The sequence below is a fragment of the Streptopelia decaocto genome (assembly GCF_964273445.1).
Source record: "Streptopelia decaocto genome assembly, chromosome: 13".
NCBI lineage: Eukaryota > Metazoa > Chordata > Aves > Columbiformes > Columbidae > Streptopelia > Streptopelia decaocto.
The window spans coordinates 16,361,626-16,505,804 of record NC_138668.1 but is presented as its reverse complement, the minus strand read 5'-3'; the positions used below and the strand labels follow the sequence as shown (position 1 = coordinate 16,505,804).

General features: G+C 42.2%; 2 protein-coding genes and 1 long non-coding RNA gene across 14 annotated transcripts; 2 read left to right on the top strand and 1 right to left on the bottom strand.

The window, feature by feature from the left end:
- Window positions 1-17,511: 17,511 nt before the first annotated feature.
- On the top strand, window positions 17,512-34,275 carry ERCC4 (ERCC excision repair 4, endonuclease catalytic subunit; the record flags this gene model as incomplete). The annotated part of the gene is made up of 11 exons (XM_082064111.1): window positions 17,512-17,685; window positions 18,815-18,995; window positions 23,213-23,408; window positions 24,238-24,445; window positions 25,416-25,596; window positions 25,942-26,070; window positions 26,619-26,729; window positions 27,849-28,440; window positions 29,612-29,704; window positions 30,355-30,467; window positions 31,520-34,275. The coding sequence occupies 11 exons, from the start codon at window positions 17,512-17,514 to the stop codon at window positions 32,251-32,253; spliced, it is 2,712 nt and encodes a 903-aa protein (XP_081920237.1). The 3' UTR covers window positions 32,254-34,275.
- A 14,500-nt stretch (window positions 34,276-48,775) lies between these two features.
- Window positions 48,776-129,351, top strand: MRTFB (myocardin related transcription factor B). 12 transcript variants are annotated; one of them, XR_014185325.1, is made up of 18 exons: window positions 49,937-51,718; window positions 52,039-52,083; window positions 69,948-70,081; window positions 95,416-95,481; window positions 97,762-97,817; window positions 99,910-99,985; window positions 101,022-101,183; window positions 101,752-101,936; window positions 108,858-108,998; window positions 110,411-110,658; window positions 112,201-112,354; window positions 114,023-115,048; window positions 116,433-116,588; window positions 119,411-119,569; window positions 119,844-120,005; window positions 121,976-122,015; window positions 122,112-122,172; window positions 124,070-124,103. XR_014185325.1 is itself a non-coding variant. In XM_082064763.1 (17 exons), the coding sequence occupies exons 3-17, from the start codon at window positions 69,970-69,972 to the stop codon at window positions 124,606-124,608; spliced, it is 3,303 nt and encodes a 1,100-aa protein (XP_081920889.1). In that variant the 5' UTR covers window positions 48,776-48,897; window positions 52,039-52,083; window positions 69,948-69,969; the 3' UTR covers window positions 124,609-129,351. The 12 variants fall into 12 exon arrangements, 11 of the variants coding, with proteins under 11 accessions (XP_081920889.1, XP_081920890.1, XP_081920884.1 ...); XM_082064763.1 differs by lacking the exons at window positions 49,937-51,718; window positions 121,976-122,015 and adding an exon at window positions 48,776-48,897 and having other exon boundaries at window positions 124,070-129,351; XM_082064764.1 differs by lacking the exons at window positions 49,937-51,718; window positions 121,976-122,015 and adding an exon at window positions 48,823-48,908 and having other exon boundaries at window positions 124,070-129,351.
- On the bottom strand, window positions 101,965-134,823 carry LOC309445738. The gene is made up of 4 exons (XR_014185327.1): window positions 134,508-134,823; window positions 134,178-134,267; window positions 129,718-129,812; window positions 101,965-104,433 (listed from the first exon to the last, which is right to left on the bottom strand). It is a non-coding gene; the product is annotated as an uncharacterized lncRNA (long non-coding RNA).
- Window positions 134,824-144,179: the final 9,356 nt, after the last annotated feature.

Genomic DNA, 144,179 nt, shown 5'->3' with positions numbered 1-144,179 from the left:
AAATACTACTTTGCAGTAATACTCTGTGTTACATACGGTGCTAAGAAGATCCATAATTGTGCACTGGCTGCCAGTAGTAGTCTGGTGCATTTAATCATACTTAACCCTATGTATTTTCATTACTTCGATGCATACCATTAGAACTCAAATGCTATCAAAACATGGGATTAGAAATAATTTAGTATTTCCTATTTTAGATTGAAAACTCTATGGGTGAACGTTACCTACGAGGCAGGTCACTCTAGTTAAAGACAGGACAAAGTACAGTACAAACATTCCTGAACCCGCTGTGTTTCCCAGTCATTCATTTTTCTGTTCCTTTGCCAACACACGTGTATTCTGAAGAAGGCACTGAAAACCTAATCCCAAATTCCCTGGTAGCCTACATGGGAGACCCGACTGCAGGAGGAATCAAATGTCAGACTTAGGGCAGAGAGAATTAAAATTAAAATGCCTAGAAGACCTGCAGGTAAATCGTTTTAATATGAAGGCTCTTGTTTTATCATGCATTATTATGAGTATGTTGCTTTGGATTCTAAAGTACTTTAACCAATGTTCAAGGGTTTTTAAGAGCATCATTATATACCTTTGTAACAGGATTATGAACCTTTCCAATGGGGTCATTCAGTAATGCTTCAAAGCCTAAAAGGTTTGATCAGGACATATGTTCCAAATCTCTTTAAAATATTTCAAAATCAGAAGCCCTGCCCAATATACATTGCCACATTCACAGTGCTAGCATTCTTTGTGAATTTTACCCATATCTTTATATATATATATAAAACTGTTCTCCCTCCCCACTGTTTTCCTATGATGAAGACATCTGCACAACTTTACCCAAAAGAATTTAAATAAAATTAAAATAAAGCTACAAAAAATAAAGCTACATATACTAAAGATTGAACTAATTAGTTTAACTTAATTTAGTGAGCAACAGTGTTGAATGATTTAAAAAGTCCCTTAAGTTACGGTTGATCACCTCTATAGCAGTTTTGTAACTACCCCTTATGAGGAGTTTTCCTTTCATTCGAGGAACAAGGAAAATCAAAGCTGAATCAAGAGGGGCTTTACAGATTTGTAAAAGCATCTTACAGTTGCATCTTCCGTTTTCTAAATTCGTGTATAGTGAGTCACTCAGTATTTTGCACAGGTAAGTTTATTTAGTGTTCAGGTATATATATGTGAAGACTAACTGATGAGTTCTCAAATGAAGCTGATATTGCACTTACTGAAGACAATGTTAGTGACACTGTGTTTTACAAGATAAGTAAATTCAGGAACTAATAACACACAAATGCAACTCCCAAGTCCAGAAATCAAATGTGTGCTTGGTTTAAACTGAAAGCTTGACATTGAACTAAGAATATTTATGCAGTCTATTAAACAACAAAAAAAGGCCAAAAGATTTATAAAAAATAGAATTATCAAGCCTGGACTGTCACTTCTACATTCTAGAACTCATGATCTATGTGAGAGACTAGAAGAAGGTGAGTGCTCTTAACATTATTCCAGATAATCTTCAAAATAATCTATATTTCAGATGGCTTTTGACTGTTCAGCAATATCATAAATTATTAAGTAATGATATAAAAGGTTAATGAGTTGCAATAATTTTAAATCCAGTTTTCAATATCCTCTAACAGAAAGGAGTAGTTGGCAATACAACATTGCAGGAAGGATGTATATGTGGTTCTCTAAATATTGACATGAGCGTTCTATTAAGAGCATCATATGAGGAAAATGCTTTCCAATTTTATTTTTTCCGTTCCTTAACTGCACACATTGCAACAGAAAAATTCCCTCTCAATAATGTTCACCACTTCCCAATACAAAAATACAGAGATTTACGTACAACTGAGGACCCATTGAAATGCAAAACAAAATAACTGAATGAAGTCTCATTTCCTTTGCAACTCCGTACTAACTAAGGACAAATTTGGGAGGCTAATAAAGTATTCCCGTCGGTATCAAACAACACATGAAAAAAGAACTGCCTCAGATGTATGTGAAGTGCTGGGGTGCAGCAATCAGAACTGAGTCGACATGGCAGCACAGCTGAAAGTTGGACGAGCCAAAGGGAAAATCAGGGATGTTCTCAATTGCCTCTCTTAGTCCTTTGGCACCCGTGTCAGCCTGCGGGCTGGCAGAGCAGAGACTCTTCTGTACAGTGCTACAGGAAGCTTAGGCTCAAATAAAATTTCTTCTTTTTTCGATGTTTTGTACCGACAGAGGAAGGATGAGCAGGTTTATACACAGGGTGTGCAAAAAGCTTTCTAGTCAACAGAGGCGTCCAGGGAGGTGTCAGGAACACCAGGGCAGCCCCAACAGCAAAGGTCTGTCTGACAGGCAGCTCCTGCGGATGCCTGGGCAAGAGTGAAAGCACAGGCACCTTATGGTGGGTCTTCCTGAGCTTAGGTCTTGGTATTTCATGGCTTTGGGTGTTTTATAACACCATTACTTTTTAAAAACCCATGTAAACTTCTTACATCAACTGTCTTCAACTTGAAAAGGGGGCTAGGAAGTTGAAGGAAGCAAGGCAAGAGGTCTGGAGCAGCAAAAAGGGGAGGTTACAAAGGGAGAGAATTCATGGGATAGGACGGCAAAGAACGAAAGGCATTGGAACAGCAGCAGCACTGGGAGCAAAGGATGCGAAGGCACTCGCGGCAGAGGTTTGTCCCATCTCTCCACCATAGGGACAGGACTGCAGGCTCTCCAGGATGGTAAGAGCCAGCAGTAAGCACACATGCTGACAGCACGGGACGGGCACACTGGAACCTGTTGCAGCCTAAACAAGTGTTAAGAAAGGGGTACAGTGAAACGCAGAAAGAAAATCAGTTCAGACATCACTGGAGGTATTTTCAACTGTATGCATCTGTACGGGGTGCCAGACAATCCACCAGCGGATGTATCACTCTAACCTCGCGCAGCCACAACCCTTGACAAGTCTTGCCTGTTGTCTCTCTCCCCATATGTACAGCATTCTGAGAGGAGTCGCTTCCAGCAGTTGTTGGGTTTGGAACTAAAATGCTTTTTTTACAGGGTGGAGGGGAATGAGAAGTTCTGTGAAAAAACTCCAGAGCGGAGATGGTGGTTGATAACGGCACAAAGAAAGATGGGAGAGCAGACTTGCTACATTAAGAGTGTGTCAAAGAAGGCACGGCAGAAGTAATAACACCCATAATAAGCTATTAATGCTACTGAAATGGTACCATTCATTTGTCAAAATCAATATGCTTGACTGTAGACTCTCTTGTCAGTCTATATATTTTGAATATATGCAACTCACAACTCAGCAGTAAATTACTGCAATTAACTGATTCTTTAGGATCCATGGGAGCAGCATGTGCACATCTCATGGCAGAGTCTAGAATTCAACTCCAAGTTCTTGTCTGAAATGTTTGTGCAAAGTGAGTGGCAGTATGTGTGTCACAGCAAGCCTTGGAAAAGTACGTTGAGCTCATTTCTTAACAAACACCTCAAGCATCAAGTCACCATTTTCATATACCAAATACAGACATTAAATGAGAATCTTAGCTTACACGTAAAATGTTTTTCATGCTGTTCCTTTTTAGTTTTAGCAGCACATCCACTGTGAAACTAGCACCATTCCATCTGTGAAACTATACAGAGTCAGACATTTTACCTCACAACAAATCTGCGTAGCTCACTACTTTTTGGCTGCATGAGTACAGAAGAACTTGACACAAAACAAACTGCAAATAATCAGACGTAAGACACAACTCTCTAGAAGAAAGTTATATCCCTTCTTTTGTTAGTAGAAACCAGACCTCAGGTGTCAATAGAGGTTGGCAAGGGAAGAGAGGACAAAATATAGGAATGACAGAAACTAAGAGAGATTCCACAGTACAAGACCTGCCAGGAAATAGCAAATAATACAAATAATCCACAGTATTAAATTTGACAAAGTGTGAGAAGAGTCAAGACAGACATTTATTTCTGATGCAGAACTCCAATAGTTTCTATGCATGACACAAGCTCCTCTGGTTTTCTTTTCATAACTTCCCAGTGAACTACTGGGCACTTGCCAGTGCTGAATTAACAGACAAATTACGATTGCTCTTCTTCTTTGTAGAAGTTACTGTGCAGAACAATTCATTGTTACTACATTACTATAGTATAATTTAGAAAATGATACCTATATAGTGGACATAATGGAGAATTCTGTCATAACTAGGAAATCCTGTGAATAGGTCATTCAAGGCAGCACAGAACTGGACCCAATCAGTACTCACTTTTTATGTCGTAGGGGAGTCTGAACATCCCAAATAGTGCTCGATCCTCTTCTGTCAGTCAGTGCACAGACACAAAATAACGGATTTTACAGATGCCACCTGACAAGCCATTACTATGACACTACTCATTCCATTTGACTCCACTCTGAGGAACAGCAAAATTAAGCGTGTCCACAGATCCCAACCGCTCACAGCTCAAACTGTGCTCTGTTTGCTTGAAGACAAGGCCCCGTGAGCAGAAACGGCTGTTGCACTTGTATGTGTTCCATTAAGCTACAAACGTGGTGAGATAATAATGGTATTTTTTTTAATTGGCAAATTACTCGCTATGGTTTTTGGAAACACAGTAAACATGATTAAGACAGCCACTCCCTTCTCCCAAAACCTCAACAAATCCCCCTTACAGCTCCTTAATAAAGTTAGAACTTGGACTATTCATCTGGTAAATATAAAAATTCTTGGAAAAACTGAAACAATGAGAAAGCTGTTCCATGCATATTCAAATAGTTGTAATTGCTATGGAAACCATCTCTAGTAATTCAGTCTTTGTCTCAAAGCGTCAGAGGCAAATCATGATACAATGACAGCAAAATAAAATGTAATACTGCCTAAGACTTCAAAGCTCAAAATTCAAGAGAAAATTAAACCACTCTGTAGGAAAAGCCTTCATGTCCTTTCATCTTCCAGCTTCTTTCTGGAGTATATTTATGTGGATGAGCTCTTTGGTATTATTTTCTGCCTGGGCTTCCCAAATAGCTACTAATGTGGCACTGAGGGCTGGCAGAATAGCTATAGTTATTGTAAAAAGAGGATATTGTTTCCTTAGTTTGAGTAATCCTAATTTTAACCACCCTTCACTACTAGAAATTTTGGGAAACCTGAGAATGTGCAACTCCATTCAAGCAATGCCATTCATCTGCAGGCTCCAAGAAGACAGATAATAGGGTCAAAGAGGGTAATGGGGTCAAGAATTCAGAGATCACCAAAGACAGCAATTAGCTATAACGCAAATAAAGGTAAGTAAAATAAGGAGGTAGTATTTGTAGACTGAAAAAAAACCCAATTATTTTAGAATATTATATGCCTTGCTTTCATGCCTTGTAAATGAAATATTCTCCATTTATTTTATTGTATTTGTACCACACAAACGTATTAATGGGTTGTTCAGAACATCTGCAACATTTCCTCTTGTGTCCCTGCAGCAGCCTGCCTGCTCATACACCCCAGGTGAGCTCACACTGTTCCGAACCAACCTCAACACCTATTTCTGAGTTTCACTGTACCGCTTCACAAATTCATTTGCTGAATAAAATTAGTAAATGCAGTACGCATATACCTACTTCTCCAAAATATGTTGAAGCACCAGTAACAACTTCTTTCTAGGTACAAAATTTCCAGAAAGAATCCCATCTCAAATATTACTTGAGAAGTGCATTGAATTTCAAACACTTGCCACTTGCTTCTCTTTTCTCAGGTACATCCCAGCCCATTGCACTCTCAAAAACAAAAGTCCCCAAACACTTTCATTTATCCAAGGTTTTGTTTTTATAAGCTTTTTATGCTTTTTTAAAAGTTACTTTATTTGGTTTTACGGTTTAATATTAATCCACCAACTTTTTTCACAAATGTGAACTGGTAGAATGTGAACCTTCCAGGTAATTGTGTCATGAGATCATGGCCTTTCTTCAGAGCTCTTGTCAGATATAAAGCTAGATTTATCATACCAAACCACACTCCGGGATTTGGGGAGAAAAAGTGACCAAAATATACGGGAAGTTACAAACACTGTTAAACACACTTGTGCACAGGCCAAAATAATGTTGGGTTCTTAAAACTATTTCAGAAAAAGAAAAAGTCTGTTCATAACACATTGTAAAATGTAACACCAATATAGCAAGGATATTGATTTTGCTTCTCTAAAATCCTTCACTAGGTTATCATTGTCAAAGTTAGCGAACTAATGTATTAAAAATGGTACTGGTCAAAATGTCTAAAAGGAAAGAAACATGTAGTGTTTACCCTTTTTAGACTAACAGAAAAATAAAACAAAGTTTTTCTTCTGGCACAGACTGTTCACTGTGGTTAATAAAAATATTTTTTTCATCCAGATTAATACATTAAAGCCTCCTACAGAAGGAAAAAAATCAGACTGAAGCAATCACAGGGAATGCACAGAAAACACCAGCTAGGATTACAGCATGGAATTCTGGCATGGCAGAGGAAACCACCTGTCCTGGTTTTGTTAAAAACAAGTTTCTCTTTCAGTGATTTTTGCCTGTCAGCTAAAGCCTTCATATTAACTGCATTTTCCTGGAGAACCAGACACATGTTTTGGTAAACCTAGCAATGGAATGCAAACTTATTGATAAGCACAGATGTACATCTCGCGAGAGGGGCGACGAGAAACAAGTGACTAAGAAACTGACCAACTGTGTATAACATTCCATTCACGTGAATACTTCATATAAAAGTGGGAGATCACGAGGATCTCGGCCCTTTTCCTTTTTTTCCCTTTTTCCTTATGGCTGACATTAGGAGAAGATCTTGCTACTCATCCCTGCGAACTGAGGCCTAGTGAGAGACTGAATCCAACTCCAGTTGGCTGTGGAGTCCAATCCAGGACTTTGGTTGCCGGCTCTGCAGTTGCTGAGACTTTCAAGATTGGTTTTGTATATTTTGTATTATTTTCTCTATTCTTATTAGTAGCATTAGTAAAACATCTTTAATTTTTCCAACTCTCTTCTCTCTGTCCTTCTTTCCCTCCCGTTCGCCTGTGCTGAGTGGAAGGGGGGGAGAGGGAGGGGCAAAGAGGGGGAAGTGGGGGGAGAGGAGGTGAACAATACATCTGCCAGGGTTTGATTGTCACCCCGCAATCTAAACCCTCGACACCACCCAAGAAACCAGGAGTTAGAGAGGGGAAGGCAGCAATGGAGAACCTCGGCAAATGAGTCAGTGTATCTGGAGATCACTAGAAGCGCATCTCTGTCTGCATACAACATATTCCGATTCAAACTCGAGTTTCAGGAAAGCACCACTAGAGCTTTCTATATTGCAGCACCCCAACAAACAAACAAAAAATTACACCATGTGTGCACTTCCATCAAAGAAAGGAACGTAGTTATTAACTTGATTTTGCACCAGCATTAGAATCAGTTTTCCACTTTATCTGACATATTGTCCACACATCTGGATCTGAGAATTCAGGGGTTTCCTTCTCGGAGATGTGCCCCAGCCCTCTACAGGCTGCTTGAAGAAAACTCTGGAGCTTTCATTCTGTCTGCTTTACATTACACAGAATCACAGAATGGACTGGGTTGGAAAAGCCCTCAGAGATCATCCAGTCCAACCCTTGGTCCAACTCCAGTCCATTCACTAGATCATGGCACTAAGTGCCATGTCCAGTCTCAGTTTAAAAACCTCCAGGGCCGGTGAGTCCAGCACCTCCCTGGGCTGCCATTCCAATCCTGACCACTCTCTCTGCACAGAATTGCTTTCTAATCTCCAGCCTCAATTTCCCCTGGCAGAGTTGAAGCCCATGGCCCCTTGTCCTATTGCTGATGCCTGGGAGAAGAGCCCAATCCCCCCCTGGCTAGAACTGCCCTTCAGGTAGTTCTAGAGAGTGCTGAGCTCAGCTCTAAGCCTCCTCTTCTCCAGACTAAACAAGCCCAGCTCCCTCAGCCTCTCCCCATAGGGCTTGTGTTCAAGTCCCTTCCCCAGTCTTGTTGCTCTTCTCTGGACCCGCTCCAGCACTTCAGTCTCTTTCCTGACCTGAGGGCCCAGAACTGAACACAACACTCCAGGTGTGGCCTCCCCAGTGCAGAGCACAGGGGAAGGGTCACTGCCCTTGTCCTGCTGACCACGCTGGTTTGGATACAGGACAGGACACCATTGGCCTTCTTGGCCACCTGGGCACACTGATGGCTCATGTTGAGCTTCCTGTCCATTAGTCCCCCCAGGTCCCTTTCTGCCTGACTGCTCTCCAGCCACTCTGTGCCCAGCCTGGAGCGCTGCAGGGGGTTGTTGTGGCCAAAGTGCAGGACCCGGCACTTGGCCTTGTTGAACTTCAGCCCATTGGAATCAGCCCATTTTTCCAGTCCATCCAGATCCCTCTGCAGAGCCCTCCTGCCTTCTAGCAGCTTGACTCTCCCTCCCAACTTGGTGTCATCAGCAAATTTGCTGATGATGGTCTCAATCCCCTCATCTAAATCATCAATCAAGATGTTCAACAGGACTGGACCCAACACTGACCCCTGGGGACACCACTAGTGACTGGCCGCCAGCTGGATGCAGCCCCATTCCCCAGCACTCTCTGGGCCCGGCCCTCCAGCCAGTTCTTAACCCAGCAGAGAGTGCACTTGTCCAAGCCATGGGCTCCCAGCTTTTGCAGGAGTATATTATGGGAGACAGTGTCAAAGGCTTTGCTGAAGTCCAGATCGACCACATCTACAGCTTTCCCCTCATCCACCAGCTGGGTCACCTGATCATAAAAGGAGATCAGGTTGGTCAGACAGGACCTGCCCCTCCTAAACCCATGCTGGCTGGGTCTGATCCCTTGTCCATCCTGAAGGTGCTGTGTGATTCCATTCAGGATGATCTGCTCCATAACCCTGCCAGGCACCGAGGTCAGGCTGACAGGCCTGGACTTGCCAGGTCAGCTTTGCAGCCCTTTTTGTGGACTGGGGTAACATTCGCCAATTTCCAATCATACGGGACCTCCCCAGTGAGCCAGGACTGTTGGGAGATGATGGAGAGCGGCTTGGCGAGTTCTTCTGCTAGCTCCCTCATCACCCTAGGATGGATCCCGCCTGGTCCCATAGACTTGTGAGGATCGAGATGGCTCAGTAAGTCACCAACTATTTCCTCCTGGAATACAGGGGGCCTATTTGGCTTCCTGTCTCTGTCAACCACCTCCAGAGATGAGTTGTCCTGAGGGCCACCTGTCTCACTGGTAAAAACTGAAGGCAAAATAGGTATTAAGTACCTCAGCTTTCTCCTCATCTTTGTTAACTATTTTTCCCTCAAAGCCCAACAGAGAATGGAGGTTTTCCTTGCCCCTCCTTTAGTTATTAACGTATTTAAAGAAGGACTTGTTATTATCCCTAACAGAATTGGCCAAATTAACTTCAAATTGCATTATGTTTATGCTGCAGGTTTAAACTGCATCTTTATAAAGAATCATTTACTCCATACCTCTTCAATATCTATATTATTGTTACTTACATGGACTCACATGTTTAGAATTCTGATCGCTTTCCAGGCTGGAAAAAGGTTTAAGACTTTTTTCCAAGTCTCACATATCATGGGACTTTTTTATTTGTATAATTCCTCATTAACATACAAAGATTTTATCTCGAAAACAATGTACTAGTTTTCTTCGCAGGAAAACAATTATATGATTGGGACATCTGTAGGCCTCACACTTTCAAGGACCTAAGAAAATGTTCAACAGTCAGATGAGATTTTTGAGTGTTATATTTGTAAAACATTTTATCTGACTAACCTACAAACTCCCTGCAAACATCCACTGCAGGATACAATGCAGCACGCGAAGTTTAAAAGTGATTCAAAGAACTCTCGGAGCTCAGTAAAGACAATTTACTATTCAGGCCTAAAATAGGAAGCCAGCTTCAGTCTTAACTATGAAATTAGTATTGCTGCTTCATAATTAGAGGTTCCCTACAGGCTCCGAAGAATGAAAGCCAACAGTTTTCTCTCTACTTTAAATTGAGTTTTAAATATCATTCAAAAATAGAACAGATCACACATTCATAATACTATCTTACTAAGACAGAAATCTGAGAGGTGTGATAATTTGGTATGTATCTATTAATAATTTTTCAGATAGAGTTAATGAAAGTAAAGAGAAGAAAAGACATATTGATTTGAAACGCAAGTAAAGATGTAGATTGCAATTTTGATTTTTGTATTGTGTGATAAATCCTAGGAAATTCACTTGAGCTTATAAATGCTCCAAAGATGTTCCAGATACTATTTTCTAAAGAGAAGTTTAGCTTTCTTGAGGTGTTTCTGGGAAATATGACACAGCCAAACTAGGATGTAAAAGCCAACAATCACTGAAATAAAGAGAAGAGAAATTATCACAATCCCAGAACTGTTTCTTTTGAGATAACATAACACTGATAGCAGGTAGCATTATTTCTCACTTTTAACTACCCAAAATGAAAACATTCTAGGAAAATAGTGACATCATACTATAGAGCTTCTATACATCGTATTTTCACTCAGACACCCATTTTTTCTTTCCTACAGGCGGTTAACTGAATGGCACTCACTGAATGGCAGCTATGTGGATCACCATTTTATTTGCCCACAAGTCCTGTTCTACGTAGCGTAGCAGAAACAGGGATGAGCCTTTTCCTTTGTTCAGAAATCTAAATCCCTCTGCCTGGAAAACTGTTATCTAAAGTAAGATGTCATTTTCCTGGCTTTCTTGAACAGTCACACCCACACGGTGCATTGCAGGAGGGTTGATACCACTGGGCAAGGCACCAATCCATGGTGTGAATTTCAGAAGATCGAGCCTGAAAGGTCAGTCCCGATTTCCTGGGCTTGGTTGCTGCCCATGTCTGGATAGCACCGGGTTCTAGTAACTCTGGATCCTGACAGCTCATTTTTAACCCTCAAATTCCCCTGAACACATCTATTGGTTCAGGAAGCACATCAACAGAATGCTGTGTAACCATGTAAAAATGCTGCCCTTGCTGCCTTTGCTGTATGTATTCTATAAAGAAATGCTTAGAGGAATAAAAAGCTCCATATATTAGGAAAGTTTGCTTCATGTTAACTTTATGTTTTCATTAGAAGCCGAGGAAAAGTTACAGAGGTATGATTCTGTCTTGTAGAGAAAATCAGGATATTCCTTCAGAGAAGAATCTGCAGTTGCCTTCAGTTATTAAAGGGTTAAGTAAATTATAACCAGCCATACATCAGCAGCAATATTCTGTTTCAATAATAGGCTACAAGCACTCTAATTACAAATGTCTATCATGTAAAACAATATTAATACCACTTCTACAATTTTCAAATTAATATGAGAAGGTTTTTAATTGTCATGTTAGTACATTGCTTTGCTAAACTACTTTTGTACTGGGGAAACAGCAAATTTGATAAAACACCACCTGAAAAACATTTGTATAAAACCAATACTTGATACTAACTTTTAAGATAACAATATTTTACCAGTGAAATGTAGAAATAGTCACAATATTATCTCTTGTCTGTTGTACCCTCAGGACACTGCTGCAGCAATGGTTTTGCTCTATACTTTACCCAATGTTATCTTGTTCCCTTACATAGCAAACACTGGTTTGGAATACAGCATTACAAACAATGACTAAATCTGGTTTACCTACAAAAGCAAATATGCTTCGGAAAGAAAAGCACATCACTCCTTCCGACATGGGCTGATGAGAACAACAGGCTGAGGTGCAAATTACCTCCTTGCCAGCCTGTTTTCTTGGAGCCTGCAGAGCACGGTCTTCAGAATGCTGCATCAATCTTATCTTACAGGGTTTTCTCTACAAGATCTTGTGCAAGCTCTTTGGAAAAGTAACAACTTGATAGAATATTTCGTTTGTGAGCAAGCGGAATCTATATTTTCGTAAAACACCAGTTCTAATCCCTAAATTTTATAACTCTTCTATTGGACTCAGAAGGATAAATAAATACTTGTTGAGCTACATGTTCGAGCAACTCATGTCACATATCTGCAGTTCAGATGAACAATTTTTAAGTAATAACATTGCAAGACCATTTCTTTTCACAAAAAAAGTACTTCTAGTAGCACTTCAAACATGATGTTTTTTGTCAACCACTTAGGGTCCAGAAACACTAAATCTTAAACTAAAATTGCAACACCAGATTTGCATTGTCACTGCGATACAACCTGTCTGCACAGGCCACAACGGCACAAATGTTTACGCCTATGTAATACTGCCTGTAGACATCCATGCTGAAAAACTCCCCGTTGCAGCATCAACTGCTCCTTCTTTCATTAATAATAACGTAGTTAATTTGTAAAAGAACCACTAGCAAATGAACAGCTAAACATCTCTGAGTATGACCACGTCCCTTAGAAATGTATGATAGACTTGCACATAAGTAACATAATAAAGCACTTCACCTACCTGTCATTTTTATATATTACTACAATTAAGAAACCTCATTGTATGCCATGACTTTTACGTCTAGAAACTATTAAAGTGGAATACTCTACAGTCACTAAGATGTACAAGTAGAGGGAGGAAAAAAAACAAAATCAAGGTTGTTCGGGGCACATAAGGACAAACTGTACATAGCTTTAAATGTTTAAATGTAGATTTGTAATTGTGGAGAGAAAACCACCATAGAAATCATTGACAGCTGGTTAAGTTTAATTCCAAGTTTACTTAAGACAGAGCACACTGATGACACTTGCAGTCGTACCTGCGGGGACGGGCCGGCGAGGGGTCGGGAGCTGCGGGTCTCATATCCGCTCAGTCCCATCGTCAGAACACAGCCCACATCTGCTCTTAATTGGAGTTCATTTGTAACCCAGCAAGCGGATGTCGTGTTGAATTTTTACAATAGTTTCCTTAAAAAGAATAATTAGGTTTTCCTTTACAGGGGAAATATTCTTCAACCTGTGAAGAATGTTCTATATGTAGACTGGAGAAAAATCTATTTTGGCCAGTTGCAAATTACAGACAGTGCCCATTTCAGAACCAAATATTCTAAGAGCATGAACAGATGTGGCTACAAGATAGCTTATAATAAATTTCCAAATCATGGAACACGTTTTGTTCAATTTCCAATTAATCTTTACACCTGCAGATAAATATTAGTATTTGTATTTTTGTTCTTTTTCTTAGAAAAGCAGTTTGTCCTTATTAAAATATATATATATATACATTTCCTTGGGAACCTGGATAACAAAACTACACACTAATTCAGACAATTTTGTTTCAGTAGTCTTATCCTCCAACAGGTCTTTGTTTTTACTAAATGTGTAACAAAAAATAAATCTATACCTATGATATAATGATATAGGTAACTCTAATAACAGGACTACAGATGTTAATCTCTTACGTTTCATCAGCTAATAAGTTGATGTTGATAAATCTCATTGGAGATAATTAATCAAAATGTATAAAGGATTTGATGTCAATGTAGTAGACTTTATCCATTAACAATTGGCTCTGTGGGAAATCTCAAAATGTGACGATTTTTAGGTAATTTCAAAGAAATTGGCCCTAGTCTTCTAGCTGGCTGACACAAGTGAGCTTTAGAGCATCCTGTAAATCAGTCAGAGGCTTTTTGCTGTAGACAATGGGGTTGATTAGGCTAAAATGCAAACAACAAACCAGGCCAAATGCACAACAAAAAACCCACAGCTGAAAATATTGAGTTTTACTTAAATACAAAGATAGGATGGAAGACAAAATAAAATGTTGATGCTTTAGAAATAATATAAAACAAGTTTTGCATAAGTTATCTAAAGGTTGGTTTTCTTCTCACGGGGAGTCCTTCCCAGATCTTTACATTATCAGTAACAGAAGTTTATTAATATGACAACCAAGAACTGGTTTTCAGAAAAGGCTGTTCTCATTACACAAATGGGCCAATCAATGACTTAGTTGTGGTTTCTTTCATTTTTTCTCTTCCCTAATAATGGATAATAAATTGTCAAAAATAATTTTTTAAAGAAATGAGTTGTCAAAAGAGAAGATCCATATTAGTGTGGGTGATCCAAATAACGAGTGAATCAAATAATGATCCCACAGTGATTCGTTCTATCGCACAACCATACAATGAATTCACCTTTCATATAGTGTTGATATGACGAAGTCAGTAGGTCTGTTAATGCATTTTTAAAACGTGTCAGTAAACATCTTCCTTGGGCAGTTGATCATGGGCTGTACTGACCATCTCACACAATCTGTCAGTTGGAAAGTGGCCTGTAATTCGTGTTTCTTTACAATTTTATATGGAATGACACTCTTAAAGTTACTCAAAATGTTTGTTACGTTTTTACAGAAAATAAGTTTTAAATGGCTCAAAATTAAAGCAAGCCTTCATTGTTCAATATAGAAATGTATCAGCATGTACTCCCCTGAATATCACTCTTTTGGCTTATTATTCCAAACCTTAAAATTATATATTATACCTAGTTCTTAGACAAATTTTATTTAACTTGTTCCTATACAGGTTTTTTCTTGTGTTTTTATGAATACTTTTAAAGTATTACCCTAATATTTTGCAAAGAAAAAATACAGAAAAAGGAACTGCAAGACTTAGGTCTAAATTCTGTTCTTCTAAGGTAACAAATGACAGCCCTCTACTGGCTAATAAATTTATAAGCACAAGGAGTACATTTCGCAACAATTTTACATTAATACTATCTTTAGTCAAAGTAAAAACATATAAAAATATGTACACTATAAAATAAAATCAGACTACAGGGATGCCTCAAATACTGTATTTGGACCATTAGGAACAACATTACTTCTAATTCATGTAGGAAATGGTAAGTCAAGGAAGTGGCTGTTCCCAAATTACATGGACAACGCTACAGAATCCTGTAATTCTTTGAATGAAGAAGCAGCCTTATTGGACTAGAGCTTTCCACAGCGTATCCAAAACAGTGATAAATGTTAATTATGATCATCATGTTATTACGTAAGAATTTATTTTGGTTAGTAAAATGACCTGCAGGCCACAAAAACGAAATGTTGTCCGGGTAAAAATACTGGTTTTCTGATATTTTATGGTGGGGTGTCCAACTCATTTTCACTGGGGGCCACATCAGCCTCGCGGTTGCCTTCAAAGGGCTGAATGTAATTTTAGGACTGTACAAATGTAAGTGTAAATGAGTTGGACACCCCTGTTTTATGGTCTAAAATAAGTTTTAAGTGCAAATGTAAAAGAGTTTAGTAGCAGCCAACCAAAAATGAGAACCACAGTACAGTGTTTGGTACAACAGTTGGCAATATGATCCAATTTGCAAAGAAAAAACTGTTCAGATATCGGCATAAAATTTCAGAAGTATGGCACATGCATGAGCAAAATCAAGAATAGTTCCAATATTTTATTAATTTCTGCCAGTTTAAATATACTCCTTTCTACTTTTCTCCAAGTCCTTCTACTGCATATTAAAATGCAAATATATATGTCATAAAATAATTTCAAATTGTCCTACATTAAAAGATTCTATAGCATAATCCTGACCCTGTGGCAAATTTACAAATGCACTGTAAAGTGCATCTTCATTAATGGTGTCAATTTGAATAAATACGCAAAAAAGAGAACATGTTAGCAGCTCTACAATTTATTTTCCCTCACTTAGAAAAAAACAAAGCAACCCAACAGAACACACCACCACACTGCACACTGCAAGCGCCAACACGTGACAATGTGAAACAGAGAACTGACAGTGTTCATTTGAGTGTGTCTCACTGCCATGATGATGGCATTTTACCAGAAGAGGATGATATTGGGAATTAACACCCGGTATAAATAAGAGATTTGGAGCATGTTCCACACGTTCACATGCTGGAAGCAGCAGCTGTGCTGTCCCTCTGCCACTGACCCTCACAAAGCCGCCATTCTCCCCCTTCTGCAGCAGAGGTGATTCCGACCTGGCACAAACGCCGTTCATCTCATAATCATAGAACCATTTCAGTTGGAAGAAACCCTCAGGATCACCGAGTTCAACCATAACCCAACTCCAGCACTAACCTACGTCCCTGAGAACCTCGTCTAAACACCTTTTAAACCCCTCCAGGGATGGTGACTCCAGCACTACCCTGGGCAGCCTGTTCAATGCCAAACAGCCCTTTTGTGAAGAATTTTTGCCTAATACTCAATCTGAAGCTCCCCTGGCACAACTTGAGGCCGTTTCCTCCTGTCCTATCACTTCTCCTATCTCCCTGCAGTGAGCCCAGAAAAACTGTTCATAAGAGGGGCTGGAGATGGGGTAACTGAGCAGTGTTGGTCACTCAGCCAGTTCTGCAGCCGCTCTGGGTCTCCTGTGGCACAAACAGCCCGTTCGGGGACACTGAACCGTGAGGTACCAGCAAACACTGCGCTACCAGCGCCCTGGGTGAGGAATACAGGCTGAAGTTCAGTCAAGCTTGGTTGTGTTACTTAAGAAATGCAACTAATTAGTAACAAAGAATTTATAATAAAGAGAAGAGGAAAAGCTCCCATATCTCGTGTTCACGTTTGCACAGTGCTCACACACACAAACACAAAAGGGGGACAGGGGGCTGCATTCGCCCCAACATGAGCACCCGTGGGGAGGATGGATGTCGCGGTTGAGACGGACAAACAACATACATCAAGTTCTTCCAGGATGCAAGTAGTAGGTGCCATTTATCGCCACAAGTGCATTTTTATACGGTTTCCCCAGTTCATGTGTCTCTTCACTATCGGTTACAAGTTACAGTAGTAACATCTCACTGGCTAATTTTGCTGTCATCTATGTTACTCTTCTACTCCCTTCTCTCTCAAGGGTTGTATGGGAATATAGCGGAAGAATGGCGAGGAGCTTGGTTAAATGTAAATACGTTCAAGTGATTTGCAGCTGTCTGTAGAAAAAGCACATACATCACACTAATTGTTTTACTGACCTTGTGTGCTTGACGAGTAGAACCTCTGTGTTCGATAACACAGGTCTGTGAGAAACTCCAGGCAGCTTATCACCGTGTCCGGGATTCCTGCTTTGTTGTGAGAAAGAGCAGGAGGCTGCGCTTGCTTGAAGCCTTGAGATACAGGCGAGCTCAGCAGGCCCCGGGATCTTCTACCAGGGCTGAATTGCTGCAGCGCCCGCGTCCCCGCTGGTGTCACCTCTGCCTGGGAGCTCAGGTGCTACTTCAGAGACCCCCCAGTAGAGAGGCAACTAAAATAAAACTTGCTCTTTGCAGTGCATTCGTGGCCTCTGGCTCTTCTTGCGACGTGCCTGAGTGTGCGTACACACGGGTACATCCCTTCCTTCTCACGGGTGATCTCTGTTCCCACACCCCCCGTCAGGGATCCCGCGGACCCGCCGTGGTTTCCACAGCGGGGGGCAGACCCGTCCCGTTCCCCCGTCCCTGTCCCGGCGGTTCCGGGCCCCCTCGCCCGCCCCCGCAGCTCCGCCTCACGCTCCTCGCGCTCGAGGCGGGAAAACTCGCCACGCGCGCCGCTGGAGGACCGCGCCGCCCCGCTCCAGCAGGGGGCGCCGCCTCGGCTGCCGCGCATGCGCCGCTGCCCCGCGGCCATGGCGGCGCTCCTGGAGCACGAAACGCAGATCTTCCTGGAGCTGCTGCAGCAGGACGGGCTGCTCATCTGCGCCCGCGGGCTCGGCCTCGACCGCCTGCTGCTGCGCTTCCTGCGCCTCTACTGCGAGCCCACCAGCCTGGTGCTGGTGCTCAACACCGGCCCCGCCGAGGAGGTGAGCGGGGCCCTGCGCCGGCCTGTGCCCGCCCCGCCGCTTCCCCCGCGCCCGCCGCGCCGCTCGGGTTTGGCGGGAGCGGCCCTGTCAGTGCCCCGGGCCGGGTGGGGCGGTGAGGGGCCGGGCGGGCAGTGCGGGCCGGTGACGGGCCGGTCAGTCAGGGGCCGTGCGGGCCGGTGAGGGGCCGTGCGGGCCGGTGAGGGGCCGTGCGGGCCGGTGAGGGGCCGGGCGGGCCGGTGAGGGGCCGGGCGGGCCGGTGAGGGGCCGGGCGGGCCGGTGAGGGGCCGGGCGGGCCGGTGAGGGGCCGGGCGGGCCGGTGAGGGGCCGGGCGGGCCGGTGAGGGGCCGGGCGGGCCGGTGAGGGGCCGGGCGGGCAGCGGGTCCCGTCCTGCGCGCTGCGTCCCGGGCTTTGCGGTTCCTGAGGAGAAGCTGTCAGACCAGACGCGTTTGGGATCAAATCAAGGCCCGAATTTCTACTCATGCAGCACGATGGTGTCCTAGTAGTAATAACGAGGTTAAATAACCTTATCTACGTAACCTGTAAATAGCAGAAATCAGTGAGTAGCCAGCGAGCAGAAAGGGGTGAAACTTGCCAGCAGGTTTGTCCTGTTTGTCCAGAAAATGCTGCTGTGTTTTGCCCGGGACCAGGGAGAACTCCCCCATCAGGAGGTGAAGTTCTGGGGGTTTTTTGTCATGACCTGAGGTGAATAAATCTCACAGCTATAGTTCAGAAGGTTAAGCTTGATGTATGTGCCCTGCCTGCCATTGTTGTCCTTGGTAGCCGGTGAGTGGACTAAACAACAACCTCCTCCCAAATTCTCTGTTAAGTCGGTATTAAAATTGCCTATTATCTGAAAAAGAGCTATTAAAATATAAGAAAAGGTTTAAGTATTGTTTAGCTAGTACTGAGGATACATAGATTTTTAAATCACCCTGGATGAGTCTGAAACTGGACAAAGCATACCTAAGCAGAAAAAAATAATGATAATTCAGACCTCCTTAGGTAGTATCTTATACTATCATGCTTTTAATGTGTTTTCAACAGCATCTCAAAATTACCAGAGTATCTATAATTAAAGTTTCATCAGTTACCACAATGAAGTGTTGCATTTTTATTGCATTTGGTTTAGGACTATTTTATTGATCAGCTGAGGTCAGACGGAGTTGTTCATCTTCCTCGGCGTGTTACCAATGAAATTACAAACAATACTCGATATGAATTTTACACACAAGGAGGAGTCATCTTTGCAACGAGTCGAATCCTTGTGGTAGATTTCCTTACCGACAGAATTCCTGCAAACCTCATTACCGGTAAGAATTTAATGAAATAAAAGTGAGACTGTTCTGTTTGAAAATATACAAAGCTTAATTCCGTAAGAAGAGTTCTACTAACCGGTATTGAGGCTGAAGAAGTATTCCTTTTTTTCCCCACAAAGACTGAGATAAAATGAGTAGATATGTAGTTTGTTTGTTTGGGGTTTTTTAGTTGTTTTCTTTGCTCCAAACTAGTTTGCTTGACTTAATCATACAGTTTGAAAACATCCACATTATTTTTAGATATTGGATCATGCATTTGTATGGCTTTCTGATATCAGTAGCTGGCTACACAACAAATGAGCAGTTGAACTATGCCCTTGACATAAAAAAACTATAAAATTCAGACTGGCATTCAAAGGGGAATAATTGAACTTGGGGAAATAGCGTCCTGTGGTCTATAGGACACTGGCCTGTGATTAAAACTGATTTTAGATGCCATGTTTTATCAACAATGCACACTACCAATTTTTTGCATGAACAAAGTTCTCCTGATGCCTTTTCCCATCAAAAAATAGCAATATCATACTAATCTTTGTCTGGATGCACCTTGGACACTATCTGAATAGCAGTATTTTGAAGTAATGCTGTAACTATCCTTGTAAAGATTTTGGTTATCGCTTGGGACCTTTTTTGTTGTTATGTAGGATTTATACATGAAAGATGTGTTTTCCTTTCATGTTCTGTTCACCTGCTCCCCCAGCCACTGCTATTTTTATGTTCTTGTCTAAGCTGGAAACCCTGTTACAGCCTGGAGAGTTAATAAAATAGATATCTAAGAGCCAGGAATTTAAGAATATTTTACTGCTATTTTTTAACGTCTTAATGGCTATATATATAACTGAGTATTGAATGCTTAGAAGAATGTAAGTTTCCACTTCAGAAACTGTATCCTGTTCCTTTTAGTCAGTGTATTAAAAGCTCCAATCTGTGAAACAGTTTGAACAGTTTTATGCTGGAGCTGAGGGACACCAGATTTGTTAATTCTGGTATTTCTAGGTTAGAAATGTGAACGCATTTTCTGGGCAACCTACTTTAGTTTCTCATCTTCCCCTTGGCTGCTTCCGCTCTACCTTTTTTGCCCTACTAAAGAGGAAGGACAAAAAAAAACAAACCAAAATAAACTCCAGACAAACAAAAACCACCACCTTTGGACTTTGCCAGTATGAAAAGAAGAAATACATTGAAGATTTGAAAAATAGCCCTGTCCTAGAATGATAGAATGACCGTTGTACTAGTTTTTGCGTTGCCACTAGAGGTCAGTGTGACAGCAGCCTCCACAGACCTGCTGCATTTAAAACGTGGGTAACACCGAGTTCTGTCGGAAACGCATATTACCTGTGTGTGAAAGTGTACAACAAAAGCTTGTAATAGTGTTTCTTGAGGAGTTACCATGAACATACTTTACTTCTTTTTATTTTGCTAGGTGTTATAAATGTTTATAAAATCGGTGTAGAGTCACGTGTGAATTAACATCTGATGAACTCATAAATTCACCTAAATGAAGGTCAGAAATGATCATTGCAGTAAAGAGCTATTATTCCTGGTGCTTTTGGCCAGACAGAAATGATATACTTAATAGCACAGTAAAACTGGTGCAAGGTGCTGTAGTAAAGCGTGGCAAGTTGTTTCTGGCAGGGCTTACACAGCACTATGAGCTCACTTCAAAGCAGGAATATTGACTGAAAGCAGGGAGGCATTAGGGTAAACACAACGCCTGTGTCTCCTGTGAGGTCCTTGCAGAGTCACAAGACAAACTGGAGGATGTTTAATAATCAATGTGATCATTATTATGTCCTGAAAAATTTGCTTCATAGGAGAGATGCAAGAATATCTAGACAGAAAAATACTCTGTAGTGGATTATTCCGTGACTTGATCATGAATGGCAGCAGTTACAGGGAATTCTTTTTCTTATAAATGCTTTTTAATTTACAAAGCAAACGCATGTCAAAAACAATGGCTGGGTGCTGAGTTGAAGAAACTTGTTACAGAAGTGAAACACACTGTAAGTTTGTCAGCTTCTGTAGGTACAGTGTAAAACCTGTGATGTTTCATGTCCTTTGCTGCCGTTTTTGAAAGGCATTTATCATTCACTGGAAGCTGTGAACAGATAAAAGTACCACAGAGGCCTCACTTCACTGGGGCGGGAGTGAAAAAAATGTAATGTGCTATTTAGCACAATTAAGCGTGAGGAAAAAATAAGGCTTGGTTTTAACAGGGCTTGGCTGAGTGAAGTGCAAATCCTGGAAGTATTCACCTCAAGCACTTAATGTAGTTAAACTGTTGTTTCACTTTCTCTGTACTAAAATACATCTTTTTTTCTTAACACACCCATAGCCATGAAGGAAATTGGAGGTGTACTCACACAGTTGATGGTTCTTTCTGTCCTCAAGTGTGAACATGAATATCAGGTGTAGAAAAGCAAAATAAATGTTTTCAGTAGTTCTTTGATTATGTAAACACGTGGACTATTGCCAGTGAAACGTACTTGACAAGTCTGTAATTCCAGAACTTCTCTAACAAAATAATTTGAATATCACAATCTTGAACATACCAAATTTTCTTTGTTGCAAAATTGTGTCTTGCTTTTTCTTTTACCCTTTTAAAAAGGCTCAAGTTTTGCCTTAGGAGTAAAGAATTTTCTAAGATCACAGAGTGGACTGGGTTGGAAAAGACCTCAGAGATCATCCAGTCCAACCCTTGGTCCAACTCCAGTCCATTCACTAGATCATGGCACTAAGTGCCATGTCCAGTCTCAGTTTAAAAACCTCCAGGGCCGGTGAGTCCAGCACCTCCCTGGGCAGCCATTCCAATGCCTGACCACTCTCTGCACAGAATTGCTTTCTAATCTCCAGCCTCAATTTCCCCTGGCAGAGTTGAAGCCCATGGCCCCTTGTCCTATTGCTGATGCCTGGGAGAAGAGCCCAATCCCCACCTGGCTAGAACTGCCCTTCAGGTAGTTCTAGAGAGTGCTGAGCTCACCTCTGAGCCTCCTCTTCTCCAGACTAAACAAGCCCAGCTCCCTCAGCCTCTCCCCATAGGGCTTGTGTTCAAGTCCCTTCCCCAGTCTTGTTGCTCTTCTCTGGACCCGCTCCAGCACTTCAGTCTCTTTCCTGACCTGAGGGCCCAGAACTGAACACAACACTCCAGGTGTGGCCTCCCCAGTGCAGAGCACAGGGGAAGGATCACTGCCCTTGTCCTGCTGACCATGCTGGTTTGGATACAGGACAGGATACCATTGGCCTTCTTGGCCACCTGGGCACACTGCTGGCTCATGTTGAGCTTCCTGTCCATTAGTCCCCCCAGGTCCCTTTCTGCCTGACTGCTCTCCAGCCACTCTGTGCCCAGCCTGGAGCGCTGCAGGGGGTTGTTGTGGCCAAAGTGCAGGACCTGGCACTTGGCCTTGTTGAACTTCAGCCCATTGGAATCGGCCCATTTTTTCAGTCCATCCAGATCCCTCTGCAGAGCCCTCCTGCCTTCCAGCAGCTCGACACTTCCTCCCAACTCAGTGTCATCAGCAAATTTGCTGATGATGGTCTCAATCCCTTTATCTAAATCATCAATCAAGATGTTCAACAGGACTGGACCCAACACTGACCCCTGGGGAACACCACTAGTGCTGGATGCAGCCCCATTCACCAGCACTCTCTGGGCCCGGCCCTCCAGCCAGGTCTTAACCCAGCAGAGAGTGCACTTGTCCAAGCCATGGGCTCCCAGCTTTTGCAGGAGTATATTATGGGAGACAGTGTCAAAGGCTTTGCTGAAGTCCAGATAGACCACATCTACAGCTTTCCCCTCATCCACCAGCTGGGTCACCTAATCATAAAAGGAGATCAGCTTGGTCAGACAGGATAAGAAGTCCTGCACAAGTTTGGGGGTTGGTTTGTTTTACTTTGGTTTTGTTGTTTGTTTTGTGTGGGTTTGTGTTGGTTGGTTGGTTGGTTTGTGTTGTATTTGGGTTTTGTTTGGTTGGTTTTGCTAAAAATATATCATTAACCCAGTTTTGTTCTTTGGAGATTCCGTGATACTGAAACTGTGGAATTGCTTGGTTTGAACTCTGGAAAGTTTATCCAACCATCGCTTTAGAAGAATTAAATTGCTATTGTACTTTATTTAAGAAGAAAAAGTTAAAATAATAAGAGTTTTGAGGAAGAAATCTATACAAAATTGGAGCTTTCTTTACTTGCAACTTGAAAACCTTTTATTTTGCCAGGCATTTTGGTATACAAAGCGCACAGAATTATTGAGTCCTGTCAGGAAGCATTTATCTTGCGACTTTACCGCCAGAAGAATAAGGAAGGCTTCATTAAAGCTTTTACAGATAATGCGGTTGCATTTAACACTGGCTTTTGCCAGGTGGAAAGAGTGATGAGAAATCTTTTTGTCAGGAAACTTTATCTGTGGCCAAGGTAAGGCACCGTTTTACTTCATTGGAGAGTTAAACATAGAAGAAAGATGAAGGATATTACAAAGGGTTCCAGAGAAGATGAGGTGTATGCAGCCACACTGATAATCTGTGTTCCCTCTTGTATTCCAAAACAAATTGCATCTGGTTTTTGACAGAAGAGGTAGTCTTAAAGATGCTAAATTTCTGTATGTATTTTTCAAAATACACCAAAATTAAACCTGTAAAGAGCCGAGCTCTATGGTATAGCTCTCCTTCTAGGCAATAGAAATCACAGCAGAAAGTTACATTGCTAATAATTTAAGAAAAACTGCACTTTATTAAACAGATTACTTAAGCCATGAAGTAGCAGGAATAGAGTCTGTCAGTTGTGCCATTCATGGAGGAGTTTGTTTCCAGTTATGATGAAACTCCGTGGTCTCTTTCTGCTTGTCGTTGGAAGCCAGGAATGTGGCAGGATCTGTAAGTGGATCCATGTGATTCCAAAGCATTTACGGACCCTTTCCAGTTTCTCTTTTATAAGAGTTTTTTTGTTTAATAGTTGTTACGTGTAATAATAATGTAGAATCTAGTGCAGCAGTTTCCCGCGCATCGTTCAGCAGCACTGCAGCCTCGCGTCACTAGAATGACCACAGTTATAATTGTGGCATAAGTGGTTATCTGAGGCTGTTCACAGGACTGCAGAATTCACATCAGTAGAAACTGATTTATTTTGCAATTAACTTACTTGTTTACATTTAAAACAAGCATAATTGTAGTTTATACAAACTTTTGAATAATTGCAGGTTAAGCAAACTATCCATGTAAATCCTAATAAGCTGTTTTCCTCTTAGATTTCATATAGCAGTGAACTCATTTTTAGAGAAGCATAAACCTGAAGTGGTGGAAATCCATGTGTCGATGACCCCTGCTATGCTCGCTATCCAGACTTCAATCCTGGACATTTTGAACGCGTGCCTGAGAGAACTCAAACGTTACAATCCAGCTCTTGAAGCAGAAGATCTATCTTTAGAAAATGCTATTGGTAAACCTTTTGACAAGGTAACTGTTTTGATAGTTTTGCTGTGTCTAACTATGGGGATGTAGATTTTCAAACTGTCTGCCATGCAAACAAAAATATTATTTGTAAAATAAAGAACCATCATCAACTGATTTTCCCCCATGACATGTTTATTTGTGGTATAAGGAGAGAAACTGTTCATCTGTAGTAGTGACGGTGCAGTTGCCAGGAGGGTTTTTGGTGTATTTGTATTATTGTTCTTGATTTCCAAAGTCCGTGCAGTAAGAGCATCCTGATTCATGGTGTGTTAGCAGTATGAAGATGGCTGATTTCCGCTCAGAATACTGCAGAGATAACTATGCAGTTATTTCCACACAACCCCCTTGGTTTTTTCCTCCTGAATTTCCTGCCTGCAGTTTTTATTTTCCCCAGTAGCAGCACTGTATACAATATATAACATGCACATGCATGTGTCTGTCGTATCGTTTAATCCTAACATATGCCATTAATTGCGTGTGCTTAATTTTTGGCAGATATGCAACGTTTGGTGTACAAATGCTTTCTGTAGGGTAAAATCAGAAACTTAAGCCATCATAGTGAAACATGGTTATTTGTTACCCGTGATTTAATCTCGATGTGAGCTCTTCTGTACTTTAAATATTTTGAAGTATTTTTCTTCTGCTCTAGGTTGCATGTCTGCATGGTACTTACCTTGAAAATTCGATACTAAAGGTGCAGGCCAGAACCAGTGAAATAAGGGTATTTTTTATTGTATGGGAAGACAAGCACTGAAAGCACTAAGTGATATACATCTGCTAATTGTTGAAATGTTTTACATAAAGGCATCTATGCAATGTTAACTTTGCAACAAATGATTGCTTATCAAAACATACCTCACAATCACATCTTGAATTGGATATGGTTATTAACTTTGATATAGTGGCATTCCCTAAAAAGGAAAAAAAAACACTATATACTTGACATCCTGAACTTTTCAATTTATATTTCCAGACAATACGTCACTATTTAGATCCTCTCTGGCATCAGCTTGGAGCTAAGACAAAATCTTTGGTCCAGGATTTGAAGATACTACGTACTCTGCTACTGTACCTAACCCAGTATGATTGCATCACTTTCCTTAATCTTCTGGAGTCACTGAAAGCAAGTGAAAAAGCTTTCGGTGAAAATTCAGGTAAATGCTGAATAACCATACAAGTTAATGGGTGAAACAGGGAAATGTTGACTTTTTTAATTAACATTCCCAAGCATAAGAAGGTATCTAATTAGGTTTTATATAACCAGCCATAAGGACGTAGGTTTTTATTGACAGATAATGCTTTCATCTTCCCACTTAACTGCTGTTACTTAACAGTGTGAGATTTGCATCACAGTTCTGTCTTGTGTTAATCTAGTAATTACACAGCAGGCAGGTAGCATGGGTATTCCAGAGGAGGGGTTGGGGCTTTCTTACTGGAAAGGATTGAAACATGTACACGTTGCAAGTGTCAAACTGCTGCTACGTTATTTTCCTCTTTAGGTTGGCTGTTTCTGGACTCCAGTACTTCAATGTTTGTCAATGCTCGAGCTCGAGTTTATCGCATTGCAGATGAGAAACTGAATCAGAAAGCCAAAGTCCCTGAAAAAAGCGATGTAAAGAAGGAAAATGGTACTGATCATTCCTAATCTTGAGAGTGTCACACGATTTCAAACGCTCTGCATATTATTACTTGTGCTATGATTCCCTGCATGATCATACACAGCTCGAGATCTCAATCTGTTAGCTGGGATAAGCTTTTTAGTTCAAAAAGCATATAATAAACAACAAAAAAGAGAGTCACAAAGAAGGGGTTCTAAGCTTGCTCAGAGGATCATTGGGAGAGATTCTATGGAATTGTTTTGGAACTACATTTGTGTTTAGCTTGACCTTTTTTATGTGAGGGGTAGGAGGCTGCTGTTGCTTTTATCAAAAAATATATTCAGGAGTTTCAGAACTGAAGAATGAGTGAGTATTTTAACTTTTTGCTTCACTAAAGCACTTATCACCATTTTTACATGTTTCTGTCCAACCCATTAGCATAAGAAGTTGCACATGTAGGCTGCTGAATATCGTATTTGCCAACAACCATCATGCCGTTGACATCTAACCACTAATTTAAAGTTCTGAAGGGTATTTTGGCTGTGGGAGCTGCTGTGTTCACTCTTTCTTTGTTTCAGAACTGAAAAGGGAACTGGTTCTAGAAAGTAACCCCAAATGGGAAGCCTTGAGAGAAGTACTGAAGGAGATTGAAAATGAGAATAAGAACAGTGAAGACCTTGGTGGTCCAGGTGAGAGAACACTAAACGATGTGAATTTTCTACTTGACTTTGGAGAGAAGGAGCCTAACTCTTTACTGTAGTTTATTAAAGAGCTAGTTTTAATAGTTTTTGGAGTTAAGACAACTTTATTTAGTTTTGCATAGTATATGTACACATAGTTTTACATAACCTCCTCTTTAGTTCTTGTTCTAAAGGAGAAATGCTGTTGCTTGCTGTGCAATGCTGTTTACGAAAGAACATGTATTATTACTAAAAACTATTTTAACTTATGTTTCAATATTGTATTGATACCTTAGTCTCAAAATCAATTAAACTAATAAGGTGGACACTTATAATAATCAAGGTGCCATTCGCTTGTTTCTCAAGATCATGTTAAAAAGAGAAACGGGGGTTCTGTCTTGTGCCCTTTCCATCTCTCACATGTTTCCCATGGACCTGAAAATTGGCTTTTCCAGGAGAAGCAGCTAAATGGGCTAGAAAGTAGAAGGCAAGTGTGTTTCTAACTAACAGCTTTGCTGCCTTTCCTATTTTAGGGCTTTTCATCTCCTGAAATTTCAGCAAGCTTTATTTTAAGAAACAGTAAGGGTAAAAAAGCGCTCTTTTCTCCCACCCCCAGTGTTCTGACTCTGGATGAGAACTGGCTCTCTCACCTACTGTTGGAGGAGTTAATCTGAGTCAGCTTGTGGAAAATTGTTATTCAAGGCCCACAAATGTCAATAATACTGTGTGAAACTTGTATTTTTTAGACTCTTCAACACAACTGACGAAGGCTTTAAATTAGAATGGTCTAAATTATGTTCTCACTTATTCCACGTTAATTGTCAGTATGTTCCAATACATGCTGTATCTGCCTCACTTCAGATGCTCAAAAGGAAAACCTCACTAATTTTTATAGTGTAGGAATAACAAATGCTGAACTTCCATTTAGGTTCCCTAACCTTGTTTGGTACAAAACTTCACGCAATTTAGACTCCCTGAAAGTCCAGAGCAACTGTGACAACCAAACTGATGGCGTTTGACAGGCGTGCGTCAGGAGCGTTGAAAACCATTTGCTCTAGAGGTGTCTTGTAGCTGGGTGAGAAGTACAGCAGAACAGCTAATAAACATGATATTGTTTCTTGACTGCAGGGCAAGTGCTTATTTGTGCCAGTGATGACCGAGCCTGTGCACAGCTCAGGGAGTATATTATTGCTGGAGCAGAAGCTTTTTTAACAAGACTGTACAATAAAACCTTCGGAAAGGATGAGAAAGCTGCGGAAGTGTGGATTACGGACAGAAAAGCCGTCAAGTCCAAAGGAAATGCCAAAGCAGACACTGGGCCTCAAGCCAAGAAAGCCAAGCTCGCCGCTTCTTCAAAACAAAATAAAAACAAGAAACAGCAAGAGCGGACTATAATCCAAATGATGGGGAAAGCTGAGGAGGAAAAGAAAGAGGAGTTAGAGGCAGAAGACAACAAACAATTAAGCAGCAGCCCAGAAAGTAACACTGAAGAGACCGTTCCTGAAGACTTCCCTGTGAACTTACCCTCGGATTGTTACTACGGCATTTTCAAGGACCCGCTCACAATTATTCATCCGTTGCAGGGTTGCACTGATCCCTATGCACTCACTCGGGTACTGCACGAAGTAGAACCAAGATACGTTGTGTTGTATGATGCAGAACTGACCTTTGTTCGGCAGCTGGAGATCTACAAGGCGAGCAGGCCTGGGAAGCCTTTGAGGCAAGTTCACTGGATCATGGCAATTTCTTAAGTCTTAGAATGAACACACTTTACTTACTACAGTTGAAACACCATTTATTTGCATATGAAATTATGACCTCTTGAATTATAATGCTTATTACTTTCATCACCTCATGAAAATTATTTGCATAAATTTAACAGAGCACTTGCAGTGTTGCAGTCAAAGATTTGTAGATATGCAACAGAACTGAAAATGGAAATCAGTTTGGCAGTATTTAGTGTGTCTGTACTTGACGTGCAGGTAAGGACTCTAGTGCAGGTATAAATAACAGAACTCGCAAAGTATATTGCATGAGGATAATTACTGGGTTATTTGTACATTTTATTAATTGCCTAATCAGCACATGTTGTATCTACCTCTAGCGTCATATTCCCACAGTTCAGAGCGAGAAAATCAGATGCAGTCATGCAAGTGAGGGTTAGGAGGTGCAGCGCATGGAAAACGTAATAGGAATAAAATCATGGAATGGTTTGGGTTGGAAGGGACCTTAAAGCTCATCTGGTGCCATCCCTGCCATGGGCAGGGACACCTTCCACAGCTGGGCCTGCCCACCCCGCAGACCCTTCCCGTCTGTCAACGTGTGTAACACCTCCATTAAAACATATTTTAAAAAATGACTGCGCTGAAAAGCTATAGGCAATTAATTCCTTAAGGTAATTATTAATTCTTTTATGTTCCATATAAATCCCTGTTTGTGGAATAAAACCTCAGTTGTGGGTGCATTCATCTCTGCAAGATAAATGACAGCTTGTTCTTCGCAGAACCTGCTGTTTCCTTGTACAAATACATCACTTTTAAACCTTGGCTGCTGCTGTTCCTAACCCAGGATGATTGCAGACTCTTTAGTTTGTTACATATATTCCAGTTAGAAGTCACTTCTCCATTGTCCCTGTTCTGTGTCCTTACTGAAGGTGACTGAACCTCGGTCCGCGCTGGCTGGATCGCGGGGTCCCCGCGAGTGTGTCTGCGTGGGGAGACAGGAGCTCTGGCTGCGGGAACTCCTGCTGCTGACTTTGGAACATAGTTACAGAAACACGGCGTGGTTTTTCACTTGCCAGGCGCTTACTGTTACTAATCTTAAATGTTGGTTGTGGTGGTTTTTAATTGAATATGAATTTTTGTGGGTTTTCTTCCCCTCCAACCCTACAGGGTTTATTTCCTCATATATGGGGGCTCAACAGAAGAGCAGCGCTATCTCACAGCTCTGAGAAAGGAGAAGGAGGCCTTCGAAAAACTCATTCGGTAACAAAATCAGTTTACTGCCTTTATTATTGTTACATCGGTTACATGTGAAGGCTTTAAATAAACTTTTAATTCAATTGCTTTTCAGATGTTGAGCTTTTCCACTGAGAATGAACACATGGTCAAAACCTTTTCAAAGCACCTGATATTTTATTTATTAATTTGGAGGGGGGGTTAATATTAAATTTCAAAGGCTGAACAGCACCACTTGTATTTTTTCCTAATTGTCTATGAGTTTCATTTCTGGCAATGTGTTTTGGTCCGCAGGTAGCATTTCTTGTAAGATATTGCTAAGGTGTTTTGGGGAACAACAAAATCATTTTCTTAGCCTACGTAAGACAGCATTTTCCCTGACGGTGTCTTCTCTCCGGGTTGTACTGCTGTCACTAGTTAATAGTCCCTTTGTTTCATATGCCTTGAGAAGTTGTAAAAATAAATCAGATGGTAACAAGTGCTAACAAAAATTAAAATAAAAAATGAAAATATTGCATATAGCCCAGCAACCTGGAAAAAGTAGTACATTGCGTTTCTGATCAGATTTGCATTAATTATTGAACTACATATAATTTTACATCTGGCTGAAGGTTATGAAATTATTTTGATCTATTTTTCTGATGTAATTGTGGGGTTTGGTGTTTGTGGGTCCTTAGAGAGAAGGCTGGCATGGTTATTCCTGAAGAAAGAGAAGGAAGAGACGAAACAAACTTGGACCTAACCAGAGATGCTAAACCTGCCTCTGCTGCTGCTGACACGCGCAAAGCAGGTGAGCGGCTCCTCAGGGCGCTTCGCAGCTCCAGGCCTGGAAAAACCTGGAACTGTTGTGTTTAAATCTGTCCAGAGTGTCTGGGTGGTAGGCACGGTGCAAACTGACTGTGCGCTCTGGGTGGTACGGAAACATTATCTCCCGTGTTCCATCGACCTCTGTGCAATGACAATGAATCGTGTTTCTCATGGAAAAGCAAATATAGATTAGTGAAGCATTTTACCATTAAGACAGATACACCTGGATTGTTTCTAGGCAGCTTGCTGGTTATGGACTGTCTAGTATTGCTTGCAGGGAGGTGCAGAGACATTAAAACATGAAAACTGAAGCCTGCAGACAGTCAGAGGTGGTGTTGTCCTTGAGCGAGTAGATGCTGGAGGCTCCTTTTGCTCTTGGCAAAACAGCTTGCCTGGGGAACACCTGCAGATTGGGGGTTTGTCTGCTTGCTGTGAAATAAAGCATCTTTTTTCTTCTGTTGCAGTTGTAACCACATCTTTGTTCCTTTCCTCTGACATGTATAGTTCATCTTACAGCTCTGCGCTGTTTGCTTTGCTGTCATTTTTGGAATCCTGCTCTCCTTTACCATATGCTCTCTCATCTTTGTTGTTATGTCTTTTGTGGCCTTGATGCTTCAGTTTCTTCATGTGACCTGTAGAGGCTAAAGTTTAACTCCTACAAGAAAATGCCATATTTCTGTGGGAAACAGCTGGAAGTAAAAGGGCCAGTTTTGTTATCTTGTTTTGCAGGCAACTTTTTAAATATTTTCCTGATGTACTTAAATCATTTTCATCTACAGTTTAGCGTATTTCACTGTCACATATACAAAGCTTATAGCAGGTAACATGATTGTTCTCTTAAACTGCAGAGCATGCTCCATGAACTACTGTATGTAATTAGACATCGGATTTTTCTCTATAACAGTGGAAAACTGAATAAGGTCTGGATTTATGATACTGCTGAGTTTGAGATATAATTTGAGGTGTCGAGTCTGTGTGTACAAGCAGAGTCAGGAGTCACAAGCATTATTTCCTTGTATTCATTTTGCTCTTTAGGTGGACAGGAACAGAAGAGCGTTCAGCAAACGGTAATAGTGGATATGCGGGAGTTCCGGAGTGAGCTGCCGTCGCTGATTCATCGGCGCGGTATCGACATCGAGCCGGTCACTTTGGAGGTTGGAGATTATATTTTAACTCCTGATATCTGTGTAGAGCGGAAAAGTATCAGTGATCTGATTGGTTCCTTAAACAACGGCAGGCTGTATACACAGTGCGTTTCTATGTCCCGTTACTATAAGCGACCAATCCTCCTGATTGAATTCGATCCTAACAAACCCTTCTCCTTGATTCCACGAGGCTCTCTGCATCAGGAAATTTCCAGTAATGATATTACTTCCAAACTAACTCTTCTAACACTCCATTTCCCGAAGTTACGGATCCTGTGGTGTCCCTCTCCCCACGCCACTGCTGAACTGTTTGAAGAGTTAAAACAAAACCACCCCCAACCCGACGCGGAAACAGCAATGGCCATCACGGCCGATTCTGAAATCCTTCCCGAGTCGGACAAGTATAACCCCGGTCCTCAGGACTTTCTATTAAAAATGCCGGGAGTTAATGCCAAAAACTGCCGTGCCATAATGAACCACGTGAAAAGCATTGCAGAGCTAGTGACGCTGTCAAAGGACGAACTCGCCAAAATTTTGGGTAATACTGCAAATGCCACACAACTCTTTGAGTTTATTCACCTGACCTACGAAGAGGCAATGGCTAAAGGAACAAGCAAAAGATGACTCATGGGATTGTTCAGCTGGGGCACAGATAAGCTTTTCTTGCACAGTACTTTGGCAAAGTGCGTGAAATGGTTTAACAAGGGCCCTCTAAGATAACCAGCTCTTTCTTGCTAATGCTGTTCCATCTGTTTTAACATTTGAGTTAATTATTACTGAAGGCAAGTTTCAAGAGGGAAAAAAATTATTTTAATAGAGAAATGCAAATGATTTTTATTAAAGGATAAAAAGAAAAGAAAGCTACAGCACTTTAACCAACTCTGTGATACCACTCAATGAACTAAATTAAGTTCTTCACCAAGTCCATAAGAATTAAATGCTAAGACTAATTGATAAAGGTGTTGAAAGTTATGGCTTGGTAAAGCTAAAAATGTACTGTGTTTTAATTGGCTTCTGTGACGTGCCGCATGATCTGTCACTGCTTCTGCCATTTTTATTAACGTCTTACTCTCTGGAAACTGCCGATTTCCAGTTGACAATGACGGAGCCATTGAAAGACATTGCGGTCTTTTGTCAGGAGTTCATTTAGAACATACTTGACTCAGGCAGGAATTTGAGAACATCATCATAAGCCTTTGGCACAGTAAAGTACAATTTTATGGTATGTTCTACATGATATTTTCTTGCTTTACTGGAAGTTACACCTTGTGTTTTGACATTCCGAAGTCAGTGCAGCTGTGTGTTGATGGATTTTGCCAAGTGCCTCCCTCTGGTGCAGGCTCAGCGTGCCTTACTTATACTTCTAGGACGCCTTATTTCTTTTAATCAGTTTCGATAGCTCTTTCACCTTATTCACTTGAAAGTGGAAAATCATTGGGCCTATTCCTTTATACCAGAGTGTATTTCCTCTCACAAAATGCAATACTTTTTAAAGTAAGATTTTCCAATATTGTCTTCTTTCTGTGTCCTATTGCACTTGCATTTTTATGTCTTAAATAGACCACCTGTCCATAAACTCAGGAAAGCTATTGGCACCTGGAAGATGAAGTTTTTTAGCATTCCGTGTAGCATAAAGCAGGGAAAAGTTATGCTTTCGATAGTTGGTCAATGTGTGTATTGTTAAAAACATAGATTCTGCGCTGAACTTTGATATGACAACTATGTAACAAACTGCCGGTGCCAGCAGGGCTGGGCTGTTGCTTTAGGTGCTAATGTATTTACATTGGCTACTTACAAAATCTTCATCTATAATGACTTGCACATATGTATTTGTACAGTTCTAATGCTAACAACAGATTAATATAATATCCATCCTTAAAGGAGGAAATATTGATTTTTCTCTATTCAGGTGCAGTAAAAACTGTGCTGTGCACTTTCAATGTTTACTGTGCATTTGAAGTGTGAACTATGAATTTGTTACCTTACAATCTAGGACTGAGCTGTGACAGATTTCCAAAGGGAGCATTTTTCTGAAGATGCAAATTTCAGTATTAAATATATCCATAACTAGATTAAAATTTGTTCATTGTCTTGCTCGTCATTTGGCTGTATTGTTATTAGAACATTTTTATTTTTAGTGTGTGGTTTATAATCCACATCTCAGGGTTTCTATTGCCCTAGATTCTAATTTATTTAATTTAATATAAGAATTTGTCTTTTCATGAGACTTATTCAAAGCAATAAGCTCCAAGTTCAGGGTTGAGAACGCCTGTAAAGTGGTGCTAAGAGAACAGAAAATCAGAGCAAGAACACAGCTGTGCTGAACACGTGGCCTGTAGAGCCCGGTTCAGAGAGGAGAGCTGACCGGCCTTTGTGAACATGTCTTGTTTTGCATTTGCATCATTAAGACGGTACATTAAGATGTATGTGGTGAAAATAAAGGGTATATGAAGAGGTTATAAGTTGTAGATTTGTGTTACACGCTAAATCATGATCACATAATGCAATTAAATAACTATTATTTGCTAAGTATTTATATTTGCCTTTTGTTTATGTGTGTGGAATTTTTGTAAAGTTTTTTGATATTTTCTTTTCAATGCAGGGTTTGGCTTTTTCTTTAATTAGACCACCAGTAATATTGCTGTACGTTGTTATTGCTTCTTCGTGATTTGGCACTTGACTTTGGGTTGCACATCGGTGGCGTGTCCTTCTGGGGCGGCGGGTACAGGCCGTGCACAGAGCCGCAGGGCTCTTGTCTCCCGAAACCACCTCCCTGAAACACCCGACCAAAGGTTCCACTGGATGGAGGCGCAACAAGGTGTTTGGGGAACGCTGACATTCCGTGGCCTTCTGGTGTTTGTCAGCTTGCTGTCACCCACGGGAATGAAATTCTGTATGTCGTCTTCTCATTGCTTGATGTTTTGACTTGGGGATTTTTTTATATTAAAAAAATACTGCCCTCCGCTTGGGAGTGTCTCAGGTTCTTTCTTACACGTTTCAAAGTCACTGAAGATGTGAAACCCATGGCATTTATAAACTGTTGGGAAATAAGTTAGTAAGCTGCTTGTTCCTGCAGTTTGTCCTAGGCTTTGATTGCACAAAGTTTCTTCTAAAATAGCAATAAACCCAAAATCTCTTAGGAATAAATGCAGGTTAATATACATTAAGAAATACACTTGGCAGAGGACGTTGCAGTTCCGTGCTGTAGTTACCCGGTTGCTGCTGGTGGGGGTGACCCTTGGTGTTGCTGTGCTCGCGGAGCAGTCGGTCCCTGTGCCCGCAGGGTTCTCTGCCTGCGCTTCCCAACCACAACCAAGCTGCTTGTGCTGCGTGAGCACCGAGAGCTGGGCTCTTCTAGTTCCAGCTGTGCTCAGCGCTTTTATTCATGCTCGCAAGACTTTAATGCAAACCAGTTGACCAGAAATCCACACTGCTTATAGAACACACAGCTATACTGTAAAAAATGGACTCTTAAAGTCCCGAAGTTTAAATGTGAGGATTTCTGTGAACGCAAAGCTTTCCCATTTGCCAAGTGCAACCACAAATAACTTTCAAAAATAAAAACTTTTGTCTCTTAAGCTTTCCTTAGTCATCCAGAATTCCAATTCTATGACTGTAGAAAAGAATCCAAAAGCAAACATCTGCCAAAAAATAGTTATTAAATGCATACATTATTTATATGCCAAACAGCATAAAGGAATGTAACTGAGGGTGGGTGCTGGGTGCTGCGAGGTTCACGACCCTTTCCTAAGGACTGTTTTCTGTAGGATGGAGTTCTCCTTACTCAAAGAGAGCCTGAATTAGTATTCAGTCGGTCTGTTTTCTACAATGTGTGGTTTTAAGAAATGCAAGTAGGCTCATAAACCAGAAAGTTCGAAAACGATTGCTCCAGGATTTTGTAATACTTTGTAATTATAACTTATTTCATGTGCTCGCTCTTTCTTGACATAAGAGCAAGAACTTCAGATATATGCAGAGTTACCTCAAACTAAGCATAAACCCTTCTATGTTTTTCATAGGAAGTCCTTAATATCTACCTAACTGGGAGCTACTTTCTTGCATTGGGAATACACTCCCTGGCAATATATGCACTGATTTTTCTTAATTTGCAATTGCATACACTTTTTCCTGAGGTTTTTCCGCATTTTTCTATACTTACCCTTTCCAAACTTCCTCTCTCAAATACTGTTCCTAATATCCTCTTCCACAGCTGGCTAGCAACCTAGTCAAGAATAAGACATAACTGATACACATATTTGTCAATAATATTTCTTGCTTCTCTTTTTTTTAATTTCCAGTTTATTTTAAGTTCAGCTTCAAACCACGAAAATAATATCCCTGATCTGCAAGATGAGGGGGGAGAGTTAAACATCAAGAATTTTTCTTGATGTTTATCAGTTAAAAGTGACCGAACTGCTAACAGCAAGTTTGGTGAAGCTACTCGTGTAATTGTTGGGTAGATCTCTTGTAAACTGGGGTTGCTTTTGTCTGTTTATTTTTAAATCAAGGTTCAAGTTCTAACACGTATGGATTTGAAAGGCCGGGTGCTCCATCTGGTACAGAGTGATGGCAAAGACACAAAGTATTTGGTAACAGAAAAAGAACCTTTAAACCTTCCTGTCCACTTGTTTCAGTAGTTACAGGTGCACTGTCTGTACAGCTCACAGAACGGGACGCTCTTGGTGCTGTAGGGAGCGCTGGTGGGAGCCGCGGGACCCTCCTCACGCAGGGGGGCCCGGAGCGGGAATGCGCAGATCACAGCCCGGTCCAGAGAGCCTGCGGGACGAGTCCCGTCCGCACCAAACCCCAACCGACGCCTGGAGACGTCTGAGCCACGGCGCACGCAGACCTTGGTGGTGAGCAGCCTGGGCAGCCGGCCTTCCAGAGAGGGAACGTGTCCCGACCAAGGCTCCAACCGCAGCAACCAGTCTGCTGTGTTACAGTTTGTATACCTGTTACAGTAAATTGGGGCTTGTTCAATATTAGCATTGTGCTGCACATCACTAGCTGACAGAAGTCATAATCAAGATTTTAGTTTTTGCTTTAATAGTTCCTTGACAGAAGGTTTGAATGATCAAATACTAAGTTATCTGAATTTTTTCCATAAAGTGTTACTGATATTCAAACCTACTGCATTTTTCTTTCTCAACTCCATCAGCTTCTTTGGGATCCCTGACATATTTCTAGTGGCTTGAGTAACACATGCATTATTACCCAAATAGAGGAATTTCAGCTGATACCCACCAGGAATCTCTGACTTTCCTTCACTCTTTACCAGCTTTGCCGATAGCGCGTAACATGACACATCCGCGTTTGCACATGCACACAGGGGATCTGTGGTGTGGGTAACACGAGCCTGCACATCTTCAGTGTCCACAGCTCGGAAAATGACCCTGACAGAGTAGGCTGAGCCCAGCCCCGCTGCTATTTATAAACTGTTTGTTTAATTGGTGGACTGCACCAAGAATAAATAATGAGGTAATTCTGAAGATCATTCCCAGAACAGTCAGCTGGGATTGTCTCTGCAAGTCAGACCTATCTCCTCCCCGGGGTTTGGTTAGGGTTGGTGTTTAAAGGGTTTCATTACCTAAAGGTGAACAGCTTCTACCTCAATGCAATTTCAGGAACAGTACGTTATTTCAAGAATGAAGCATTCTGCATGGGAGGCTTTGAATTGTTCAGTGAATGTTAAAATTGTTAGAAATTCAAATCCTGACATGGGATCACAGGTTCTAACTGGGTTGGACATGAAGTTCAAATCCTGACATGGGATCACAGATTCTAACCGGGTTGGACATGAAGTTCCTTCCATGCAAAATGGAAAAATAAAAAAGCTTTCAGGTACTTAAGTACTTTCAGCCAATACGGGAAGGCTGCCAGCAGATGTTTTTCCAAGCTGTTGTACAGACCTTATTTACCTCGAGTAACAACCTGCACTTACTGCACTAGCTATTACATCATTACTTAGCAGTTCTTACAATGTACCTTTTAGGAGTCAAGAGTCTTTCTTCAAATGCAGGCAAATAATCCATACACCAGACTATTCGAACTGTAAAAAAAAAATAAAGGCAAGAAAATAAATTCAAATGCCAGTAAACAAGATTATTATCAAATAAACTAAACATTAAATTAGATTTACAGTTATTTACAAAGCAGCAGCTTAGATTCTAGCTCTATTTCATTTTATGAGAGTGCATTGTAAGAGTAATCAACCTAAGAAGAATTGTGGTTTCCCAGGCCTTATTGCTTGTAAAGATTAAACTTACTTCTGTGACTGTGCTTATTAACATCTGCTCTGGCTTTCAAGCTTTCCGTTAACATGGAGACAGCACAAAATTGTTGGTAACACTGAAGGATTTCCCGTAGATACCAAAATTTAATTCATTTATATTAAAATAGCATTCAAATACCTATATAGGTTTCCAACAGATCATATATAGCTGGGACTCACTGTACCCATTCTATGTAACAGGTAATATCACTCCACAATGTATTCCTGTATCGAATACTTGCTCATCAAGCAAAAGGCTCTTTTATACAGTGCATTCTTTCAGAAATTTTAAATGGTAATTACTTTTATTAGTGCCTATTTACACCTTGGTAAATACTCTTCTCCTTTCTTTGTAAAAAGGGTTATCTTTTCTGTTTGTTCCAATGGATTTTTGTGCCACTGAGGCACACAAGGAGGGAGGGAGGAACTTCTAAGCTCTGAAAACTCAAGTCCTAAAACATGCTTTCATTAAGTAATAAGCATAATCAATATACAATGACGGTCTTTACCAAAAACCTAATTCGCCCTGAAGTTTTCTCAGCTCTGTGTGTGGGGAGAGCCAGTCTCCTCACCTGAAGGTGCTTTGCTTCAGGGCTGAGAGGAAACAAAGAAAACGTAACTTTTCTAAATAAATCCCTCACTACGTTGCGTCAAAACTACATTTTAAAAGTTGCAGTTTACCCCGTGAAGAGCACAAACATCCCAGGAAAGACTTTTTACCACCTGCCAGGCAAGATTTCATCTGCTGCAATGTACCAATTGAATACGAACACAAATCACCGCTTCCTTAACTATTTATGCAAGTTGATTTTTCGGCTGGGTATAAGATGCTTGTATTTTAAGCCTGCCAAGTTGATTAATGTCTTGGTCAACGTAAGTCTGGGTTCACACGGAAAGCATCTGCAGATAAATAAACCAAACACTACTGGCCAATTTATAATGTTGTATTTGTGCTTCCACTCTGTGCATGCTGAATGATGGCAGCAGCAAGTGAATCAAATGGGGACTTTACAGCTTCCCCAACACCACAATCTGAGAATATTTCATTAGAAATATTTATAAAATAAATTTCTCAATCTGGGATCTGATTAATTTCCTAGGGAAAGCCAAACTTAGAAGTAAGAACAACCCTGTGCTCTTTGAAAGCATAAAAACAAAAAGACAGATGCAGTCACGCTGCTGTGCCCCAGGTGTGAGAAGCTGCGCAGGAGTTACAGCAGGGTGGGTGGTGAAGGGTCCTCCTTGAGACAAAAGTGTGTGCTTAATAAAACCGCCACGTGCAGACCGGGCCGCGTGCGGCGTCCCGCTCCAGGGCCCAGCACCCGCGCGCCGCCGGAGCCTGAGCTGACTCACGGCTGCGTCAGCGGGAGCGGGGTGACAATAAAACTGGGTTACACGACCGAGCCAGTCACATCCTCCTAACCCCAAGGAACAAGCAGAACAGATCCATGAAAAGGATTGTGCTTACAAGGTAGGATGAACATGAATAATTAATTTTCAGGGAGTGCAAAATGATGTGATCACCTTCAGATTTTCCCCATCTGTTGCTAAGCAGCATTCCTTAGTCACAGGCTTTGACTTACAAAATGAACAGCAGCCTCCGCACATTTTGCTATTTTTACATTTTAAACTGTTCTTTTGCCAAGCTTTCATTATAACTATATTTCAAAATGCTCTGGAACCAAGTAAGATGATCCCGAGATCTCTGCATCCCTTGGAAAAGGTCTCAGTCCCCCCTGGGACAGGCGGCCATGGGCTCCCCAGGCTCCGAGAAGGAATTAGCAGAGTCCACCTCCCACGTACCACACTAAGAGCTTTCTGCCTCCACATGAGCAACTGAACTTGCATCATGAAAAAGGCAAAAATTCCATACATTTGCTTTTGTATATTCACCATCACTTCCAATCTGCACAAACAAAATCTCAGAATTTTTCCCGTGGTGGTGGTGAATTAATTGCATTAATTCTCTCAGGCTGTACTAAGGACGCTGTTCCAACGATCAGACACCCATTCGATGTTCTGGGCATGCTGACAAAAATTAAAATTAAATCAACTACCTCTCTGTGTGACAAATTATCGCTTTCATTTAATTAGAAGTAAAGGGCTGGCTGCCAGTGTTCCAAAACGAATACCAAACATCCCCACTGCAAGCAGCCCCTCCTCAAATGCTTTGATGTATGACCAGAAATTTCAGAAATCCTCATTTTCGAAGACCAAGAGGAGCAATTGAGAAAGTGTTCAGGATCTTCAAGAAACTGAGGGCTACTGATTACCCACACTTAGCTCCCATGTCTGCAGTTTAAGCACATTACCCTGGTAACCCAGTTAAAGTGTGGATTGACCATTGGCTCGATCTTCTTTGACATTCACGACAAGAAGAAATGGCAAAGCAGAATGCCATTGGCAGTCCTGTGGAGTGCACGGCTTGGAGCACAACATGCCTTCCAAGGAGAGAAAAGACATATTCAACAGTTACAGCATCTCTTTTCCTACATTTCTACAGAAAAGGCAGAAGGCTTTTGCAGGATCTGCTAATCCAGCACCAAGGTGATAAATTAGACTGTTTTCTTGCTAGTCTCTCAACTGCAGAGCAGTAAATAAGATGACAGCTGCCATCATTAGGGGTTTTGCCATTTGTTAGGGGTTTTTTCCCACTGGCAAGAGACTGACTGGAGATTCTGGAGTCCTCTGCTGAACCACAGAAGGTATCTTCAGCTCACGAGAAAAACATTTCCCAAAGGGATATCCTGAAAGCCTCCCCAGTCCCCTGGGCTGCCTGCAGCAGCCCGAGTGGCACACAGCAGCCAAGAGCTTCCCTGCAGCCACGGCCCCAGCACACACCCAGCAGGCGCTCCGGGTCCTTCCAGATGCCTCAGCCTCACAGAAGAACATTCTACCGGCCCCATCGTCCAGCGATAGCCCCCAAACTCTGAGCAGCTGCATTGTGCTGCCCGTTTAGGGCACCGTTTTGGCAAGGAGTATCACCCATTGGAGAAGCTTTATCACCCATTGAAAATAGCTTTAACAACCCAGGCATCTATAGTCACTGACTGCCTGGGAATAGCTGTAGATCTAGACTTTACATCTACATGAGGATACACCCCAAGCCAAATTATTTTTGCAGAGAGGGTCAACAGTGCCTCTCTCCCTCTTTTTGTATACCTGGGGGAAAGAGAAGCAGAGATGGGGGTTTTTAATCTTGATCAACCTCCTTTTCCCCCCACCAGCTGCTGAGTAAAAGGGCAAGAACGGAACCTGCAGCCTATGGGTAGATGGACTCTGTCGCCAACTCAACGTCGCGGCTGCAAACCTCCCGTTTGTGCAGAGCTGCAGAACCACGGCTGAGCAGGGAAGGACAGTGGCCTCTGCGCCCGATGAACAACAGGCAGAAAAGTCCAATGCGAGCAAAACGGATCATGCAGGGGATACGGTACCCCGTAGGAAGAAATACCTGAAAAAATGGAAGCTGCTAGGAGGATTAGAGGAAAGAAAGAATGGAAAGATTTGGATAAACTATATACCCAGACTACAACTGGCAGATTGTAACAAACCATTTTTTTGAGCCATACTTGATTCTTGGTTTCTGTTTGTTAGGTGATAACGTAACATTTATATAGTAAAACAAAAACTCAGTTCAAAATATATAAGAAAAAACTGTGCATGGTAATCTTTCAAACACTACAGATATACCTTCTATTCAGGTATATACAGAAAAAGCTAGCCAGAGAAAAAGTTTAGGCAATCGAGTTATAATTAATGGCAATGACTGCTTCTTAGACAAAACACTCTTATAATGACCTGCGCATTAATATCACCATTGAAGGCAGATCAAGCACAGACTCCAGTATTTCTCATAGGTTAAGAAAAGGCTCAAGAACAGCATTCTAGTTGTATTTATTTCTACTCTTCGAATTTCAGAAGATTACAAATATTTTCAGTTTTCCAGAAACAAAGATATTCAATGAAGGTTTGCCTTTACTGTTTGCTGGTTGGTTTGTTTGCTCTTTTAGCTGGAGAAAGTAAAAACATAGGTTCTAAGCTTTTAACCTTAGCATCATCGACATTCAGCCATCAAACACAAATTAAAAAATGGAATCTAAATGCCACTGGTAAATATCTATTTCTTGCGACAGACTATTCAGGTTTCAGTGCAAGACTGAATTTACAATTAATAGAAATAACTGACGTCTGTTAGTGCCACAGCTTGATGTAATGAAAGACAATGTTCATGAGTCATAATTATTTTCTCAGATGTAACCCTACGTGTATTACTGTTTTCTTCTACAAGAACTCACTGATGCCCTCCAGTGAGCTCTGTTCAATAAGGTCTGCACCACTACATCTGGCAATGGACAGTAAAGCTGTCTGCAGGATCCCTGCTTCCAGACATCGAGTCGCCTCCGTATCATCACCGGGCTGGAATCATTGGGGGTTTCTCTAGAGAATACAGAAAAATTACGGCAGAGATAAAGTCAGCCTCCTGTTTCTGTAACATGGCTGTTTCAAATTATTCATTATTTATATACTTATTTGAACTTACTAATTCAACCAGTTATCGGGTGGGAAGATTTTGTACTTTTTTTGTTTTATTCTTAGCTAGTATGCTGAAAAAGTCTGTCTTTTTTGTTTCAATTTCCTTGTCATACAGAAATAAGAACTGGCACTGTGGTTTCCACTAAAAGTCCATCCAGACCAGCATCCTCCCTCCAAGAGCAGCCACAACGGGACACATCAACATTCCCACCCTTTGGTTCCTGTTGGACTCCAGGAGTTGTTCCTCTGTGGGAGAATCCCCTTTGGAACCACGCTGCGATTCCATAAGAGCCTTTGGAACAGGAGTGTGAAAAGCTTGTCCAAATCCAAATGACTGTATCACCAAGTCATCTTCTCCACTTCCCCCTCAGTTATTTCAAACAACTTGAAGAGACCTTTGGAGAAAGCTCTTTGGCGAAATAAGTCATTTTTACATTGCATAGCATGTTTTGTCAATCTTATTTTGATCTCAGACCTTTAAGGAATATATTGGAATATAATAATTACTATTAGATGACACAAATAGAAGCCATAATTCTCATCCCAGTTTCAAAATAGTTTACTCACTTGTAAACTAACCGCACTACTGTTCTGTAATCCTGCAAGTTCCACAGCAAAATTGTGATATTAACTCAATGAATCCTACCAAGAAGTGAAAGAGCCCCCATCAAATATGTAGCTGACACTTGGCTTTGGCAGCCAAGGCTGATAATTGCATTTATTTTTCCACAGGTAGTCCAAATCTTTGAGGATATAACCTGCCTAAAATGATGAAGGAGCACAGATATCTGCAAAAGCGAAGATATCCCCTACTTACAGACCTACTTAAGGAGAGATTTCTTTCTTTGGAAAGTGAAAATATCTGCAATATTACTAGAAAGTTTCCTCTATATCTTCCCTTTCCCTTTGGCTTGGACACGACCAACATTTTCTAACAAACAATTTCTGCAGTCATATTTGTTCCTTTGTGGAGTGTGAAGAAAAATACCTGGAGCAGTGGACAAGTATTACAGAATGCTTTTCTCAGCATTTGAATTTAATAACATGTAATTAAACCTCTTAAAAGTTAATCATTAATAAACATTGAGCAAAAACCCTCATACCCTATGTACTAATTGCAACCTCAACAGAAAAAAAGCAAAGTAGTTCAACTGGTGCTCCTGGGTGAAGGCAGATTTGCAGAAATTATCTGAAACTCTTGATTTGTAATCTCATGTCCAGAAATGTATGTGAATATATTCTTTTTAGTGCTTCAGAGAAGGTATATTTCCAACATGCCCTAAAGCAGCATTTAAAAAATTCTTAACAGCTCCAAGACATTCCTACGCTTATGAATAACAAAAAATAAATAAAAATACTTATGTTTAATATATTTCATTTCCATGGTGCTTCTGTTTGTAGAGAGGTGTAACTGTGATACACTCCATCTGAGTGGGTGCCAATTGTGGTTGGCAAGGTAACCTCTGAATAAAAGCTCATCTCTGAAATAGCATAAATTTGGCTGTGTTTTAAATGAAGTACTTCAGTTATTTGTGTTAGCAGATACAGACTTCAAGTGCTTTCTTAAGACGGATGTTACAAATACCTCACAATGCCTGAAGATTAGGATAATGAAAAAAACCACTTATTCAAAATGTACACTAATATTTTTCTTAATTCTTCGCTAGAGTTTACACAGAATGTGGCTTTATTGGGTGGTGCATATGAGCTTCCTCTCCAGAAAGCCAATGTGATTCTTGCATAAAGTTACCAAATACTTATATAGCAGGAAAAAAACCTAGATGAGAAGTCCTGCAGAACACAGGCACTGTGAGACAATCTTTCTATAAACAAAGCAACAAGTTATTATTGACAATTAGTCAATCAGGCGGGCTGGCTATTGCATTAACAGCACTGAAATTCCATGTTCATATCATGCTCTATATACGGGCAGGAGTGACACCGTGGTATTCTTAACATTTCTGGACAACAGTGTCTTCTCTTTATCAACCTATACATGGGCTTGCTGGTCTGGAGGACATGTACTAAAGCCTCTAGTATGCTTGAGAAAAAGAACTCATGGAAGGATTTTGGAAGGAATTTCAAAAGTCTTCACGGTGTAATATATAAGATTTTTACAGGTATATCTCAGACAAGAACACTGATGATTTTACTGCTACTGCTTATTTGATATGACTTCGACATCTAAGACCACACAAAAGTGCATGGGTGAATTTGATCATTCTTGGGCTAATTTAAAATTAATTACAGAATATTTTTATTGTGTTTTAAATAATTGTCTTTACTAGCAAATCTGAACACAGTGTTTATATCTCTAGAACAATCAAATTTGTCACATAAAGCCTGTACTAGAACTGAAAAGCATCTGCAGTTTCTGAATAATTTCTAAAAGATGTTTGGCATTGTTTCATTAAATAAGCAGTTCTTCCCCAAAATATGCAGCTTACAACTGCATGATGAAATACATATTTGTTATAAATCACAACAAATATTTTTATTTGTGCCTTCATTTGGATATGAAAACGCTGCCATTGTGTCTCTGCTCTCCGTGCTCAGCGGTTGCCGCAGCAGGACGGGTCTGGAGCGGCAGAGCTGGCTCCGTGTTGGGCTCCAGCAGGACCAGCCCCGCACCTGCCGCTCCCGCGGCTCCGCTCACCAGAGACCAGAGCTCCATCATTGCTGGGGACAAACGCTGCGGCTCTGGAGGAACCTTTCCGACATGAGAAGGAAGAGCGGTACGCGTTCATGCCCAGCACAGGACAGGTGGTGCCCAGGAAGAAGAGCTATTGTGTGGAGCTGGACAATTTCCACCACGGGATTTTACAGGAGAAACTGTTTTCAAGTAGTTATTTGCTGCTTTAAATGTGTCCTCCTTTGCACTGGCTACTATCACCACGTTGCTTTAAAAAGCACAAATACCTTCAAGAAATTACTGTCAACTGTTTAATCTCAACCTTTTAACACATCATTGTCTCTGATACTTTCTTTTTGGTTTAGGTTTTTAGTATCCTATAGTATTCCTTACCATGGAAGGTATTCCATAGTATGAACGACATCTATGCCCTTCTACTCAATTAACTGACAATAATTTAATACACACGGCAGTTGAAATAACCAGAATAATCCAGACTGCATTGTGACAATTAAAGAGATTTTGCACCTCCTGCACCATGTTCTTGTACATGCTCGTTTCCCCATATCCCGCACACTCTGTACAGAGGTGATCTGCATGTCTGCGATACTTGAGTTATTTCAACACTTATACACAAGATAGAAAAATGATTTATATGCTATTGTCACCTGAAATCCCAGCTAAGCTTTTTACATTTCTAGTTTTTAAATGTGTTGGCTAATCCGAAGGAAAAAAAGGTGGAGAGGCAGACTGAACTCTGTCAACTTAATCTCTCTATAGCAAAAGGGTGTCTCGTGTTTTTAGGAAAACAGAAAATAAAGAATTCTTTGTGAATGGAAACCATTCCAAGACGATTAATACAGCAAATATTTGAGTTATTCAGTGCATTTGAAGGAGAAAAAAGGCATCACATAATTTCTTTGGCATAATTATCTGACATCTTCAGTACCATTCACACCCGAAATTCTTGGTTAGAATTACATTATAAATCAGTTTTCCCCAATTACTTCTGGGTTTGCAAGCACTATTGAATTTGTAGGTGAGGATTGTTTTATTGTTGTTTAATTATTAATTTTCCTACAACTCTGTAGACCAACTTTTAACTCCCAAAACATTAAAAAAAAAATAAGATGTTATAGGAGAGGGCAGCACCAAATACTTGGTCGTTTTGAAGGATAATACATGTTCCAGGCGTGGTCATTGGGATGACTTGATGAAGCCTCCTTGATTTGTCCTTAGAGAGTACATGTAAAAAGTAGAAATGTGGCTATCTTGGGTTGAATCCCTGGTTTGTGTTAAAACACAAATACTGCTGAAGAAGAACCTGTTTGTAAATGTTTTTAATTACTTTATTCATGCAAAAAGGCCTTGAACTAAAGGTATTGCAATAGCTGTTCCACTGCACTGTTCTCTGTGACTTCAGTCTCACCCAGTTCCCTGTCATATGCATATCCATTACTTTTTCTGGTTTTGTTAACAGCAAAAGCTGTTTGGTCTTATGTAATAATTTGTCCTGAATTTAGAGTATCATTTCTCTCAGTTTGAGAAAATGATGTTTGGACACAATAGGCATCCACTGAATTAATATGTTTACAATTCCTCTGCCTTAGCTTCAATAGTTTTAAGACCTGCTCTGGATAAAGCAATGGCAAAGCAAGACTAAGATCTTAATCTCTGTGCCATTATACAGCTTTTTTCCATTTTCTTAGAAATCTGAAATTTCAGATAAAAATTGGTTTCATTCAATTGCACTTTAACTGTTTCGTAATCCTGATTTGATTAATTAAATGTTACTCGGTAAATTGAATACTTAGAATCACAGAATGGTTTTGGTTGAAGGGCCCTTCCCAGCTCCCCCAGTGCCCCCCCTGCCATGAGCAGGGACACCTTCACCAGCTCAGGTTGCTCAGAGCCCCGTCCAGGGGTTGGGTCTCACCAGCGCAGAGCAGAATCCCCCTCCACCTCGGTATGTTGCTTGTTATGTTGCTTTGGATGCAGCCCAAGATAAGGTTGGCTTCCTGGGCTGCAAGTGCACATTGCTGGCTCATGTTGAGCTTCTTGTCAACCAACCGTCCCAGGTCCTTCTCCTCAGGGCTGCTCTCAACCCATTCTCTGCCCAGCCTGCATTTGTGCTTGGGATTGCCCTGGCCCATGTGCAAGGCCTTGCACTTGGCTTTGCTGAGCTTCACACAGGCCCACCCCTCAAGCCTGTCAAGGTCCCTCTGGATGGATCCCTCCCCTCCAGCCTGCTCATCCATCCAATCCATGTCTCTCCAATTTGGAGACAAGGACATCGTGCAGGACAGTGCCAAACAATGTCAGTTGCTCTGCCCATATCCACCAACACTGTAACCCCCTCGCAGGCCACCAAACTTGTCAGGCACAATCTGCCTACAAACTGTTTGTAGTTGTTCACATTTCTGGTTTTAACAGCAGACTTACATCTGAACTATTTTATTTGAAGGATACCGGAAATAAATCTGGAGCAAATTACAAGTTTTAATGAGATCTTTACACAGTTCATTGGTAGGTTTTCAGGTCATTGCTGGTTTTAGTTTGTTTCTGAAATTGGATAAAATCTGATTAGCTAACTGTAATCTAGAGGAATGTAAGAGATATGCAGCTTCTTTTAAAAAGGAAAACAAATAATACCACTTCCAGCACATCTAAATAATTTGAACAGGTTAATTCTTTAGATGGCAAAGCATTAGTTTATAATGAAGCACATCAGAATGTTGTTTAGCATCTCAAAACCATAAGAAATTTAAAACTGACTTATTTTGTTTTAATGCATGTATGTGTCCCATTTGCCTGTGCCATCACTGATAGACAAACACACTGAAAAACTCTTTGGGGCAGGGAACCGGCTTTGCTTTGTTCCCACGTACCATAGGCGGGTTGTAGCCTCCTGGCAAACTCCGGGACACCAGCAATTTGCAAATAATAAAGGAGCTGTATCAGACCATTGACTGAGCGCAGCTCAGTTCTTGATCTGGGAGCTGAAAACACCACAAAACAGAGCTGCATAATTGTGGGCCTAATGCAGCGTACGCGTGGAACAGGACTGGCTCCCTATTCGAAAAAATCCATTTGTTTGTAAGATACTGGCTGCTGTGAGCACATACTCATTCCTGCTTGCAGAATAAATGCATTTTTCTGTCGCACGTTGTCAAGCATGCATCTTCAGGTCTCTAACACGTCTTCCAAGATTTTTTTTCTGCTGATTGGTTTGATGTTTGATCCAGTTCAGTTGCATTTATAGCTAAGCCTGAAGGGAAAATCCATGACTTATGACTCCCATCTTGGCTACGTGTGTTCTGCGCGGCCCGAGTTGAAGCCGTAACTCTGAGTTTTGCCCCGGCCGCCCTGGCCAGCGCTGCGGGAGCCGCCCGGGGAGCGCTGCTCCCTCAGCCCCGTCGGCCCGGCGCCCGCCCCGCCCCCGGCCAGGTGTGCCCGGAGAGACGAGGTACCTGAGAGCGGCCAGCGGAGAGCGGGGCGAGGGGCCGCGGGGAGGGAGGGGGACGGTTCGGCTCAGCTCGGCCCTGGGAGGGGCCCAGGGAGCGGTTTGGGGTCACCCCGCTGGGGCGGCGCAGGGAGCGGCAGCAGCGCGCGCCCGCTCACCCGCCGCTCCGCGCGGGACCCGAGGGGCGCGAGTACCCGGATGCAGCCGCCCCGCCCCCCGCCCCTTCCCGCCTCCTCCCACACGCGCGAGGCTGCACAGTGCCCGCGCGCGCGCGGCCTCCCGCCCGCGGCCCAACCGCCGGGGCGCGCGCCCGAGGGCGGTCTCGGCCGCGGAGCTCGCGAGAGGACGCGTCCGCGGCGGCGGCGAGCGGTGAGCGAGCGGTGAGCGGGGCGGGCGCGGGGGGCGGACGGGGCCGCCGCTCGGCCCGGCTCGGCTCGGCTCCTGCGCGCGGGGCCGCGGGGGAGCGCGCGTCACGTGGCGGGCGGGGCGGTGGCGGCGCCCCCGGCGCGCGGAGGGTGACCCCGGGCTCGGGGCGGCGGCGCTGAGGCGAGTCCGGCCCCGCGGTGCCGCCGCACGGCCCGGCCCGGCCCGGCCCGCTCCCCCTGCCACAGCCATCTTACCGAGGCTGCGGCGTGCGGGAGCGCCGCACGGGCCCGCGCCAGGAGGGGCGGCCAACGTGCGGTGGGGGCCGGGAGCGGCGGCCGCCCCCTCCCTGACAGGGTCCCCGCGGGGCCGGCTGCCGGGGATGCGGTGGCACTGCTGGCGGCGGCGGTGTCACCTCAGCCCGCGGGGCTTCTCTGCCCCCCGGCCCCGCGGGGCCGCGCAGGTGGGCCCGGCCCGGAGCGGCGCCGGTGCCGGCTCCCGCACGGTGCCGGCTCCCGCACGGTGCCGGCTCCCGCACGGTGCCGGCTCCCGCACGGTGCCGGGCTGTGTCTCCCGGGAGCGCTGCCCGGCTCGGCCGGGCTCACATTGATGGGTTTTCCTGCTGGTGCATTGCGGTCACTGATTTATTTTTTTTTAATTATTATTTTTTTGGTGAGGCACACGAACTCGTGGGCGAGGTGCGGGGCCTGCGGGGGGAAGGGCGGCACTGCGGGGCCCGGCCCTGCAATCCGTGCGCTGCTTTTCCCTGTTGAGCGCAAAGTCAACACCTCTGGCCCCGATCCCCTAAATCGTGCGGCCACAGAGCAGGTTCACTTGCTGCTGGAAGAGCAGCTGCACTAAGAGCAGGGGCTGCTGAAAGATTTGTTTGGGTTTTTTTTGTGAAATACACAGATTGTAGCTGGCACTTGGTTAATCAGCTTCGTGTGTAAAATAACGATGGTGCGCACAGATCTGTGTGTCAGCCGCAGGTAATGGGTGAAGTGGGATGGATGAAGTGGGTGGGATGGAGGCGGGAGGCGCAGAGCTCGTGCCAGCGAGTGCGTTTGTCTTTATTCCGTTTGCATGGGTTTGTGCTGGTTTCTGAGGTCGCAGGCAGTCGGGCTGTCAGTGCCGTCCAGAGGACACTGGGACTGCACGGCTGCAGCAGGGAATAGAGCTGCAACAAAAACTACAGGATTGAAAAGTGAAGAATTTGTTTAATCACGAAGTAAATATCAGAAAGTTATCTTTCCAGGCATATTTCACAAGCAGCACCGTGAAATCTTGCAACTTTGCTGTCAATGTGTCTGAAAGATTTAGGCTCCATCAGTCACCTCCTAAGAAAAAAAGCAGCTTACGCTGTGTTGAGTACAGCGTGTTCTGGAGCTGGTGTTTATGGGAAGGTGATTACGCTTCTTCCTCACACTACCTCTTTACCATGGAAAGATGCCCAGGTTTTGAATTAATTGTTGTTTTAAAGCTCTCAACAGAGGTGCAGCTGGCATTTCATAAGATTATTTTCTTAATGTGTGATGTTTTATTTAGTTCCTTCCTGAAGTTTTCTTTCCTGTGTAATGAGTTAGGGCAAAGGATGGTTTTGTGGTGTAACTTAAAACTTGACAGAGTGCTGTCTGATAGTCACACCAGTAATTAAGAAAATAAAAACATCTGAAAGTCCTTAGGGTGTTATTGGAAATGCAGAACAACTTTCACCGTTTGGCTGTACTTGGAGAAATGTAGAACACTGGACTTAATGATACAGGAGATTTTTTAGGAGCAGTCATACAGTAACATGAAAATTGCCTTAATATTTATTAATATTGAATTGTGGGATTCTATTGAATGAGTTATAAAAAAGCTTTAAGGGAGGTTAATGCACAGATGCTCAGACAAATTTAGTGTTTATTTGTGTAAAATATTCAATAAGTTGGAGCCCTTGCTTGTTAAGGTAGAAATCAAATTAGATAGTTGATGAAATTATGGATTGGTATGGTATTGGATAGGTAATGTACCTAGTTGTGGTGGGGGTGGTGTTTTTTAAACAGTGTTTAGATAACTGATTAAATAATTATTGGAAGAAAGAGGGAATACCTTTTATTGTGGGCCATTTCTTTTTTTAGGCCTTTTTGGCATTTCCATCCTGTAACTTCTTCCTCGTGTGTTTTGATTTGTTTTTTTACCTCTTTCACTGGTATGTATAGAAACCATAAGTCAGTGTCACCCTTTAGGCATGCAGACCTTGAAAAGAAAAAGAGGAAACCCATAGCTGCTGGGATTCATCTCTCAGAACAAAAGCAACATTGTGTGGCTGAGCTATGTATGGGACCTTTTAGGATGACACCTGTGGGTTCAAAGCCAGAACTGGAAAAACCCATTAATGTTGTGTGAAATGGCATTTAATAAATGCCAGCCTTAAAGATGCCTGTGATTTAAAAACAAAACCAAAAAAACCCCAACAAAACAAACAAAACCAACCACCACAAACTTTTCAGTTTAGTGTGCAGTTTCCATTGACAATCAGATGTGTCTGTGTATGCATATATGTACACACATACCCTAGAATATACTAATAAATGAAATATATCAACAAATGGAACAAATATGCTTTGACTTGTCATCATAGTAAAAAGCCAAAATGTAGCTGTGAGCAGTTTCCTTTTCCTTTATAAAGTTTCCTTCGTATTTTGATGTCTAAAAAACTAAAATATATTTCTGTTATGAAATGAAGTTGTAGTCCATAGATGTAATTGGCACCTAAACTTCCAAGTGTGGAGCCATGCCCGCTGTCAGGAGTCATGCGAGCTGGGACTGCCCCTGTGTGCTGTAGGTGAGTTCAAAGGAGGGGACAGTGCACCACTAGCGCTGTTACTCTTGCCAGAGGTAACCAGAAACACAAATAATTAGTGTGTTAGAATCTGAGTATATGATAGATGCTAAAAAATAAGCTCATAGCAAATTGAAATGAGTTTACGAATTTTAACCTAACAAAGTACTTTAATGTCACAAAACTGCAGAAATTTATAAAGAGCAACTTGTATTCTGGAGGTGTTAATTTCTTAGGTGGAATAGAATATGTGACTTTTAAAATCAAGAATCCTTGTTGCATATTTGTGATTTTTGTTTTTTCCTGTCTTTCCAATTGCCTAGAAATGTGCTGAAACAGACACTACAGAAGGAGGCCAGAGATACAAGGTAAGTGTTGTATCTTAAAATATTTAAAACTTTCTGAATACAGGTTTTTGTAAAGTTGCTGGTTTTTAGTGAGCAGTGTATCGCTTTAAATTGCACTGGTTTTATAATCCTGTTAAAATGGAAGGTTTTCCAAGAGAGATGTTCTCATACAAACAGGAATTTGGGGCTCTGTAGTACCTATGTTACATAACCAAAGAGCAAGTTATTGTGATGTTTTTGCTTTGCCATTTGATGTGTTTTTAATCACCTCTTAGAATTTTGTCTTAAATATTCTTATGTTGATTAAATTATATTTTCTCTTTTTTAAAGGGCTATCATGCTTGCAAGCCTTCACAGATTACGTTAGACTTGTTCTAAATGTTAGTACTTTTGGTATTGGTAGGTGAAACTTTGGCCTCTCTAGCACTTTGGTTCTTTGTAGCAGTGGTTCTGCAGTGCCCCAGGCCGGTACCAGCACCGCGCCAGAGCACAGCCCAGCGCATGCACAGGACCCCCAGACCCAGTGTGCTGGGTTCGGGAAATCCAGTTAGAGATGAGGAACAGAAGCCTCTTTCTTGAAGGGAGTAGCCAGGAGAGTTTAATGGCTGCTGATAGAATTCTTTTTCAGGAGATATTGGGAAGGGATTCAAACAGCTTAGTGAAATAAGGAACTGGGGTTATGTTCACGAAAATGTTCTGGTTTGGAACTGTGTGCCTCTGATGTTCAGCTGGTAGTGAAACCCTGAAAATTCTGTTCTGCCTCTGCTGTATGGGAATATAGCGGAAGAATGGCGAGGAGGTTGGTTAAATGTAAATACGCTCAAGTGATTTGCAGCTGTCTGTAGAAAAAGCACATACATCACACTAATTGTTTTACTGACCTTGTGTGCTTGACGAGTAGAACCTCTGTGTTCGATAACACAGGTCTGTGAGAAACTCCAGGCAGCTTATCACCGTGTCCGGGATTCCTGCTTTGTTGTGAGAAAGAGCAGGAGGCTGCGCTTGCTTGAAGCCTTGAGATACAGGCGAGCTCAGCAGGCCCCGGGATCTTCTACCAGGGCTGAATTGCTGCAGCGCCCGCGTCCCCGCTGGTGTCACCTCTGCCTGGGAGCTCAGGTGCTACTTCAGAGACCCCCCAGTAGAGAGGCAACTAAAATAAAACTTGCTCTTTGCAAATGAATTCTTGGCCTCTGGCTTTTCTTGTGATGTGCCTGCGTATGTGTTCACACCTGCCCATCTTTTATATGGGGAAAGGAGCCTTGCTGAGGGGGCAGGAGGGGTTGTTTTATTTTCAGAATAACTGAGACAGCCCATCAAGCTTAAAGCCTCCTTGCTAATTTCTCCTGAGGCCCCTCTAAGGTGAAGCAGACAGAGCATTGGCTCCACCGCTATGGAATCGCCCAGGCACTGTGCACAGCTTGCGTGCTGAGAACTGCTCCAGAGAGCGGAGGACAGCACCATGTACAAAATTTCCTGGGTACACACAGCAGGTGGGATGTATCTGGAGCACCGATGTGTTCCAACAAACCCCAGAACTGTAGTGTTAGGCAAAAAAATTAGCACTGGAAACACTTAATGATGGGGGAGCTTCCTTTAACCTGGAGGGAACGGGTGTTTTAGGGCTGCATTCAGGCTACGTGAAGGTTTGATTAGACTTGGCAAAATCCAGTTCACTTCACGTCCTGCTTTAGCACACCTGCAACCCTTGTTTCTTACTGTGAATATATCTGCTACTTTTTTAGACGCATGCCTTAAAAAAAATAGTTAAACAACTGGAATTAAACCTGTTTGCACTTGACAACCATGAAAGTTTCATGTTTGCTTCTTTAAATGAAATTATTGTGTGCTGCATTGCGCACAGTGAACCAGTGCTCCTGGCATTGTTTCTTAAGCATTTTTATCACCTGGAGTTCAAGAGCCTAAATTGCATAATATTATAACTTTCTCAAACTTTTCTTGTGTAGTGGAGATTGACAGCTGCTGTAAAACCACGCGTCAGTGTTGCTGAGGCTCTGCTGGAGCCACAGCCACAAAAATCTTCCATATCCTGAAACTCTAAAGCAGATGCACATTACAGAATTTATTAAAGTGCTCAGAATACTGTTATTAAATCCAGATGTTAATATAAGAGTTTTGCGTTTGTGCAATAAACTGAGTCTCTGTGATTGTTGACTCAATAGACAGTATTTTAAGATTTCATATTTGGGTACTTGGCTAAAGCCATTAATTAAATGTTTGAAAACTTTCTTAAACCTGGGCATGGTGCCAAAAGCAACAACATGAGAGAGAAGTCGTAGTTAAGCTCATTTTTGATCTTCACACCAACTTGTGAAACACAAATGAACAGAACACTGGTTTTCTACCCTTCTCTAACGGTGAATTTACTAGATAATTAGCCCTGATTTCTATCCCTGAAAAGGACGGACCATTGTGTCTTTATTTTCATATTTAGTTTCTAATGTTAGAAGTCTGCTGGAAGGCCAGGGAACAGTTGTTGAAAACTTGATTAAAAATTCTAGAGACATTAAAATTAGTTTGTCAGTCATTCTCTATTATAAATATAAAAGAGTTAGCTCCTAAAAATTCAGCAGAGAAACTCATTAAAATAGAGTTCAAGTTGTTAGTGTATTCCAGTAAAGTCCACTTAATACCCGTAAATGGTTCTTATATCTCATGAAGTGGCAAGTTCGTCTGTTTCCTATGAAAAAAAAAAATAGATGAGAGACAGAATTCCAGCTACGGCCACTGTGACAAATTACGCTGCTGGAACCATCCCTAATTTCGTTCCCCTTTTTTGAAAATGAAATGTGGTCTTTGGTAAAGTTGTAATCCAGCAAAGCTGCGAGCATGTGTTTATGAGACTCAGTGGGCTGCACAAAGTTGAACACATGCTTAAAGCCTTTCAGGATTTAGAACCACATGTTAGTAAAGCTGTAGGAAAGTAATAGTTGTGACTTAACGTAAGCAAAGCAATCTGTGAATGTCACTGCAGTGGATGTATTCCTGCATGCACCACGGTGCTCTAAGTGCACTAAGGGTATAGTTAATCTCTTTTTTCATTGATAGGTGTTGAGTGTAAATGGTTGTAGTAAGTATTTATACTTAAATCTTATCTGAGAGAACACACCACCCTTGTTTAGTGTTTTAAAGCGCTGCGTAAGTTGGATGTATCATCAGTCATTTAGTATGTTATGAATTAGGCATCTTTTCTTGCGCGTTTCGTTCCTGTGGGTGACTTTGGAAGTGGGAAGCACAGGGGTGTTTGTGCATTTAGAACCTGTCTGGGTGGTACTCAGGCCTTGGAACATGGATTTTGAAAAGGGAGCTTGCTGAATATGCTGAGCTGACTATACAGAAATTAACAGGATCTTTATGTTCATTATGGTTCATCTGAATTGTACCGCTTGCGTATTATTTGAGGAGTTTTTGAATGGACAAATAAATCTCTGAACTATTTTGGAGTGTTTGTTTTTTCTTTGTCATATCATGTTACTTGGTAGGTTATTTTTTTAATATTTTCTCTTTTAAAAGTATAGTCTTAGAAATATCTTTCCTTGGGAAAAAACAACTCAAGACAGGTAACCAAAAGATATTTGCTATGAAATTAAATGCAAAATTGACAGTGAGGTGTCAATGGCCATTCTCATTTCTAAGTTTTTCACTATTACGAAAGTGGTGGGGTTTTTAGTAAAATTGCAGAATTAAATGCCCGTACTCCAGAGGAGTAGATGAACTCATACTGATTGATGTATTTTTGCAGACCTAGAAGTTTTTTTCAGGGAAGAAATCTAAAACTGAAATAGAACATGCAAGTAGTGGAAGTGCTGATAATACTTGATCTCACTGAATACCGAGGAATTGCTCCAACAGCAAAGTCAATCAGTTAATAGGTTGGTTATTTGCAACTTACCGTTATTTCTTTTAAAATTTCCAATTTTTCTGTAGTTTGGCTTGTATGGTTTAGGTAAATATTGAGAATAATCACAACTTCATCACACAACTGTATGTGAAGTTGTAGGAATGGCTGTAAACCTCTCAATTTCTAGTTAGGGCATTCAGCACTGTAATCTCATTTGGAAATTCTGAACAGCAGAAGCATTTTAGGATCTGGTTTATGAGGGTGGTGCTGACTTACTGTGTTTCTAGTAAATAATTCAGGAGCACTTACTACTTTATTATGCAGTAGTATTTCTGAATTTGTATGGGTTATTTGCAGTAACACTTCTTTATGTTCATGTCAAATAATACAGCAGCGCTCAAATACTTTCCCTTGGTGTAAGGTGACAGGTTTACCGAGCAAATGCTGTCTGTTTCTGCACAGTGGTTTTATGGTTATAGGAATTACAAATCTTCCGATGTGAATCAAACTTTAAATAATTTGCCGTACATCCGTAGACAGTTTCAACCAGCTTTCTTTGCTTCTCTGACCAAGAGAGTGCTGGTGATTCCTGGGCTGGGATCAGCGCGGTGAGCGAGGCAAACGGCGCTGGGTTCGCCATCCCACTGCTCCTTTACCAGCTTCTGGAAAATACGCCTGGTTTTAAAAACTTGTCACGCGGGACTGGGGAAACAGGAGGAATCTCTGGGAAAGGGTGAAACGCAGGTGGGAACAGCCTCCTTCAGCCAGTGCTGCGTCTGTCTGCCCCGAGAACGTGCTGAGCGGAGGTGGAACAAACGGGACGTGTGAACTGGGGGACGGATAGGACACTGGAAGGTACTTTCCTTTCTGCAGACTGAGCCAGATTGATAGTTGACGGGAGGCTCTTGGACACGGGCACAGTTCTGAACGTGCTGTTCCTCAGATTTGGGGCAGTACCGGGCCAGAGGAGGGAGTTTGGTAGCATCCTGTGGCTGTGGGTTCCTGGCGTGTGCAGGCGGGTGAGCGCTGGACAGAGAGTGCGCAGAGCAGCTGGCAGGGCTGGGGGTTCACCGGGGCACGGAGCACCGGGAACACAGAGTGCAGGGAGAAGGAAAGCAGGTGCTGCAGTGACCTGGGCAGGAAATGAACTGGGGGCTGATGCCACGAAAGAAGTAATGAAAATAAGCCGAGAGAAAAATAGGAACCTGGGCTGTACTAATTATATCTTAGCAGATAATGTTTCATTAATATCTTGTTTTTATCAGTAGTCTTCCAACAGGGTTTCTAATAGAAATTTGTGGTATTTCTTAGCAAAAATATTCTGAATACTGTTCAAAAAAGGCATCTTTGAGGAAAGAGGGGCATTGCTTAGATTTTTCAGTGTTTGGTTTTTTTTTTTTAATTTTTTTTTTACTGATTTATTCATGATTAAATAGGTTTTGTGTTTTAATGTTAGTAAATGGATCTAACCAAAGTATTTGAAACATACTTACCCTAATAAATTACATTTGATAACTCTTAAATGATGGAAGTGTCTTAATATCAGAGTGTATTTTCTGTTATGCTGCTGAAGACCAAAATTGTCTAGTATACCAATAAAATTAAAATTATTATGTAGGAGAGAAATAATGGCTTGAAGTATTTTTAGGCTCATGAGTTTGTAAATTGACTGTTACTCTAGTTCTGAGCTGTTCATGAAAGAAATTCTCAGTGAGAGCTGGTTCATTAGCATGACGCAGAAGGCTATTAGCAAAATATAATGAAAACTGTTTCAGCCTGTGTTTGAAGGACGTTTCTGTCTCACTGAAGCTCATGAAGTTCACTCCACCTTTGAAGCACCTTTTCAGCTGAGAGAACTGCCACGTGGATCAGGTGGCACGCGTTTCGTATTGGTGGCTCCTGTCTTTGCACCCCGGCCACGTTTGCTGGGGCTCAGGACACTCAGCACCAGTGCTGCTGGTCGAGCTCTCAGGGTGGTGCTCAGAACCACAGCCTGGCTGGTGACAAACCTCTACACACAGGTGGTTTCCATCCTGCGCAGCCCCAGGTGGCTTCATGCTTCTAACAGGTGCCCTTGGACCTCATTAGTCTGTAACTGTGGTTTAATTTCTCTAAACTTTTGAAGTAGATACTCTAGTGGTGGCAGGTGACCTATGCTGAATTAAGGAATAACCTTTAGCAGGAGCTGGTTAAGCTTTTTACTAACGAGGCAGTGATGCACCGGAGCTTTCTGTATTACAGGGGTGTCAAACTCGTTGTCACCGGGGCCACATCAGCCTCACAGAGGACATTTGTACAGTCCACATTGATCCCTTTGAAGGCAACCACTGGTGTGGCCCTGGTGACAATGAGTCTGACGTCCCTGCTACCTTAGTGTATCAGACTTAGTAACGGTCCTTTTCAATTCAGAAATAGCCTGTTCTTTTAATTGGGGTGTTGTGGGAGTGGTTACAGACAGTCTGTTTTTTTTTTACACTCATCATATCAGTGTTAAATTGATTCTTTGTGTTAATTACTGTAATCATAAATTTCTAAATATAATTTTCTTTCAAGGTGTTCTTTGGGAATAATTAGTCTTAACTGATTGAAGGAAATAATTTGTTGCAGTCAAGCTTCCTCACTTTTAAGTCTCCACATGTGAAATTTATCTTTCAATACAAGAGGCCTTTTTTTCTGTGTTGATCAACTTCATGTTGAGTGGTTCTTGAGATCTCAAGTATTTCTGAAGGCCCTTACGTTTCTTTCTTGATCAGGTTACTGCCATTTCTGCATGAAGACAAGACTATTTTCTCTCCTTTATAATGAAGGGAGATAAAAATGATTATTTTTTTTTTAATAAGTGGAAGGTCTAGTGGCTTTTTTGCTTCAAGTTGCATTAGGAGAAAAATTCCAAGAAATACAAAATGTAGATGTGTCACAGCTGTAAAGTGCAGCAGTTTGTGCAGACATCTACTGTAAGCAATTCTATGGTTTCCATCTCTCTCTTTTTTATTTATTTATTGTTAAACAAGCAGCTTTGTAGGGAATGAAATACTGGACCACACAATAGTTTAACAGATAAGGCTGCTTTGAAAGTGGCTTTAGGCAACATAAACTCCCCTGACCCAGAGTTTCTGCCCCATTAGTCTTCAGCTAATTTCAGTGTGGAAAATGGGATTCAAGTTCATTTTAGCTTTGGAGATCGTGAGAAATTGGTTCTTAAAGCACTGAGGGCATGTACTGTGGATTATAGCATTAAACTGTGTAGAACACTAGAGTTTTCAGGCACTGTACTAATGACAAGCTTTTTCTGGTTATTTTAGAATATGGGTGTTGATCTGGGGATTGAGCTTGTTCACTTGTAATCTTGGTGAGATTCCTTCCTGTGGTCTTACCCTGTTCACAGAGAGTGTTATTGGCCTTGTTAGAAGAAATGTTCTTCATTTGAGAAGGAAAAGTTTGGCTTTTGTTTAGTAAAGAGTGTTATTTTGCCTTTAACAAAACATATTTATTTTTCTGTCAAAGTCGTGATATTAGTTTGTGATCTGTCTTCATGCTTAATTTCTTATGTTTAGCAAGCTGGGGGCTGTGGTTTTGTGGTGGTGGTTTGTTTGGGTTTCCTTTGGGTTTGGTTTGTGGTTTTGTTGTTGTTTGGTTTGTTTTCCCTGTACCTGAAAGTCTGTGCTTAAACACATGGAATTTAGCCTTCTTTTAGCATGCAACCTTATTGTATCTATTAAAAAAAAACCCACTTAAGTTCTTAGGAAGATACTGCAAGGTGTAAATGTATTACCACTGATATAACTGCATTCCCATTGTCACTGTTGTATGAAAAGGGGTCACTCGCTGGGCTGTGGCTGTTGAGCGGCGGTTCGGTGGGAACGGGGCCGAGGTGGCCTCTGGTTCTGCTGCTCCCAGCGCAGCAGCAGTGGCGTTTGTAACCTGTGTCAGGTGAGGGCTGAGGAGGGAGCAGGTTGTTCTCAAGCCACCAGTCTAAACGGGAGCTGGTGTACAAGTGATGGGACAACTGTGCTCGTTCCCTTTTAAGTGCTTTTTAAAGCTCATAATAGAAAGCAATACTTTAAGCCAAGCAAATAAACGTATTTGTCCAGTTCCAGTAGCAGCTTTGGCTATGTGAAATGAGAAGTATATTGACTTCATTCTGACTCTAGGCTTATTACAAATATAGTGGGGAATAATTTATGTGTGTCGAGTAGAAGAGTTGGCAATAGCAAGAAGTGGTATTATGGGACTGCCAAAATTTTGTGTCACTGCCTCTGTTGAGAAAGATGAGCATTTATAGCCATGCAGCATGTATGTGATAAATACATGTATTTAATGTATGTGCCTAACTGTGAGTTACCTCTGAGAGCACTAGGAGAGCCTTCAAAATCCCATGGTTGGAGCTTGCCCAGTGGTTTTGTCTGGGCAGGACAGCAGCACCATAAAAAAATCATCTTAAAACTTCCATCACCTTCTTTAATTAGCCCTTAATCATACTGTTGTTGCTATTCCATACGTGCCACATCATCTAGTGTAAAGTGAATTGTTGAAAAGGAGAGATGGTCCCATGAACCATCGGGCACATTAATTGTTTGGTTCTAGGCCTCTGTTTTCTTTGTAGTTAAAGGAAATAGAATAGAGGAGAAGGTTAAATGCTTCTAATAACTTGCAAAGTAGAACCGGTCCTTTGGGCCAGCTGTGTTGTAATGCTCTGCTGTGCTTTTACAGGCTGGTTAAATGATCATAAATAAGAAAAGAACAGAAAAGAGAGTATTTTAGATAATCTCTAAACATTTAGCATAAATCAAATAAAGAAATGCATGGTAAATTGCTGCTTAAGATGTATAGAAGGTTGATTTTTATCTTTTTTTATTTAACCATTGATCTGTCACCTTCTGAGTTTTTCTTTTGTCCATTAGCGGGTTAAATTTTACAAGTTTTAGTTTCAGCAGTTAAGAGCAACAAGTTGACTGGTTTCCATGGGAGCTAATGCAAGTTATTGTTCGCATTGTTAATATCTGAAAGTAGCTGTGTTGGTACAAGTCAATCTGCAGGAAAAGGTTTTGAGAGAGGGAGTTTCTGGGTTGTCCCGAGGTTGTGAGCAGGGGCTGTTGAGCTGATTATCACCTGCATGTGCGCACCGACTTCAGTTCCAACGTCCTCATTGTGATATTTGCAAGATCCCTACATTGAAGTTGCTAGTAATCTCTATGCTACATTGTTTTGAATTCATGTCAATCGGTCTTTAGGTTGTTGCTGAATGTCAGTAATGAGTTAAATTCTGTCCTATAGAAGGTGATGGTATTTTTTAAGAGGTCATGTATCAGTCTTTGCTACGCCAAATGTTATAATAGTAAGATTTTGCTAATTTCTGTAACGGCATGTAGGCATTAAAAAAAGCGAAGTATGTATTTTTCAAGAAATGTCATTTAGAGCAATGAGTGTTAATGTCAGTGATGCTTATGGAGAAGCAGGTTGGATGGGAAGCAGCCCCGCAGTCCTTCCCCTGGACCTGCATCCCAGCACCTTCCTCGCTTTGTTCCCTTCGAGGGCTTGGGTTACAGGCGCGAAAATAACCACAGCAGCACCTGCGGCTTACTCATAAACGGGAACAGCTTGGAGGAGCCGAGCAAACAAATGGAATCACCCAGGAGTTCAACCTTTTCTAAATGCTCTAGGTGCTCTACCAACACGTGTTTTCAGAATAGATCAACATTTTGTCTATCGAAGGACTCTGAACACATAAGGAAATTGTTAAAGATTATGATCCAATTTATTGATAAAAGTTACTAATTGATTATTTTCTGAGCTGTCAGAACACCTCTTGCAAAAAGCCCTGTGTATTTCCTCTTCCTTTTTTTAAATAAATGCCCACTTCTGGGACATGACATTAAAATGTTGAGCAATCGTATGATGTGCTCATATACATATTTGACCCTTCCCCCAGACCTGAGCTATCAAGCGCTTTTATAGTACAAAAATGAACACTTGTGGTTTGATATTTTTTTTAATGTTTTCAACGTCAGTTCTGTATGTAGATTCTGCTGGCCACACTTTGTTTGCTGGCCACAGAAAACCATGGAGCACACATTATCTTACTAACTCCTTCCACAACGTTCTGTCATAGACCAGGAGAACAGAACTTGCTTTTTGGCAGGTAAATCTGAGTCGCTCTTGCAGTTATTTGAACACTACTGCTGAGCGCTTCATAGGAAAACTGGCATTAAGACCTTTTGAATTGTTTCTGAGTGGAATTTGAATAAATTGCTTCTGAAATGATATGTCACGTTTTATTGGATAAAGGATCTAATTTAAATGTGTAAAGATTTGTGAGGATGAGAAACCAGAAGCATCATTTGTTTGTACACCATTAATGCACTTGGCTTTGGTTTTTGTCTTGCTAAATTTAGGTATTATAAAACAAACCTTGTGTTGTTTTCTAAGCTGATTTGCCGCCAGTGTTAATACAGGCATTTTTAATTTTAGTAGAGTATTAAAGCAGATGTAAAATATTGACAACATCATCTTCATAGTCTGAAAAATAGGAGTGTCATGTCTAGATTTTTTGGAGCACTTGTAAATGGTGTATTTCCATGCACAGTGTGTGTGCATGACATCTAAGCAAGATGTTACTTCATCTTTTACCTTTCTAGTTTACAGTATTTTTATGAAGCTGTTTATTTTAATGGAACTAGGGAGGATATGTGCTGGAGGAGCTTCGTGTTTATTTAATCAAGTTAACCCAGCCGAGTGACTCAGCGCTGCCTCAGTATGAGCATCCTTGACTAACAATATCCACAAAAAGGTTGAGATGAAATGAAATTGATTAAAGGTGATTAAAACATTGCTGAAGACTATTTGGAAATCCTTCACTTAGGACAAGTCAGAGGACAGTGTTTATCTCTTACACTTCCAAGTGGTGTTGCTGCGGTTCCTGTTGCTGCGGGTGCTGGGGCAGAGCTGGGATGGAACCTCAGGTGGAGCTGAGGTAACGTCTTCTCGTGAGCCAGAGTTTTCAACGGGAGTGAAATCTTTGTGACCTTCCTGCCACAAACAGCACTGTAAGTTATGCATAATGGAGCTTCTGCTTCCGAAGCGTTGTGTGTGCAGAAGGTCTGGCTGTTCAAGGCTGCTCTGGGTTATCCAGATGCACCAACAGGCAGGAGCTTCGATACCTGGTTTGGCCCTGGGTGAGCACATCCCCGTAACGTGATCGAACAACACAGGTCGTGCTCTTCTCTAAGGAGCCTGGTTGTTCACTGTCTTTGAAAAGCAGCTAGTCCCAGACTCTGCTTTTGCATTTGCTCCATCAGACCGTTTGTTTATTGATTTTGGTGCACGTTGCAAAGTTATTTTCATAACTGTTTCTTAAAGGCAGATAGATTTGAAAAATGTTATATAATCATCAAACAATTGAAACATTACTTCCATCTAAAGGGATTTGTTTTGTTTCAGTGACTTGAATATGATGCTTATTGAACCTTGGTTTGCTTTACTTAAAATATTTGTAAGAAGTTTAACATCTTGGATAAATGTTGTAATTAATTGCCATTTTAAAGCTCACTAAGTGCGAACACAGAAGGTAATTGTAGTATATCACTTCAAACATTTTTATGAGACCTTGAAGTATTTAAACACTTCACAACATTCTTGTGACTTAATGAGTACAAAGACTTAAGATTTAAAGATTTCCTTCTAGGAATTAGGAAATAGAATCTCATTGTAGCCTTGTCAGATTGCAGACGGTTCTAATGACCGTCGTGCTTCTCGGCACAGCAGGGCCTCAGCTCTGCCCTGCGCTTCTGCACATTGTTTCTGAAGAAATGAATAGTAACAGTTTCTGATCATGCATAATCCAAGCGGATTACTCATCGTTAGTCAGCTGTTGATATTTCTCATCTTTTTCTGCTTTCGTCTAATTACCTTTGTAAAAATAGCTGTATGGTTTCAGTCCTTGTTGCTATGGATTTTACCACAAAATTTGTCTTCATTAATTAATACATCAACACGGTATTTTAACTGTAGGATTGCAATTTGCCTTTCAATGTAATAATTGAATATCAGTTTTAATTTCAAAGCTACATATATATATATACACACTGCACCCCAAATACTTTCAATGCGAGAGGTTGTGTGAGGAACTGACGGCAGGATTTGCAGGAGACACCAAGTTGTCTGCGGTGTCGATGCTGTTTCTTTGGGAAAAGGAGCAGCAGCATCACTGTGTGAACTGGAATAATAAAAAGCTGAACATTTTCAAGACTTTTTTCATGCAAAATGTCTTTTGGTTTTTTAATCCACTGTGGAATACATCAAATGAGGGCCTCAATCTCAACAGCATGAGCATTGTTCTTGCAACAGAGGCAACCGTAATTCGAGACATTTTCTCCAATTAGTGAAATTATGATGTCAAATATGAATGAGACTAACATTCAGTTAACTTACTGATAACCTGGATGATTATTAATAGCAAGTACTTTCCATGCTTATGTTCATTTTGTACTCAGTCATATAATTTATCTTTACTGGTTCCCCCTTCAGCCGCGCCCCCCCTTCCCATTCAGGACAGGTGATCGGGAGGGAAAGAAGGACAGAGAGAAGAGAGTTGGGAAAATTAACAATGTTTTACTAATGCTACTGATAAAATAGAGAAAATAATACAAAATATACAAAACCAATCTTGAAAATCTCAGCAACTGCAGAGCCGGCACCCGAAGTCCTGGACTGGACTCTGCAGCCAACCGGAGCTGGATTCAGTCTGTCACTGGCCTCAGTTCGCAGGGACGACTCGCAAGGTCCTTTCCTAATGTCGCCATAAGGAAAAGGGATGAGATCCTTGTGATCTCCCACTTTTATATGAGGTATCAGGTGAATGGGGTGTTATACTCAGTTGGTCAGTTTTTTGGTCACCTCTTTCTCATTGTCCCTCTTGTGAGATGGGCCTCTGTTCTTATCAGTGACCTCACATTCCATTTCTGTGTTCACCAAAACATGCGTCTGGCTTTTCAGGAAAATGCAGCTCATATGAAGCTTTAGCTGACAGGCAAATTCACTAAAAGATAAACTTATTTTTAACAAACCCAGGACAGTAGTCTTCAGAATTTGGGGAAAAGGTATTCAGAACAATTACAAAGGGAGCCCAAATAACTTTTCATGTAGGAATTTGATAAGATCTCAGACGTATAATAGGATGTAAGCACAGCCGAAATGACACGGTGCAGATACGGTGTGTGCTGGTGTCTGCCAGATAGAAAATGCTGCATTTTAGAGGTGCAGAGAAGGCATTGTGTCCTGGCCGAGGAGCAGACACCAGTGCTGGTGTTGCTCCAGCAGCTGCCGAGATGCGTTTCCTGCAGCCAGCACTGCGATTTGTTCCTTGATGTCCTCGTCGCCCTCGCTGACAGGCAGCGTGTCCGCGGGAGCCGTCCTCCGAAAACATCGCGTCTGCTGCTCGGGGAGGCAGGAATTTCACCCCCACTCTTGGCTCTGGGGAATGACTCTCTTGGCTCAGAGTAACCGTGTTCGGTGAGCTGGATGTTCCTCTGGATTTGGAATGTTTGTGTCCAGGTCCCACTTGTATTGATCCTGGGGAAAAAGGAGGTTCTGAGCTTTCCGAGGGTTCAGCTGCTGGGACTCGGCTCATGTGAAGATTAGAAAGTAGCTATGCTGTATGCGTATCTGTGCAGTGGACAGGGGTCAGGGTTTAAGGCAAGGTGGCAGAAAGGGAACTGGTCTTGTTTTTAACAAAACCAGGACAACAGGGCCAGCAGCCTTCCCAAAGCGCGGCTCTTGGCCTTCTTTACGAGATGGAAAGAGGAATTGCCAAGTTAGTCTCATGCAGTGACTTGGCCCATTAGCTCAGATACAAATCATTGTTCAAATTGAAGTCGTATTTGAAACCGTAATGGTCCTGTAAATGCCCGTTACCACTTCGGTGTTCCAGATCGTCCTGTCCGCCGAACAGATATTTGAATCTTGAAGACGGGAGAGCTTAATGCAAATGGCCTTGGTTGGCAGCTGCTAAGAGGACCTGCCGAGCGTGATTCCTGAGCTCTTGGACCGGCTTTTATCATGTTTCCCAACACACTGACAAAAACAACAACAACCACCACCACACTCACCATTTTGTAATTTTATTCTTCTTCTCACTGCAGATTCTGGTGTATTACAGACTGCTAGCTGTATAATTTTAAATTTACTGAGTTTTATAAATGGAGAAACTTAAACCTTGGTAGATTTGACTGCTGTTATTCACACCATGATTCTGTAATAGATTCTGTACTGGAGCCTGGTATTACTAATATTTAATCTGGTATGACTACTGATAATATTTAATAATGTGTATAGTGACCTAAGTTCCTCGCAGGTGTAAATGAGTGAGCAGTGTTAAAGTCAGCACTTTGATTTGGCCAGAGTTTGAATGCTCTGCGATTCTTCAACCTTTTTTTTCCAGCAGATTTCTAAACTAAAAGCTGATTTACTACCTGTCATCTGGATTTCACAGCTTGTGCAGAAAAAAATACCAGTTCTAGTGTCTCAAGTGGCAGAGAAGTATGTATTTCCCCCCCTTCGAAGATTTTTTTTTTTTTCTAGGGAAATATACTTTGTCTTTTGAAGGTAAAATGTTTAAAAATAAAAGTAATGTTTGTCTTCAGCAGATCAGAAAGATAGCAACCGCCTACCATCTGTGAGAACACTTACATAAGGCCCGTGCACCGCTCGGGGTTCTGGGCCAGCTCTGAACTCGGTGCCTATGGCTTGTCAGACAAATGTCGGTCCCCTGCAGCCCCCCCTGCGCCGCTGGGGCAGCTGCTGCTCCGCTGAATTCTGTTTAAAAGCAAACAAACAGAAAAGAAAAAACACAACAAAGCAAACAATAACCCACCACACACACCCCAGACAAACCCCAGCACAGCCAATCCCCAAACCTGAAATCCTTCGGGACTATTAAAGAGTGGAGTAGTTCTATTTTTGTTTCTACAAATCGGATGCTGTTATACTTTCCAGCAGTTTAAAAGTAGAAATGCTTTTCATACAAATAGAATGAAGGTTCATACAGCTTAATGAACCTTTAGATGTCTCAGTTTCAAGGAGGGGAGTGGAAGCCCCTGAAGTGACACCTGATTTCTGTCAGATCAGCCTTGTGGAAAATGGCGCTTTCTTGGGTTATGCAGAGTAGAATATTGAGAATATAGCAATACGGGTATTATTTTTTTAAATGTGTTTTTCCTGGATGTGTTTTTACTGTTGAATTTCAGTGATGTTCATTAATGCACTTTTCTGTACAGGTCTGCTTAAAGTCGGGGTTACATAGGTAATGGTTACCATCTGTAAATGCAGATGGCAAACATGAAATAATCCTTCAGGACTGAGGAGGCTTCAAATAAACCAGACCAGGCACTGGTGGTGGTATATCTGCGTGCGTGCTACAGCCTGCTTCGGTTTTGCTTCCTAGAGACCGGTTCCTGTGAAATTCTGTAATGGTAGAAGTTGGTAAATGGATAAACAGTGGATGTTTCTGCTAGTGCAGGTTTTTGTTTATGAGCAACCTTGGTTTTAATGTTTAAAATTGTTTATCCAAAAAGATTTCAGACAAAGAATTTGTGCTGAGGCTTTGCTGTGAATTGGAAACTTTCAAATTAGGGTTAGAGTTCTGCGTTGGAGAACTTTGGGTTTAGATGTTTCCCAACGCCCAGGTTTGTGTGCTGTGTGTAACCACAGGAAAAGCTGGAATCTGAGAGTTGCGCTCAGCAAATGTCTGTGGGAGAGGGAGAGGAAAGGAGAAGGGAAAAGGAAAGGAAAGGAAAGGAAAGGAAAGGAAAGGAAAGGAAAGGAAAGGAAAGGAAAGGAAAGGAAAGGAAAGGAAAGGAAAGGAAAGGAGAAAGGGAAAGGAAAGGAGAAAGGGAAAGGAAAGGAGAAAGGGAAAGGAAAGGAGAAAGGGAAAGGAAAGGAGAAAGGGAAAGGAAAGGAGAAAGGGAAAGGAAAGGAGAAAGGGAAAGGAAAGGAGAAAGGGAAAGGAAAGGAGAAAGGGAAAGGAAAGGAGAAAGGGAAAGGAAAGGAGAAAGGGAAAGGAAAAGGAAAGGAAAGGAAGGGAAAGGGAAGGGGAAGGAAATGAAAGGAAGGGGAAGAAAAGGGAAGGGGAAAGGAAAGGGAAGGTTCCATGTGGAGGGAGGGCAAGGCCTCCAGGCCCAGGTTACCCTCAGGTGCTGGGTCTCCAGCTTTGGAGCCGTCCAGACGCGGAGCAGCTGGCAGCGCTGCGCGGATGGGCTGGACTGGGGGCTCCAGAGGTCCCTTCTCACCTGGTTTGGTCGGGTTCACACTGCAGATTACGCACATTTTGTGGGAGAAGTCAGCTTGGTTTGAGTTGCACTGCAAAGTTGCCGTCGCTGCCATTTAATGTGTTGCATGTAATCCTTGCATGCCTCGTTCTTAGTTGAATCTGGACAATAAAACCACATTTACCTACATTCCTGCAGCAAAATGAACATGTAACTAATGTAGCAGAAGTGATGAAAGTTCAACTGGTTTAATTTAAAGAAAGATCTTTCCTTATCTGTCATGGGGACAAGAGTTGTCAAAGCTAACATGCCGCAGACTAAATGCTTAACCTTTAGTACAAGGTGTTTCTATTAATTTCATATGGATTTAATGGCATGAATACAGCTAATGTGGTTTAATCTCTTGGAAAAGTGACTCCAAGGCGTAACTCAGAGCCAATAAATTGTGGATGAAATGCTGTGAATATGAGCTTGTAAGCAGCTAAATTCTCACTTAAATTCTGCTCTGAAGAGATTTCTTGGTTAATAATGTACTTCATTCGTATGGGTGAGTGGGAGTTGGAGGAGAGTGTAATATCAGGAGATCGAAGGAGAGCTGGGTAAATTATGCTTCTAAAAGCTAAGAACAAAGAAAACATCTTGTATAACAGTAAGTTAATGTGTCTTCATTTAATGTGAAAGCATCAATTGGTAACTATGGAAAATAATGAAAAATATGCACTTAACCACGGTAATTGCTCTAATGAGGCATACATCGAGCAGTACTTGCTTATATTTCTTATTTTTCAATTGGTACTTTCCACAACATGATTCTTTAGCCGGTTTTGTAGTGTAGAGTAGACCATTCTTTGGTCATCATGACCATTTTTTGTCATTTTGATTTTTTAAAACACCAAGTATCTTTGGCAATAGTTGGGGTATAGTCATTGGAACACATGCTGCGTTTTAATAAACTTTAAATACACACCCAGCACGTGCAGTAGTTATATTCAGCATACCCGAAGTTTGGAATCTGAGATCGAATACAGGCAGCAGTGTTTATTAAGAAAAATAACTAAAAATAAACAATTTAACAATAATAATTTTAACAATAATAATTTTAATTACTTGATAGAGTTCTGTGAGCTGTAAAAAGCCAGTAATTCATACTTCAAGTACCACATTACTGATAGAAAGGAAAGAAATAATAAAGTGGGACTTTTATTCCACTCTGTAGAGTATTTTACAATAAGTAGCTGGTATGCAATAAAATTATTTTGAAAAGAATTCAGGGCAAAAAGCCTCCCTTGCTGGGGAGGTTGAAGATGAACTAATTCTAATAGAGTTCTTTGGTGGTGTGGGGTCCTGTATTAATACCAAAGTTGATTTTGGTGCAAAGGGAAGTTGTGCAGTGCTTCAAAATATTAAAAGCCATTTGCATGTTATACATTAATTCAGCATTCTCTAATATAAGCTATTGAACAACAAGAATGTTTGGGTGATACAGGGGCTGTGTCGCTTGTTAGAAGGAGCTTCCAAAATCCCTGTTGAGAGTTAACGCTTTGTCATTTTTCTGTCAAAGTGAGCAGAAAAACTGTCCTGTTAAACTGCTTGTAAATACACTGCTTAACTATATTTTTGCAAACCTGTAATATTTTGATATTTGTGGAAAATTAGTAGATAACGTGTACATCACTGCAAGTTGAAGCGTTTTGTGCGGAGGAGCTGACCAGCCCAAGAACTGAACACCGCAAGTGACGTCCGTGTGTGCTGTTTGTCGTTGGCAGGTGCGCCGCTGCCGGAGCCGCGATGGAGGCGCGCGGGGCGCCCAGCCCGCACAGCGAGGCCGTGGCGCACGAGCTGCGGGAGCTGTCGCTGCAGCCCGGCCCGCAGCTGCCGCCGCTCACCGAGCGCAGGAACGGTGAGTGCAGCCCCCGCCGCGGCTCCGCCGGGCCCGCAACCCTTCGCTTCTCTCGCGGTCCGTTCGGTGATGGACTCGTGATGGTTCGTTTACCTTGATCTCAAAGCGCAAAGTTAAGGCAACCAAAATGCCAAGGGGTTATAATTCAATCAAACAGTGTTACTTTATTGTTTTGCCCATAAAGCGGCACGCGATAGAGAGACAGAGAAAAAAGGGAAAGGAAAGAAAAAGGTGGGAATGAGGATTTGGTTACCACCAGACGAGTTCCAAAGGTGTCCCTCTGGTCTCTGGTCCCGTAGAGTCCTGCCAGTCCTGTGTTGTGGTTCGGGATCCTCTGGTGGGAAGATCTTAACGGTGTCCATTCGAGAGTCGTCTTTTATGCTTCTTCACCCTGCCTCGCTCCTGTTGTTTGAGGCCAAATCTCCACCTTCGTTTCGCAATCCAGGCTTAACTGTGCAGGCCCAAAACAATCCCTGTTCTGCATGCCAGGACCCATCTGCACCTGCGTGGCCTGCGTTCATGGGTCTCTCTGGGTGACCTCAGGCCCCTTGGCGAGCTTCTGGGCATGCTCTTCTTCATTGGCCTTTGTTTGAGGGAGGAGGTGGAGAGCAGGTGTGACTGAGCCTGCAGGTGAGAACACATCTGGGCGGCAGCTGATGTCCCCGGCTCGGAGAGACCCGTGTAGCGATGTCTTTCAGGAGGCGGGGGCTGGCTTGGCTGAGGCAGCAGGCGAAGCCCACACAGCAGCCATTGTTAACGATAGCTCCCCATGTCGGAGAGACCAGTGCAACACAACTCTCCTCAGGCCTCGCTCCAAGTCATTGTCCATGTGTTCTTTATGTCAGGGCCTCAGTTCTCTCAGTCCCTGATGACGATGTTTCAGGTAAATAGTGCTCCATGTTCAGACCCACTCTTAGCACATCCCCTCCTTGACTCTTCCAGCCCAGCCGTGGAAGCTCCACGGTGTTTGGTGGGGAGCCCATCCTGCCAGCTTGTCGTCTGACTGCAAAACCCCAACTGCAGGAGTTTCCTGAGGCATATAGACTTGAGTTGTTTATACTTCTAAATAGTTTTAAAACCTCAGCTACTGTATAGTAGAAGTATTAATCCAATATTTTTGAGAATTGGGATAATTATCGAGAACATGTTTTTTTTTCTCCACAGTAATAATACAGAATTGAAGTTGCACATTGTATCCCAGAAGGTTTAATTGACCACCTGGTTTAAGGTTGAACAATGAAAGAAAAATAAGATTTACATGATGGGAATCTTTCCGGTGTCTTTCCTCGTTGTTGATGCTGACATGGCAATTCAGGAATAACGGGTTTCCAGTGTTACAGTAGGGATCAGGCAGAGTTAGGCTTCAACCAAGGCTCATTTTTATGGGGGAAGGGGCACAAACCTTTCATTTCTATTTGTGGTGTTTGTGTTCACACTAACATCTCCTAATAATGGAGACTTGTTTTCCAATATTTGTACTAAATAGTGGGAACACTGAAAGTATGTAAATGAAGCATTTGTTTTTTGACACATTTTTAAAATCAGTTTAGCTATTAATTCAGTTTTAATGGTATGAGCATTATTAAATAAGAAGAAAACTATCTGAATATCCCAGCTTTACAGCAGAAAAAATGGGCTATCCTGAAACAGAGTTTATCAGTTAATGTGGTATTCAAAGCATTTTAAACTAAGGGACCTGTTGCTTGTTTATTAATATTTTGGCTCCTTAGGAATTATTTTTTGCAAGGCAGAAAAAAACCCTGTAACTTGAGAGACAGTAATTTTTGTGGGCTACTCTTTGATATCCAAGTGATATCAGTTATCCCTAGAAGCTTGTTTTAAGATAGCTTACAACATTTTACCTTTCTATCAAGGTAGCAACAGAAATATGCATTTAAAGAAAGCTATTTCATGATGAGACCAAGTGGGTTTTTTTGCATCCCGTGTGTAATTCTACCTCTGGAAAATTTGTCTGGGTTTTTGTTTTGTTTTTAATTGCCGTTAAAACCGAAATGGGTATCTGTGTTGAGTCTTAAGTCAAACTTTTCATTTCTGAAGGCTATTGCCAGAAGAATGCACTCAATTAAACAGGAAACCCCCCTGTAAGATGTCAAGCTTGCAGATTTCTCTTGGACAAACCTTGCTGTGACTGTTCAGTATGTATTTATTCCCTTCATTTCATTGTTTTGTTATCCTTGTGCTTTTAGTAATAAAGATAGATCGCCAAACAAGCAGTAAGACCAGGTATGCAGCTTCAGGTGCTATATTCACTGGTTTGGTCTTCAGTCTTTCATTTTTATTCTTCTGTATTGGGCAGTTACTTCTTTTCTTAGGCATTCTTCCTGTAACTTGAAAGTATTTTTGTGCTTTCATGAATTAGTGATTTATATGTAAGTTTTGTATTGTCTCCATTATATAATCTGTGTCTTTTTTATTTTCCAAAGAAAAGCCAGTGGCAAGAGGTTTTAATGCTTAAGGGCTCTGGTTTGTTGAAGTAACGGAGGAGATTTTCATAAATAAAGTGGTAAGGGAGAAATGAATAACTGGAAAAGCTGCCTCTCAGCCCTGTGTGCCAGCGTACTTCAGAGCCATTGCCCTCTTACGCTTCTCTTTATTATTTACCATAATTCCTCTGATGACTTAGGATACTTTAGAGCGTTTGCCCACAGTGTGTGTCAGGCCTCCCACAAAGATTTGAGTGTCTTTGAGGAGGTTCCCCGAGTCCCCACCATGGGCCGCGGCCTCCCCGCCCGCGGCGCCTGCCCGGGCCTGGCCACAGGCCTCGCTTTCAAGGGCCTTGTTAGCACAACACTGTGGCTTTGGGAAAGGAAAAGGCTCAACAGTCTGCAAGGCAGGTTGAAAAATCATGTAACTGGAGGAACTTCTGGAGGAATACAGGCTGATAGACATGATAAGGAGCATTTGATGGACACTGGTGCAATTTCTTATCCTTCTCAGTGTTATAGATCTTTCTGATGCGGTTTAAGCATCCTGCCACTGAGAGAATGGTGCTTTAGTAGTATTAAAAAATTTCTAAATTAATTTAAGAGGAGCCTCCTGAACCGTTTAAGTGGTTTTTTGTTGAATATTTTTATGCAGTAAGCATTGTGCTTACTGTGAGCTTTTGTAGTGATCCTTTAAACCTTCTGTTGACTCGAATGAGCCTTTTGGCAGTAGTCCAGCAGAAGGCTGATTTATTCTCGTGTTGTTAAGCTGACTTGCACAAGTTAGCACAGGAACTGCATTTCAAGCTTTTCCAATGACAGTGGCCACGTGGGAGGCTTGTGCTTTGGTTTGGTTTGACATGGAGGTGATCACGGCAGGGCAACAGAAACACGGGGGAAACTGCACGCGTGTGTCTGGTGAGGCCTTCTGTGTCTGCTTCACCTTTTTGTACCTGTTGCTCCCCTTGCCCTGCCCAGTGTGCCCGGAGATCACAGGCACACAGCAAAGCTGACAGGAGGGGTCAGGTCAGCATAGCTCAGTGGTTTTGGTGCAAAATCCCATGGGTTAGGTTAAGCTGCACTGGAACTGTTGTCCCTTGAGTTGACAAAAGAACACACATGCTCTGCCAGCTCTGCTGAAGAGGTTGTAACTTACAGTGGAGGATCAATAACAAATTGGAGGATCAATAACAAATTGCTGTTGGAGGGCAATAGCATCTTAATCTTCTCCAGCCATTTACTACATGCAGGTGATTAAAGACAAACAGATAATTTGGAAAGTGAGGAAGGGAGAGAGAGGCAGCAATATATTCTTGTCATCTCAAATGTCATTTTTCAGATGGATGTCTTCCGTCATAAAATGTTTGCGAAACACAAACCTAACCAGTTACTGTTGTTTCCTATTTTAATAGTAGGGCAAGAAATGGGAGTTTTCAGGCCGACTTGCTAGATAAAGGTTTTCTTGCAGGGCTGTGGAACACTTCAACTGAACTGTCTCGAAAGCAATCACTTGAATTATTTGGGGTTAGAACATGTATTTGGGTGCATTGTATGTATTGGGTGCAATAACAAAGAATCGTGTTTCCAGGATGTCGTATGTGGGTTGTCTGGACTGTCACAATTTGAAGATTTCCCGTTTTCTTTTGAGCTGTTTTCAAGTTAACGGCTGTGGGCAATGCTGGATTACTAATGAAATTAATTTCCGTTTCTCATTAGTCTGCATCTTTCTGGATAATTAAGCATTTCATGCAATGCATCGATCATGTCAACTTGTGCCCTGTTTATTGCAGCACCCGGCCATGCAGCACACAAGAGGCCAAAAAGCAGCACAAGTTACCTTTTCATCAGCTCACCCCCACAAACACAAAAAGCCCAAACCGAAATGAAAACAAATACTCCCAGTGGTTTACACTGAGTCCTCCCACGGGGCTGGCGCAGCCAGCTGGGAGACGGACGGTCCTAAAACAACTGAATGAATTTACATCACACTTAACAATATTCCTGAAATAAATTGGGTGAACCAAGGGAAGTTTTCTGGCATCTAGAAGAGTTGTGGGTATATTAGTTTGCCTATTATCTCTTATCTTCACTCCCTCATGACGTGGCACTGCTAACATACATTCTTGGCATAGCTTCGTGGCTTCTGAACAAATTCTTAATCCTCTGTGCAGTTGGTAGAGCTGAAGCTGCAAATTTGATACTAAGGAATCAGGTGAAATTTGGGACGTTCTCCTTGTATCTGGGTATGACAGTTTTTTCCACTCCTTTGAGATCCGCAGTTAGGCAGACTTTTCCTCTCCTGGTGGTATAGAGGTGTGTTACTGTGCTTAGTTATTTTCTTGAGACAGTTGGGAGTGATAAAGTGGAGGAAGGATGGCTAGTGGGAAGACTAGGGAACAACACATGCAAAACTTCATTCTGATTAAAGTAATTTATTGGCACAGAAAATAATTGGAAATGTCAGCTTAAATTCAGCAGTGTGGTAGTCACTAAGCTGAAAGCCATGAGATCGGGGAAAACAGCATACGGATATTCCGCTTAACAAAACAGCCCCACAACAACGCACAAAAAAACCAGAACACCCCCAAAGTCTAAAAGACTTATCTAGATGATACAATTTCTATAAGTTTACAGTAGATGTGTGTATACGGTGTAGCGTATACACAACGTGTGTGTGCAGAAGGGTTGCCGAGTGCCGCTGTGAATGTCCATCCACGGAGCGGGGCTGGCGCAGGTGCCTTCCCCCCCCGGCCATCCCGCCATTGCCCTTCCTGTCAGGTTTGGACAGTCCGTGGAACACCCAGCACAAACACACTACTGAGTAATCCTCTGTAAGCATACACGGCCTATTGTCATTTATATACATTTGTCTCTGTGTTTGGCGTTGTGGGTTTAGGGTGTGGGGGAGGTCCCGTGGTTTTTGGAAGTTTTTGGTTTTTAACAAACGGTGTCAGTAGAAAAAAGAAATAAAGGTCTTTTAAAGTGTGGATTCTTTTGGTGTGCCTGTAGATATTTGAATGTTATCTGTTGTGAGGTGAGAGAGCAAACCGAGTAGGTAGTGATTTCCCACTAAGTCTGTCTCTGTCATTGGTACTGCCAGTTCCCACAATCCAAGCATTCCCAGGGCATCAGTCAGTGTCTACAAGGAACAATTTTCAAATATTAAAGCATGTGAAAAGACACACAGGCCAAAACCCAGAGCTCCCCAGGGACCGTGACCTCTTAAACGGAATATATTCTGACATTTTCACAGGCTACATGAAAGAATTCCAGCAGGGTCATTCCATTTGGTAAACTTATAAACAAACAGTCCATCGTTTTAGTTTGATTTATAGATTTTATTTTTTTTTTTTAATTATCTGCTTATTGTGAAGAGATTAACATGGGAGACATGACCTGTGACTGACTCAATTTAAGGCATCTGGTATATATGAAAAGATCCTGTTTGAGGGCTTGGCATGTGAGTGATGGCAGGAGATACGGAAAGTATGTTTTCCTTTAAAGAGATCTCTTCATCAAACTGTCTTATTCTGACTTTTTTTGTCTTGAAATTCCTTGTGGATAACTAAATGCATAGCTAGAAAAGAATGTCGAGTTAATTTTGCATTCCACTGTATAATTGTTTTAAATCATTTGAACCAAATCTTAGCTGCATGTTAGCATTGAAATGTTAACGCCCGATACAGCAGAATGTGGTGCCAACAGAACTGGCCATCGATGGGGACGCTTACACAGGAGCCTTTTGCAAGTCATAGGTAGCGTGGTGGATGACCCAATATCATTCTTTAAAAAAAATATATATATATATATATAATTTTAGATATACATATGCAGTTATATATGAAAATGTACGTTATGTATATTATCTGTGCACTTTGAAAATATACACTAATTTATTTCGCTGTCTGAATGGTAGGGGATTTTCACTTGAGCAGTGGACACTGCCACTGGATGTCCTGCCTTGAAAGGAATTCGTGCAGGTTTTAGTGGGAGAGGAGCAGCACAGTATGCAGACTTACAAATTTGATATCATCATGTTTGGGAATTTTTGGACTAACTGAGGCAGATGGTGACCATCATTTGGATTTTTTGGGTCTTTGTTACCACAGTGGTGGAGAAAATAGACAGAAGTCTCCAGTAGTTCCTTAGTCGCAGCATAGTATACAATCCTATTACTAGTAAAAGAATACGAAGATGAGAGACTCATATATTTATCTTAAACACAAGTGTAAGATTGTGCGAGATTTACTGCTGAGTTGTTTGACAAACGTCTGAAGTGTTCAAAGCAAAGAGGTGATGTGCTGGTAGAGAACAGAAAGGGGCTTTAACAAACCCGGGCGGCAGAACAGAAACACGGTGTAAGAGACGGGGAGCTGGGGTGGGTAAGGGGGAACACACAAAAAACCACAAAGCAAAAACCCTGGAGTTAACAGAAGTTTAAAGATGTAATAGAATAAATGATAATGTACAGCAGTGATTACTTAAAGGGATCTTTTAGTTTGGGTATTCAGAGCACTGTTTTCCTATGTGAAGAAATTATTACATGATGATAAACAGCTGGATTATTCTAACACAACTCTAAAGGACCAAGAAATTCATCAAGGTGTGCGTAAAGCCAAAATGAAATAAATGTTTGAGTAATTAAGCTTTTTTTCCCCGCTTCAAAATCTTTAGGTAGTGAAATAGGTTAAACACCTAAGGCTATTTTTTTTTTTTTGGTCTAGAGTTTAATCTGTAGTTTTTGGATAGTGTGTGTGGTTTGGTTTGGCTTTTTGGTTGTTTTTTTTACTGTTTGTTTGTTAGTTTTAATGGGATTGCAAAGGCATGAGCTCCATAGGTGTGAAGAGTCGGAACGCGCTGCTAAAGCAGCTGCTGCTCGGCTCCTTCGCGTTTAATGAGGTTCCAAGTGGCTGGGAGTCGGTGAGCTCACTCGCAGGTCCCGATGCTTGGGCAGATAAGCGCTGGGAGGGACGAGGTTGCTCTTGTTTCATCCTGCGCGTTGTGATTTTGGCGAGTATCTCTCCGGCACTGCCTCCCGGTGAATAAGGCTCTTTCTGTAGGCTGGAGGTTGGCAGAACACTTGAACATCTGTGGTGCAGGAGGATGGAAAGAGAAAACATGGATTACCTTAGATTAGAAGCAACCCAATTGTTTGTGAAAAGCTTGCACAATACATCGCTGTTAAATGAGATGTGACCGGGTTTGGGGTTTCGAACTGACCGGGGTGTTCCGTTCTGCAGCCTTTTTTCTTCATTTCACCCACTTGTATACAATCTATAGAACTTCAATAGAAATTAGAATGAGAGGTACTTCTACCCTCATGTGAATTTCAAGGTGTTTCATTTGTATTGAAACGAAAAGCTTGCTGTGTGTCTTCAGCTCCTGGGTTGGTACACCCATGCTGTGTGTAATCGCTTAAACCACTAATTGATAGATACAACCTGCACCGCTTTAGATTTGTTTTCAGCTGCAAGAGACGCGTCTGTTGTTGGATGGGAACTCTTGTTTCTGGCTCATTACAGGTTTCTGTGTGATCCTCAATGTCATTTAGCTATTTGTACTGTCAGAAATAGCTCTTTGGAAACAGGTACCTGTCCAAGTCACAGGGGCTTTCCATTAAGTATTTCCTTTGGAAATGAGTAGTTCTCTCCTTTATTCTGAAACCACCTGTATTCAAGCACACAGAAGAGAAAGACGAGATGAAAATTTAACAATTTGAAGAAGTTTTTTGGCCTGTTTTTAATAATGCCATCAATTTCAAATGACAATCCACATTCTAGCTGCCTTTTGGAAACCAAACGAAAAGCCTCTCAAACTGAGTGGAGTTTTTTTGGTATATATTTCACATTTCATGAGTTGTGTTCTATTTATTGTGTTAAACGCTAAAATAAAGAAAAAGCTTTAAAGAGCAGACCAAGAACAAACAAGTTGCAATGTTTTACTAATACTTGTTGTAGAGAAGTGTTTTGACTAGGACAAAATGGGTAATTCCAATGGGTAAGTATTAAGTTCCCACCATTCAAGTCCCACTTTTCTCGTGGCACAGAGCTACTTTTTCTCATAGATGTGTTTATTTTTTTCTTTGAAGTCTTATCATTAAAAATAGTGAACTATAGTGTTGATCACCCAAGGAGCCGGTATATCGACGTTACAGGTTGAGCTGGGATTAGTGTATATTCAAGGTGGCTAGGAAAGCAAGGTGTCCTTGGAATAGGAGTCTCTATTTAATGGCGTGGGAGATAAATGTTGTTCTTCATGGAGGGGTTTAAGAGAAACTGTTCCCTTGGCAGAATGTGCAGATATCCTCAATATTCACAGTATAACTGAATCTGAACAAAACCAGTTTCCTACTTCCAAGGTATCTTTTCTTCCTCTTCAGTTGCTCTCTCTGCCTCCGCTATTCAATAACGTATAACATTGATTGGCAACTGCAATATTTGGTTACATGGAAAACATGCAGCATCATTTTGACTGTACATCTCTCCTGGTCTGCGCAGGAATTCCATTGTAGGAAATAATTATTTTGCAAATATATTAGGCCCAGGCAGGATCTCTCGGCAAAGCATATTTTAATAATGATATTGTGACAGCGGGTGTTCTACCTAAAGGCAGACACACATAATAGGGCAAAACCCCCTGCTTATATCCCCCCAAAATCCCGGCTGCAGTTTCCCTCCCCTGTTCCCCATTGGTTGGTGCTTCAGGGTTTACAGACTGTCCCAACGCACACAATACCCTGCCCCTTATCAGTCTATTTAAGATATGGATCCCTGGCACTTCGGCTACGTTTCCCCCTAAATTAACTTGTAAATACAGGTATCAGTATGTATACAGGTATCAGTACATATTCCGGAAGAGACTGTGTTTTACATTAAGGATTCACAGTCCGACGTGTCTCGGTCCTTCCCCCCTGCTGGGGTCAGGCGCCAGGTCCTCAGTTGTATAAAAACAACAGTTCTTCCTTAAGTGTTCCTTACACCATCATTCTTATTTTCCATGAAGTCTGTGATTCCTGCTTTTCTTCATAAAGTTATTTGCAAGTTACTATTGAGATTTTGATGAGACATCTCAAGGGTGTTTTGAAATATTAACGTGTATATTCGCTTGTGTTGAACTGGGAGGTGAATTTGAAGCACAATTTTAGGCTGAACTCCACGTGGCTGAAGCACAAGCACATTCATTCCTGCAAATCCTGCTGTGGAGTGGGGACACTCCTAATTTATATAAAGTGCTATAAGCAGGTAGGAATAGATAGAACTGCCTTCAGAACTGTGATGTTTGAAGGAGAATGTGTTACTCCTCTGATTCTTTAATTACAGATTTCTTCATTAGTATGTTGATTTTTTAAATTTCAAAATGCTCTCTTCTCTGAACCATTTGGAAATGGCTTCAGACCGAACTGATTTTTCAGCAAATGTGTGAAGTGTACTGTACCCTTCCCATAAAACAACTGCTGCTGTTACATATTGTTATATTGTTAGAATACAATTAATCCATCCAAACTGTTAACTTCTCTGTTGGTACAAGAAAAATGTAGAGTTACAATGTGGTATATCCATAACTCTGACTGTGTCAGATGTTCATACAGGTTTCTTAAGCAGTGTGGTTTGTATTCGGTTTGTCTGGATATTTCTTTTCCCGAACGTGTGATTTTATTTCTTATGCACAATAAGCGTTCCAGCTGCAGGCAGTGAGGAATTGGCTTTATGGAGGAGGAGCTCCTTTTTTTCTTGTGTTCAGTAAAAATCACTGCAAAAGCAGATGTATTGGAATAGTCTATAATTTGTATTTAAGCAAACTCTAATTTACACCGATAATTTTTATACAAATTATGTGCAAACAATGAAGCTTTATGCTGGGAGAGCTGCCTCGGATCATTTATGCTGCGGGAGTTTTGCCTGTATTTTCAGCTCCTTAGATGTCAGGTTGATCCAGCGCAGTAAGTGTGAGTCTCCTTGGGATCCGGGATCTGCCCCAGGATCCGGGATCCGTCCAACGCGCTGCTCGGGTGAAGAGCTGATCTTGGGCAAAGATCCAAAGCGGCAAGATGATTATTTTTTCCTCTAGCTTCCACATGTAAAAATTCTGCACCGGGTGTTTGTTATTGTATAGAGATCTTTTGAAATCTGATGCCATACAAGTGAAACGTTTCATTTCTGAGTGGAGATGTCCTTTGTAATTTCAGGCTGAAGGATTTAAAACATGAAGTGGGCATGTGGAAAACATGTCTAATGATAGCAGGCTCAGCCAAAGGGAAGGGAGAATGCACCTGCTAGAGTTACTTGTTGACATGTAGTGGCCACTTAGAATTATGTACAGTTTATTTTCTCTAAGTACCTGAAATACAAACTAGTCTGCTGTTCCATCATGGCCAGTGCCAGATAATTAGAGGATCCTTTTCTCCAGAATCTTGCAGGTTGGTACTGAAGTTGATGGCTTGTGTAAGATAAATGGGAGACACTGGAGAGAGTGGCAGATGAGAATCTGGGCGAGCAAATCCTCCTTAAACCGCCGGGAAGGATGAGATGTGTAACTGTAATGCAAAAAGGAAAAGAATACAGCAAGAAATAGAATCTCTCTTACACTGCAGGGAAAGACATGGAAATGATCGCTGGTTTTCCCGCTCAGCTCTGCCAGATGAATGTGTGTGAAAGCAGAGCCGGGGCAGGGAAGGTTCCTCCAGTAACCTTTGCAAAGGCCACGGCGCAGCTTTGTTCGCTGGTGCCACTCGGGAGCAGCGGCTGTGCCAGGCAGCACACACCAAGCATTCGAGCTGCCGGCTGCGGCGTTCGGGCGTGGGGGAAGGGAGGAGGGGGGGAAAGGGAGAGAGTCCTCAGCAGCAATTTGTCATAGGTATCAGCGAATACTGCTCCTTCAGCAACTGCTGGATTTATTTTTAACTGCTTGACTCACTCTTTGTCAAATGATTGACCATGGAGCCGCACGTTGAAAGGCGAATGTGCAGAGGAAGCGAGCGTGACTGGAGGAACAGGGGGAGTGGTTGTCTAGGAAAAGAGGTGGGATCTGGGCTCCGGGCTCTGCTCCGCAGCTCCGTGCCCGCAGCCCCGCGGCTCCGCAGGGCACCCGCGCCCCGTGGCGATGGCCGCGAGCGCCTGAAAACACCCACCCTGCTCGCTCCCGAGGAGACGGGACCCGCGAGCGGCGCTCGGGACGGCAGCGTGCTGCTCGCTGACAGTTGAGTTACCTTTCCTTTGCTGGATGTTGCCATTCTGAAGGATTCTCATCATGATCGATAGCTCCAAGAAGCAGCAACAGGGCTTCTCCGAGATCTTGCCTGCGGGAGCGGTGCAGGCGCTGAAGGAGAAGGAATGCCTTGAGGCCAGCGGCCAGAAGAGTCTCAAGGAAGGTCAGTCGCTTGCTGCTTGGGGACAGAAAATGCAGAAGTACTGGGCAGGTTCGGTTCACCAGCATTTGTGTTGTATTGCGGCATGGCGGGGAGAATTTTCGTACGTTATATCAGGCATTGTTTTCCCTCTTAAAAAACTGCTAAAAGCTAAATTTAGAATTTACCTGGGACTATTAAAATAACAATTGATAATGGCCTGATAGAAATTGTAATATGAAGAAAAATCAGTGGTTAAGTTCTCTTTTCGGAGTAGCATTTAGTGCTGAATACATGAAGTACTCTGAAATGGTTCTGTAAATATTTCACAAAATGCTTCAAAATGTCACTATTGAAATAAAGATAATGAAATAAATGTCATTAAATAGGACATTATTAAAAATAAAACCCCACAAACCTTTAGTTTTAGGCATGTATTATGACCTCATTTTCAACAGTGCTTCCCTTAGCTGTCTTCTCTAGAATTGCCTTCTCCCTTCGTATTTTAGATTAGCTTTGACTCTGCTTTCCAGATGTATGCTTTTCAAATTATGTTATGTCTGCTTAAATGGTCGGGTTTAGACTGTGCTTTAAATTGGCATAATGCACAAGCATGAGTTTGTAAAATAGCAATAGTTGAGGGTATTTGGAGCGTTACTTGCAGCTGGCAGCGGGTGCTATAGCAGCTGGATTTGAAGCTGTCTCGCCCTGCACTGAGCACCTGGGGCACGGGAGCATCCCGGCTCTGCTGCTCGAACTCCACTTCTCCATCAGAAACAAACTGTATTTGTAGCAGACAAATTTCTGTCTTTCCTTTTACAGCACTCTGCCTTGGCTTTTGTTCCAGAGATCTCTGGATTGTCTGGTGGTTCAGAGGTTTCCTCCTTGGTGTCGTGGCAAGACTGCTGGTTTTCCCTCTTCCACATCAGATCACACCTTTCTGAGAATTTGAACGCTGGGTTGTTTGGGGGGTTTGTTTGCTGTGAAATTTGGATATTAATAATGTTTAAAATGTCAAAAAGCCCATATTCATTATTGAATTCAGTAACTCACAGTTGACTTTAAAACCCCCTTAGCTCTAAGTTAGGGCTAGAGAAATCATGGATTTGTATATGATGTGCTGATATCAAAGGTTTCTTATTGATTGGAAGGACAGATAATAATCTGTTGAGTGTGATGCCCGTGGCTGAGAGCCCAAGCTGCGCTTCCCGTGCAGCAGGACAGTGCTGGTGGGCACACGGGTGGAGAGGGGGCGGCAGGGGCTGCTGCGCCAGGGCGGCCGCCTTGCAGCTCCCGTTCGGTCTCTTTGCAGCTCCCGTTCGGTCTGCCCGCAGCTCCCGTTCGGTCTGCCCGCAGCTCCCGTTCGGTCTGCCCGCAGCTCCCGCTCGGTCTCCCCGCAGCTCCCGTTCGGTCTCCCCGCAGCTCCCGTTCGGTCTCCCCGCAGCTCCCGCTCGGTCTCCCCGCAGCTCCCGTTCAGTCTCCCCGCAGCTCCTGTTCAGCACTGGGCTCTGCGGGAGGTTCAGAGGAGTCAGCAAACTGTAGGAAAAACTGGCAGCTCATGTGAGCTACCAAGGAGTAAAGGGGAGACAGGCGTGTGAAAACGAGCATGGCGGGTAGGGTAGGTGGGTAATGAGTGACCCCAGTAATTGTGTCTTCAGCCTTTGCAGATGTTGATGTTGGTTAACTAGAAAGTGGATGAAGGAGTGTACAATGCAATAATGATGGTCAGAGTAGCAAAAATCTGCAATTATGTGACAGTCTTCCAGTCTAAATTCATTAATATTTTAGAGTTTAAATTATTCAGTGCATAAAAGCAGATATAATTGTTTTCCGCAATGACTGTCTTTGCTATAGTACCTGTTTTCCATTTCCACTCTTCCTCAGTGAACATTGCTTTTATCTCTCTTGAGTTTGGCAGCTCAGTGATTAAAATAATGAACCTTTTTTGGGAGTGTGGATGACTACAGGATCCCATCTTCCAGCCTTTCCTCCTTCTGAAGCCTAGAAAAAACAAACATTTTCTTTCTTGTAGTATATAGAATGAATTATTGAAAACATTGCAAATCTGCTTGAGTTGCATCTAAAAGACACTAAAACAGAGCTTCAACTTTTCAGTTTATAATGTTACAAAATAAATATTTTGGGGATTTTTAAATTTTTTTAAATATTCAATTGCAGTTTTTAATTTCATCCTATTTAAATAACACTATAAATAACATTAAACCACTTATTATTTTCTGGAACAGTATATTCTAAAATAGCTTGTGCCATTCTGCCTCTCTTTTTCTTCTTCCCCCTCCCTCCCTTTTTCCTTTAACTGAAATGGTGTGACTGCTCTTGCCACCTAAATTCTCAGCCCTTTATTGTTAGGACACAAGAATCCTTATGAATATCATCTGTGAATGGTTTAAACTGCCAAAATTGAAAATATAATTCTGCTGGCAAAACCGAAGCACCCAGAGGTTGAGTAACTCGGCACGTGCTCCAGCCTGTGCTGCACAATCTGTTCTGCGCAGGTTTGACTAATCTAAAAGTCCTGAGATAGCTCAGTGTGCTTATTGCAGCAGTGAAACCGTAGGAGAGTTGGTAGGTGCAGTTCTTTGGGGTTTAGGTAGTATTTCTTTATAATGAAAGAGGCCTTTGATGGAAGCACAAATCCCAACGCTGTCTTCAGCAAATTAATACTGAGAGCATTGGAAAGTTAGATTAGAAGGATGAATTTTTTTCTTTGCTTGGGCCAATGAGTATTATTAGAAGATACACATTATAGAATCCTACAGCACAGGAAGAAATCCTCTTAATTACCGTACTTTCTTGTAAATAGCTCTCATGTTATCGTTACATGTTGTCCTGTGCAAACAGTTCTTAATTTTATCTGTTTTATCTAAATTACCTTTAAGTTTACAGTGCTAACTGTACGGCTTTCTCAGAAATTCCTGTAGCATAGACTTCTAATGTTGAGTAAGGGGCCATAACATTTAGAATATTCAAGTCACAAGCCTTCAATGAAATCAGGACATTGTTGTGCATACAGTTAGTAAAAAAGAGTTGATATCATCAACAGTACATCTATTGGGAATTAGGAATATATTTAGGCTGCAGATCAGGATTCTAACTGAGGAGTGGGTTTAGAGGCTCTTGCCTTGTGCCCTGAACTGTTTTAATGTACAGACGGAGCTCCTGCAGGAGTGTGTGACCACGCAGAACTCTGAAGACGCAGCATTAAATTGGTGAAACAAATCAGGATGGTGCTGTCTCAGCTGGGACTTAAAAGGAGATTGGATCAGTTTGTTTGCACCGTATTTTTCATAGATCAGTGTGGGCTTCAAAGTGGCCTGCAGGTTACTGTAAGGAAAAAACAAACCAACCAGGAAGGAAATGTTCTTTCCACCTTGGAACATAATCTATTTCCTGGACTTACATCGCTCTTTAATTTTGCTGTTTTGTGAGGAACTGGAGACTGGCAAGTGCTAGAAACAGGATACAGGATGGAATGAGTGAATTCCTCAGGTGCTTACTGGAAATGGCTTCACGCTGCCTGGTTAATAGATTACCAGATTTACTCAGGAAGGGTTTCTTCCCTTCCTCTCTTGCAATCAAATCAATATTGCATGAGGATTGTTTATTTAACAGATTTCCTGCTATTGCTGGCATGTTGAGTATTGGTGATACTCTCGACCTCTGCTGCTCTCCTGCCGGGACACGTTAGACTTGGATTCTGCTGTTGGTTTGCTGCCTTTGGTTTTGTGTCTGGTTTATTGTTTGTTTGTTGATAAAAACCTCCAAGTTTGATAACACGTTCTTTGGAGGTGTTTTTAAGACCCCTTATCAGTGGCAGCCTATCAGATATGTTTATTGAGATACAGGTAATGAGAAAAATATGTCATCTTAGTTAATAAAGGAAGCACTATAAATTCAATGTACTGATCCTGTGAGGCTGTGTTAGAATTCTTAAGTTTATGTATGTACCATAAATAGTCTTTAATGACAGTGGAATAATTGTGTGTTTTACAAGTATATCAGCACTTATTCTGCAAAATTTCCTTCTTCAGTGTAGCACTTAAATGAAGAGTCAATAGTAGGTAATCCCCATTATGACAAACACATGCTTAAATACTTGGGCAAACTGAGGCCACAAGGTATTAATGTGATGTTGTGTGTGATCTGCATGCAATCAGAGGATACAGCGGCTAACCCAGAGTTCTATGGAAACTTGCTATGGCAGCCGCAAGATTTGGGAAAGGTTTGACACAAGGCGGGTGGAGCCTGAGCCCTGCCCGGTACCGGCACCTCCTGCCGCTGCCGGCAGAGCCGGGGGCAGGGAACAGGTATCGCCAGACGGTTTGTCCAGCCGGGCCGGAGCACCGACCCGCCAGGCTGCGGCTTGGCCAGTGCTGCTGCAACAGAAGCCCCTGCGGCTGCAGGGACCCTTGTCTTCTCATCATTAATCCTGTCTCAGATCATATGAAGTTATGAAACCACATGTGAAACCATGAGTTTGTTGCTGTGCTGGAGGTTTTCTTCTTTCCTTTCACAAAGTATTCGAGAAAACATGTATGTACCTCAGCCTTTTCAATGCAGAGTCCTTCTTAACACAGCAGCTTTGCTGTCACCATAAGCCACCAACTCACGCACTGAGCAAGTACCTGCAGGGGTCTGGTGTTGTGGACACAGGGACATCGCTGACACCCCGGTCTGCAGGCAGCATCTCGCCCCAGATACATGTGTTTGGTGGTGTGGATCACTGTGGATCCACGTGTTCGGTGGTGTGGATCACTGGATCCACGTGCTCGGTGGTGTGGATTGCTGTGAATCCACGTGTTCGGTGGTGTGGATCACTGTGGATCCACGTGTTCGGTGGTGTGGATCACTGTGGATCCACGTGTGCAGTGGTGGTGTGGATCACCGTAGATCCATGTGCTCGGTGGTGTGGATCACTGTGGATCCACATGTGCAGTGGTGGATCCCTGTGTGCTCTGGCGAGGTGGCGGATGCTCTGGGACGCGCTGGGTTGGTGGCTGAGCTGTGCCCAGGAGCCGAGACGGGAGCTGGTGCCTCGTCCTTCAGTGCAGTGTGCTCCAGGTGATCACAGAGCACGTCCAGAGCCGATGTGGAAGTGAAGCCGAGTGCCGTGGGCCCCTGACAGAGCACCGCTTGGCTGATGGGAGTATTGGGGGAAATGCAAACGGTTTTTTAAAAACTCAGAAGGCTGTACTAAGCAGAGCAATACTTGCAGATTTAGAAGATGTACTTATTGTTAATATACTTAAGGTTTGCGATGTTAGAGAATACTTGAAATGTCAGCTTTAGTTTATCCAGACTTTCCACCTAGGATGGTAGTGATTTTTCTCATTTTAAAGGTTTAAACCGAATTCTGAAAAGTATAGATTTTGCTTTTTACATATCCATGCGCATATGTGTATATTCATCCGGCAGATGTTGCGGTCATGTGTTTGGAGGCTTGTGTATGTTCTGGCTTGTTTCTAAGCAACATGTTCCATAGCAATAGGCTACAATACAGATTGTCCTATATCCCAGTCATTAGAAGCTTCTCCACTGATGATAATGTTATGCTTTATATTTGTGTTTTAAATGTTAACAGTTAGTTATCTTTCCCATCCAGCCTTTCGTTTGCTGCTTTCAGTGTGATGATGCTGCTTCTGGCAGCGGTTCCGTGTGCATCATTACCGGCTTACAGAAAGAGCTTGAAATCATGGGGGGATGATTGGGAAGATTTGGAGCTCCTGCAGGGTTTCCCTCCAGAATTGTGAAGAGTTTCTCTGAAACGGCCCTCAGGAGACTCTGCTCACATGCTTTACATTTATCAGAACATTTCTAAACTGAAATGAAAGTAGAACTGGATGATCACTTAAGCATGCATCAGAGGCTGTTTCACTTCCCCTAATTATTTTGGATATAGTCTTAGCAGAAAAATAACGTATACAGTAATGGAAAAAAGAACATTAAAAGTATATAAAATAAGGGGATTTTTACAAAAAACAAGAAAAAATGAATAAAACATTTAAATTATACTCCAGCAAATGTGAAAGTTTTGAGGACTGAACCCAATATAACATATTCACTCATGTTTAAATGATGTCTGATTTTTTAGTGATCCATTATTTTTATTTTTAAATGGAGAGTATTTACCATAGTGTATCACCATCTTCAGGCTGATGGGAAGTGAGCACCACAACTTTAAATGCATTTTATCTTTAAAATGCTGTATATCTCATTGAGAATCACTTCCAACAGATTGCAGGTAGCTAAATATTGTCGTGGCTTTTCCCCTCCTTCCTTTCTTCTTTCCTTCCTCCTCTGACATGCCATAGAAATGGAGAACGCTGCATTGCCGGATTCCTGCCTGGACACGTGCAATGAGCAATGCCAGGTGTGAACTAGCTGCCGTATTCCATAACCTTCCTGAAATGTGTGCCCTGCATAGCACCTGCTCTCTCTTTTCCTTAACAAACAAAATATTGCATTTATTAACTTTTTAGTTTTATTCACAGAACAAATATTATTTGAAAAGATGAACCATTTTTGTCTCAGTAAAGCATTCAATGAATTATAAATAGAGAACACCACCCCATGTGGAGTTCACAGTATCACAGTATCACAGTATGTTTGGGATTGGAAGGGACCTCAAAAGCTCATCCAGTCCAATCCCCCTGCTGGAGCAGGAACGCCCAGGTGAGGTCACACAGGAACATGTCCAGGCGGGTTTTGAATGTCTCCAGAGAAGGAGACGCCACAACCCCCCTGGGCAGCCTCTTCCAGTGTGCTGTTACCCTCACTGAGAAGAAGTTTCTCCTCAAATTTAAGTGGAACCTCTTGTGTTCCAGCTTGATCCCATTACCCCTTGTCCTATCATTGTTCGCCACCGAGAGGAGCCTGGCTCCATCCTCATGGCACTCACCCTTTATATATTTATAAACATTAATAAGGTCCCCCCTTAGTCTCCTCTTCTCCAAACTAAAGAGCCCCAGCTCCCTCAGCCTTTCTTCATAAGGGAGATGCTCCACTCCCTTAATCATCTTCGTTGCCCTACGCTGGACCCTCTCCAGCAGTTCCCTGTCCTTCTTGAACTGAGGGGCCCAGAACTGGACACAATATTCCAGATGTGGTCTCACCAGGGCGGAGTAGAGGGGAAGGAGAACCTCTCTTGATCTACTGACCACCCCCTTCTAACCCACCCCAGGTACCATTGGCTTCCTGGCCACAAGGGCCCAGTGCTGGCTCATGGTCACCCTGCTGTCCCCAGGACCCCCAGGGAGGGAGAAGCAGTCACAACTGGGAGAAAGCAAAACGTCTGTCTCCGGATGATTAACTCCGTGTAAACTGTGGTGTTTAGAATGTGCCATATAGACTTTTGAGTCCAAGCAGATGGTGTTTAGGGTGCCAGGGTAACAGCTGGAAGAGGCGCAGGGTTAAGTCCTCGATACTTGATTTCTGCAGCTCTGCAGCTGTTCTGTGGGGCTGGGCCAGCATTCTGATACAAAGCTGATGCACAGTGCACCCGCCCTCTGAAAACAGACCCTCCTCTACTTCACTGCCACCTCCTCTTCATGCATTTGTGTTTATGGTGTAGTCCTGGTGCCAAATAACTGGTTACAAATCACTTTGGATCCGGGGTGCAGCAGAACAGTCCGTCTCCCGCAGCTCCATTGCAACCGGGGCGTCTGTTGTTAACGTTGTTGTGTTTCACCCTCAGCGCGTTGGACACCACGGCTGCATGAAGCCGGTTCTAAGCAGGCAGCGAGCAGCGGGGCTCTGTGCGCAGGCTGCGGCGCGGGCCCTGGCGCGGTGTTGCCATGGCAGCCGGCAGCCTGCGCCGCGGTGACGCCGCCTCGGAAATTTCCAAGGGATACGCAGGAATCTTGGACATTACATTTTCCCATTTTTACTTGCAGTTTTAAGGGTTTAAATAGCCAATATCCAGTGGATTTTAACTTCGCAAGAAATAATGAGATGATTACATACAAAATGTAAAAAAATGTGGATTTCTTTTTCTTCTGCTGTCGTTTGAAAGAGCTGTATGCTGTCAAATGAGCCCCTGTAACTGTTAAATGTCTACAGCTTTTTGCTGTTTCATAGTACCTTCTATAAAAAAGACAAAATGTAAATTTGATTTGTAACTAATAGGCTATGTAATTAGCTGTGTGAGATGTGGAATTATTAGTGCTGGAACTGTGCACAGTGTGGGTTCTGGTGTTTTTCAAGGCAAGCAGCGGTGGTGACAGCCCGTCAATCAGTGCAGATAGCACTGTTCCTGCAGGACAACTATCCATTTATTTTTGGCCTCGTTACATTCCAGTGCTTGTGATTGTATAGCACTACTTTTGAGACATCTTTTCCATAGGCTACAAATTACAGATTAGCAACAGAAATGACTTGCTCAACTTTGATAGTAGCTGTTTGTCCCGAGTGATTTAATAACAGGCTTTATTTTCACGTATCCGTTTGTGGGGTGAGCCCTGGCCGAGCTGCTCCGCGTGTCTCCCGTCCTGGTCCTGCCCAGCCCGGGTGTCCTCGCTGACCCGCTGGGTTGTGCCGGTGCTCGTATGTGCGGGATCTGCTGCCTTGGGTCATTTGTCAGCGTGTGTGAACCTGAACAGTACTCACCGGTTGGAAACAGGCCGTTAACCTTATATATTGCTATATAGAAATATGTTTCAAAATGATGGAGTGCTTTGGTTAGCCGATAACCTCTCCTTTTGTAGCCGGCATCCCCACTGCCCGCAGTGCTGGCACAGCAGCTGTAGGACAGGGAGCAGCAGCCCCGGCACTCAGGTGAAGACGTGGAACTCCAGGGCAGTCAGACTTGATGACAGTCAGATAACCGGCCGTTCTTACTGCGACAAGGAATTGATGCTTTTGGGTTTTGTCACTAAGTATTAAATAAGCGATCTAAGATGTAATGATCATTTTATTGACTGAAGAAAACACATGGAAATTTTGGAATCTCTTCACATGGTGTTAAAAGTGTTCATCTTAAAATCATACACTGACTTGAAAATAACAAGGAATACCCTCCGTTGCACTCGCCCTCCGCCCAGACGGGAGTCTGACTGACCTCTGTGGGTGGCTTTTATGCAGAGACAATTCCTTAGAGCTGCCGTGGTGTGAAGGGGGTTCCTGCCAGATAATGTGAAGTGCCTAATATCTGTGTCGTCTTTTAGCAACTAGTTTTGCCCAGCAGTGTTAACATGGCCCTTGTTTTGCACATACATTTTAAATATGAGGAACAGTATTACTGATGTTCATAGTGTATTAACATACCTAAATCTTTGTCAACTCTGGGCCTTTATTTTGGAGATGATTTTAGATGTGAGGCAGGTAACTACCTGATTTTACATTGCCAAAGCGAGATGTAAATTATGGGGCAACAAGCTGAATGGATTTACCCTGATAAGAACAATCTGTTAAAGATGGTGTTTGAGTAAGTACCGTGCTAAGGGGAGCTTTGTTTTGCAGCACCTCGTGCATTCTGAGTTCTCCATTCCGCAGGTTCCACACTGTGTCTGTGAGCGGTGCTTTGTAATAAAGGGCAAAAAAACCACCCCAAAACACACAAACAAGCAAACAAGAACACCAGCAGCCCCCCATCCCCCCACCACCAGAGCAAACAGTGCAGTATCATAACTTTGCCTAATGTCTCTGTGGTGTTTAGATTTTTTTGGAATCTTTATTAGGTTTACCTCTGTGTGTGTTGCTGTTCTAGAAATCCCTTGCTATGTGGATATCTGTATGTATGATAAGTAGAGTCTGCATTAGATTTAATGACATTAGTTTTAAACCAACCCACGTTCTATTCTGCAGAGAGTTTCTCACTGCAATAAATCAGCAGTTCTTTGCCAAAAGTGCAAAGCTGTGCTCCATTCTCACCTCGGCCATTCTTTGAAGATAGTTTCATCACATTTTCCTTACTGAAAACTTGTGATTTAGTTTCCATGGCTCCCACTTGCCATATCTTTCTGGCTGTTCTCTGAGCCGCTTTTTGTGGGTCCTCATTTCCTTTGGAGCTTTTCACAAACCTCATTGCTATTCTCTTCTTTTTTACCCGCTTCAGGTGAATCTGGGGTGTAAAGATCCTGCGCAGGGCTCAGTCCGTCGCGCTGCAGCGACAATGGAAAGGTCACTGCTGTGTGACCTGCTCCGGCACAGCCCTGGGACCCGTGTCCTCTTTGGCCCCGTCGCCGTGCAGCTCAGGGACAGGTGTTTTAAAATAATATATTTAGGGGTTTCATTCACTGTTTAGAAACTTCCTTTTCTTTTCTCGTGTGTTCAACATTCAAATAACAACAGAAACAATGGGACACTAAACTGTTTTTAAACTTTCTTCATTTTGGAATTGTTGGTGAAAGCCATTCTGATCATTTTCATCCCACGGTCTCAGCAGTGAGCAATGGAAATGTGATAGTTGCTGAACGCTGAGCCGGTGAGGTGTGTTGAGACTGTCCAGTCCAACCATGGGACCAACAGTGGGCATCGTCTGTCTTGGGGCAGATGAATACAAGTCCAATCCTTTGTGTACGGAAGATGAAAAGCCTTATCTGCGAGTCACATCAATATCTGGATTTGGGAGACCCAGACCGCTAATTAATAAATTTCTGATAAAACTCTGCCCCTTTATATGTAATTCTAACAGTTAAACTAATTTCTTAAGAAAACACTGTTGAGTTATTTCGCACATCGCATTTGAGATTGCAGTGACATTACTGCAGATTTTTTAATAAGTAAAGTCTAATAAGATGAAGAACAAGGATCTGTTACCTGTAGTAGGTTTCATAGGGTAGGTGTATGCGCTTCCTACCAAAATAACAACCTGGTGAATTAGTGAGGGCTTTCAGGTGTTCGTTATCAGCTCTGCAAAAGTGTGATGGATCGTTTTACAGTGTGAAGGGCAGTTTGAAGCTGTTTAACTTCCCCACTTCTGTTTGCTGCCATTCCATACTAGCAATGCTGGGGTAACCACAGCTGAGCCGGCTACAACTACAAAACAGGTTCTCTTATAAAGCTCAGTAAAATAGAAACTATGAGAAAAAAGCATATCAGAAATCAGAACTACCATGTACCACAAATGCATTTTTTCTTAGTAGATGACTTGCCTGTCTTATGTTGGTACATGGCTCCCATCAGTGATAACATTCTTGCACCTGTCGTAATATTCACTTGTTGATCCACTGTGTTCCAGGTGATGAGATTGAAGAAAATACTAATTCTGATTTACTTGCTGTGTCTGATATTGTGTATGGGCTCTGCCCTGGGCGCTGCTGGTGTTGGAGCAGGGCCTTTGCCTTGGAGCCTTGAGCCCGAAATAAAGAGGCGTATGTTTAGAACTGACTAGTGACACATCTGTAGTGTGTTTAGCCTTCCAAGAAAGCCACATTTAAGTATGGTATAAATTTGGACCAAATATATCTGCACAGTACGGAGGAGATTCCTGCCCCGAGCAGGACGTGCTTTCCAGCCCTTTCCCATGGCTTCCTCGGCGTGGTAAAGGACGTGTGGTTTGAGCCAGGAGCAGCACCAAGTCAGTTTTCCTCTCCTCAGGAATATTGGGTCTGAAATAGGGTAGTCTTGCCGGGCTGTTTGTGAACTCTCTCACATCTTGTGGATGGGTAGAACTTTATTGAGATTTTTAAAGGGATTGCCTGTTTAGTTTTAAGACTAACTCTGAGCTTTCTTGATTTTACACTTGTAAGCAAGAGAATCAAAACAAGAGCACCTGAGGTTTTTGCAAACACCACAGCAGTCGGTGCCTTTCTCAGTGCTTGGTGCTCAGGCAGTAGGACATTCTTAGAAGTAGTCCCAGGGATAGAAGCTCAAACATCATAACACTATATGGTCTGCTAAAAATGCGTTTCCATTAAAATGTCCATTTCTGTAGGAATGGGCAAAGTCCTGACCCAATACCTTATTTTTCTTAATTGACAGTTACTTGGAGGTATTTTCAAGTTTCCAGAGGAATTAATGACTTTCCAACAATTTCCATGTTCCCGTTGTCCCTTTTGCGTCCTCGCGTCCCCGTCCTTGGCGGCTCTGGTGCACCGAGCCGCGGGGTCCGAGCAGAACCGCTGTGCCGCAGCCCCACGGGGCTTGTGCTTCAATCCTCAGTGTTTGGGTGACACAAGAAAATAACGTCCTTGTTTTCAGGACTTGCTATTCCTGCTCTAATGCCTTAGTCAGAGGAGTATCCTTCCTGTACCGCAGCACAGGAAATAAGCTGGTTCCTTTTCAGTTCTGGAAACAATGAACTTTGTCCTTAGCGTAATTTTTTAGAAATTACATTCATTTTGATGTTTTAGACAATACATTAGTTTGTTTTGCTTCCTTCTGGAATACAATGGGAACAGCACGTCATAATCGTACATCCATAATAAGCTGGCGACGCAGGATTTAGGAATGTAAATATCACATCTTTAATGTGTTTTGTTTCTTGACCATCTCTTGTTCAAAAGATGCAATTTCGCATGAGGGTAATGGCTATATGTGTTGAAGAAATAATGAAGCTCTCTGCTACATTGATACAGAAACAAAAGGGAACATCAGAAGGAACAAATGTCTACCTTGGATTTTTCTTCTCCTGGGAACATTTCCAAAAAAGCCCTGACCTTTGAAATCCAGCCTTTGTGTCCGTGCCCCTGGTTTTGTGCAGTTCCTGGCGTACTATTTAACGTGTGTCACATCGGTTGTTCTTACAGTAACAATAAGATGAGAACCTTTGTATGTTTTATAAAATGTACTGAAACATAAGTTACCTCTGAAACAGTAAACAGTTTTTGACAGTATTGGATTGATTTGGGCCTTGAAATGATTGTAACACTTAATCAGGAGAACAGCATTTTCTGGCGTTCAGAGACATGATAAAGTCTGTTCCCGATTGAATCACTGTTTTGGTGTTTTATAAAACACCAGGTGCAATCTGGCTCCTCTTCAGGTCCTTGTGTTTCAGCAGGATTTATTTAAATGTACAATAAGCTGTTATATCAAAAAAAATCCTTAAGGAAAAATGATCAACCAAACACATAAAGCCTTGTTTTTAAAATGCTCTGCAAACGTAATTCCTATTTCAGCATGGTATAGTCATGTAAGATTGGTCTAAGACATAAGCAGGCTATATAATCAATATGTGTTGCAGTTCATGATATAAACTCCTTATACCTCACTATGTTTTCTTGAATCTGTCATCTAACAGTAGTGCTATACGGGGTAAACTAACTCCTAGGTTTAGCTGTATTCTGAATCCCTCTCATGAGGCCGCCCCGATGGGAAGAGTGGATGTATGTGTGACGTATGTCCCTTTAGCAGATGTGACCAAAAAGCAGCACACTCCAATCGAACCAGGGGAAGCAATGGCTCCGAGCTATGTTAGTAGCAGTTAATCCTTAAAGATCGGTGTTGTAGAGGTTACTGTCAGTCTACACACATACAAAAAGTATTTCTAAAGTTGGTATGTTTTGGTATGTTGGTATGTTTTGACTGTTTTTTGTCCTTCAGAGGGCTGGTGTTCTTGCCTGTGAATGAATGTTCTCTTTTGGCAGTGCTTCAGCTGAGGCTGCAACAGCGACGGACACGGGAGCAGCTGGTGGACCAGGGCATCATGCCACGTAAGACGTTGTTTCTGGTAGTCCGTATGACTGTACTGAATGAAGTAAGAGCTGAATATACAAAATAACGATGATAAGCATTTCTGTGAGAATCATGAAAAATAACCAGATCATTTGAAAAAACTTGCGGGATCCTTTTGGTAATCTAAATGAATCTGAAGTCGATTCATCGTGCTCGCCTAATGTTTCAGTTCAAATAGCCATCGTGATGAAAACACAAGATTTGCAGTCTGATTCTCCTTTTATTTTCTCTCTTTAACTTATGATTAATCTTACTAAAAATAGAATTCTATAAGTGAGTGGACATCAGTAGCAAAGGCAGCAGGCTTTCCAGAGCGAGGGGTGCCAGACAAAACGGAAGGACACACGAGTTGTCGCTCGTGCCCCAGCAGAGCTGTCCTGTAGCTGTGACGTGATGGGACGTCAGGCCGTGGATTCCACTGGGCATCGGTCACCGGCTCAAGTGACCTAATGCAGAAGCTTCTGTGCCCAGGCCCTCATTTCCGAGCACGGACACCTTCCCAAGAATACGGGAACAGGCTTGGGGGGTTTTGTAGAAAATTGTTTTGGTTTTTGAACATTTTTCCAGTTGCCAGAAGTTCCTGATCAACTTCCTACATCTGGCAAACTTGGTTTAAGAGGTTTTTTATTCTCTTCCAAAACAAAGATTATACAGTGGTAAAGATTCCCTGGATGCCCTTAGATGCTGTCTTTGGAAGAGCTGAGCTGCTGCTGATGGTGTGAAGCGTCTCGCTAAGCAGCAGTGTCCCCAGATCCCTGGGTGCAGCCGGAGCTGCAGCTGTGGTTTCAGGCTCTGCGCTGCCGACCCGGGGCTGGCTCCCCGTGACAGCCGCGCCAGAACTTACCAGTCCTGCAGGAAACCTTTTGTATCTCTAACTCTCTTCTCCCACCGGAATTGAACAGCAGATCGTACTCCTTTCACAAGCAATTAATGCTTGTAAATTTGGATATTTGCTACATTTGTATGTCTTCACTCACAGCATTGGTATTTTGAAAGTAAGTAACTGGCGTGCACTATGCAATTGCACCTTACTGCCAGAGTCCATTTTCCCCTTTATTGATTTCAGCCTGTTGGAGATGATGGTTGTTTCAGCGGCAGCACCTACGATACCTAAAGCAATTTAGGATCCACTGGACGGTCTTCCTGAGTACGGATGTTTACTGGCCTAGGATTCAGTTGCAGTTAACTCTTTCCTTAGAGATGTTCTGGTGTTCCACTTGGGCTCCCAACGCCTGTGCTAATTGTTTAGTATAACGTACTTTGGAGGTCAGGCTGGCCTCAGAGTGAGGGGTGCCCAGAAACCATTGAGAACCCCTTAGTGGGCAGTGTGGGTGAGACTGGGCTCAAGATACTAGGTCAAATTTGTCAAAAGATTCATCTGTGAAAAGTGATTTTTCTTAAACAAAAAGCTCAGCCATTGCTAATATCAAAATTATGTCAAGCTATTGTAGATAGCCCGGTGTGCACTGGTGAATTCCAGCTTGAAAGCGCAGTGTCCTACAGCCCATCTCTGAGGTTTCCAGGTGTGCAGCAGGTAGCAGTTTGCTTTGCCTCACCGCCCCAGCTCTGTAGTGCTGATTATCTTCAGGAACAGAATGATCTGCTGCTTTTTGAATGAAACCTGGGAAAGAACTTCTAAACTGTCGGAAGCGTTACAGATTTTATTTTGCCGTGGCTTATCTCTGCCCAAAGTGTGTCCAATGAGATGGATCATACCTGCTGCCTTTTCACTTCCTTTCACCAATCCAGTTGAGGTGAAGCACTCTCTAATTAATTTTGTTATTTCTAGATCAACAGCGGTTTTTACTCTTTTTAGCTATTTAGCATCCATCATTCTGTTTTCTGATCTGAACATTTGGGGCTTCTACCATTGTTTTTTAAATCAGCACAAGTAGTTTTTAAGGGACGGTCCAGTTCCCTCTAGTAACAGCAAGTATGAGGTACAGACAGATAGTAAATACCGTGGAATAAATGAAACAGTATTTTGGTGTTCAGAACCTTACCTCTTAAAATTTCTACTGTGGAACAGTTTTGGTAAAGAAACCCCAGTGTACATAGTGGAAGTTACTTGTTACGTGGTAATAGCTGTTAAATATTCTAATTATTCTGTAGAGGAGTGTTGCTCTAGCATGAGTCAAGTGTCAGCATGGTCAAACACAACTCTGGGATGGTGCTGAACACCCATACAGACCTGCTGATTAGGGTGTTTCTTTTGGAAATCAGTTCTTGTCAATTTAACTCTTACTCTCCCTTCACAGCTTTGAAAAGTCCAGCTGCATTCCACGAGCAGATAAAGAGCCTGGAGCGAGCCAGGGTAAACCGCTTTGTGTAAACTTGTTATTAACATCTGAAAATGTTGTACCTGATACAAAATTCTCTGAGTACCTGAAAAAACTATTACCGTTACAGTAACATGCACTTTTATCTTGGAAGAATCCGTTAAAAAAAATATTGGTGTCAAATTGGAGAGGAACTTTGTTAATCCTTTGCACATCAAAGGGGGGAAGTCCCAGAATGTGAGGGGTTGGAAGGGCCCTGGAAAGCTCATCCAGTGCAATCCCCCCATGGAGCAGGAACACCCAGATGAGGTTACACAGGAAGGTGTCCAGGCGGGTTGGAATGTCTGCACAGAAGGAGACTCCACAACCCCCCTGGGCAGCCTGGGCCAGGCTCTGCCACCCTCACCATGAAGAAGTTTCTTCTCATCTCTAAGTGGAACCTCCTGTGTTCCAGTTTGCACCCATTGCCCCTTGTCCTGTCACTGGTTGTCACCAGAAGAGCCTGGCTCCATCCTCCTGACACTCCCCTTTCCATATTGATCCCCAGGAATGAGTCCCCCCTCAGTCTCCTCTTGTCCAGCTCCAGAGCCCCAGCTCCCTCAGCCTTTCCTCACACGGGAGATGCTCCACTCCCTTCAGCATCTTGGTGGCTGCGCTGGACTCTCTGCAGCAGTTCCCTGTCCTGCTGGAACTGAGGGGCCACAACTGGACACAATATTCCAGGTGTGGTCTCCCCAGGGCAGAGCAGAGGGGCAGGAGAACCTCTCTGACCTACTGACCACCCCCTTCTAACCCACCCCAGGTACCATTGGCTTCCTGGCCACAAGGGCCCAGTGCTGGCTCATGGTCACCCTGCTGTCCCCAGGACCCCCAGGTCCCTTTCCCCTACACTGCTCTCTAATAGGTCATTCCCCAACTTACACTGGAACCTGGGGTTGTTCCTGCCCAGATTCAAGACTCTACACTTGCCCTTGTTCTATTTCATTGAAAGTTTCCCTGCCCAGCTCTCCAGCCTGTCCAGGTCTCTGATGGCAGCACAGCTTCCAGTGTCAGCCACTCCTCCCAGCTTGGTGTCACCAGCAAACTTGCTGACAGTCACTCTATTCCCTCGTCCAAATTGTTGATGAATATATTGAATAACACCGGCCCCAGCACTGCCCCCTGAGGCACTGCACTGGATACAGGCCCCAACTGGACTCTGCCCCATTGACCACGACTCTCTGGCTTCTTCCCTTCAGCCAGTTCACAGTCACCTCACTACCCGATCATCCAGACCGCACTCCCTCAGTTTAGCTGTGAGGATGCTGTGGGAGAATGTGTCAAATGCTTTATTGAAATCAAGATAGACCACATCCACTGCTTTGCCATAATCTCTCCACCTCGTTATGTCCTCATAAAAGTCAATGAGGTTGGTCAAGCACGACTTCCCCTTGGTGAAGCCATGTTGACTGCCCCTAATGACCCTCTTATCCCTGATATGCCTTGAGATGGCACCAAGGAGAAGTCGTTCCATCAGTTTCCCAGGGATGGAGGTGAGGCTGACGAGTCTGTAGTTACCTGGGTCCTCCTTCTTGCCCTTGCAGACTGGAGTGACATTTGCTTTCTTCCAATCCTCGGGCACCTCTCCCGTTTCCCAAGACTTGGCAAAGATGATGGAGAGTGGTCCAGCAATGACCTCAGTCAGCTCCCTCAGCACCCGCGGGTGCATCCCATCCGGACCCATGGATTTATGGATGTCCAGATTGCCTGACTGCTCCCTAACCCAGTCCTCACCACCGAGGCAGGCTCCTGTGTAATACGTAGCCCCCTCCAGTTAAGGAGAGGATACTCCAGAACTGTGTGCTCGTGCAGCGCTTCTCTAGCAAACCTACACTACTGTGATTTTGAGTGTGGTATCAAATCCAGAACATTGCCAACTATGTTTGGGGAAGATAGAAATTCATTAACACTGCTTAACTGATAGAAAAACAGAGCAAACCATATCCACTACTGCCCATGTTCTAACAGCCACGGCCACCCATCTGAATGCAACTGCAAATATTCATTGATTGGACATCAGTGATTTATCAAGCTACTTGGACTTCTCTTGTAAACAGTAGTTAACACTATTTCCTCATTTCTTTACAGACTGAAAATTTTTTGAAGCACAAGATTCGAAGCAGGCCGGACCGTTCTGAGCTGGTCAGAATGCACATCCTCGAAGGTACGTCCCAGCTGTGTGCACCTTCTGAGCTGCTGGTAGAGGAACTTCTGCTGTGCACTCAGTTTTCTAACTGCATTAGGCTTTGGTGTGAATTATTTCTAGGTTCATAAGCTCAACTTCTACAGTGGCTGTTGTAATCTGTATTCTAAATCTGTTTGATAATAGATACATCTGTGGCAGTTGAAAGTATTCTCCACTGTGTATTTGTTTGCAATCGTATATTGCTTTTCTTCTATAATGGTAATTATACTGTGGTGTATGTATATCTAGTGTATATATTGCTTCCATTTCTACTCATACCCTGACTGCCTTGTACTTTTCTCCCCCTTGCCCCCCACTATCCTGAACAGTCTTTGATAAACCCAAATTTTACCCTGTTTTGCTATTTTCCTTGTTGCTCGGATCATTTGAAGCACTGGTGGGTTTAGGAATGGGGCTGGATTACTGTGTTTCACCATCATCTTGCCAAATCTTAAATTGCCAAGTAACTGTCGTCCAAGTTAATTTCATAGCCATTAGATCCTAAACCCAGACAGGAGTTTCCATATTGATAGATCGCACCCATATTCACAGACTCTCTCCATAGGCTCATTGAAATACACTCAAATTTGTGACAGAAGCGGTTTTTAAAGGTAAACTTCTGAAGATGTTTATCAAGAGAGAATTCAAAAATCAATGGATTGATGAAACCCGTACCATAGCGCACACTAGTAAACCATTAGAGCAGAAAACGCTATCTTCAGATTATAATTAGCATTTGTTGTTTTATATTCCCTGTTTTATTGTCAGACGTTATACAAACGTTTACCAAAAGTATTACTGCCGTTAAAAAAGAGGTTGTAGGAAAACATGATCATAGGGATGAACAATATCTACTCATATAATCTTATTTTTGCTCATAAACTTGAGAATTTTCAGAACAATACTTGCCTGCCTTTGCTAGAAGTGGAGCGGTCATTGCAAAGCCAACACGGTGCTGTTTGCCATGAAACTGGAGACAGCTGGAACGGAGTGTTGAAATCAGTGTGTCTTTCAGAGACCTTTGCAGAGCCGTCGCTCCAGGCCACTCAGCTGAAGCTGAAGAGGGCTCGGCTGGCCGACGACCTCAACGAGAAGATTGCGCAGAGGCCCGGCCCCATGGAGCTGGTGGAGAAAAACATTCTTCCCGTGGACTCCAGTGTTAAAGAAGCCATTATAGGCAAGTAGACGTCCCTCAGCTTCTGTCGTCTAGATGGCAGTGTGGAAAATGTTAATTTAACTCTGGAGGGTACAGTACACCAGAAAAAACATACTTGAGGTTTATTACTACTTACTCTTTCAGCATCTGAGTCCTAAACTGTCGTCATTTAATTAAAGTTATCCTATTTTAGTCAAAACTAAGTTACAATTGTATAGTTGGGGTATAATACTGTCTTTAAAAAGACTTCTTTCTTAAGAAAAATTATTACAAAATAATCAAAAGTACGTGGCCATTATTCAGTCTGTCATAGGTACCTGTGTGCACTCCACATGTTGTACGTACCATTTAATCTCTTATTATTAATAAAACAACTTCTGATATGCACTTAGTTTTATTGATTGCTTGAATATGATTTAATATGTCCGTCATTATATTAGAAACACAGTAAATACTTAGGTACCATATGTTTAGACTGTGCTGAAAACTAATCATTTTCCAGCAATTAGCTAATTCTGCCATCCCTGTCTACATTGAATTAGTGTAACTAAAAAACCCCGTTTTGCTTGTTTCTTTGTAAACACTCTAGCAGTTGGACAAGAGAATTATCCGCAGGCTTTGGATGACTATTCCTTTGACGAGGACAGCAGCGACGCGCTGTCCCCCGAGCAGCCGGCCAGCCAGGAGTCGCAGGGCTCGGCCGCCTCCCCCGGGGAGCCCAAGGCGAGCGACTCGCCGTCCCCGCTGACGCCAAACGCCACCGCGGCAGCACAGGTACAGTTCACAAGTGCTGAAACTACATCTGCGACGCATGCTGTTTGGTCTGGCGCTGTGGAGATGGGACAGAGTTTCGCACCCAATGAACATTTCCTTTTGCAGAGGAGCCTGGGGCTCCGTGTTCTGGTTTGGGGTGTGTGAACTAGCGCCCTGGCTTAGCTGTTAGCAGTGATGAAATTCCCATAGACTGTCGTAAAGCCGTAAATTCCCTGAAATTCATTATGGCCTGTTGCAGATCTACAGCTTTCCCAGAAGTTGTTTAAAAGGTCATCTCCATGGTTTACTCCAGCTGTTATTGATTACTCAATGTCTGTCTTCCTTCTGGGCAAGGTCTTGAACTCATTTAGAATTAAGCTTAGCTGAAACAACAACAGTTGACGTCAGTTCCATTCTCTCCAGAAAAGTCCATAAAAATAAGCTTTCCCACATAATTTAAATGTCCCCTCCTGTAGTTTTAAAATGCAGCCTAAGAAATTTACTATATAAGAAATAAAAATAACCTTTATGGGGGTTTTTCTGTGAGGGTTTTAGTATTTTCTCAGATTCCTTAGAAAGAAAAGAAGGTAACTAAGCCTGCCATGGGAGACTTTTATCTTCTATTAGCAACTGCAAACACAGGATTATATGCCTGGTCATACAGCGACCTGGGTGCTTTCTAGAGTACTGTGTACAGTGCTTGAGTCACGGGTCTTGATCTTCACCTTTGAGTTTATTAGTTAATGGGGTTTCATCACAGCATTGCAGATACGAAGTGACTTCAAAGTGACATCAGTTTAATAATATTGCACTCAGCTTTGTGTACTTGATGTCAATATATCATGTGTGTACAAACACAGACATTTTGATAATGTTGTCGGTTTTGTTTAATTAGCTGAAATGTTTTATATTAATTTGAACAGTATTCCTAAAGCAGAAAGTGTGAATTTGATGGAAATTCACAAGCTTGAGACTTTAATTTGTTTAATTTCATGCAAGTCTGTACCTGGTAAAAACGAGTTGGTTTAGCCTGTGTAACTCAAACATCAAAATACTTTATTTTGAAAGAATTTAGGAGGGTATCAAAATTGACCAATATGTGAATGGTACTACTGTAAATGTGTAACGTTCTTCAGGTTGCTGTTGATCAGCTGTAATGTCTAACAGAGGTTGTACAGGAGGATTTCTGAGTGTGCCTTCATCATTTTCTCCACTAGACAAACGAGAAAAAGATGCATAACTTTGTAGCTCTAATTATTTTCATGCTTGTCTTTTTATTAAGCATTCTTTTGGCAAATGCATTTATTCATGGATTTAAACTCTCAAGAGGATTCGTAGCAAAACCCAGGGCTCTACATAGGGAACTGTGCTGAAATTTATGAATTAAGACACAAAGAAATGATAAGGCAGAACCGAACATTTAGTTCTTACTGTATAAAGTAATGCAAAATTAAACAGTTGAATATAAGATAAATATTGTTCATGCTCCAAAGATGTTATTGTCCTAACGACCATGGATATTGGACAGCTGAGTAGTTCAGGACCTGGAATTAATCTCCTCAGTTTTCTTATTACAGGAGTAGCCAGAAAAGTATTGCAAAGTTCATATCACAAACCAATGCTGGATACAGAGTTTGGCGCTTCTGGTTTATTTCGTTGTTCTCCAACGTATGAATTGAGATGTGAACTGCATTTCACATCCACAGAATGTAATTGGTGTTCGATAATTTGAAAACAAACCACATGAAATGAGATTCTTAAGTAAAGAGTGAGGTTCCTAATGCAGAGTTAAATCAAAATACTCAAGCAGTACATGCCAAAAGCTTTTAAAGTAGGAAGCATAAGACACATGATTGCAGCAGTAAAATAACGGAGCGCTTGAACTTGATTGAAAAAGCACTTCAGGTAGAACTCCAATCCTTTGCTCATGGATTTCATAACGTATTACAGCCGCTTCTGTGCACTGATCTAAAAGGTGAAGCTGCTTTGCTGCACAATAAAACAGCTGCTTACCTTGTTCCTTTTGGAATAAAGAAGAACAGCACCTCATGTCTCTACAGGAGACATGTCTGGGAAATTGCTCTTTCATTCTTTTCATTTCCTTTGACAAATTTTACATGTTATTACAACATAAAATACAAAGAATGTTTGAAAACAGTGAAGTGCAGCCAGAGTTCTTCTCAAGGCTTCCTGCAGCACACACTTCCAGCCCTCCGAGGATGTGTCATAACGGGGAGACCCTTCAGCTCTTGTTGACTGGTGACCTAAAACTTGCTTTAACCTGATGTATTTGCATCTGGTAAGGAATAGGCATTTTAACTAAACCACTCTAAATAGAGCGGTTGTGGTGTTCACAGTTCTGAAGACATCTCTTCAAAACAGCTGAAGTATTTTACTCGTTGAGACAGAATATAATGACTGTTCTCTTCATATATCCAACATACCTTGTTGACCTGCTTGTCTGCAGCCAGAAGAAAAGGGCCAGAAATCATACTGTCTGTAACCGGAAATAGAACATCTGTTCAAAGGAAATAATTTGATTACTTCATAAAGTAATGGAAAGATTAAGAGGCTGAGACCCGTTAATTTAACTTTTTGAATTTTAAAAAATTATCAAATAAATGATATGCGTGGTTCATTGCCGTACTTAACACCTGCAGGTAAAATTGAGAAGACGGTAAAAATATTTGCATTTCATGTAGCCATTATAACCCTTTGTAGATTAGGATAACTAATATAAGGAAAAAGCAATGCATTATGAATGAGGGAGGTGGAGGGGGTTTGGTTTTGTTCTGGTGTTGGTTTGTTGTTTCGTGGTGTTGTCGGATTGTTTTGAAAGTTGCTAACTTTCCTCTTTGAAGGCGTTTTGTTGTGCCGTTGTTTTCATAAGCTATAAAGCTATAAGCTATATAAGCTATAAAGTATGTTTGAAATCAAGTCATTTGTTTAGGTTTAAGAAGGATCAGAATGATGAATGGTGAAAGATTAAGTAATGAATGAGCTGTAGGATCAAACATTTAAAATGCTTTTTAGATGCGACTTCAGGAGAAGAAAATGTAGGAATCAATGAATATCAAGAGATCATTAGAATTCTCCCGTGCTTTATGCTAACACTGTATATGACTAATACTGTGTATGACACTTTGATTCAAAGACAAACTGCTTTTAAATGTTACTGCTGTAACCAGAATAAGCCTTTTACATTTGATAGCACCAGGAGTGCAATATGTTGGAGTACAGCACCCAGAGCCCTTTCTTAAAGGGTAAGTCCCTCTGTAGTCCCCTGCCAATTCTTATGCCAGTCCAGCGAAGAACAGATACTGTGTAGCTATCGGATGCTTTCCAGAGCAAATGCTTTGAAAGCTGCATTTAAAAATAGAGGCATTTATATCTTGGGCCTGCCACCACGAACTGACACAGCCCCGGGCGGCCGTGGCGCGGTGGGCGAGCGGAGCTGCCGAGCCGAGCGGCGCGCTCGGGAGCTTCTCCTCTGCAGGCCGCGCCACACAGGGTGCCAACGCCGGACACGCGGGCTGGCTGGAGCGGCCCCTGGGCTCCTGCCCTTGGAGACACAGCAAAACGTGTGAAACAAACACAGACATAGAAGGGAAAATAACTATTAATTTAATTGCAAGCAAAATTCAGCTTAGCGCATGCAGATGGGAAGCTTGATAGACGCCATCCCAGAAATACAAAAGAATACGGTTGCAAAATGTGTACAAAGTGTTTTTAGCATGCTGATTTAAGCCCTTTCTGGTGCAATCTCATGGGAGAATAGTAAAGCACGGGAAGAAATTAATTAGGGAGAAGTACCCGTCTGACTTAATTGGAATGCAAGGTTTTAGAAGGTATTCTGAAGAAAAAGAATATTTACTGATAGGAATATAGGGAAATGGATGGACTTTTATAAAAGGAATATTGTAGTAGGTGATCTAATTGCTTTCTTAAACAATGGAAATGAAAGTGATCTCATTTGTCTGGATTTAATTCTGTATGATATTGAATGCTGGCAAAACCGGAGAAGATGGAGATTAGCAGAGATAAGGCAGAAAGAGGAAAGCACTGGGTTGAAAGGAAGTTGGCAGGAGTTGATGTGAGGGCATTCTGGTTTCATGTTATTAACAACCTTGACATAAGAATGGGTCACGTACCAGAAGCTGCAGGGCACAGTCAGCACAGTTGGATTGCTGGTGTGCAGAAAGAACTGGTTGATTTGGCTTTTAGGAGAGAGATGGAGTTCCAATAGAACAGAACAGTTCTTAAAAAAAATACACAAGACGTTTCCTTCGCGTGAAAAGGAGCTGTGGTGAGCTGGGGGTTCAGGGGCAGGCGGAGGGGAAGGACACGGAGCGGTGTCGAGGGTTGAGATTGCGGGTGACAATCAAACCCTGGCAGATGTATTGTTCACCTCCTCTCTGCCCCCCCCGCCCCCTTTTTCCCCTCCCTCTCCCCCTTCCCACTCAGCACAGGCGATCGGGAGGGAAAGAAGGACAGAGAGAAGAGAGTTGGAACAATTAACAATGTTTTACTAATGCTACTAATAAGAATAGAGAAAATAATACAAAATATACAAAACCAATCTTGAAAGTCTCAGCAACTGCAGAGCCGGCACCCGAAGTCCTGGACTGGACTTTGCAGCCAACCGGAGCTGGATTCAGTCTGTCACTGGCCTCAGTTCGCAGGGACGACTCACAAGGTCCTCTCCTAATGTCGCCATAAGGAAAAGGGCCGAGATCCTCGTGATCTCCCACTTTTATATGAGGTATCATGTGAATGGGATGTTATACACAGTTGGTCAGTTTCTGGTCACCTGTTTCTCATCCCTCTGTTCTTATCAATAACTTCACATTCCATTGCTGTGTTCACCAAAACATGGATCTGGTTCTCCAGGAAAATGCAGCTCATATGCAGCTTTAGCTGACAGGCAAATTCACTAAAAGAGAAACTTGTTTTTAACAAAACCAGGACAAGCGGGCAGGCACACGGAGGGGCCCAGCGAGCTGCTCCCTGTGTCTGAGAGGATCCCACATGGAATGTCCTGTACATTTCCAGTCACTTAGAGCCAAGAAACACTGATGAAAGTTGTAACACAAATAGGAAAGGATGAGCAGAGAGTGAAAAATCTCTTTTATGAGAAAAGATTAAAAATTCATTTGTGTAGCTAGAAAAACAAGGGCTGAGATCTGTTTGTGTACAGGGTCTATATCCCATCAGAGGGATATTGACTATAGAAGGAAATAGGTTTTAAATCAGAAAACAATTTCAGAACAAGAAAAATGGATATGACAAAGTTAAGCTTGGTGAAGTTCGCTTATTATGTAGGAAAACTTTTGGCAATCTTCTGGTAGGTGTAGTGGTGCCAGGAAAAGAATCATAATAAAGAAGTCTTAAGTCAGTATGGAATTGAGTAAGTTTACAGAAGAAATGACACACATGGTGTTTGTAACAGCAAGGGACCAAACGCAGTGACGCTGAGGCTGCTGGACTGTACCTACACAGTCGTGTAATCGTGCTGGGGGCAGATCCAGACGAAACGCAGCCCCGGCGCAGGCAGGGCTGTGGTTGCCGTGAAAGCACCACGGGAGGTTGTGTGTTCAACACAGGCTGCTCGGCTGCCGCGGGATCCTCCGCAACAAAGTCTGTTCTCCTATCTTGCTGTTTGACCCTCATGAAAGAGAGAAGGTTTGCTGGCAGTCCTGGTCTGGGTGGGGAGGTTCTTGTGTTCACAAGATTCTGCCTCTACAGACAGAAAATAGTGAAGGCCTCACGCGTGTAGTAATGAAGCGGGTTTCCTGTGAATTTAGCAGCTGCTTTGGTGTGCCTGGGCCAGACTGTAATGCTGCTTCAAGCAGAGTAATAACAAATGGTGGTATCTGTGCTAACACTTGCTAACAATGCACTCCTTTCTTCCTTTAATTATTTTTAACCCTTATCTCTCCTTTTTTTGTAATTAATACAATTTTATTTGAACTATTTTTTTGTACTTAGTTGCATATGAAAGTATTAGTTATATTCTTAAAAGCTGTAATTCTTTGGTTCTAGAAGCCTTCATCTATGAAACATGGTAATGCTAACCAGAAAAAATATTAGACATAAGCTCTTCCTGTAATTCTGACAGACTGCGTGAAGAGGAGGCTTCTTTAATGACAGCTGTCAGCTCTAGAAGAGTTTTGCAATTATCAAGTTAAGAGCTGGCATCAATTAGTTAATCTGATTCTGGGCCACCAGCCAGGGGCAAATACGTGTTAGGAACATTTTAAGTAACATGTTCCTGACTTGAATGGGTGAGGTTGGTTCTGAAGGCACTTCCAGCTCTTTCTGATATTTTTGTAAGAAGGAAAGAAAATGTCTTGATGATACTTTATTTGTTTGCATGTGTGTTAGAAGGAGAAAAGAATTCTGCAAATTAAAACAGCAGTGTAAGGGTTATAAAAACAAAGCCCCTTCTTGAGGGCTCTTTTTGTATGTTGTTCTAAATCCTTTGTGGTTATCATTCTTTCTACCCACAGAAAAAAAAAAAAAAAAAACAAGAATAATAATCATAATAATAAAGAAAAATGTTAATGATGTCAGAAAAATATTTATGATACACTACAAAATTGGTATTAAAATCAATTATTGTTTCCCTTTGGTGAAACTAAAAGCAAATCTGTATTAGTAAAAACAGATTTTGGATGTGTTTACATGCAGTAGTTATAATACAAACGAAGAAGTCAAGGTAAGAAACCAGTTTATCTCACTCAAGATATTTGTAGTGTGCCAATATATGCCTTGTTAGAATATTTGTAGGCACAAATACAAGAAAGGCCAGTTTTCACTACTCCTCCCAAAAATATTTTGTGAATTTAAGTAAATTGTCTTAACTTTATCACATTTTTTCAATGACTCAGATGGTGGATGTTTTTAATGTTTCTCTTTCTCCTTATATTTTTTTAATACTAGTATCCACCTTTAACCTCTCCAGTTCCTGAATTTCTCAAAACCCCCTCTACAATTGAACAGCACGTTACCCGTTCCACTGCTGCAAGCACGCCGACCGCCAGCACCGCGCCTGCGGCAAAGCCTGCGCCAGCGCTAGTAAAGGTCAGTGTCTGCAGTCGTGGCATCTGTTCTATGTTCTTAATCCGTGTCCTACCCGGTGCTAGTGTTAGTGAAAAAATGCATGAGTAACGTTATAGTGCCTGTAACTAACAACTGTACTAGTGTGCGGGAGAACACAGCGGGTTGTTGACTGAGGCTTCTGTGTGCTGAGCTGAGCCACCGGCACTCGGAGGGACTGGCTCGTTGTTTCAGGAGGTCCTTCCAGTAGAGCTGACACAAGTTTTCATTGCACTTTACAGCTCTTAAGAAACAGGGATGAGATTTTTGCAGTATTGAGTTTCTGCTTCCTATAGGTGAAATTAATTAATCTAGTTTTTATGGTGAATAATTTAATAGGAACAGAGGCAACTGCATTCCTAGTCTACCTATAACCAAACTGGTGAACAGCATCACTCCTTTTCTGTGACTTATTTTCGTAGTCCATTTATTGTATAAGCAGAACACACAGTGTGAGAGAAGCTGCTGTATCCTTGTACTTGAACATCCTCAGTTCTCTTTTCTGCACTGACATAGCCAGCAGCATGGAAAACTTTTTCAAACACAGTTGTGTTAGATGATGTCTATAATATTTCAGCAACTTTGCCAAAGGTTTTCAGCTCCATATGTAGACTTCTGCCTAACTACGTTAAATTAATTCTCAGTTACATTTGCAAGGATGACCTTTAATAGTCAATTTCTAGTATAAATTTGGCTATATGTAGTGAAATCACTGGACTTGAACCAGCTTACTTAATGCAGGACCTTAATGACAAATTCAGACATCGCCCAAAACAGGTTATGTGTGTAATAAATGTGCACAGACCAACAGAGGGTTTCTGCTCTGCTGCACTCCGTGTGACTGGGTAACTACCTGCCCTTCAACTTTTCACTCAAAATAATTTCAAAGATCTTTAACGGAGTTGTACCACATGTGCAGGTGTTGCTACAAGGGATACTGCGGAAAGTTTGTGAGAGTAATCCTGTAATTCATAGGACTGTCTGTCCCTGCTTTTAATCTAGCCTGTAAGTACTTCTGAGTGTTTACAGGTGGAGCTGAAGACACCAGCTTTTGCTTGCACCAAGTGCTAAGTGGCTTTGACCTTGCCTGTTTAAGAGCAATCCCTCTTTGCAATGGCCGGTCATGGCTGGCAGAACCCTCAGCTTCATTTGTGCCATCCGTTAAAAAACATTCACAAACGGATTTGATGACCCCATCTTGTGCGCAGTCTAAGCCATCCGGAGTATGTTGACTTTGCAAGGACGGTAGGGGATCCTTCGGGGCAGGTTTGCAGGGATAATTGTATTCAGCAACTCCTTGCAGCAGATGCGCTCCTGTATGCTGTATCTTTGTACCTTGCGTAACTGCTTGTGAATGAGCTCTTACCATTGTTTCAATCTTTACCATCCATAAACAGCAAAGCCACCCAAAGAATCCCAACGATAAGCATCGAAGCAAGAAATGTAAAGAACCTAAGCCAAGGGTGAAAAAATTGAAGTATCATCAATATATTCCACCTGATCAGAAAGGTGAGAAAAATGAGCCACAGATGGACTCCAACTATGCTCGTCTGCTACAACAGCAGCAACTGTTTTTGCAGCTGCAGATCCTGAGCCAACAGCAACAACACTACAACTACCAGACAATTCTACCTGCACCGCTGAAGTATGTGAAGCATTGTTTGTGTCCTTTAAAGAAAAGATGTATACATCAGTTATAGACTTAGTGCTTTAGGAGTAGCCGTGTTTTGCAAATACTAGGAAACAGTTGGGATCCAAGAAAACTTAAGTGACAGTGTGCATCCCTGGGGTATTATGTGCCTCATTTAACAGGTTGATGAGGTAGTTCTGTTGTTAAAATGCTGCTGAACTGTGATGAAGCTTTTAGTGGTTCTGGTTACTTTTGTGTGACGTGGAAACAGAATGTCTTCCCTGTCAGATGCATTTTTTCTGACCAGATGCATATTTGAAATCCTAAAGCATTTATGCAAAGGCAAGAAAGTTTTGACACCATTGTCACTCAAATATGACATAGGCAGAACAGAAGAGAGCTTACAGATGATGGCTTTTGCAAAGACACAGAATATTCTTGTGGTTTTGTCTTTTTACGTCGGTTTGACAGACCACACTTCTGCAGTTTACTAATAAGAAGAAAGAGTCATTTTAAATTAGGTGAAATGTGTATATTGTTGATAGCCGCATCTCTGATGCTTCCAGGAGTTCCTCAGCAGTGTTAACTTCAGCACGTGTAACAGTGAGAAGTACACTTTCCGATTTATTGGGAGAAGCGGTCAAAAATAAATCTTTAAAGAGTCGCCAGCGCCCTATAGCAGAATGAGAAGCAGACGACCTGCAGAGCTTCATCCTCACCATCTAACACCAATTGTTTCCTGGAAATGCTTATAGTGTAACCTGGCACAGTCATACAAACCTCAATTCCAATTATTTTTTTTTTAAATGAGTGTTCACTGAGTTATTTTTCCTCAGCAAGTGAGGCTAGAAAAGTTAAAGATACCATCTGTGGTTATATTTATAATTACCATGTATCCTAACATTTGGACTAGAGATGTTTCTGCCTGCTTACCCACGCTTCTTATGTTCCATTTACTGACATTTCAGAAACATTCCTCCATAAATCAGTTGAACAAAATAAAAAAGCTGACTTACAGTCCCTGGTGTAAATGATGGCATTTTTAATGTTTTTACCATTATTTTGCGATCTTGTATGAGATTCTTCTTTTAAGTACAGCTGATAAAAATGTGTCATCTTTCCAGTAAGCTGCCTTCACATCAGTCCTTATTATATATGAACATTGGAGATGTGTGTAGGGTTATAGAGTTTGGTATTGTGGGACTTCTTTGTTGATGGCAGACAAACACGTAACTGGTTGCCCTAGCTGATGGTTCATTTATATGAACTGGTTCTGTGGTCCATAGTATCCTTCAGGGATATCATGACAGTAATAAAAACTATGAAGCATAAATTAGTACTGAAAGAAACACAAAATAACAATATACTACTCTCCGTTTTCTTCTATGTGTTGTTTTACTAAGAATATTTAGCAGTAATGTCTTATGTAAATATATATTTAAAAAAAAATTGTTCATCAGTTTGATAGACAGTAGCTTCAGAATCACAGCTGCTTGCCTGAAAACACGATGCACTTAGCATTGACGTTATTGTCCCCCTTTTTCTTCTCACTTGAAGGCCACTGAATGACAAACAGGGTAACAACGGGAACACGCCGCTGAACGCTCTGAACAGCAGCTCGCCGGCCCCAGCGGCCAGCTCGCCGCGGCAGAGCAGCGCCGTGCCCAGCCGCAAGCCGGGGCCTCTGCCGTCCAGCTTGGATGACCTGAAGGTAAAAAATCAGGGGGATTTGTCCATTCCTGTGCGTCACCGTAGGCAACTTGCAAACCACTGCCAGAGCTCAACACATTATCTGAAAATGAGCGTGACATTTCATAAAAGCCTCGTGTAGGTACAAATAACCGTTTTAACTGTAAGCTGAAGGCGTTGCATAGTTTTTGGTTCGTTCAGCAAGGCATAACAAAACCAAATAGGAAGAAGCGGTGGGGTTGGATTCAGAGCCTCCCCCCATGTGCCGGAGCTGAGGGAGCAGAGGGGGCTCTGCTGCGCGGGGCAGTCAGTGCTCCCTTCCCTGAGCAGGGGCTGGGCGCCGCGGGACAGGAGGGAATATTTCTTTAGGCTTTAAAAAAGAGGTTTCAGAAGATCAGATTCTCAAGACATTAATGTATTGTCATCAGATAAAGCAAATCTTTTAATATGAAACAAGTGTATAAAATGCAATTCAAGCAACAGTGTTTGAAATAAGCTTTTCAAACTTTAAGTTATTAATTAATAACATTTAAAGATATTTAAGTTAATATCTGAATTTGTGCTTTGCAGTGATTAAAGCTGTCCACTTATCCATTTCTGCATAATTTATTCCTGCTGACATGGTAGCCAGACGTGCAGGCCTGGTGGTGGTGGTTTTAACTCTGAATCTAAACCAGTTCTGACTGGGAATTCAGAAAAGCGCTGTTGAAAAACAGAAAACGTGAATGCACTCTGCAGCAAGGGTAGAGGATACCAGACTGGGCGAAACGGCCAATAATCGTTGTTACATAGACAGCTATTTAACATAAAACTGCTGTGGTTCTCAGAGATACTACACAAATGGATTGTTGTGTCTTTTCGTCATTTCCAGATCACAAAGACCTAGGATTTAAAATTCTAGGCTGGCAATGTACAGAAATATCACCAAGGTCACTACCTTGTATTCTTGCAGAGGTGGTTCTAACATAGGTAGAGCCCACACACTCCACAGTTAGATGCGGTATATGTATATCATAAACAGAAGCCATTCATTGTGACTCTTCTTTTTAATTGATATGTTGAAGCACAGAATTATTTACACTCAATACATTTGTACTTCGCCTGTAAGCTTATTGGAAAATCCACAACATTTTTCTATCAGAAATGAGATTAATTTTGCCTGCTTATACTTTTTATGTTTGTAAACGAAACCCAGACGGCACACAGCTGTAACTGTTCGGTTGCTAATTAGAGAGAGCCTTTTGTGGTTGATAAGTTTGTTAAATCACCCAGCTGACCTGATAACATTTCTGAAAAATAGACCGATCTGCCTTGAAGGTGGAACAAAGGAGCTCGGTGTGCTAGCGTTCCGTGCTTTTATCTGCACTGCTGCCGTCGACAGGAGTTCCCAGCCCAGAACCGGAGCTGTACATTCATTTTACCATTTTGAAAATTTATGAAAAATCAGCATAACTTTGCTACTGTTCATTGTACAACTGAACACTACACTAAGGTTTTGGCCACTTAAACAGTGGAAGTAAGTAGCAGGTCATGGGAATGCACTTACAAATAATGCGTGCTCTCAGAACACAGAGCTGTACCAACTAGCAAATACGCTGAAAAGTAATTTTTCTTACTAGGATGTAATGAGGTAAAATGTATAGGAATAACTTTTAATATGTTTTTACTATTGTGCTTTATCATATTTCAGGTAGCAGAGCTTAAAATGGAGTTGAAATTGCGGGGATTACCAGTGTCTGGAACAAAAACAGATCTTATCGAGCGTCTGAAGCCCTATCAGGATCTTAATAACAATGGCGTCACTACTAGTAGCTCTGTGACGGTAACCACCTCCACTGGGGCCACGGGTAACGCTGGGGAAGTGACTGTGGCATTTCCTGTTGCAACACTAAATAAACCAGCGGCTAATACGATATCCAGCTTTCCTCCAGAAAAAACACCTACCGGACCTGGCGGCAAAGGGGTGAACACTGAAAACATCAGCTCACCTTTGCCTATATCTCCCTCTCCTTCAGAACAATCGAGTCTAAGCACAGATGATACTAGTATGGCAGATACCTTCACAGAAATGATGACCATGGTGTCACCGTCCCAGTTCTTAAGTACTTCGCCACTAAGAGCAAATACAAGTGATGATAATCAGAATCGCACCAGTGGAAGCATCTCAGCCATGGAGTTTGACGTAGCAGAAAAGGACCGCAAGCTTCAAGAAAAAGAAAAGCAGATTGAAGAGCTCAAAAGGAAACTGGAACAAGAGCAAAAGCTTGTGGAAGTACTGAAAATGCAACTTGAGGTTGAGAAACGGGGACAACAGCAACAGTCTCAGACTTGTGGTAACTCAGCTGCTGTGGAACAGAAACAATTCAGTGCTGCTGTTAAAGATGAAAATGCTCTAACTGACTGCTCTAGTACAAGTCAATCTGTACCTGTAGTTAGTCATTCTTTAGGACAATCTGTGTATACCAGTGGCCAGAATCCAGTTGCCAAAAAGGCGGTTGTTATCAAGCAGGAGATACCTGTGGCCAAAGCCGAGCCTCAGAATGCCATTTCTCAGTTTTATGTTAGTCCACAGAGGCAGCCACAAACTGCAGTTGTTGCCCAACCTCAAGCGTTATTAACGACCCAAGGAACTGCACAGCTGCTCCTCCCGCTGTCCATCCAGGGACCCAATTCTACCACTGCAGTGCAGCTGCCAGTTGGAAATATAAAGTTGCAGGTAGGGGTGTTTCTGTTTTTCATCATGCAAACTGCATGGCACTATTTGCATAATTTAGTATAACTAGGTAAATATGCTGCTTGTAAGACTAACTTAAAAAATGAGGCTTCACTTGTTTCTGCCTTAGGGAAAACAGTAGAAAAACTTAAGAGCCAATCTCTTCTAGTACTTGCTTGCTTTGTGGTTTTTCTTCCCAGATAACCCTTTCCTGAAAAGTAGTTGTCTTACCATCTACTGCCTCCATGCACAGTCAATTTTGATTTATACCCACATATACCACCATTTTGTTAACTCCAAATTGTAATAGAGAGCTACACGCCCACTACTTTATTTTGAGGAATACCTGTTGGCAAAATGTGTGTTTGAGCTTCCTTGCGTGGTGATGGCTCGTTATATTAAAAAAGATGAATGGTAGGTTGTAGAACTCCAGTGGAGTTATAAAAAGAAACCATGGTTACACAAGTATTATTTCTAGGGTGATTACAGGTAATACCACAGTGAATAAATACAGCATAAACCAAGATGGGTTATAAATGAAGAGGTATAGAGTAGTGTGACCAAGCTGAAACAGTTTACCCTGTTGGTCTAAGGCAGAGTTACACATGTACTTCCCAGTGGCATTACTGTGCCACAGCTGGGTGAAATCCCTGCCAGCCGCACGGTTATTGCGCCAGCACAGCCTTCTCTCAGCTCCACGTGTGCGTGGCTGTTGGGGCGTGTTGTGGGCCCAGGCTTTGGTGCCAGCATGGGCACCATCACACTCAGCAATACTTAATGAGGGCTCTAATGTTGATGGGGATGGGCCCCAGAGCCCCCCGCTATTCCTGGTAACTACCCATCCAGACAGATCTTTGTCTAAATTGTTCTAAAATTCTGTCTAGAATTCTGTGATGACCTTAAGCAGCTTGTTCTTGTATTTCACTTCACTGATGCTGCAGCAGGTTTTCCCAACTGCCAGCTCAAATTGTCTTTCCTGAGGTCAGACATGCTTCTTGTCTTTCAGTGGCCATTAAAAACTGCTATGATCTTCTTAAAAACAACCTTTTCCTTGCATCATCAGTTTTGTCTTTCTGGTTACTCAAGCGCAGTTCTTATAGTCCTCTCTTTCTGGTTATGCTCTATCTGTTCTTATTTTCATTGCTCTCTGCTGGACCCTCTCCAGTTTGTCTTTCTTAAATTCTCTTGGCAAAATACACACCGCCTTTTAGCTGGGAACTCGCCAGTACCAGACAGAGTAAACGCTTTGTCTCCTATACCCAGCTCACACTCATCCGTCCCAGAACACATGCTATTGGTATTCTGCATAATCTATGCAACAGATTTTTACATGATGTGATTTACTGTGAGATACAAATAATGCAAATATTTTATCTTCATCCTTTAGGCTCAATCACAAGCTGGAATACAGACCCCATCACAAATACCTGCTCCTATTTCTTCCTCTGGCCTGGTCCAGACAGCACCTCAGATGCATACTCCACAGTCACAACAAAATACCATCACGCAGCACGCACTCGGTCAGACCCAACAAATGAGAAAGGTTTGTGGATAGCAATAAGCATTAAGATAAAGAGTTCTGTAATCTAACTCTAGGCAGTGCTTTTAGAATCTTTTATGTGTCATCTGCATCGTATATAAATGATCAAGTCACCTAACACCTCTGTACCGTGTTTTTCTGTGTGCTACAATGGGCTGTAACTCCTTCACTTTTTCCAAAGTTTTAGTTTGTGCAGGACTTTTTTTCAGTTGCAAATAAATACGTAAGGCTAAAGACTTTTTATCTTAACAGTATTCTTACGGCAGCACTCTCTGTTCTTCCTCATGCTTGGCACAATTGGTGTACCAGGTATTGCAGTCAGTTGCTGTTATTTGTCACTGGCTCAAAATCCTGCAGGCAGTTGTTCAGAGAATGCTTTTGCCTCTGGCTTCAGAGGTTTATTATCTATAGGAGTTCCTTGTAATTTTCATACTTTCCCTGTCGATTTCATCCTTCCTTACACAGAAAGCTAATGGACTGTACTGAGGATGGCAGTTCCAGGCAGTAGGAACTCCACCATGCCTACAATACATCTCTTCCTGGGGAATGGGGGGAATGCTTCAGAGAGAGATCCTTCCCTGCCTACCCAAAACGATCCACTCTGAAATTTCCCCTTCCAAAACGGATGTTCATCAGCACTGGCCGCACAGCTGTGAGTGCCAGTGGTCATATGGTAACTGGTATCAGCCATCGGCTCTGGTCGTCACAAAGAGAAAGGCTTTCTCCTCGTCGGAGCCTCTTCCAGGCTGAGCTCTGTTATTAGCAACTGAGAGACTGGTTTTGGACCTTCATTGCTTCCTTACCAGTGCTATCGACTCTAAGGCTCCTAACACTTAGGAGAACAAGGTTTTTCAGCCTGCCTCAAGGAAAGGATAATTCAGAAAGAACTGACGTTTCAGGATGAAGACAGTAATTTTTACCATATGTTATATAACTTACAAAGTATCTCAGCCTTTAAGGTTTATATTTCAGTTTACAGAAGCGCATCATAAAAGCCATGTTTTGATGCGATTTGAGGCCTCTACCTGTGCAGTGTCCTCTAATCTAATAAGAATTTATCTTATGAGATATATGATGATGCCCTGCCATTCTCTAGGCAGCTGGCTAATAAAGGGGAACACAACTAAATGAGCATCATCACACGTCAGGATGCTTGTTCAGTCTGTTTGATTGCATGGACAATGAGGTTATCCTACAGAAGTCACAACTGACTCACATCCCAAAAGCAGATTTCGTTCAGGTTCTCTGGGATTCAATGAGGGCCTAATCTTGCCTTGTTTATTCGACAGGTCCCATATAGAGTTTTTCCCGTCATCCTGAGGCATGTACTCGTGCCAGAGACTAGCAGTTTGCTTCCTGTGCTGTCTGCAAGTTCCTTGAAGTGATTACAGGAGATACCAATTGTGCACTCTGGTGTTTCCCCCTGTTCAGCCCAGTTGTCTCGGAGCCCACATGGTTCCCAGCAGACGTGTGGCTGCATCCGGCCTGCCCCTGCTGTTCCGCTCACATCTCCTGCCCTCTGTCACATAGCAAACCAGGCAGCGTCATTGCACTGGCTTTTACACCAGAATGTAAAATACTTGGTGTGATACAATAGATCAGGACAATCTTCATGCCTTCAGCATTACATCTACCTGTCTGCTCTTTGCCTTTCATAAGGCTTGGATATTTCAGTGGGCAGACTGAGGTAATGTACTGTGAGTAATGCTACTAATTAATTTAACACTTTTTTAGTGAAGTTTGTCTTCCTAATAACAATCACCTCCATAGAGAGTTCTTTTCCAGAACTGGTTTCTCTTGAATCCATCTAGACTTCCTCAAGCAGCTCAGATTTTTTATGCAAACCAGCTGATTATTCTATTTATTTTCTCCTATGCGTTTGAAGTGTCTCTTCACATCCTCGGTACCACATGGCACTTGTTCCTCAGTTCACTCAGTAGTAAGGAAACATCTCCACAGCCCTTCACCTCAGTTCAGCTGGAAAAGCACAACAGTTTCCAGACATGACCCGGGTGGCTAACAAAAGCTGTGTTAGACCCTCACACAGCAGACTTGATTTGGTATTCAGACTGCGCTGCAAAGCTTACCCTGGATTTATCTCCATCCTGATCTAAGATTTGTCACACCTTTATCAGAAAGGTATTGGGAGTGATACTGAATTATGCACTCAGACATTCATAGCTCCTCCTGCTCTCCCTTTAACTTCAAAATATGAGAAGTAGGGTACTGCTTGGAATCATTTGCAGTGAGTGTGTGGACAGGCAGTTGAAGAAGTCACAAGTTTAAATACCCATAACCAAGTTTACATTTGATACTCAAGTTCATCAGCTATATCTTTTGCCTCTCTCTCCACTAGTATTCATAAATATCTTTAGGTAAAATAATCTAGAATGGCACAAACCAAACCATTCTGTCTTAGGCAGTATACAGCATGTGTGGATATATACACTAGTTTGTATCAGGCCACAAATAAGCTCATTTTATTGACTGTCCACTAGGTGGGGAGATCATGCACATCTATTAAACTTCCATACACTTTTGAATGTGTTTTGCAAAAACATACGCTCACTGCAAAATCGCAGGAAAGTATTTTCAGTTATCGGTGAAGAATGAAAGCGTGTCACAGCTCAAGGGTTTTTTTCAAAGAGTAATTGTTATAAATTATTACACTGGAGGGAAAAATCAGTACAAATAATATTCCCTTAATAGGTATTCTAAGCAAGCAAGTATTAAAAAAAAGTCTTAATCTTGATTAACATCATTTACCCAATGTTATTAATTTTAAAAAACCCATAACCTAAGACTGATATGTTAATCCTTTACAGGTTTTTCCAGCTACCACATCAAATACAGTATTTTCCTATCAGACTGCACCAGTGACAACACCTTCACAATCTTTTCTTAATAAAGCATCAAACTCTAACATTCACCCTGCTGGTAATCAGGTTCCCTCTGTGCAGAACGGACCTGCTACTCCTAATAAGGTAAGATTAGCTCACCAATGTTCCATAAAGCTCAGTTTTATGTTACTGTTCTTAAATGACGTGACACTGTGCATACTGCAGTTCACTCAAGGAGGAGGAATGTTTTGTAGGTTGTAATAACACTTACATGTATGTATGTGTGAGAAAGAAATTATTATTTTGTCCCTCAAATTACCTGTTGCACTGTTATTTGTATATATGTAGACTGGTGTGACAAAACAGCATAATCCCTAGACCTTGATACATCTTGAATTCACTAAAACGTACTGTTTAGGTATTACTTTGTTATTTCACGCAGCCTGGCTCTCCATCTCAAGCCCAGCCTTATGTTGTTCAACAGCCCCTCTTCAACAACACAGTGTCCAAGGCAAAAGATCCTCCTCGTTATGAAGAGGCCATAAAACAGACCCGGAATATTCAGACACCGCAATGTGAGGTAATCATTTTCTCCTGTTTAGTCTGTTAAAACCAGTTTTTTTCTTTCGAATTATCCAAGCCATTACTTATTTTAGTTTTTTGTTTGGTGTTAATATTTTTCTAATGTACCCTGTTAATATTTTCATAACTGTGTTTAACTACTGGACTCCTGTTTCGTGATTCTTTTTATTAAAGCAACTGACATGTCATTAAGTTTTACAGTATCCAGTTGGTGATATGTATAATTGGGATAATGCTGCTATTGCTACTTAACTACAACTAGCCTTCAACTGATTCGTTTCAAACTTGTATGATAGCCAAACTTCAGACTTAAAAGATAGAAACTATATTCATATTTTCCAAAGTGAGTAAACTTGAGAAGAATGTGTGTTTATACACTTATGCAAACATATATGTATGTATATATTTATATATATATATACACATGAGCATAGGTGCTTGCTTTAAAAGAGTCTGTATTTAGTGAGCTTAATGAATAATCTTACAGAGTGCTTTATCAGTTTACCATAATACCCTTCACGTTGGAGGCAAGTTGCACACAAAACTAATGAGCATCCCTAACCTTGTGTGTTTCACAACTATCCCAAAAAATCAATAGATAAAACCTTGTAGCAACTTAGTATTGGTAGGTGGCTTTGTGGTGCAGACACTGGGGCAGAAGTGTGGGGACGTAATGCCGTTTCGTGTTGTTGACCTGTGAGACATCCCCCCGTGAAGCGCACAGCCCACCTCATGGCACTGCAGCACTACCCGTTAGCAAAGTGCTTCCCCACCGGCCTCTTCTCAGGAGACAGATCTCCTGATGACAAACTGCTTCCCATCTCCAGAGTATAGCCAGTGTTTTAAAATGCTGGGTTTGTTTTGAGACTGTCGTAAAAGTCTCCATTTTTCCTAGACCACTTTTGAAAGAATGGGTTTCACAGAATGTCAGGGATTGGAAGGGCTGCGCTGGACTCTCTGCAGCAGTTCCCTGTCCTGCTGGAACTGAGGGGCCACAACTGGACACAATATTCCAGGTGTGGTCTCCCCAGGGCAGAGCAGAGGGGCAGGAGAACCTCTCTGACCTACTGACCACCCCCTTCTAACCCCCCCCAGGTACCATTGGCTTCCTGGCCACAAGGGCCCAGTGCTGGCTCATGGTCACCCTGCTGTCCCCAGCACCCCCAGGTCCCTTTCCCCTACACTGCTCTCTAATAGGTCATTCCCCAACTTACACTGGAACCTGGGGCTGTTCCTGCCCAGATTCAAGACTCCACACTTGCCCTTGTTCTATTTCATTGAAAGTTTCCCTGCCCAGCTCTCCAGCCTGTCCAGGTCTCTGATGGCAGCACAGCTTCCAGTGTCAGCCACTCCTCCCAGCTTGGTGTCACCAGCAAACTTGCTGACAGTCACTCTATTCCCTCCTCCAAATCGTTGATGAATATATTGAATAACACCGGCCCCAGCACTGCCCCCTGAGGCACTGCACTGGATACAGGCCCCAACTGGACTCTGCCCCATTGACCACGACTCTCTGGCTTCTTCCCTTCAGTCAGTTTGTGGGGGTTCTGTTACCTTTTGCTTAATGTTTGGACATTTCAGAGGTGGCTGCTAAAAACAAACAGATAAACAGCTGATGAAAGCTTCCCCCCTTTAAAAAGGAAAACATGAATCTACATCTGGAGAAAAAAGAAACAAGCACCACAACAACTAACAACATGCATCTTACACGGTGGCTGTTTGCAGGATGTTGCTGAGAGAAAGCAGTTCAGGGTGCACCCCCCAAATCCTGCACTTATTCCAGATACTTACCCTGGTACAAAACAGGGTTCGTCATTCCCCTCCTCATCCCTGGTTCTCTGCACCTCACTTGCAGGTTCCCTTCATGAAATCTTTGTCTTCCTTTTCAGATTTTTTCCCTATTCCCTTGTACAGAAACCGACCACAGGGATTACAAGTGTCTCTCCAAACTATTTCTCTGTTTTCTAGATTGACCGTTTCATATGAAGAATTTTAGGCTTGATCATAGGTTAGTACTTACGTACTATTGAGAGAAGCTAGGATCAATCAGCTTAGGAGAAAAATACTGCAAGAAAAAGAATAACCCTTGTCTCATGCACTGCAGGTTTCCAGTGCCCACAGTCAGCAGATGGATGATCTTTTTGATATTCTCATCAAGAGCGGAGGTAAGATAATTGACCTCTGTGTGATGGAGAGATTTAAAACCTGATAATAAAAACTCAGTGAAAGAAATAAAACGAAAGAATTCTTCCAAGGTAGAAGCCATCCAGCTTGGATGAAACTAGTATTTCTGAAATAATTCTCTATTAAAGACCTTTGCAATAATTCACACAGCATTCAAACAATTAAAATAACACCTTGGGTTAGCACAAACTGGTTTTAAACCAAAATTGGAGAAGTTGAGCAAGTCCATGTAATGTAAACTGAAATTATACAAAAAATAGAATAAGGTAAGAGTTAAAGCATGTCGATACTAAAATTTCATTAAACATAGCCATGTATTATCAACTCTAAACATCAAAGATACATTACTGGAAAAAGTATGTATGAACTACATAGAGTCAGTAATAAATAACAACTTTCTATGTCAGTTAAAAGAAGGGAGCCAGCAGAAAGGAACTGAAACAACTGAAGTAATACACAAAGTAGCTTTGCAGTAAAAGGCGGCCACTTTCGGGCATAATTAGGCTCTGTAGACTAAGAAGCCATTACAATACTGGGAAACATTCTGGTGCCAGTAATTCCTTTGACTTAATGCTTTGTACTACTGTCACCTAAGGATCTTGAGAGCCATGAGTGCCAGGACAGAAGTGACTGATCGTTGGCTATTGGAAGATTTTAGCCATATTCTGAACATCAGAGTATTTTCTCTTTTTTGAAGCAAATTGCAAAGTCAGCTGAAGAAAATGGAGTAGACAGTGACAGACTGAGCTAAGTGACCTGTGCAGTGGACAACTCAAGCTAAACTAAATGCTTTCAGTACTTTTATTAAAATACTGCGTGGGTAGTTCAAAGAAGTTCTAGGATACCTCTGGAACAGAGGATTTAGGAAACAGTGCTTGCTTACATATTTGCTTCGAGTGTTATGTTACCAAACCTATTTGATCTTAAAGGTAACAACTGCTCCAGATTTGTGAAGTTGCCATGAAAAAACAAACCTTTCCTGATCAGTTTTATGAAAAATGAAGTAAAGCATTCAGGCCTGTTGCACTTACATAAGCAAGTTCTACACTGTAAAATGTTTAGTTTATTAATGTACTTCAAGAGACTGAGAGAGTCCATTTAGTAATGCTTTGCTTTTACTAAGCAGTCATTTAAATAGACGTTCTTACAGGTTTTAAGGATGTGGTTTTTGCTTGGGAAACTGGTGCAAAATATATTGTCAGGTACATTTTTGCTGGCAGAAACAGCATCTGTGCTAGAGGATTTATTTGCATATTCTTGTCTGTCTAATCTTGGGTTTGAATTACATTTACAGATAAGAATTCACTGGAACTTACTTGGCTGTATTTCCTTTTATTGTTACTGCCACTATGTTACATGGAACTTCTTGACAGAAGAGTAGTTCTAAATTCTAGAATCAGGAAAAAATGCATCCTAATCCTATCAACTGATCTCTTAGATTCTAATTCATCAAAGTGGACACAGTACTAAACAGGCACTGACCTGAAAATTGGCTCAGGTACTCTGTTCTAAATGAGGAAATGTGTTGGTTCCATAATTATTCTAATTAGTCAGAAGAACAACAAACACAAAGGAGGTAAGGCTAACATCTAGAAAATTGTTCCTTTTTTCATCAATATCAATATTCTAATTGGCTGAAGTATCACTGCAAGTAGGACTCTGGAACTTGATTTAAAATACTTTGCTGTTTCAGAGTACCTGACATAGTCTGATATCTATACTGTTTGTATTATCAGAACAACAAAATGACTCGTACTCCATTGAGTTCACTCTGGCTGCATCCCAAAGTCGGCAGAAGGGAGGTGCAACTTGTAAGCCTGAGGATATATGTCATTAACTTTTCTGGATTCAATAGCGTTGGGTTTTTTTTAATTACAGAAATCTCCCTTCCAATAAAGGAGGAACCATCTCCCATTTCCAAAATGAGACCAGTAACAGCCAACATCACTACAATGCCAGTGAATACAGTGATATCCCGCCCACCACCACAAATCCAAATGGCCCCTCCTCCTGTGTCCTTAGAACCAACAACCAACCTGTCTATAAGTCTGGAAAACCAACTCGAAGCCCTCTTGGATGGAACTTTACCGCCAGGTAATGAAATTCCTCAACTGACAAGCAGTAATGAGGACAGAGAGCCATTTTCTTTAATTGAAGACCTCCAGAATGATCTGCTCAATCACTCCAGTATTTTAGATCATTCACATTCACCCATGGAAACGTCTGACCCACAGTTTACCACTAGTAATTCTTGTCTGTCTCTTGACCTTCCTGATACAAATTTGGACAATATGGAATGGCTAGACATTACAATGCCCAGCTCCTCATCTGGACTCACTCCTCTCAGTTCTACTGCCCCCAGCGTGTTTTCCACTGACTTTCTGGATCCACAAGATCTACAGTTGCACTGGGATTAAGCTACAGCCAATGAGGACACGACCCACAAGTCTCTTTACAGCAGACGTCCATTATTGCACCATTCTCATTGCAGTTAAGATGAATTAAGACAGTAATGTTTGGAAGAACAAATGCTTGAAGCTAATTCCTTATTGATTTTCAAGTTTACAACAGTGAATTACTTTATGCTTCTAGAAGTAATGCAGATCAGGGCCCTCTGCAAGCTGGATTTCACAAGAAAGAATGATTGTACTTCCTGATTAAAATTACCCTAGGGTAAATGCATCACAAGTATTTAAGAAAGAAGTTATGTCTGACTTTATAATGCTTAAATGAGCAACACAACATGGCTAAACTTAGAGAAGAAAAAGTGAGGTTTCAACTGTCTGTATTGACCCAGTGAGCAAGTGTCGGGGGGGTGAGGTATCACTGCACTTCATTGTTCCTGTGGACAGCCTGAGCCAGGTTCAACATGAGTTGTGAGGGCAAGGGCAAGTACAAGCACTGGCTGGTTCAGTGAAATTTCATGTGTCTAGTTTCTTAATTTGTTCAAGTTGTTTTATATTTTGGTTTTGTGGTTTTTAGAACTCTTCCTCCATTCTTTAATTATGAGGGAAGAATTTAACTGCATCCAAAGGGATATTAAGTGTAACTGCAAGAAATCCACTGTAGCTATGCCAGGTAATATTGAGAACACTGAATTTTCTAAAGCAATGCTCTGGATTTAATAGCTAGATTTTAATGTGTATATCAGACAGTTATTTGTATACTCTTAACTTTGTATAGCTTATTTTTGTGAACAGAGGGGAACAGCGGTCTTCAAACAAGGTATTACTATAATGGAAATAATAAATATCCTAATTTACTTTGTGTTTGATGATATTTGTTAGATCATTGAATCCAGTACGTCAGCATATTAGAACAGTTTGAGGAAGCAGGAAAGTTTAATTAACGCTGTTGTGCACTATGATCCTGCAAAGAGGATTAATGCCCTCAATAAAGGATGTTTGTAGGATCAAACTGAGCTGCAGGGGACAGTACTGACAGGACAACCATCATTTCTTAATGAATACTTCAGCTATAGAACAGCTTTGTCTACATAACAACAGAGAAGCTGCTCAGTGAGAATCCCAAATAACACTATCAGGATGTGGTGTTTGTTTTATGAGAAGGCATATTTCATACCTGAAACACAGAACAGCAGAAATGAAGCTCTTACCTCACAGCACAGCACATGAAAGTATTTTTGTTTTTAAAGCCCTTAGTTGTTCTTTTCAGAGTCTATCATGAAAGCAGGTGGGAAAACAAACAAAAAAATGCAAATAGAAATAAAACACTTTGAAATTCTGTGGTTGTCTCTCAGGTAATAGCTGTTAAATGTTGCCATAGGTGACGTAGGCTGATAATCAAACATAAAATTATAATTATTTCCTATTAGGGCATTCCTAAATTAAGATAAAAGGAAACAGTCCCCTACTTCCTGAATCATTTAAGCATTTTATGTTTTCTAGTCTGAAAACTGATCTCATTGCAGAGAGTAGCTGTTACCTATTTAGCAACCTGTATCACATATGAAAAAAAACAATCAAAACAACACAATCACCTTAACATCAAACTAAATACTTCTGTCAGAAAATGTTGTGGAATTAACTGCAAATTTGCCTCCAGATACACAATGCGGTCTGGAGAAATCCCCTGGCTTAGATGAAAGTGGATTATATCATTGATTCAGGGTTTCAGCTGGCATCATACATTTGCATCATATCAGTTACCAGCACTTTAAATTCTTCTAGATCTTCAGTAGTTTTGCAGGCCAGGATTTAATTTAATCTGAAACTAAGTAGAGAAAAAACAATCTATGAAGAGTTTCACCACAAAAGGTGAAGCTGAAAGACATGTTTATTTACTCCTTCTTGCTGTGCCTACAATACTTGAGTATGATATTACACATGGACTGTCTGGCTGCCTTAAATGTTGATGGTATGGGACTCTTCGATAACACTGAACAATTACATTCGACTTTTTGCATTCCTTGTCATCATTATCTTGGGAGCCAATACTCTGAATACTAAGTGCCCTCAGCTGTTACAAGAAGGAGAATTAAGGACTCTTGGTCTGATAGGAACAACTTTGAATGAAATTTAGTGTTCTGCATTACTGTCAATTTATTATGTGTGATACACCAGACATGCTACCACATGTGTGGTTAGAGTTACCCCTTTTTGACCCTGCCTTCTGATTAAATAAGAGGCAAGTAAATTAATTTTAAAGGTCAAATTAACCTAGAGCAACTGTACTGTCATTTTTGATGTGCATGTAAATAGAGCTTTAAACCGGCAAAGTCATCTTGCTACAGAACTATACTTATTGGCAGCGTAGAATGTTAACTAATCCATAGGAATCCATGTGCAGAAATAAACCCAAACGGCTGAGATGTGTTGCTATCAGTACAGTATAGCTTTCTACTCTAAAAGTCTATTTGCAAAAACAAAAAAAAAATCATTTAAAAGGGATCATTTTAATTTTTGAAGTACAAATATTCTAGTGTAGCAAGTGTGTGATTACTTTTTTGTACATTTCAGAATTGTGTATTAAACCCTATATATAATGGTTTGCTTTAGACTTCGTTCTGAAATGTGATCTATTTGCCATAGTTATATATGCCTGTTATGGCAGAAATAGGTTTTGCTTAGACTTTTGTGTGTGCATGTTTTACATGACAATTTTTGTAACACAAATACAATACATCTTAGAAATGTAATCACGACTGTGCAGTTTGACTGTACAGAATGGAATATTTCTCATTAAGAGAACAGTTGCAAAGGAATGCACTGACACTAAATTTGCCATTTAATAGCTGCAATATCCTAACAGAACACATCCTTTCAAATGTGGTGTTAGTAGATCCTTCAAAATAATTAAGAATACTGTTCTAGCAGTGTGAAAATCAAAAGGTGTTTACACTTCCAGACATGGAGAGAGCTCAGACATCTCTTTTACAAAGGCTAATGTTAATCAAGAGGAGTCACATCCTGCATTTAATACAGAAATGGTATTTGTTATGCACTTCTAGTGCCATTCAGCATTAGATAAGTAAGTTTAGAGGCAAAATTTTGTTTAACATTATCAATAGTTAAGAAAACATTGTCATGAATTTAGCAGTTCTCTCCGAGAAGAAAATGAATTTATGGCAATTCTGTACAGAAATTTAGAGCCTAATCCAGCAATGTGAGCTTGCAGAATCAGACCTTTTAAAAGCTGAGGCCACAGCTTTTAGAAATAATCACTACTTACTACTAAAACTTCTTTCCAAGGTATTTCTAAATCCACCAACAGTAGTTACGTCCAAGGAAGCAGGTGATGAAAACAGAAGTTTCAATATTAAACATTTATGTAATGGAACCTCCAACAATCAGATGCCTGCAGAGTGTAAGCACCGTCATTGAAACCAAGCACAAGCTGCTCAGCTGTTGTCAAGGCGGAGAAAATGCAATCATGGAACACTTTTAACTGGAAGGGCATTATGGAATCAAAACACAGTAAAGCTCACCGATGGAAACAATTAGGATTTGGATGGTATCTTCAGTGTATTGTAAACTTTAAGCAAATTCTATTAAAACTGGAAAAAGATTTCTTCCACTTATCTCTAATAAATGTTCTGTTGAAACTCTTTATATTATGGTCTATTAAATTGCCTTTTGGTGACTTCTAGACCATACTACAGATGCTGGTTTATGTGAGATATGTGGAATGGACTTGCATATAGTATATACATGGCCAATAAAGAGCATCCATTAAAACCTGAAGTAATCTCAAATACTCCTTTTATACCAGTTTGCTAGGAATAAAGTGCAAAAAAGAGACACCTACATCATTCTGTAGTGTCCAGTACTGAAGATAAAGACTTTTTAAGTTAAAAGTGCATAAATGTGTTGTAGAAATCTAGCCAAAAAAAAGCCATTCTAGCAAGGAGAGCAAGTTCTCAATAAAAAGCAGGGAATGGTTGATAGCTATATAATCACACTATTTTTATAAAAAAAATACAGCTCAGATATTCAAAAGACAGCCTAAAATAAATTCTAATAATATAAAAATTTAAATAGGAACCAAAGCATTGCCATTTATATTGCCAAAGGAGGCACTTTGTATCTTGAAGCATAGGAAATTAATTCCCCAGAAGTATTATCCATACTTTTTTAAAATTAAGGATGTAGATACTTTCAAAGCTGTTTTTGATGTTTAACAGTACAGATCTGTTTTTGTTGTTTGAGAATTTGTATTCAGTAATAGCACAGCCTTTTTTCCAGATAGATAGGATTTTTCTTCACAGTACTGCTTGCAGTAGAAATAACGCTAACCCTAGGAGGTGTTTCTCTTCTCGTTTTCATAGTCATAATTAAGTCTTAGCATCTCATTTTGTGAAGAGAAGAAGACAGACACCTGTCTATAGGGCCTCCTTCATTTAAGCACTACTTTACTAAATGCAAATGATGGCAATCAGGGCGTCAGTTTTTGTATTGCCTTTCTATGAGAAACCATGATGCCTTTGTATTTGCTGTTTGCACCCCTAAAATCAATTCCATATGTTTGAATGCCATATGTTTTGCACATTGTACTGTATATATGTAATGCATACTGTATTTTTATATGTGTACTACATTTATCAAATATTTTGTACATAGTGGCAATATTGTAGCTACTGAGGAAATGTTTGATATTTCAGCATTTTTGCTAAGTGTCTCAAATAAAAAAGGAAAACTGTGTTCGTTTGTCTCTGCTGACTAATTTAAAGTGAAAAATTCTATATACTCCTGCCTATTAACTTGAGGATTATCCAAATGATGCTAAAGAGTGACATATTTCTCACAATATTTGTACTGTATCAAGTCAGAAATGTTCCTTTGATAGCAAAGAAGTCACACACATTTGCCCACACCCCATACTTTATTCTACAACCCCACCGAGATCTTCCCAAAAGAGAATCAAAGTAACAGAGGAGCACCTGAGATGCAACAGCTAGGGCTTGGTGGGCTTGGGGCTTCTTTTGTTGGTTTGTTGTTTTTGTTTTTCCTTTAAGTGTTTATCTATAAAGGAACAGAGTAACTTTAAGACTTCACATACAAAATTACCTGAAGATGAGTCTCCGGTCTTCTCTGCAGAGCAAGAGCTGCAGGGCCACTCTGCCCCACCGCTGCATCATTCTGGGGTCCCTCCGGGACAACTGCTGTTGATAGAAAGTTAAAATAATTAACAGAAACATTGTTTCACAAAGCCAGGACAAGTCTATGCTCAAGTAACTGGTAACTGAGGAGCATTCTGGCTATGCCATAGCAATTCTTTATAAACTCAGCTATACAGTTGCACAAATTGTGCATAAGCATTACTGTTTCCCTGTCAGATTTGTAGAAAGGCCTAGTTTTGTACTTTAAAACAGACATCAGAACCCTCTCCTAAAGCAACACCTCCAGCTCATAAAAATGAGGCTTAGCGGAGGAAGAAAAAAACCAGGTGATTATTTTCTCCTTCCGACAAAATGTCTCACATTATCTTTTCAGCATCGGTGTCTTCTAAAGAGTTGCTTTTATGTGGTGGTTTAAAAAAGATTTTGTCAGAAGAGAACAGAGCATATGTAAGATTCAGCATAAAAAACACAGGCTTTCACAAGGAGCTCAAACAAGGGTAATGACCAACATAAAAGACACTTAAAAAATATCCAGATGTCAGAAGAAACCATGGGCAATTACACATTTTAAAATCAAGTTTACATTTTTACTTATAAAACCTATTGTTCTGATAAATCAGGTCACTATTGAACAGAACTTTGTTTAGACAGTAACATTTTTCCAAGCACACTAGGAATTCCACAAATAATTCAAATAGTCCTCTCTGCTTCCTCCCATCACAAAATTACTTCTCAGCTCACAAAGACACAAAAACATGAATAAAACAGACAGATGCAAGCTGTACAGGAGCTGTGATGACAAGATACAACTGGCAAGTATGGCACATAAAAAAGCATATTTTGCAACAAGCTAGTAGGCTAGAAATGGAAGGACAGAAGTCCAACATGATTTATTAAAATCTAACTCCTTCCTGCTGCCAGCTTGGTAATACTAAGAGTAATTCTTCAGTCAGCTGAGATAACCAGCCCCCTGAGGTCAGTCCTTATCGTTAAATTACCGGTGTGAGAGTTGAGTGAGGCAGTTTCTACTCCCACACCTCATCACGCTGTTGAAGTTCCCCACTGATCACAGGGACCAACACAAAGGCACAGCTATGCTACCCTCCCAGCTCTCCCTCATCCAGCTGAGGGTATGTCCTTTGCAGCTACAATCATAGAATCATTTTGGTTGGAAAAGACCTTTAAGATCATCGAGTCCAACCGTTAACCCAACACTGCCAAGCCCACCTCTAAATAATGTCCCTGAGAACCTCATCTCCGTCTGTCCAACCCCTCCAGGGATGGTGACTCCACCACTGCCCTGGGCAGCCTGTTCCAACGCCCAACAACCCTTTCCATGAAGGAATTTTTCCTACTATCCAATCTGAACCATCCCTGGCACAACTTGAGGCCGTTCCCTCTCATGCTCTGCAGAGCCTTCCCGCCCTCCAGCAGATCAACACTCCCACCCAACTTGGTGTAATCTGCAAACTTACTAAGGGTGCACTCGATCCCCTTGTCCAGATCACTGATGAATGTATGAAACACAACTGGCACCAATACTGAGCTGGGGAACATCACTCATGACCGGCCACCAACTGGATTTCACTCCATTCACCATATGAATGGATGAACTGGACTAGGAGATAAAGTCCAGCACGTGTTCAGGTTGGCCAGGCCATCAGTTATGCCCATAAGGACTGGAAAATCAGAATGAATCACCTTTGGGACAGCTATCCCAGGGTAGTGGCAAACACATTTCACATGGGCTGACTTTCCAATAGGGTAATTTAAATTAGACACCTTTCGCTGCAGGTGAAGCTAATTCAAATTCCTGTTTGCTGAAACACAGACACACACAGAGTTATCATGGAGAAGCTGACAAATCGCAACTTTTAAGAAGTGAAATTTGTACATACAGTCAAGCCATCAGGCGCGGGTTTTCCTGATGACAGTTCAAAGAACATCCCAGATATAATAATCTTTTAACCACCCACATTACGGCACCACTGAGTTAGTCACTGTGATCTCAACCTTGACAAAGGTATCTCTGTTAACATGTTCACATGCTTCACAACACAAACAAACTGATCACAGGTGGGATCGGTGCCCCTGCAGGTCAATAAACAACATCCAGGAACACGGGATACAACTTGGGTGTCCAGCAAAAGTTTCACAGGGAATTTAAAGGAATCTCCACAATTAATAATAAATGAAAACAAAAAGCTTTGTTTCCAGGTCACACTTGTAAGTATCTAGACCAGATCTAGAAAAACAGGTATTTTAGTATCTTTTCTGTATTTCACAACACTAAGCTTTTATAAGGAACGAGTACCAGGCACTTAGTTTAATTTAATATTTACCATTTCATTATCCCAACGTCTTGCATTTCTGCTTCTTTTCTCATAGCAGGAAGGTTTTTTGTTGCCGCTTTTTTTTCGCCCCTCTCTAAACTCTTCTTTCTGCTCCGAAGACCACGGTGCCACCAGGACATGTCCCGATCAAATGTGAGAGCGCCACCTGCCGGTGCGGCCCCACACCGGGAACCCCCGGGACCCCCTGCGCCTCAGGGACGCGGCGGCCGCGCCGCGGGGCCCACAGAGACGCCTCCACAGCCGGCCGGGGCAGCTCCTCACAGAGCCCCAGATTGTGAGGGGTTGGAAAGGACCTGGAAAGCTCATCCAGTGCAATCCCCCATGGAGCAGGAACACCCAGATGAGGTTACACAGGAAGGTGTCCAGGCGGGTTGCAATGTCTGCACAGAAGGAGACTCCACAACCCCCTGGGCAGCCTGGGCCAGGCTCTGACACCCTCACCGGGAACAAGTTTCTTCTCATATTTAAGTGGAACCTCCTGTGTTCCAGTTTGCACCCATTGCCCCTTGTCCTGTCACTGGTTGTCACCCAGAAGAGCCTGGCTCCATCCTCCTGACACTCCCCCTTTCCATATTGATCCCCAGGAATGAGTCCCCCCTCAGTCTCCTCTTGTCCAGCTCCAGAGCCCCAGCTCCCTCAGCCTTTCCTCACACGGGAGATGCTCCACTCCCTGCAGCATCTTGGTGGCTGCGCTGGACTCTCTGCAGCAGTTCCCTGTCCTGCTGGAACTGAGGGGCCACAACTGGACACAATATTCCAGGTGCGGTCTCCCCAGGGCAGAGCAGAGGGGCAGGAGAACCTCTCTGACCTACTGACCACCCCCTTCTAACCCACCCCAGGTACCATTGGCTTCCTGGCCACAAGGGCCCAGCGCTGGCTCCTGGCCACCCTGCTGTCCCCAGGACCCCAGGTCCCATCCCGCCCGCACACTCAACACCAACTGAGCCGCCACCCAGCGCCTCCCGAAGCCCCAGGCGCGCGCAGCCCGCCCAAAGACCGCCAGGGGCTCGCGCAGGCGCACGCGGGCCGCGAGGGGCGGGGCGGGGGCGGGCGCCAGCGATAGAAGGGCTCTGGAGACGCTGTTAACGCAGGCGCGGTGGCCAAGTGGTAAGGCGTCGGTCTCGTAAACCGAAGATCACGGGTTCGAACCCCGTCCGTGCCTCGGCGGCTCCGCGCCGGCGGGAATTTCCGCACTCCTTTTTAGGGGAAGGCGGCGGGAGCCCCGCGCCCTGTCCCTCCGCCCTGCCCCGCGGTGACAGCCAGCACAAGCGGGGCGGGGTGGCGGTGTGCGGGCCCGGGAGAGCGCCCGGTGCCGTCGGCTGCTCGGCTGCACGGCAGGAGTGCGAGCGGCGCCGCTTGGCGTCAACAGGCCAAGCACGGGTGACGAAACCGAGAGATGTCGTGTCGCACCTGGGCAGCCGCGCCCCCCGCAGCCCCAGTAAATCGCCCCCGAATGCCGGTGCACTCGCTTCCCTCTTGCAGCAGCATTTTCCCTCAGACGCCTTCCTGGGGGTCCCACAGAGCCCGGGGCTCAGCCCGGAGCAGCGGCCGGTTCCGTGTGCGCGGAGCAGGTGTCACCCCCAGCGGCGCTGGCCCCGCCACGCCGGGGATGCATCCCCCGCGGAACACGCGGAGCCCCGCAAACCGCGCTCCGGAGGCTGCAGCTGCCAACAGCCTCCTGGCATTCCTGGTTCACTCCCTTCATTGTTCCCGCCCTGCAGTTAATTCAGTGCCGCTTCTTCACCTGTGTCACTGTGTCACTTGAAAGGATTATTTGCAATGTGGTTAGTGTTCACTTTGTTTTTTTTTTTTAACTAGAGAACCTCCCCATCACGTTGCAAAGGGGTGAGGAAAGGTGGCGATTGTTCTGCTGACAGGAGATGCTGCACCAGCCAACAGCAGGTCCCCGAGCACCACGGGGACACGGCCTGGACCCGCCACCAAACACACGCTTCAAACCGTCAACAACAGAAATACCAACAGCACCACAAGTTGAAAAAAATCTTGACTCATTCATGTTTGATATTTGCTTACTAGTTGAAATTTCACTGACCTTTGGTGAGTCCACGCTGTTTTGTTTTCTGCGTGACAAATCTTCCTCTCATGTTCTGCACCACTGGTGTCTAGAAGCAAATTTGTGCAACTGTTGTATGAATAAAAACAACTGTCATTAATTATTTACACTAGATATTGTAAAATCTTTTAAAATAAAATATGTTAATTGTGTTGGTAGGTCAAAATCGTTATTCAAGTTGTATTTTGATTTAAAGAAGGGTTGTAACAATTCTACACAAGGCACTTTTTTTCCCACACATCTAGTGTTATGAAGATTATCTGACTGTACTAATTACGTGTAATTAAAATTTACATTTTTTGCACTTACTTTACCCTCGATATTCACATGTCTCCAGAACTGCTCTTTAGCACATTGGGCATGACATTTGTGAAGCACCACCAGAGAGTAGCACATTCCTTCCAGCTCGTTTCTGAACTTGGAATGTTGAGCGTGAAATCCAGAAAATGTGAATTACTGATTTTGAGCAGTGACAATTTCAGCACCGATCACGTGCAAAACTACAACCCCAAACATTCTAAATTGGCTCCTGTTTTCTTAGGTATTTTTACTCACGATTACAAAAGACACTGAGGAGCAGCCGTGTCCCTGAAGCTGCTTTCATAAGAGGGTTTTCAAAAGTAAACATCAAAATCAAACTCAAGGACAAAACACATGTCTGATAAATACTGTCTTCTGTTCCTCCCGCCTCAGGAGAGGAGCCACCCTGCCTGTGGTGGGTAATGCTTCCAGAATTTCTGCCTTGTTTTTCAGAAATACGAGACTGACCCAGGTGTGCACGAGAGCTCTGGCTCTGCCTCACCCACCCAGCAGCAGCGTGGGCCTGTGAGTCTGTGTTACATGGAATGAGATGATAGAGAGTCTGTTTGTCCACAGTTTGCAGACAGAACTTATATTTTGCTAAATAACACTGATACATTATTAGCATGATAATGATTTTGCTAGGAAACAGTTGAAGACATGTCTTATAGTTATTTACTTGAAATTAATTTTGTAATTAGAAAACTAGCTATGAAATCACAGCACGAGAAACTAGTGCAGACCAGAAATTCATAACTCCAGCAGCAGTTAAGATGGAGAAATAATTAACATGCCACACAGGTTTAATGCCATGACATAGATTCATTTATGTGACATTAAACCTTTTTGGAAGTTACTATATTTGCCTTCAGCTTTCTCCTTTCTAGACAACACAATCCCAACATTTTGAAACCTCTCCTTTTAGGTCAGGTTTACCACCCCCAGATCCTCTCCTGTTGCCACATATTCCTCTTGAAATGAGAACCCAAAGTGTCCCCGGCACTGCTGCTCTCCAGACCCCGGCGGATGCTCAGGAGGACACTGGGAGCAGTAAAGTGGAATCCGCATCACAGGTACCCAGCAAAGCCCGCACTGCCACAGCTCCAGCGCATCGAGAAGCTGCGTCACGGCCACCGCATGGCGCAACAGGAGCCACCACACGTGAGCACAAACCCTCTGAGCGGGCACACATGGCCCTGGCCCCAGACCAGACTGTGTGGCGTTAAACTTCAGCTGGAAACCTCCTCTCCCAGCAGGTGCGTGGCAGCCCCGGCCCAGGGGACCGGAGCCGGAGGGACCGCAGGTGCCAGTGCCACCCAGCACAGCAGGGCTGGGGCCTGCAGCAAGTGGTTAAAACAGCAGCCAGAGCCCAATGGGGCTGAACCCCGGGCAGAATTTATGGTTTGAGTCACGTGAAATGAATCCTCTCCTAATCCAGCTTCTAGGATCCACCGTTGCGTCATTTTTTAGAAATCCCTCACACTGTGCAGTCTTCTTGGTGAAAGCGCAGGGTGAAGCTAATTTTATTTAGTTTCAAACTTCTGCTGTTTCAACAGAGCTTCTTGCTGCCTTTTTGAGTTGCTTGAATTCTACATGTGACAACCAGTCTGACCAACAGAGGACAGCACATCCATTTCTTTTAATGATCGAAAGATCCTGAACTTGGAGCTTCCATTCACTTTTTCGCTCAGGAAACGCGAGTGACAGGCAGAGCGGAGCAGTGTGCCACAAAAAAGCCAGCCAGCTTAAAAAGGCCTTTTTGCAATTAACTAGAGCCTGGTTTGAATTCCAAGAGATTACTTAAAATAAATCTACTGCTAACCAGGCATTACTGCTAAGGAAACTCTGTGGGTGCAGCTCTCTGCGAGCTGGCTCTGGATTTTGAAGCAATTGTTTATTGAGCACTGCAACAAGAGTTACAACACAGTCAGGAGTCAAAGCACATGAGGATGGTCAGGTGAACTCTGCTAATTCCCCTTCAAAACTGTGGACAGACAAGGTGTCTGTAACTAAGTTTAGATTAAATGTGTTTATAAAACACCAAGGAAAAGCCAGACGCCAGTATCTTTATTGCATTTGATTTGGGGCAGAGAAGACTCTGCAAGTCATAATGAAATTCAAAGAACAAACCCAAGGATTTCATGTGGCTGAGGGGAATTTCATTACGGAAATTCAATTAACCTGCGAGAGTTGCACACACTGAAATCTCTTCTCTTTCCCCCAAAGCTGGCTATTGTGTTTTATATAGCAACCTTTGCTATTCCTGGATTAATAATGTTTTATTACAAATGCGTTGACATCTTTATATAATTAATAGCATATAATAACATACTCATCTGTTACCACTTTGTGCAAATTCATTTCTGCTTCCTATGAAATGTATCCAATAGCGTATTTTTAAAAGACATGACTAAAGAAGGACTGGGGGTTGGACACAGGCACAAAGCAAACACACACATTTACGAGATGTGAGGAGGAACAGTGGTGCAGGTCTGCTGCAAGTCCCGATTTAGTTGTCAGGGCCTGATCCTGTGAATCGTGAGCAGAATTAATTAACAGCCTAAGATACCATTAAGTCAATGGGGATGGACAGTGCTCAGCAGTTCTCAGTACTGAGGCCCTTAAATAAAAGCCAACCAACAAATTCCCGTTCATGTGAGTGACAACACCGTACACAGATACAGTCATAAGATGAATTATTCACGTCAGTGTAGAGTGGAAATGCAACCTGCAAAGCCTGTTTAAAGTAACGCACGAACATTAATTAGTGATACATGAGAGGGTTATCATTTCGCCCATTTTTCACTCATATGCGTATTCCTTTTATTTGCTGTGTGCACAGGTCTGATATGATGACATGGGGCAAAGTAAATACAGGAGATAGACATCTATAAACATTAGTAGAAAATGAGGGAAGGGAGTTACTGATTAGCTTTCTTCCCATACGAAACTCCTGGATCGTATCAGAGAAATGTGAGTTAAGGGTTTTACCATTCTTCTTTTTTTAACCATTATCTGATCAGAGAAGCATGAAAAGCACTTTATTGCTCGCTTGATGTTTTTTTTTTTCCTGTGCTAGGAGCCCTCTGCAGGAAGTGAAGCTGAATTTCAGAAATCTTCCCTTTCTGACGTCTCCCGAATTTCTAGGAATGCCCCTTCCCTGTTACTATATTTGGAGGTAGTTTCTAGGAAAAGAGCTGCTGTCGGGCCGGTGCGGGCTCCCGGGGCAGCGCGGGCGGGCTGGGCCCGGCGCTCCCGGCGCGGCCGCGGGTGCTGGAGCCGCCGCGCTCCGCGGTCCCGGCGCAGCCCGCGCGGCTTTGTGGCTGTGCCGGAGGAGCGAGCATGGAGAGCGAAGGGAAGGGGAGAGGTGGCTTTGTGGCAACAATGCGTGAATCTCCTCCAGTTATTTCCTGCTGGCTGCTCTTTTTTTTTCCCTCTTGAACTTTTTTCTTTTTTAAAGGAAGAGGATTTTAAGGAAAAAAAAAAAAACCAAACACAACAACCTTCTGGATTTTTTTTTCCCCTCCGCTTCTCCCTCTCCCCCTCCCCTTGATGTGGCCTCTTGTTTAGCTTGTGGCGTGACCGTGATGAAGAAATGTTTCTGGGCGCCTGGCAGGGTGATCTTTTTATGTAATGAGTCAGGATTTTGCCAACGGAAGGAGCCGGCTCGGAGCGGAGCGGAGCGCTGGCTGTGCCGGGCAGCGGGAACCTGCCGGCCCGCCGACCGCTGCTGGACTCTGGCTGACAAGCGGTGAGTTGCGCTCTCCCTCCGCGCCCCCCGCCCGCCCGCGGGGAGCAGCGCGGCCCCGCGCACGGCCCCGCCGCCGCCCAGGCCCGCAGGTGGGGCCGCCGCCCCGCGTCCCCGCTCCGCGCCAGGCGGGCACCGGGGCCGCGCTCCGCCGCGCAAGATGGGGCGGCTCCGCGCCCGCTCCGCGCCAGGCGGGCACCGGCGGGACCGGTGGAGGGGGCGGTGCGGGGCTGCGCATCCCCCTCACCTGCCGCAGGCCGCGGAGCGGGCGCGGAGGCCGGGCCGGGGTGCGGGCGCTGGGCGCCCCGGCAGCCACAGGTGTGCGGAGCTGCCGGGGCCCGGCCCGCCGCCCCGTCCCGCAGCCCCAGCGCGGCCCCGGCGTTCCCGAGCAAAGCGTAACCCGGTGAAACAATAGTGAGAAAAAGCCTCTAAATCACCCGACCGTAAGTCAGTTAATTCCCCGTTCACAGGCCGTGTATTTCATATTAACATGCCTACTTGGCCAGAATCTATATCAACATCTCTGCGTTTGCCTTTCGAGATGTATTTGCCGGTTCCGGAGCGGCTCAGCCAGGACAGTGTTCTGCGGCTCTGTGTTCGGGTTATGGAAAGCACAATGAATATAATAGTGGCTTTTCGAGCACAGCAATTAGTTTCTTTTAAAATAACTGTCAGCATTTACCTACTTCAGTCATCCAAGTGTAAACTATAATGCTCTAAACTTGGATGTTATTTAGAAGTTCTGTTGGAATTATAAACTGAGGATTTAGAAAATATGTTCCTTTTTGTCTACTTGTCCTCTCGCCTTTGAAATAAGTTATTAAGAAACATAATGTTAAGGGTAGTAAAATTTAGACACACAGCTGAATACTTGAATCTACCGCTGTTAGTGGGAAAAGACCTGTTTCAAGTAAAGTGAAAGTGTTTTCTTGTTTATTGTGTAAATAACAAATTTAGAATAATGACAGACATCTCTATAATATATCAACTTTAGTTTGAAATACAGTGAAAGAGATAAACAAGTAAGTTGTTACTTTGAGAAGAAATGTTAATAGATATTTTGAGTGCTGGGTCTAATAACTGTTATTCTGGGGGAGTTCCATGTCACTTTATAGACACTTATAGAAGGTGCCGCTTACCTGCTTAAGAAATAAATTATAAAATGTGAATAAAACCAAATAGTATCAGTTAGCAATTCCTGCTGTCCAGAAAATGAAGGAGTGTGTATTGCAACTTGGCTACAATATTCTCTTTTATTAGGCTGAAAATGACCCACTTCATAAGCAATGATTCTCTCAGTTAATCTGGCATATCTTACAAAGATACTTTACTTACAAATTGAATCTCGGAAGGTTGTGGTTCCAGAGTCGGGGTTTTGGGGGCGAGATGAGCTTATGTTTTATCCAACTGGCCCACAAAGTCCCGCTTTTGGTGGTCACTTTGTTCTGCAAAAGAAACCAGTACGTTATGGCTCTTACACGGGACATTGAACTTAGGAGTAAACTACTGTTGCGCTTAGCAAAAGGCTACTATTTCAATAAATAATAACATTCTAACTTTAATGTTGTCTTCAGCTATAAATAGTGAGTAGAAAATACTATCATTTTGAAAGTAAAAACATTTTTAAAAGTTTTTTAACTATCAGTGGTGGATTCTCTTAATAAAAACAGCGAAAGCCAAATAAAAAGTTACGTTTCAAAGAGGGGTCATTCGATATAGGTGCACTGGGAGAAAAAGTAAGTCCCTAGGAAAGAGAGGCAGCCTAAACCTTGAAAACGTCATCTAAACATCAGTACATTTATATTGTCAATCCCCCCCTCAGTGTTTTCCTCACAAAGTGTTCAGTTTTAATGTATCTCTTCAACGAGCTGCTATTTTTAAGTGTGTGTTTGTGTGTCTACATGTGTATGGTCTGTATCTATGAATCAATTTAAAGATTACTAATTTTTGTACTGATAAAAGCTATAGAATATATTTTTATGAGTAAGGCATTGTAAACCTGAGCTTGGTAACGCTCAGTTCCTGTTACTATTTACATTTTTGTATCAATAGCCTAAAGAATCTAAGCATAGTTTTTACTTAAAAATTATGTAGTTGTACTTTCCCCATGGGATTCTATTAAATGTTGAATATTAGTCGGTAGATAAGCTGAACTTTGTTGTGGTTCTGAATATACTGTACATGTATTTAAGACTGAATGAAACACATTGCACTCACACAATGTCGTTTATAGAATGCTTCACATATACAGCACATGCATACAAAACACACACAGGAGCATCCTCTCAGTTGGTGTAAATGTGTCTGTCATGGTTTTGACATTTTCTGCCAGCTAATCACCTGCTTAAGTTACACATCAACATCTAGACATTCACATTGTGGCCACATTATCATTATCACATTATCGTTGCAGTCAGATTAATCTGAACTGCTGACCTACTCAGACTCAATCAATGTGAGTATTTCAAAAGGGCCTGGAAATGCAGCTGCAGTTACACCATGAGACCCTGTTAAAGCCAAGTCGTTGGTATGTGATATATCGCATGGCTATATGCAGGATCTTTATATTCATACAAAAGTGTATCGTGCTGAATTGCCAAGATTTTCCTGTGGAGTTCTGCTATTTTACATTTTATAGCAATATAATGACTACACACGTGAAATAGGACAGATCCAAACCTCAGTGCAGCAAATTCCTCACTTGTTTCAGACTGAAATCTGATGTGGAAGAGCTTAGGTCAGAATTGTGCTGCTGATACACTTTTTAGCCACTATTTTGCATGAAACAATGCTGTTCAAAAGCAGTATTTATGAGAAGGTGACATTTTCATAAAGATACAAATTTAACTGTAGAACTCTTTAATTTTTGAACTGTACTTAGATTGTGAACACATTCCAGGCCTGGCCAGTGTCCCCAGTTGTCCGGTTGGGATTAGTTTCACTGCTGTGCTCTCCGCACCAGCGTTTTGGGAACACAGGGCAGAGATCAGCAATGAGAAGGTGGATCCATATGAGGATCTTGAAGGGAAAAGAGAAACAAACCCACATATCCCAACGGCAGCAAAGATCAGCTCTGCCCTGCTGGGACCCAGCCCTTGCTCCTCACCAGCTGTTACTGTAAAGCCCTTAAATGAAAACCTGTGATTTTGTGTGGCTGCTTTCGTAGCGCACTTTGTTAACCAGCTGGTTTTAAATATTTTTTTTTGAATGGGTTCTATTTGATTCCGTATTGAAGATACATAAAATTCACATGCATTCCTTCTAGTACCAATAACCTAGCTATAGAATTAATAAACTATTTAAATGATGAATGAGCAGCGTTGAGGAACACACACTTCTGTAGGCTTTCCCCATGCAAAATTTGTACTCACCTTTTTTTCCCTTAGTAAGCGGGCAGAAAGAACTCCTGTTTGTCTCTACTGTGCGGTACAACTACTATGGATATAATGCATATGCAAAAAACTTTATGTTCTTTTTATATGTCATACCCAAATTAATGACGATCAGACAAAACAGTGATAGATTCCCTAAACATCTACGTTACAAAAATGTGATTTCTTTTCCATTGCTCTGGTTTTCCCACGAGTTTTACGTGCAGCGCGGGGTGGTGGCCGCAGAGAAGTACGTGGAGTATCCAGAGCATCCATAATTAAATACCTGGGATCAGTCTGTCTTGCTATTTGAAATTAAAACAGAAAGCTACAGAAGATAAAAAGTAGACAGTACGCTTGGAATCAAAATTAATGTTCCTTGAGATAAAAACTGTCATGAATTATTGAAAAAATAATCTTTAGAAAGATCAACTACAATTATTTAGTGCATTTATAATTTATAAAATCGAAAGCCCTCCTAGCTAGATTTCTGTTTCAAATACATTTAAAACTACATTATGAGAATAGCTTCTCTGTAGTTTTAGGCAAAGCTTTAAAACCCAGCTTGCAGGCACCGAATGAGCAGCGTATTATCAACCGGCCCGATGTGTTGACTTTTGCAAGCCGTGAAAAGCGCGGGGTGCGCGCAGGCCCAGCGCAGGGCTGGGGTGGCTCTGGGGCCGCGGTTTCTCCAGCGGGGCCTCAGCCTTTGACCCCTCCCGACCTCCTGGCGCAGCAGAAACGTTCTGCGAGGTCTGCGCCTCCCTCCGATTCAGCCACCGAGAAGCAAAGGAGTGAGGCAGTGACCCCGCGTTCGGGAGCTCATCACCTGGAACAACTGAAAATGGTGCCTTAGTAAAGGCTACAAAATCAGTCGTCCCTTTCTACGAAGCTCTCCAGGGTTTTTCCAGGGCAAGCATACACACACACAGGGTATGATTTTTAAATGGTGTCTGGTTCTGCGCTCTCTGCTGGAACTTTACACACCAGCACTGCTTCCCCGCCTAAAACTGGGACCCTGTGCCACAAAGAAAATCTGCGTAAATGCAGGGCGGAATGTGCAGAACAGATTTTTCAAAGGTACGACTCAAAAATCCTTTTTTATTCACCTCAAAAAATATATTTAGAAGGTTATGAAGCAAAATAATTTTTGATGGCTTTAAAATCTTAGGGGGCAAATATTGCTGGCACCTGGTACCTGTGGTGGCACAACACTGTGAAACCTCTGCTGAAATTAGTGAATTCAAGGCATCATTTGTCCCGTTCACAGTGCACATCAGTTAATAATTACACAAATCTCTCAGGGTAATGTGATACACTTTTCTCAGTCAAACAGTGCAAATGTGTAGGGAATTTGGTAAAGATACAAACATGGAAAAAAGAAACAGCGAATCAGCTTTTATTGCCTGTTGTCAAAATGCCCAAATAATTTCTGTTTCCAAGGCTGTGGTGCAAGGGCCACGTTCATGTAGGTGATGGGTGAGTGAATGGGTGGTGCTCAGCTCGTGGCTTGTTTAAAGGACACTTCTATAACATGTACAGAATAAATAAAGATAATAGGAATAGAAATAAACCCACATCTATTACTGAGCTAACTTGCTTTGCGAGCTAGCTAAATACATGATTTCCTAATATACCAGATGCTTACATTGTTGACAGACATTAATAACTTTAAACAAAACTATTTTGATGTTTTCAGTTAATACTGCTGTAATATTTTAATGTAGCTGTTAATGGGGGAAGCTACAATTCACCAGTGTAATGTAATATTGATGCATTTTTGCTAGTTTAAGTATCTCAGCTTCAGTCAGACAGTCCCAATTCTTTTCCTGGAATCATGGCCTTCTGTGTGAACTAATATAACATCAGAGGCAGACACCAATTTTGGTAAAATAATAGCTTTTGTTTTGTAGGTCAAGATAAGAATTCCAACAAAACAAAAAGACAAGATGCCCTCTGTCATCTACGACAAGGCTCCTATAAATGGTTTTAGGGAAGGATGAGAAAAATCATTTCAGGATGTTTCAAGATTGGCCCACAAGGGTCAGTAAAAATAACTGAATGCATTGATTTTGCTGAAGGGGTGTTTCTATTTGTTATATACTGCTGTTGTTAAAAATGCCTATTAAAGTCAGCAGAATCTACATTTTTTACTTTGACGCTGCTGCCGTGTGTAGCAAAGCTTTGTTTTGTACCAAAAGGCGTCCCTCAAACCCCACAAACCGCACACACCTCGTGGGTCGGTGCCGGGTGCTGGTGCCAGGCAGCAGATGCGCCACTGAAGTCACTGGACCTACGTCCCCAGAAAATACAGGCGGGATCCCAGTAAAACTTCTGGAATCTGAGGAAAGAACTGGGTTAATGTTTATATTATAACACTAACAAACAAAGAACAAATGTATTATGCAGAACACCATATTAAATAATATAGGAGGAATTGAGCATTGCTTTTTTCAACATTATATTTGATACGTTCCACTACAAGAATCCATTGAAGAATATACCTGTTAGGTGCTATTTAGTGTGGGTTATTTCAGAAGAGCAACTTTTCATTAGGCATGT

What these genes read in the sequence shown, in the direction of transcription:
- MRTFB (XM_082064758.1), top strand. Translation starts at nt 49,849, where the DNA reads ATGGTGCGCACAGATCTGTGTGTCAGCCGCAG. An exon ending in AAGGAGGCCAGAGATACAAG is followed by an intron (nt 52,084 to 69,947) that starts GTAAGTGTTGTA and finishes TGTCGTTGGCAG; the next exon opens with GTGCGCCGCTGCCGGAGCCG. An exon ending in AGACCCAACAAATGAGAAAG is followed by an intron (nt 116,589 to 119,410) that starts GTTTGTGGATAG and finishes AATCCTTTACAG; the next exon opens with GTTTTTCCAGCTACCACATC.